Genomic DNA, 144,179 nt, shown 5'->3' with positions numbered 1-144,179 from the left:
CTTGTGAATTTGAGAGGCATGTACTGTTTCTAGTCCAAGTATCTTTATTATTTTATATTTTCTTTAATACCAATCTGTGTATGCACACGCGCACACATATAGTAGGGCTTGAACTCTGAGTTTAGGTAATGTCCTTGAGCTTTTTTGCTCAAGGCTAGTACTCTACCCCTTGAGCCACAGCTCTACTTCTGGATTTTTAGTGTTAATTGGAAATAAGTGTCTCATGTACTTTCCTGTCTAGGCTGGCTTTGAGCCACAATCCTCAGATCCCCCTGAGTTGCTAGGATTACAAGGACCTGGATTCTTGTGTTTTTTTTATTCTGGGAACAATATGCAATTTATGAGAGATGAAAGTGCTGTGAATCACAACTCTACCCTCCTCCACCCCCATCCTGGACCTGTAGGTGAAACCTGAAATATTTTATCTAGAATTCTTGATTTGGCAAATTTGTGACAAATCCAGTCTGTACTGAGGAGAGACTCTACATCTTTGGTCACAGAGTGCCTGGGTGCCTCTGAAGTCCTAAGCACAAAATCTCTGTCATAAGTGTAGTAACTGTTTTCTTTAGAGGCAGTACCAGCTACATGGCTAGCCTAAATTTCCCACCTAAAAGCAGCTTAGCAGAGTTAAAAACCCTTGAAGGGTTGTGATTGTCTTTGTGTGCAGTTTGTAGATTCAAATTAGGTTTTATGTGGCCAAATCACATGAGACAATTATGACAGCTGTTTTGTATGTTTTTGTTTTTTGCCCATCCTGGGTGCCGATGACAGTTGTTTTGAACATCTGCCATTCATGACCCCCAAATCTTTTTTTTTTTTTTGTCGGTTGTGGGGCTTGAACTCTGGTCCTGGGCACTGTCCCTCAGCTCTTCAGCTCAAGGCCATAGCACCACTTCCAGTTTTCTGGTGGTTAATTGGAGATAAATAGTCTCATGGACTTTCTTGATCGGGTTGGCTTTGAACCATGATCCTCAGATATCAACCTCCTGAGTAGCTAGGATTAAAGGCATGAACCACTGGCACTGGGCATCTACCCCCAATCTTTTGTACAGTCTTCTATTACTTATCACAGGTCCTCAAAGTAGAAATCCTGCATTCTCAGTGTAGAAGAACAGAAGAAAGAATGCAGGGCGTGCATTTGCAGGTCCAGATACCAGCCAAGATGGTAGGGTTGTAGAACAGATGAACTGAAGTAGTAATTAAAAGAAGGAGCAGATATCTACATCTGCTGTTGTTCTATATTCTGGGCCAGGCAAACTTTTCCTGACAATGAAGACTTCTCAGAGAGAGGCATACCCTGTGCTAAAATGAGAGATTGGGTTGCTGCTACTGGAGAAGAAACATATACATGGTGGCACACATTTGTATCCTAGCACTAGTGAGGCTGAGACAGGAGAATTGTGAGTTCAAAGCCAGCCTGTTCACAGTAAATTTGAAGCCAGTCTGAGCTTTATAGCAAGACCCTGTTCAAAAAACAAAAGCACACAAACTAAAAAAGAGCCATAGAGCCTGGTGCTGGTGCATCACACTTGTAATTCTAGCTACTCAGGAGGCTGAGATCTGGAGATTGTGGTTCAAAACCAGCCTGGGTAGGATTGTCCATGAGATTCCTCTCTTTAGATAACCATCAGAAAACCAGAAGTGGTGCTGTGGCTGTAACTCAACGTGGTAGACTTCTAGCCTTGAGCAAAAAGAACTCAGCCCTATGAGCAGGAAAAAAATAATGAAATAGATTAATAAGCTAGGAGCCAGTAGCTTACTCCTCTAACTCTAACTAATCAAGAGGTTGAGATCTGAAGATCACAAAGATCAAAACTAGCCTAGACAGGAAAGTTGGTGAGACTCTTACCTCCAATTAACCACTCAAAACCTGAGAGTAGAGCTATGGCTCAAGTGGTAGGCACAAGCTTTGAGAAAAAAAGCTAAGGAACAGTGGTCCAGACTCTGAGTTAAAGTCCTAATACCCCACCCCACACACACTTACACAGCTTAATTTAGTTGAGCTACTTGTTGAAGAAAAAATAAGCTAAATGTATAGTAAATTAACTGATGATGGTACATTAATTGACTTTTTTTTTCTTCCTCTGGTTCAGAGGCTTGAACTCTGGGCCTGAGCACTGTTGCTGAGCTATTTTTGCTCAAGACTAAAACTCTACCACTTGAGCCACAGCTCCACTTCTGGCTTTTTTGGTGCTCACTTGGAGATAAGTCTCACGGACTTTCCTGCCTGGGCTGGCTTTGAACAATGTTCCTCAGATCTCAGCCTCCTGAGTAACTAGGATTACAGGCATGAGTCACTGGCACCTGGCAACCGACATGCTTAATGTTTATATTAAAAGTTTCCAAGTAAGTGTGAGTGTCACTGCAATTTTTAACAAACCCAGGAAGGGAGAGGCCAAAGCTCTGGCAGAAACTTTGAGTTCTTTCAAAATTGCATCAAGGAAAAGAAATGCATTTTCACCAAAAAGCCAATTTAGAGGTAATTTACCCGATAAATATAGAGCAGAATCTTTCCAAAGCAGATGTAAAGATCAGTCATGCATGTGAAGAACTAAACTCCTATAAAATCGAAACCAAAATTCTTTCAGAACAATTCAGGAGAACTGCTGGCTATTATTAAAGCTAGTCTATTCCATGTAAACGAAAGGCTCATGGTAATCAATCAGGAATTCTTTTGGCTGAGAGAAACCTTGATAATTTAAGGAGAGAAAAATGCATTCATTTAGGTGTTTGGAAAAGGATTCTTAAGTTCCTGACAATTCCTAGGGAACCCTCTGGATGACAGATCCCTAAGGAAGAAAGAACATCCAAATGTAATACCATGGAAATCCCACAGTGTCCTATATGGATTATATGCTTACTATCACCTCTCTCACCCCACCCCCAATCTGTTTAGAGTCTCTGGAAAATGATCCATCTCTCAGTTCAATCTCACCTTGATTTGGATCCCCACAGGAACAAGAGAGACTTTGTTCCCATTTGTCACCGGAACTGGGAGTCACAATTTCAGGTTGTCCTTTTCACGTCTTCAATCAGGGGTCAGAGGAGCAGAAAAGCCCTAAGACACCATCTATTGTGTTCTAATCCTTTACTAAAAGTTCCTCAACAAAAGTTCCTCAATTTGGTGTGCTGGAGTGAGCATAGGAGCTGATGAGAGCCGATTATGCACTCTACTAATTATGCACCTCCACTTTGAGCATCCTCACATGAGTAGTTTGAAATGCACCTTGGTGGGAGAATTTATTTTTTTTGGGGGGGGGGTCCGGTCGTGGGGCCTGAACTCTGGGCCTGAGTGCTGTCCCTCAGCTCTTCAGCTCAAGGCTAGCACTCAACCACTTGAGCCACAGCACCACTTCCGGCTTTTTGCTTTTTGCTTATGTGGTGCTAAGGAATCGAACCCAGGGCCTCATGCATGCAAGGCAAGTGCTCTACCACTGAGCCACCTTCCCAGCCCTGGTGGGAGAATTTATTACACCACAAAACACTGTGCAAACCGGGCATCTGTGGCTCATAATCCTAGCTACTTAGGAGGCTGAGATCTGAGGATCATGGTTCAGAGCTAGCCTGGCCAGGAAAGTCCATGAGACTCTTATCTCCACTTGTGGCTCAAGTGGTAGAGCACTAATCTTGAGCTGAATAGCTGAGGGACAGTGCCCAGGTCCAGAGTTCAAGCTCCATGATAGACCAACACACACACACACACACACACACACACACACACACACACACAAACACACACACACACACACACACATACACACACACCACCACCACCACCACCACCACCACCACCAACAACAACAACAAAAACACTATGCAAATCAGAGCTTCTCTGTAGAGAGCTCACACAAGCCACCAAGAGTCACTTTATCAGCACACCTTGTCCCTGGGCAGAGCAGAGACCTGCCTCTGGCATGTTTTTTATTTTTGTTTTGTAGGACTTTGAAACCTTTTAGGAGAAAAGAAAAAGTTTTGATAATTATTCAGTTCTTTACATAGAGGTTCATCAATGCTAGCAATATGTAATAAATTGGTTCTGCAGGGCTGGGAAGGTGGCTTAGTGGTAGAGTGCTTGCCTTGCATGCATGAAGCCCTGGGTTCCATTCCTCAGTACCACATACACAGAAAAAGCTGGAAGTGGCACTGTGGCTCAAATGATAGAGTGCTAGCGTTGAGCAAAAAGAAGCTCAGGGACAGTGCCCAGGCCCTGAGTTCAAGCCCCAGGATTGGCAAACTACTACTACTACTACTACTAAATTGGTTTTGCAGTGAGGCATGCAGGTCAAGGATTTGAGCTTTGGTAGGTGTCCACAGAAAGCACAAGATGGAATAGTATGGGGGTTCTTCTTGGGTGTCATGGCTCCCCACAGCCTTCTCTCTGGTTATCAAGTGATACTACTTTGTAACTGATAAGCTTTGGGTTTCTGTACTTTACTTGCATGCAACTCTGTAAGGTATGAACCCAACAGGAACGGAAGATGATAGGAAGGTGAAAAAAGAACTCTGAGGGCTGAGTGGCAAAGCACATGCAAAGCATGCCCAAGGCCCTGGGTTCGATCCCCAGTGTGCTTATACAGGCATGCACCCACCCACCCACATACACACACGCACACACATGCACACACACGAAGTTTGATATTCTGCCACTTGGCCAGTCATATGTATGTTCTTCACAACATTACAAAAGCATTTGCTCCTGGAGTTCAAATTCCAGTTGACTTATAAATGCCTGGAATCAGTTATTGTCAATTCAGGGGAAATAGACCAGTAATGCCAGGACCAGTGAAGACAGAAAACTTGACTTCACTCCCTCCACTTAACAAAGAATTATGTGCTTCATACAGTATATATTACATATTCGCCTAATCATCTGTTTCAAAAATGCTTAGAAATAAGTAGAGAAAATAAGAGTGAATTTAAGGGTTTTTCTTCAATAATAATCGTTATTATTAATAACCCAGTTATTTAGGAACATTAATATTAATAACAATGTTTTTCAAGGGTATTCACATCAAAACTCTCCCTAACTTTTCCTGTTTTTTAATTTTTTTTGTTTGTAGAGCTGAACTCAAGGCCTAAGTGCTGTCCCTGAGCTCTTTTGCTCAAGGCTAGCACTCTACCACTTTGAGCCACAGCTCTACTTCCAGTTTTCTCGTGGTTAATTGGCAATAACAGTCTCATAGACTTTTCTGCCCTGGCTGGCTTTGAACTATGATCTCAGCTTCTTGAGTAGCTAGGATTACAGGCATGAGCCTTCAGCTCCTGGCTCTCCTAAACTTTTCAAGTGAAGATTTTTCATTTATTACATTCATAAAATATATTTAAAATAAAAAATCTAGGTGATTTGGCAAATAACCATGTATTTACCACTTATATTTAAAAATGTTGTTATTCAGCCTGTTTTTTTTTTTTTTTTTTTTTTTTTTTGCTAGTCCTGGAGCTTGAACTCAAGGCCTGGGCACTGTCCCTGACCTTCTTTTTGCTCAAGGCTAGTGCTCTAGTACTTGAGCCACAGCACCATTTCTGACCTTTTCTGTTTATGTGGTACTAAGGAGTCAAACCCAGGGCTTCATGCATGCTAGGCAAGCATTCTACCACTAAGCCACATTTCCAGCCTTAATCAGCTATATTTGGTTCAAATGTTTTCTCGGTGCTAGTGGCTCACACCTGTAATCCTAGCTAATCAGAAGGCTGATGTTTGAGAATTGAGGTTTGAAGCTAGCCTGGGTAGGAAAGTCCATGAGATTTGTCTCTCCAATTAACTACCAAAAAAGCTAGAAGTGAAATTGTGGCTCAAGTGGTAAAGCACCAGCTTTGAGAAACAAAACTAAAGGACAGCCAGGCTCCGGAGACTCACACCTGTAATCCCAGCTACTCAGCTGGCTGAGATCTTAGGATCCTGGTTTAAAGCCAGCCTAGGCAGGAAAGTCTGTGAGACTCTTATCTCCAGTAAACCACTCAGATAACTGGAAGTGGCACAGTGGCTCAAGTGGTAGAGCGCCTGCCTTGAGCTGAAGAGCTGAGGGACGGCGCTCAGGCCCAGAGTTCAAGTTCCATGACCAACGAAAACAACAACAAACAAACAAACAAAACTGAAGGACAGTGCCCAGCCTGAGTTCAAGCCCTGGGACAGGCACAAACAGAAATGAAAAGAAATATAATGTATTTGCTACACAGGAGGTAGAGATCAAAAAGGTTTTGAAAACCAACCTCAGCAGAAAATATGGGGTAGCATGTGTCTCTCATTCCAGTTATGTTGGAAGCATAAATAGGGGGTCAAAGTCTATGTCAGTGTGGGCAAAAAGAGAAGCTATGCTGAAAATAACTAGAGCACAAAGGGCTGAGGCATATCTCAAGCACTAGAGAGAGCATCTATTTAGCAAATGTGAAGACCTGAATTTGATCTAAACTCTAAAAAAAATTACAAACATATTTGAAGTTCTCTTTTGTGCTTCCAATTAAAGTTCTTTCCCCTTCTTTTGTCCCATGGGGTAATTTTTATTCTAAAGGTCTTTTTTAAAAAAATGATTTTATTGAGATTGTGATTACATAAATTTCACAGTACTGTAGGATAGTGATACTTAGTTAAGTCACAAACCCATTTTAAACCTTCACAAGGCAAATTGTCATTATTTTGGTCTATAAAGTTTGTGAATTCTACAAGCTTTGACAGTACAACTATTTCTTCTATGTTGGGTGAGAGGTACATTTCTTTTCTTTTGCTTAGTGTTAGCTGTTCTCTCTTTCCCTCTCCTTCCCTCCCTCCCATTCTTGCCCTTGAGTTGCTTAGTTCATTTTCATCAATGCCCAGTGCAACTGATGTGGCCCCCTGTTGTATTTTTCCCATTTCCCTCTGATTCTGTGCCCTCCTCCTAGCTTTCTGCAAATGTGTGTGTGCACACGCACACACACACACACACACACACACACACACACACACACACATACACTATATATGAGGTCAAGAACATGTAGTCATTTAGAAATTATATGACAAATTAAGTAGATATCCTTTGTTTCTTGAGTCCTGTTTGCTTTGTCATATCTCCTTGCATTTTGGATTTAATATCCATATATCAGGGAGACTGTGTACCATTTGTCTCTCTGATCTTGGCTTACCTCGCTCAAAATGATTTGCTCTCGTTCCATCCATTTCTCTGCAAATGCCATTTCGTCCTTTCTAATGGCTGCATAGTATTCCATTGTATATAGGCACTTCAATTTTTGGATCCATTCATCTGTAGTGGGGCATCTGGGTTGTTTCTCCATATCTTGGCTATTGTAAATAGTGCATGGAGTTACACGTGTCCTTGTATTCTGGTTCCTGTTGCTCAGGGTAGATGCCTGGGAGTTGTATGGCTGGGCCATAGAGGAAGTCTGTATTTAACTTTCTGAAGTTCCTCTAGACTGTTTTCCAAAGTGGTTTTATTAGTGTACATTCCCACCAGCAATGCAATAGGGTTCCTCTTTCTCTGCATCCCCTCCAGCATTTGTCATTTGTTGAATTTAAGATATGTGCCATTCTGACTGGGGTAAGGTGGCATGTCAGGGTTGTTTTTATTTGCATTTCCTTTATGGCCAGGGATGATGAAAATTTCCTTATGTGTTTCTTTGCCATTTTTTATCTCTTCTTCTGAGAAGTCTGTCTTTAGTTCCCTTGCCCAATTAATAATTGGTTTGTTAGATTTGGGAGGGATTAGTTTCTTGAGTTCCCTGTATATAATGGATATTAGGCCTTTGATATGTTGCTGGTAAATACTTTTTTCCAACTGGTTGGTTGTCTTTCTAGTTTGGCAGCTATGTCTTTAGCTGTGCAGAAACTTTTCATTTTAAGGTAGTCCCATTTGTCAAGTCTTTCTCCAATTTGTTGTGACTCTGTTCAGGAAGTTCCTGCTTGTGCCTATAAGTTTGAGTGTCTCTCCTACTTTGTCCTGCAGTAGTTTCAGAATTTCAGGTTTGATGTTAAGGTCTTTAATCCATTTTGAGTTGATGTTAGTGCATAGTGACAGGCTGGGGTCCACTTTTAGTTTTCTGCATGTGGCCACCCAGTTTTCCCAGCACCAATAGTCGAAGAGGCTATGTTTATTCCACTGTCTGTCTTCAGCTCCTCTGTCAAATATCAGCTGACTATAGGTGTGTGATTTTATTTCTGGTTCTTCTAGTCTGTTCCACGGTCTTTGGGTCTGTTCTTGTTCCAGTACCAAGCTGTCTTTGTTATTATGGCTCTAATGTAGAGCTTGAAATCTGGTATTGTGATCCCTCCTGTGTTGCTTCTTTTGCCTAGAATAGCTTTGGCTATTCGAGATCTTTTGTTGTTCCATATGAATTTTTGGATTGTTTTCTCTATTTCAGTAAAGAATGTCATTGGGATTTTGATGGGAATTGCATTGAATTTGTATATCATTTTTGGCAGAATGTCCATTTTCACTATATTTATTCTACCTATCCAAGAACATGGAAGGTCTTTCCATTTCCTGGTATCCTCTTTGATTTCTTTCTTTAGGTTTTTATAGTTTTCACTAAATAGTTCCTTTACATCTTTGGTTAATTCCTAGATATTTTCCTTTTTGGGGGGTTATTGTGAATGGGGTTGTTTCCCTGATTTCCCTTTCTGCTTGCACACTGTTGGTATACAGAAAGGCAACTAAGTTTTTGGGTTAACGTTGTATCCTTTTACTTTGCAAAAGTGGTTTATAAGTTCTAGAAGTTTGAGAGTCGAGTTTTTGGGCTAAGGTATAATATCATGTCATCTGCAAATACGGATAGTTTAATTTCTTCCTTCCCTGTGTGGATCCCTTTCATGTCCTTTTCTTGCCTTATTGCTCTGGCTAAGGGTTCCAGAACTATATTGAAAAGGAGTAGAGAGAGTGGGCATCTTTGCCTTGTTCCTATTTTTAGGAGAATTGGTTGTAGTTTTTCCCTGTTTAGTATAATATTGGCTTTTTGTTTGTCATATATGGCTTTTATTGTTTTAAGGAATATTCCTTTTATTCCTATTTTCTCCAGAGCTTTTAACCTGAATGGGTGTTGTATTTTATCACAAGCCTTTTCTACATCAATGGAGATAATCATGTGGTTCTTGACATTGGATCTGTTCATGTGATGGATTTCATTAATTGACTTTCATATGTTAAACCATCCCTGCATCTCTGGGATGAAGCTACTTGATCATAATGTATGATTTTTTGATATGTTTCTGGATTCTGTTGGCTAATATTTTATTGAGGAGCTTTTTATCTGTGTTCATCAAAGAGACTGGTCTAAAGTTCTTTTAGATCTTTTTCACCCATATCTTTATACTTCTATGTATACTTCTAGGCAATTGTGCTCTCCCTAAATGATACCTAGCATTATGTTTGTTTATGTGTTTTGTTGTGTTTTTAAGATTTTATGTAAATGATGACACATATATATCATTGTGCAATTTGTTTTTATCACCTGAACTAAATGTTTTCCAAGAATTATCCATGTTGATACAGTTAGCTCTAGATTATATAATTATATAGTTTAAGTGCTGTTTCCTGTTTCATTGTACACGTATACTTTCATGTAGTCACCTTTGTGTGTGTGCATGTACGTGTGTATGTGGTACTAGGGCTTGAATTCAGGGCCTTGTATATGCTTGCCTAGCACCTTACAAAATGAGTTATGACCCCAGGTCTTTTGCTTGAATTTTGATTTTGAGACAATCCTGCTAACTTTGCCTGGGCTGGCTTTCAACATGAAGTCCTCCTTTCTCTGCCTTCTGTATAGGTGAAATTATAGTTTCTCATGTCCCATCTATTCTGTTTGTCCAGATATTCCCTTTTCTGCTTTTTCCCCCCATAATAGGAGCACATAAAAGGCACAAAGGGAAATAATTTATATTTTCTTAAATATTGTAAAAATGGCTTGTTAAAAACTTTAGTTAGCTGGATGCCAGTGGCTCACACCTGTAATCCTAGCTACTCAGGAGGCTGAGATCTGAGGATCATGGTTCAAAGCCAACCCATGCAAGAAAGTCCATGAGACTCTAATCTCCAATTAACTACCAGGAAACCAGAAGTGGTGTTGTGCCTCAAGCGGTAGAGCACTTGCCTTGAGCTGAAGAGCTGAGGGATAGTGCCCAGGCCCAGAGTTCAAGCCCCACAACGGAAACAAACAAAACCAACACAAAACGCAAAATTAAAAAAAACACCCCAAAACTTTAGTTAGCTGGGTGCTCATGGCTCACACTGTACTCCTAGCTACTCAAGAGGCTGAGATCCGAGACTCATGGTTCAAAGTCAGCCCAGGCAGCAAAGTCTATGAGACTCTTACCTCTAATTAACCACCAGAAAAACTGGAAGTGGAGCTGTGGCTTAAAGTGGTAGAGTGCTAGTTTTGAACAAAAAGAACTCAGGAACAGAGTCTAGGCTGAGTTCAAACCCCATAGCTGAAAAAAAATTAGTTATTTGCCAATTCTGCTCTAGATTTTAATTTGACTGACAAATCTATGATGGAATAAACAAGAAGGAAGCTTAGTTTGGAATTAAATTTAAAATGATCATGTTCAATTGCTGCCTAAATGAGTATTAAATTGAAGACTCAGTAAAGTACAGCTTCATAAATTATCTTTGACAACAAACGTACAAATCATCCACAGTAATAAGGTCCACTGTGTTCCTACGTGCTATCAAATTCTCTTGAGAAAGCCAGGTGCTGATGCCTGTAATCCCAGCTACTGAGTAGGCCGAAATCTGAGGATTGTGGTTCAAAGCCAGCCTGTGCAGGAAAGCCTGAAAATAACTACCAAAAGGCAGAAGTAGAGTTATGATTTGAGTGGTAGCTTTGGGCAAAAAAGCTCAGGGACAGAACCTAAGCCCTGAGTTCAAGCTGACATTAAAAAAGCAAAAACAAAACAAAACAAAAATGTTTCTCAGAAGAGAATTTATAAGTCTGTTTACCTATGAAAAGGCATCAAGAATACACAAGCCTGTGGGAAGGCCACCGAAAGATACTCCAGCCACATTCTGGAGATGAAGTCTCATGGCTGTACAGGGAAGGATCACCAATTGTCTTTGGGAAGGGTCATACCCCTTCACTTTGTTTCATGTATGTGAAATCAACAAATGACTTAGTGAAATGGTATCTTCGCCTCTATAGTAAATGATGATGTAGTAAATGAAATTGTTCTCATGGATCATTTCCCCACTTACTATTCATCAAAGCTCATATTGGGAGAAATGTAGTGCTGCCTGGAGATAAATCATATAGACATACTCTATATAAAACAGCAAAAGTGGAAACACAAAGCACTAAGGGACCAGAGGTCTTGGGCATGTCTGATTTGTTGAGGGAGTCAGGGGACAATGACATGGCAGCAGTGGACAAGGACCTGTTCCTTCTTCTCTGGGTATGACATGAAGAGTGGCCAGAAATAGAAGAGACAATGAACACCAGTTTTACTCACTTTATTCCTTGTATAGCTTCCTGATGGAAGATTAGCTCAGCCAATAATTTTGGAGCTTTTCTTTGTGATGTTCCAACATGGATTTGTTTTTAATCAGTGCACCATTTCCTCCTGAAAACAGAAAATTAAGACCAGGGTGGGCCAACACTCATAATGGCACAGATGTGAAAGCATGTTTATAGCATTTTTGAGAAGTATTTAATGAATTTAAGAATGGAACTAGTAACCCTATGAATTAATCACACTTTAATTTCATTTGGAGGACTGAAAGCTAGAGCTTTGGAAGTACTGGAAATATAATAAACAAAAATGCATGCAAACATGCAAAATCAGCCCCTACACAGCAGAATAGGAAGAAATTAACTGAGAGAGAGAGAGAGAGAGAGAGAGAGAGAGAGAGAGAGAGAGAGAGAGAGAGAGAGAGAAAGGATTCAAACCTATGCTTGCTATCCAGACAACAGAATGGCATCATGCAGAGACCATGTACAGATCTAGATTTTGGCTAATGGTAACTATTGGCATAAATATTTAAAAAAAGATAAAAACACGGGACAGGTGGCAATTACTCATGCCTATAATCATAGCTACTCAGTCTGAGAATAGTAATTTGAACGAACGTAGGCAGACAAATCCTTGAGACTTTTATCTTCAATCAACCAATAAAAGCCAGAAGTGAAGGTATGACTCAAGTGGCAGAGCACCAGCCCTTAGAGGAAAAAGCTGAGCAAGAACAGGAGGCCTGGAATTCAAGCTCCAATACTGGTACATTAGTTACATTAGGGACAGAGGCAAGAGAAGGAAATAGAAAGCGATAGATATGCAGCAGCAGTAAAAGTAATGAATGGCAGAAGCCAGGGTAGCCACTGACACTAAGAAACATATAATCTGAGAGTGAAAATGTTGGTTCGGAGACAAGATTACTCTAGGAGCTCTGAACAACTGGAAATGTTTTCTGCTTTATGTTGCTATAATAAAATACTTGAGGCTGGTAAAATGTAACAAAAAGAGATGCATTTGGTTTATAGAGACTGGAATGTTCAAAAATCCTGCCATTAGCATCTGGCTGAATCACAGCATGGAGGATGGAGTCAGGTTGTGCGATTGTGCATGGGAGCACTTACAAGAGAAAACAGAGAGCCAAGTTCATTGTTTTATAACAACTCTCTCTCTCTCTGAGCTAGTGCACTCCTCTGAGACTTAATTCAATCTGATATGTCAGCTTGATTCCTCCTTTAGGACAATCAACACTCATGTTATTGGTCCCTGTCTTACAGGTCCTCTTATCTTTCAATAGTGTTACATCGGGGGACCAAGCATCTAGTGCATGAACCTTTTGAGAACAAACCATATCAAAAGCATAACAGGAACAATCAGATGCCTGTGTATGTAATAACTTTATAAGGTCATCATTATGCAGTTTCATTCTTTAATTTTTTGTGGGATCAGGGTTTAAACCCAGGGTTTGTGCTTGCAAGACAGGCATTTACCCATGTACATGTACCCATGCCCCCTGCCCTTTATGATTTAGAGATATTTTTGCTTTTAGCCAGGTTGGCCTTGGACTATAATCTTCTTACCTCCACTTCTTTTATAGCTGGGATTTTACAAATGTGCGGTACCTTGCCCAGCCCAGTTATGTACCTTTGAAAGCATGTTTTGGCTTTGTTGGGAGGAGGTGGCATTTAGAGATAGGCTAACACTTTTTTTTTTTTTTTTTTTTTTTTTTACAGTATTAAGGACTGAACCCAGGGCCTTGTTCTGAGCACATTCTCTATCACTTGAGCCTTTTGAATGTATTTTTTTTTAAATAAAGAAGCAAGTTTATTGAGAAGGTTCCTACACTGACCGGCTAGGGCCGCAGCACAGGCTCGGGAGCTGATACTGCCTGTATTTTGTTTTGAGGACAGGGTCTTACTAGCTTTCTTCAGAACTCATAATCTGTCTGCCTCTACCTCCTCAGGAAGGGTCACCTCTCTCTCTCTTCTTTCCTTCTTTCTTTTTCTTTCTTTTCTTCCCTCCCTCCCTCCCTCCCTCCTTCCCTCCCTTCCTTCCTTCTTTCCCTCCCTCCTTCCCTCTTTCCCTCCCTCCTTCCCTTCTTTCTTTCTTTCTCTCTCTCTCTCTCTTTCTTTCTTTCTCTCTCTCTCTCTTTCTCCCTTCCTTCCTTCCTTCCTTCCTTTCTTTCGGTTGTGGGGCTTGAACTCTGTGCCCTTCAGCTCAAGGCAAAATACTCTACCACTTGAGCCACATCACTACTTCTGGCTTTCTGGTGGTTAATTAGAGCTAAGAAGCTCATGGACTTTTCTGCCCAGAATGGATCTGAACCTCAATCTGTAGATCTCAGCCTCCTGAGTAGCTAGTATTACAAGTATGAACCACTGGCACCCAGTTCATATTTCTTTAATAATGTACATAATACTGTTAGATTGTGTCTTACTGAAGGCACACAAAAGTATATATAGCTCAGCCTTTTCTCAGAAAGGGGCAAGACGTGAGATATGAAAGATCAATGGGGATTCTCTGATGGATGCCAGATGGAGCCCATACAGAGATGTATTCAAAGCCACCATAAATATGTCCACGAAAAATACACAAGGGAAACCCTAATTCTGGCCCAATACTAATTGACAAAATAATGTTTTTTAAAAAGAAAATGCTAATATTTGAGTTCTGTACTTTTTGAAATGCCTTTGGTATTTCAAAGCAAGACTTGGCATTAAAAGCTTCCTTATGCCTGGTAAGAAAATGTCAACAAATTCCAAAATTGCATAAGTTGCTGGCTTTTTCCAAGAGCTCAATCCAGAGCAAAATCTATTCTTTGGATCATTTTAGCAGGCTGATGTAACTGGGTTATTTTAGCCAGGCAACTCTTTCTTTGCTGGAGTAGGTGCCAATGAATTAAGGTGCATTATTGAGCATAAGAAGACTAAGAGTGGGCTAGTTAGTCTTATGCTAACTCTTCAAGGTTCCCCAAATTAAGGTTCATTCATTGGAACTCAAAAGATTTCAAAATGACACATGAATTCCTGCTCATTTCTTTCTTTTTTTTTTTTTTTTTGGTCCAGTCATGGGGCCTGAACTCGGGGCCTGGGCGCTGTTCCTCAGCTCTTTAGCTCAAGGCTAGCGCTCTACCACTTGAGCCACAGCGCCACTCCGGCTTTTTTCTTTCTTTCTTTTTTTTTTTTTTTACATTCATTTGCTTTTATTCCATCAGAAAACTTCTTGTTCATATTAAGATTGAAAGTAAATGGATCGATGATACTGAAACATGGTTTCCACAGAGATATTACCAAAACAGCAACATGCATATGCGCTGTTTCTTAGTACTGTTCCCAAACTCAGTACTATTTGACAAATTTTAAATATCTTGTTACATTGAAGTATATATTTCTGGTGAAATTTTGCTCATGTAATTCAATTTAAAGTTGTGCTTATTTGTTCTCTTTCCCTGTTTTAAAATTTCATAACATAACATAGCTGGGCACCAGTGGCACATGCCTGTAATCCTAGCCACTCAAAAGACTTGGCTCAGAATTGCAGTCTGAGGCCAGCCAAAACCTAGAAAAGCACATGAAATTGTGTCTCCAAAGAGACACAAAGAGCTGAGAATCAGTGGTTCACATCTGCAATCCTAGCTACTCAAGCCACTGAGATCTGAGGATCACGGTTGGAAACCAGCCCAGGTGGGGAACTCCATGAGACTTTTATCCCAATTAATCACCACAGAAAAAGCGGGAAGTGGAGCTGTGGTTCAAGTGGCAGAGCACCAGCTTTGAGCAAAAGGAACTCAGGGACAACGACCAGGACAAGAGTTCAAGCTATAACCTTGATAGCTCTGCCATTTCCTGCCTAGACTCTAAAGCACAAGGACATATAACTCATAACAATGGAACAATGTAGATTGGGAGACCATTTGGGATCATCCTTGGGAATATAGTCCAAAGATGAGATAAGGAAAAGAAGCTGGAGACCACAGACTAGAGATGGGGGAAGGTCTGAAGAAACAGCAATTCATTTTCCATCATAGAAAGGAGACTGAAGGGAGCCTTGCATGCTGGCCACCTTCATGTAAGGGATTTCAAGTTCAAGGCCAGCCTGGGATACCTGGGGAGAAGCTTGTAAGAACCATGTTAAGCCGGGCGCTGGTGGCTCACGCCTGTAATCCTAGCTACTCAGGAGGCTGAGATCTGAGGATCGCGGTTCAAAGCCAGCCCTGGCAGGAGAGACTGTGAGACTCCTATCTCCAATAAACCACCAGAAAACCGGAAGTGGCGCTGTAGCTCAAGTGGTAGAGCGCTCGCCTTGAGCTGAAGAGCTGAGGGACAGCGCCCAGGCCCAGAGTTCAAGCCCCACGTTAAAAAAAAAAAAAAAAAAAAAAAAAAGAACCATGTTAAATTAAACAGAGTATTAATTAGACCAAGGAAGAATGAAATGTAACTGGAACAAACAAGTCCCAAGTAACCTGAGAAACAGGTACAGAACCTAGGAATGGGGCAAACTGCAGTCTAGCGTTTACTGAAATTTGCAAAGTAAAAATAGTGCCACACTTGGAAGTCAGGATCTCCCTGTAGAGAAAAACTCCAGGATAATCATTAAAAGGAAAAATTCCAAAGATAAATGCTTGAAATAAATTAGTGCGTTAAACACCAAGTTACTAGAATTTGGTAAATAAAAGTGAAACTCAGAAAGGGCCAGAAAACCTGGAAGGTGGTTTGATTTTTAGTTGTGATAAGAAATTTGGAAGGGTTGGGAGGGTGGCTCAGTGGTAGAGTGCTTGCCTCGTATGCATGAGGCCCTGGTTTCGATCCTCAGCACCCCATAACCAGAAAAAAGCCAGAAGTGGCACTGTGGCTCAAGTGGTAGGGTGCTTGCCTTGAGCTGAAGAGCTGAGGGACAGCGCCCAGGCCCAGATTTCAGTCCCCACAACCGACAAGAAAAAAAAAGAAATTTGGAATGAGGTTTTTGCTTTGAGACATTGCTTTGCTTATAGAGACTGTCATTGCCATTTTCACTACCTTGCTTCTCTGATGGGAAGATCTGGGATAAGGACTTTGCCTTGTGACTTATGGCCTTGGTTAGTGTAATGACTGGAATTACAATGGCCATTTTGGAATCACTAACTGCTAGCTCTGCTTCTGTAACTTGCTTCTTTGCTGATCAAGAAACTACCACTGCGGGGCTGGGAAGGTGGCTCAGTGGTAGAGCGCTTGCCTTGCATGCATGAGGCCCTGGGTTCGATTCCTCAGCACCACATAAGCAAAAAGAAAAATAGCTGGAAGTGGTGCTGTGGCTCAAGTGGTAGAGTGTCTTTCACCTCACATTTTAATTTTTACTTAATATATCAAAGTAAAAAGATAAAGTACATACCACTCAGGATGTTTTCAGCTACAAATTTTAAAGCCCTAGAAATTATTTAAATAAGACAATTTGTGATTTTATATGATAAAAAGTCTCAAGGATTGGTTAGATCAGAATCAATGATGTCATCGAGGATGCAGATAATTTCCATCCTTCTTCTCTACCATCATCTTGTATTCCTCTAGCTAACTCCTCACATGAACCCAAGATTACAGAAGGCATCAGCTCTAAATATCACCAACTGTAGTTGCACTGGCATCTAATAGCAAAAAAAGAAACAACTGCTTATGAGTTTTTCTCTTTCCTTCTCTTCTCTCAGTGGTTGTTGGTAAATATAACTGTAAAAAGTCTGTAATAGCCGGGCACTGGTGGCTCACGCCTGTAATCCTAGCTACTCAGGAGGCTGAGATCTGAGGATTGCGGTTCAAAGCCAGCCCGGGCAGGAAAGACCGTGAGACTCCTATCTCCAATAAACCACCAGAAAACTGGAAGTGGCGCTGTAGCTCAAGTGGTAGAGTGCTTGCCTTGAGCTGAAGAGCTGAGGGACAGCGCTCAGGCCCAGAGTTCAAGCCCCATGACCGACAAAAAAAAAAAAAAAAAAAAGTCTGTAATATATTTAAATGGAAAATTAATGTCTCCTTTTAAGGGCAATCCCCCTCCCACCAGTATCTCAACAGACTTGACATTTCATATTATTGGCTAGAATTATATTATACATCCATGTCAGAGCCAATCATGGACAAAGAGATTGGACTTCACTGTTTACCTTCGATCAGGTCTCAACTTGGCATTGTTGACATTTTGTGTGGGATAATTCTTTGTTGTGGGGGACTGAATATGTTGAAAAGCATCTCTGGCCTTTCCTACTAACAATAATGTTTTCCTTTAAGTAGGGACATTTGGATGTCTCCAGAAAGAATGTCTCCAGAAAGAGTGAGATCAGGTTTCTCCTCCTTCCACCTCCCATTTCTTCTGGGGTTTAAACTTAGGGTCTGTGTTTAGTAGACAGGCACGCTACTACTTGAGCCATGCTTCCAGCTCTTTTTGTGTTATTTTTAAGATAGGGTCATTGAAACAGACTCCGATCTCTAACTTCTAAGGCCTCCCTTGCATCTAGGATGACAGGCACATACCTCCATATTAAACTTGTTTGTTGAGATGGGGTCTTATTAACCTTGTCTAGCTTCCTAATCTCCATTTCCTAAGTAGTTGGGAATTAAGGTATGAATTACCTTAGCCTGCACAGGTTTCTAACCAGGACAAAAAGGTAAAGACTGCTCTCTACCCCTTGCATTTTATTTCTGTCTTTTAACAGACAGACTAGGGATTTTTTAGGAGATTGTACTGGGAATTGAATTCAGGGCCTCATACTTGCTAGGTACTCTTACCTCTTGAGCCATGCCTCCAGTTGCTTTTTGTATGGGTTATTTTCTAGATGAGGTGTTGCTTTATACCCAGGCTAGCCTGGACCACAGTCCTCTTATTTGCATTACTCACTTCACTGGGGATGACAGGGGCATACTACTATGTTGTTATTGAGGAAGACTTGTATGAGTTTTGAAACTCAGTTTGGTCTTAAACCATGATTCTCGTCTCTATCTCCTTAGTAGCTAAGATCCAGCTAGGAAGTTGTTAAGGCATATAAAAATGTAAAATGAGTTACCTGGCATTAAGGCAGTCAGCAAGCATAAGGTTTCTGGTTGCCAGGGCAACGGATATGGTTACCAGGATCCCTGATAAGACTGGAGCTGCCCACAAGATATGCGTTCTTAATCTTGAAAGAAAGGTCTGAGATTTATCAAATGATCCTTTAAGTAAGATCCATCAAAAGGGGGCCAATAAAGATGCTGATAAAATTCCTGGGGGAAGATCAGCTGGCATCAGGTCAATAACCAGGAGGTTCAGTCATCAAACAGAACCCCAACTTAGTGCACATGCATGGGGAGCAAAGTGACCCTGTGATGACCTCTTGGCCTATGGTGCTCATGACCTTGGTTTATTTGCTTTCCATAAGAAGCCTGCACATTAGCAGTCAAGGCAAATCTGGGCATGCACAGATAAACGTCAAGTGCTTAAACTGTATCTGTCAATCGACTTCTCCATCAAAAGTCTTACTAAACAGAACCACCTATACCTAGTCCTGAATTGAATAAAACACTAGAGCATTGATTATCTGAAATCTTGTTTGACCTCTCTGCTCCCCTATAGTGTATCTCACTTTGTACTTTAATAAACTTTCTAACATTTTCATTATACTTCTCATCTTGCTTGAATTCATCTCACTGAATGAAAAGCTGAGTCGCCAGTAACATTACTCAGTAAATGTCTCTGTATGTGAAGTAATAATATATCTTTGAGATCAGGTGGTGATCTGGAAAGTTTAATCAAGGATAATTTGTGCTGAAGCACCAAATCGTGACTGGCTGGTAGCCTGAGTTCAGATTTTCCTCCTTTGGGTCATTTCTTGAAAGCTATGTCTTAGGTTATGATGTTATTTCTTTCTAATATACAAGACTTTCTATCTTGGTTGTTTTCACTAGACATCCATTGGGAAATAACATTTGTGTCCTGGGTTAAATCTTTTAACCAGAAAAGGCACCAATGTTTTCATTAACTCAACAGTTGTTTACTGAGTGCCTGTCAAGTTCTGGAACCGGGTTCTATGAAGGAAAAATGACCAGGCTGAGATGCTATACATCGGATAATCAGGGTAGGCTCTCTGAGGAGGTGACCTTGTAGCTGTGATGGGAAAAATGGACAGAGGAAGATTTAGAAAGAGACATGTGATAGGCCACTGTAAACAGTTTCAATTCTGAGGAGGTGGTTGAAGAATTGAAGAGTCTGGGGAAGGGGAAGGTGTATGTGAGGAAGGAGGCAGGGAGTTAAGTTTGTATTTCTGTCCTTGGAATGAAGCTGTTTTATTCCTTCTGTACAATAGTGATTACAAGGATCTGCAAACCTGAATCTCCCTTTCTGAGAGGTTTTCCCTTTACTGTGTGTGTGTGTGTGTGTGTGTGTGTGTGTGTGTGTGTGTGTGTGTGTGTGTGTGTGTGTGTGTGTGTGTGTGTGTGTGTGTGTGTCTTGGGTCGTGGGGCCTGAACTCTGGGCCTAGGCGCTGTCCCTCAGCTCTTCAGCTCAAGGCTAGCGCTCTACCACTTGAGCCACAGCGACACTTCCAGCTTTTTTTGTTTATGTGGTGCTGAGGAATCGAACCCAGGGCTTCATGCATGCAAGGCAAGCACTCTACCACTGAGCTACCTTCCCAGCCCTCCTTCTACTTCTTAAAACTACATTGGTATTTTGGCTTTTAGTTTCTTTGGAATAATTCCTAGAGCTCTCCGCACTTTAAGAAGCCCCAGCCAGTGGCTTATACTTGTCATCCTAGCTACTGAAGAGACTGAGATCTGAGGATTGGGGTTCAAAGCCAGCCCAGGCAGGAAAGTCCCTGAGATTTTTATCTTTGATTCACCACCAAAAAACTGGAAGTAGCCCAAAGTGGTAGATTACTAGCTTTGAGTGAAAAAGCTTAGGGACATCGCCAAGGCCCTATGTTCAAGCCCTACAACTGATGGAAAAAATAAAAAAGAGCCCCAATCTCTGGCTTAAGATCATATGACTGGTTTCAGGCACCAGGGTCTATGGCCTTATCGGAACCATCTCTGGTTCTTACTTTACTGGCTATGGAGAACCATCAGGGAAGATCTTACTAGGAAGACTGAGAACAAGATCATTTTCAATTTTTCCTCTCCCTTTCAAAACCTCCTATCTCTTGTAACTGAAGGGCATTAAATGGTTCTAAGCATAGATTGTTGTTCTTGCAGGAAAACTTTTATAGCAGTTAAAAATGTATCATTCAGCCGCTACTCACTGTGTAGTTCTAGAATATCAAACACTGAATTTGGTATTGGGATACAGGGATGAATAAAACTCTGTCCCCTTCCTTTGGAACTGTCATTCTCAAGGTTATAATAACTAATGGCTGGGCATGGTAGCTCATGTACACAATCCCAGCTACTTGGGAGGACTGGTGTTTGAGGCTGGGAAAAATGAACATGAGACTCTGTCATAACGACAAACCAAAAGCAAAAAGACTAGAGGTATGCCTCAAGTGATACTGAGTATAGAAAAAAAAGCCTGGATAGGCCATGGGCCATTGACCCTGGAAGATTTGCATATGAACAGTGTTGGACTGAATGGTTGTGTCCAGATTGGGCACCCAGAGGGGCTAAGCTCTTGCAGGCTGTGTGGAAGATCTGATTAGCGCTGAGGGTTGATATGGCCCACAGGCTGTCCAATTATCTTGAGAATCATATAGCTTTCTCCTGAGGACACCTTATAAACACAACCCACCCTAGGTAGTACCATCCCCTTCTGTCTACCATGAGCTCTGCTTATCTCTTCAATAAATCTTTGCTGTTATACTTCTCCCATGGACTCATTGAGACCATAGACACAAAAGACCCAATCCAAGTGTTGCAGTTTTTCAATATCAAGGCTCTAGGTTTAGTCTTTAGTATCACACACACACACACACACACACACACACACACACACACACACACACACACACACACACAGAGCAACAAGCAAAAATACCCCCCACAAATCCAGTCCATTTAGTGATATGAAAGTATCAGTTTTGGAAAGAACATAATTTGGGGAGACTACATAGAATGACCAGGGAAACTTTGACTCAAGGCATTTGTTCTCTCTCCATGTGCTCCCAGATGAAGATAAAATTGAAGCAAAAACTGTACTCACCAAACAGATGTACTTAAGTTTTTCTGTTTGCCTCCCTTTATACCTCTCCTCGCTCCCATGTCCTTCCTAAATAATTATTTGTGGAAACTCCAGTGCTCTGAGAAGATCCTTAAGCTAACACGTCAGGTAGTTTGGATAGCTAATTAGGTTCAGGGAATGGAGAGGAAGCTTCCAAGCCTTGTGGTGGAGCAGAGATTGCCTTACTTGGTAGAGGTGGTAAGCAAATGCATTGACTTGTTTCTGCTGTGCTATACTTGAGCTCATTTAAAAATCATTTACATGATGGGAACATTAGGAATAAACATTGTTCCTCATTTCTACAGTTCTAGTCAAAAGTCAAACAGTAAGAAAGAACTTGGAGATCACTGTGGCCTATTAGAATGTACCCTTGTGTGTGTTTTTAGTTTTTGAGGTAGTCTTACTATTTAGCCCAGACAGGCCTCATACTTGATCCTCTTGCCTCTGTCTCCTGACTACTGGTATTATGGATGTGTACCAACATGCTGGCTCCAATGTAAATATCGATAAGAATGTAAAGTTTGTGGCCTAAACCTTGTACAGAATTCTGCAGCAGAAAGGACATCACCTTTTTCATGTGTTATCAAGAAGTAAGGTGTAGGGCTGGACATCAGTGGCTCACCAGCTACTCTGGAGCTGAGATTGAAGATTGCATTTCAAAGTCACCCTGTGAAGTCTGTGTGATTTTTGCCTCCAATAAACTACCAAAAGGCCAGAGGTCGAGGTGTAGCTTAAGTGGTAAGGCTTTAGCCTTGTGTGAAAAAGCTCAGGAACAGTGCCCAGGCAAGCTCCAATATACACACACACACACACACACACACACAGAGTGAAAAAGTGAGACACATGAAAATTGCCATGGTTTGTTGTGGTGATAGAGGAAAGACCATCTTTTGAATGTTGCTGAAAGGGCAAACGGCACTGATAATGAGACCTTCATAGGGCTAGGGTGCCTGGGAGCTTCATTAGGTTTGCCATGACATTTTACTGAAGGATGCTGTCAGTCATCCCTCCACATGTTCCTTATTGCCCTTTATAAGGCATGATTACCATACAGCAAGTGGACCTTAAAAATAAATTTTAAAATATTTTAAATATAGCAATATGTACTTTTCGAGGAGACTCTTTTTAGCTTTTAGCAGATTTTTTATAGAGGCACAAGATTAAAAAAAACCCACCTAAGAATGACTTTGTTTTTCTGGCATTTTCCTGGTTTCAGTACTTACTCATATTTATATCCCTCACAAGCTCACATCTCCATTATGAGATATGCCCATATTGGCTATCTGGTGTCTTGGTTCTATGGTTCTTTTTTAGTTCTATTTGTTGTGATATTTTTACTCCTCATGGTTGAACAGCTCCTGCCCAGACTCCTACACAGCACAGCATACCAGTGCGCTTCATGGAGGCAAAAATCAAAGCTTGAAGCATTGGCGTTGCAGAAGTATGACTTCTCTATCTTATCTTTTTGTGTTTTATTTTTTTGTTGGTTGTGGGGCCTGAACTCTGGGTTTGGGCACTGTCTCTCAGCTCAAGGCTAGCACTCTACCACTTGAGCCACAGTGCCACTTCCAGCTTTTTCTGCTTATGTGGTACTGAGAAAATGAACCCAGGGCCTCAGGCATACAAGGTAAGCACTTTACCACTGAGCCACGATCCCAGCCCTCTACTTTTTTTGACACAAAGTTTCCATATAGGACTCAGGCTGGCCTTGAGGTCTTGATCCTTCTCTCTTTCCTCCACCTCCTGAGTATCTGGCACATCTGGCTTCGAGATTGTTTTATTCTTTTGCTAGTACTGGGCCTTAAACTCAGGAGCCTGGGTTCCTGCTTAGCTTTTGCTGCCCAAGGCTGGCCCTCTATGACTTGAGCCACATCTGTGCTTTGGGCTGTTGGATGGTTAATTTGAAATAAGTGTCTCTTGATTTTGCCTACCAGGGCTGACTTCCCACTACAATCTTCCAGCTCTCAGCCTTCTGAGTAGTTAGGGTTACAAGCATGTACCATCTACATCAAACTATAACTTCTAATTTCTTTATACTGGCAAGAAAGGAAGAAATGTTATGTTCCAGAATAGAAGAATGCAGTAAAATTTCTATGTCCACGTAAGGTAATTTCTTAGAGCTGTTGCAATGATTATGAAGCTTATGCAGCTATATGAAAATACTTAAGGCATATAAAAACAGGATGCAAAATTATGTGCACATAATGATTACATTATAAAATAAGATTCTATGGAGAAAAATGGAAGAAAATACACCGAATGCTAAGCATAATTAGGGCAAAGAATTAAAAAAATTGTCATGTGACTTTTTTATTGTGTAATGTGGTTAAATTTATAATGAAAATAACGATTTTAAAGATTAAGGATAAGGCCCTCTCATTTGAATATATGGTAATAAAAGGTTATTTTATAACATCATTAACAATCCAACAGGCTGCTAGAGACCACAGTTTGATCTTGTGAACCTTAGAGATTCCTTTTTGATAGGCACTCCGGCCATAATTTGTTTGGAAAAGAATGACCCGCCTCTCCCAATGCCTACATTTTACAAATCAGAACTGTGAGACTCAGCTTTTCCAAGCCAGTGGCAGAACCACCAGACCAGAGCTCAAATAAAATAGGATATCTAAATAGTCAATTTCATCCACAGTGTGCGACTCACCTACGAGTATTGTTACACTTTTGTGTTTGTTGACAGAACGGGGGACGGGGGTGGGGGGGTACCAACTTGCTTTTTGGCTACCCTGGGGGTTACAGTCCCTGGTCCTATGGTTCCACCACTAGGGGGCGGGCTGGCGCTCTTTCCTACTCTCCTTCCACTTCCCCTGTTCGCTCTCCGAGCTTCCGGCAGGGGGCGCCGCAGCCCCCTCATCCCCGTGGCCCCACCCCCTGGGCAACCGTCGATTGGGCCGGCGCATGACGTCACGCCGTTTTAGCCAAACAAATGGGTTTCAGGGCGAGCGTTGGGCTCCGCCGCGCCGCGCCGCGCCGAGCGCTCCGTCCGCCTCAGCTGTGGGCAACGAGTCGGGCCTGCCGCCGCCGCCGCCGCCGCCGCGTCGGGCTGGTGCAGCCCGGGGCCAGGCCCTAGCCGGGCCAGGAGCTCAGGTGGGTCGGGTTCGGGTTGGGGTAGGACCAGGAGGGCTGCGAGGCCCTGCCGGCCGAGGCCACCGTGGCCGCTCCCCGCCCCCTCCGCCGCGGCGGCCGGCGCTCCTGGGGTTCGGGGCGGGTGGGGGCGGGGGCCGCCGGCGGGTCCCGGGCGCGGAGCGACCACCGCGCGCGGCTTCGGAGCCGGGACCGCGCGGCCCGCGCGTCCCCCCGGGCGCTCCCTGCCCGCGCGCCGGCTCGGCCGCCGAGCGCCCCGCGGGCCGCCGAGGTCGTGGAGGAGGGGAAGGCGTCGGAGGGCGGGAGCGGGGTGTCGGGGTCCCCGGGGCCGGGGAATCGCGGATAGGCCGTGAGCAGCCCCGGACCGGCGGGCTGAGGCAGTGCGGCCGCGGCGCCTCGCGCGCGCCCACCTGGGCTCGGCCGCCGCGTCCTTCCCTGGCCCCGGCGCAGGTGAGCGGGCGCCCGCCCGCCCTTCACCTTCCCCGGAGTGCGGGTGCCGCAAGTGGACTGCGGGCTCGGCCCTGGCGGGCGATGAAGTCATAGGACTGCGGGTCCGCGCGTGTGTGTGTGACGTCAGGGCTCTTCAGGGACGGGGCCGTGATGTCATAATAGGCCCCAAGCCGGGACCTTCGTGGTCGCTAGAGCTAGGAGAACGGGGAGCGGCGGCGGGGGGGGGGGCAGTTAAGACTTGTGTCAGCCCACGCCTGGAATCGCCGCGGATTTGAACCGAAAGTTGCTCGGTGATCGGCGTTTTACCATTTTAAATGTGGTGGTTAGGTGCTTGGACTTCCCACTTCAACCTTAGCAATCGTTAGGATCGTTGATAGGGAAAACAGAAGGCCAAATAGGTGTTTTGGGAGGGAGGGCTGCATGGAGGTGTTGGGCGTAAGTGCCTCCCAGGTCTGGAAGCTCAACGCCTAGTGGAATGGTTTGTGATGAGAATGGCTGGGGGAAAAAAAATAGGACCAGTTGGAGTGCTGACAATTCAGTTTGCCTTCCTTTCGGGGCCAGCTGTCTGCTCGCATTTTTATGAGGGAGTGGCAAGAAGTCGCAAGAGTGTATCTCATTTATTTATTTATTTTTTGGTGGCTCATTTATTTATATCTCCTTTATTTTTCCGGGGCTTGAACTCAGAACACGGGTGTGCTGTCCCTTAGCTTTTTTGCGCTCAAGGCTAGGGCTTTCCCACTTGAGCCGCATCTCCACTTCCGGCTTTTTGATGTTGAATTGGAGATAAGAGTTTGCTCTACTTTACTGCCCTGGCCTTCAGAATAGCGGGAATTACCGGCGTTGAGCCACTGGCATCCTGCTGGGAGAGCATATCTTAAATGAACCATTTTTTAAAAATAAAAATCGGCTAACTTTGAATTCATCCAAAATTCTTCTTAAGTAATTACCTGATATTCGAAGTTATCTAGGTTGTTTCCGCCTCTCCTCCCATGTTACCACGGATAATTGAAGGTTTTCAGTAGTTACAGCTCAGCAACAAGACTTTTTCTTGCTTTCTTAGTAAGACTGTACTAAAACAATATAATAACATATCCCAGGAGTGCTTGTCTCGACAGGCAACTAAAATTTTGTCAGTAATGCTTTCAAATAATTTTTTTTTCTTTTTCTTGTTTTTTGGTCGGTCATTGAACTCTGGGCTTGGTCGCTGTCCTGTGCTCTTCAGCTCAAGGCGAGAGCTCTGCTGCTTAAGCCACAACACTTCCGGTTTATTGGAGATGAATCTTTGGACTTTCCTGTCAGGGCTGTCTTAGATCCTCAGATCTCAGCCTCCTGAGTAGCTAGGATTACAGGCATGGCTTGAACTAACTCAAGGTCTTGGTGCTGTCCCTAGCTTTTTTACTCGGGGCTAGCACTCTTATCACAGCTCCCGTTTTGGCTTTTTTGAGGGTAATTGGAGCCGAGTCTCAAGGACTTTCCGGCTAAGGCTGGCTTAGAACCGTGATCCTCAGATCCAGCTTCCAGAGTAGCTAGGATTATAGGTTAGGAGCCACCACTAGGCTGGAGTTTACACAATTTTAAACAGTGAGTTATCTATGCATATTGTTTTTCCTCTAAAGCATTCCAGAGTACACCTGAACAGAAGCTAGTCACTTGCAAAAACAACTCCTCTGACATTCCAGCATAGCAAGACTTTTGTTAACTTTGCTATTTAGAATTATGTATGTAGACTAGTTCAAAAGGTGAGCCTGGGGGCTGGGATGTAGCTCAGTGGCAAAGCCCTAGCCTAGCTAGTACGTGACCTAGGTCTATCCTCATTACTCCAAAAGAAGGGAAGATGAAAAAAATGCATTAAAAAAAAAAGCTGGCTTAAAATGGAGGCATAATTTCAATTAGTGTTTTCAGCAGGAAGCTTGGATAGAAGTCTTTGATTTTTTTTTCTTTTCCTTGCTGACCTTGACTTGTAATAGATTTTTTCCTCTTAATGCTTCCTTCTCTCCATTTGCTCTTCAGAGATTTCTAAATAAAGTACTACTTGTCTAGATTTTGCTTCATGCAAGTGCAAATGGAAATAAAAGCAAATATTCAGGAAATAAAAGCAAAAATTACTTTTACTTTCATTGGATTTATTTTGGAGGGTAGTGATGCTGAGGTTTGAACATAGGGCATCAAATATGAAGCCAGAACTTTACACTTAGTAATAGCCCTAATCCTGTACTGTTGGATTTGACTGGAAGTTCAGAAGACAGAGCTTTGGAATAAATCTTTGATTTATCAGGGATTTGATCCTCACTAAAACCTTGGGAATTCACAGCTATCGCTTATACAACAAACTGTTAGATTTTTTTTTTCTTTTAAAGAAATCAGTGATGATATAGGAACAGTGATAAAATTTGATCTCTTGGATCTTCAGAGACTGGTAGCCAAATTGACATAAAGGTGCTGATATGGGAAGGTATCCATTAAGATGAAGATGGTCTCAGGTATTATGTAATGAATTGAAGGTATTAAAAAAATACCTGTGTAAGTGTTTACCAAGAGGTGGCCTTCTGAAGCAGGTTCCAAGGTACCATAGAACTTGTGTACTAATATAGATGGGAAGGGAAAGTCAATCTGAGTTGAAAAGCCTATAAATGGTCATAGTGAAATGCCTGCTCCTTGGCAAGTTCTTTTCCTCTCTAGTTTGCTTATAGTTAATAAGTTAACTAAGTAAATACTTGCTTTACAGAATGAATGTCTTATTGTATTCTGATATGATTGAAAAACAGTGACAGGTATTTTAAAAAAGACAGCTTATGTGTATATGATTGAAAAACAGTGACAGGTATTTTAAAAAAGACAGCTTATGTGTATCTTGTATAACAAACCATAACTTTTTTTTTTTTGTCTGTCGTGGGGCTTGAACTCTGGGCCTGGGTGCTCTCCCTCAGCTCTTCAGCTCAAGACGAGAGCTCTACCGCTTGAACCACAGCACCACTTCCAGTTTTCTAGTGGTTTATTGGAGATGAGTGTCTCATGGACTTTCCTGCCCGGGATGGTTTTGAACCATAATCCTCAGATCTCAGCCTCCTGTACCTAGGATTACAGGCGTGGGCCACTGGCGCCCAGCTCAAACCATAACTCTTATGGAACATTTTTATAGTCTGTTTTTACTTTTGGCAGGAGGCTTTTCACCCACACTTTGCAGTTATGGGTCTAGGAAGCAGTTTTTACTTAAAAATGGTCTTATGGAAATTTGAGATTGAGATTAAGATATTTTGTCTTTTTATTCACTTATAGCATTTGAAGGGACTAAATCAGCAAGTAGCTAGTGAGATAGCATCTTTCTGATAGATAAAGGCAAACGTTATGGAGAGTGAGAGTAAAATGTTTTAGAAATTGTTTAGGATTTGTATGTTGGGTTAGTTATTAAGATACACATGTAAAATTTAAAATCTCATTGTTTTACTACCTTGTTTTCTGAACTTATGTTCAGCCAGTTTACTTTCTATGGTTTTGACATTCTGGTAGATTTTAGTATTTGTTGGTGAGAAAACAGAGACTTCATTTCGTGTTACTGTCCAAAATTTGCAGCTGTTTAGAACTAGATACTTGGGGGAAGCCGCTGTGGTATAATGAATGCCTTCTTTGTAGCTTGTGTGTAAAGGGAAAATTCAGCACGTACATAATCTTCAGTCTTTTGTAAGCAACAACACAGAAAAAAAACATTACCTTCAAATGCCTTGAATTCCTATTCTTACCTTTGCCTAATTTTCTTCTCCCCTTTAGCTTATAATTATGATATTTTTCGAAGTCTAGGAATATAGTAGTAATTAAAATGTAGGTTTTTCTCAGTGTTAATTTCTCCTTTTATTTACAGTTTTATTTTCTAGATACTTCTTTGAGAAGGCACTAGATCTTAAATATTCAACTTCAGCTTTTTGTGTTTTCTATCTAGCACAATGTAAGTGTTAACCATGAAGCTAAGCATTGTGTGTGATCATAACATCAGACACAAGTTCTCTTCATCCAACAAAGTGGTTAAATATAATTATGCCAGAGACTGTAACACATGGATGAAATGTGTGTTGCAAGTAACATCCCTGTGTCATAGAGAGGGCTTTGGGTCTGAGAGGCTTGAATTAGGCCTAGAAAGTGCATCCTTGTGTTACACCACATTGGCCATGTGTTTATCTAAAGGTTAGTTTAAGCGGAATGTTGGAAACTCCGGTAAAAAGAATAGAGAATAGATTATAATGGTCCAGGACAGACAAAAGACCTCAGCTCCACACATTTGAATTATCTAGAATGAATAGAGCTTAGTGAGCAAGTATTTTCTTGGAGGCAAGAAAAAGCTCAAGGCCACAAGTCGTCTTGTGTAGGCTTGCTAAAATTAGAGATCCAGAGAAGTGGGACAATCAGAGATCTATTCTTTTCACTCTCAGGCAAGTATGTACCCTCAGTTAATCCTTTTTTATAGACTTGGGAAATAACATGAACCTTTCACACCATTCTCCTCTAGTCTTTACTTGCTTTTTCTAATGTTTCATAGTGAAAAATTTCAATTTGTAATTTTAAGATAGTCTGTAAAATATTTTGCTGAATTCCTCTATCTCATGTTTTTGTTATATTTCAATGTAAGCACACTTTATACCTATATACTTCAGCATGTTTATCACTGTCTCTTTTTTTAGGTGAAATTTATATGTAGTAAAATGTACAAATCTTACACAGTTCCTTGTTTGAGCAAGTTCACACATGTATGCAGCCTTTACTTCTGTAAGGTAATAGAACATTACCATCACCACAGAAAGCTTCATTCTTTCTTTTTTTTTTTTTTTCTTTGCCAGTCCGGGGGCTTGAACTTAAGGCCTAGGCACTGTCCCTGAGCTTCTTTGCTCAAAGCTAGTACTCTACCACTATGCCACAGTGCCACTTCTGGATTTTTCTGTGTATGTGGTACTGAGGAATCAAATCCAGGGCCTTTTCATATATGCTAGGCAAGCACTCTTACCACTAAGCTACATTTCTAGCCCCACAGAAAGTTTCTTTATGCACTTACTTTTGCTTTTTAATCTCCTGAAGCATTACATCCACCAGTTCTTATGAACTACCTATTTCAAGGACCTACATTTATTAGCAGCAGCATGTTTGGGTGATGTAATGCTAGGTATAAGAATAAAAAGAGTTCAGTGCCAGTGGCCCATCCCTCTACTCCTAGCTACTCAGGAGGCTGAGGTCTGAAGATTGTGATTCCAAGCCAGATTGGGTAGGAAAGTCCTTGAGATTTCTTAAAATTTTATTTTATTGTAAGGATGCTGCACAGAGGCTTGAGATTCTTATCTCCAATTAATCACCAAAAATTCAGAAGTGGAACTCTGGCTCAAGTGGTAGAACACTAGCTTTGAGTAAAATCCAGGCCCTGAGTTCAAGCCACAGGACACCCCCTCCCCACCAGACACACACTCAAAGTGAAAAAAAGAAAAGATGAACCTTAAGAGGTTGTTAGGAGGTGGGGGGAATAGTGTCCTTGTGTAAAAGGCTTGAGAAAAACGTTGTCTTCATCATGTGAGAGAGTAGCAAGAAGGTACTGTTTATGAGGAATGACTGAATACTCCATCACCTTGATCTTAAACTTCCAGCACAGAGCAGTAAATGACAGTTGTTTATAAGTGACCTGGGTCACTTATAGTAGTCTGAATGAAAAAAGACAGAAAATGATACATCAGATCCATATTTTTAGCTGTTACAGCAACATATCCTTACATCAGAGGTGGATATGTTGCTATAACAGATAGCTAAAAATATGGAAACAGTTTTGGACCTGGGTAATGGGTAGAAGCTGAAATAGTTGTGGAGAAGATGCTCTGAGAGGAACCCTAAGGATAATACTAGTGAGGGCTCTGAAAAGAGCTGTGAAGAAAGCCTCAGTCTTCTTAGAGATTATAAATTGTAATGAATAGATTGTTGGAAAAAATTTTAAGGGCCATGCTCATGACATCTCAGATGGAAATGAGGAACCTGTTGTTGGAAACTAGAGGGAAGGCAATCCTTGTAAAGTGGCAGAGAACTTTGTTGAATTGTGCTCATGTCTATACTTTGTGGAAAGTAAAAATAGTGAACAATGAAGTAGGTACATTAGACATAAATAGTTGGCAGAAATACCCAGCAAAATGTCGATAGTGCTTATAACTGCTCCAGACCAGTAAAAGGAGAGATGAGAAAAGAAGACAATTTATAATCAAAAGGGACTGAGAACTTAAGGATTTCAAAACATTCTCAGCTGTCACATACTAAGAAGAGTGAAAAGTATGTTCAGGCAAAAACATCTAAGGTGTGTCCCGGTGAACTTTGAATAAGGAGATTAGTGTGGGTAGTTGGACACCAGGTACTATTCCTCAAGACAATAACTGCAGTGGTATGTGGGAGATCTTTAGGGCCGCCCTGCCTATCACAGGCCTCAAATGCCAGAGCCATGGAGACAGAAGGATTTCATTGTGATTTCTTACTTTACAGTGTAGCACCCTTTAGCCATCCTGACTGTGGCTGTGGTGGACCCATGTTATACTGGCCTCTTCCCTGGAGGTTATAGATCTTAACTTTGGCCTTGTCTATATGGTGTGATCTCCAGGGAAGAGTGGATAAGCTGTCTTTTTTTTTTTTTTTGGGGTCCGGTCATGGGGCCTGAACTCTGGGTCTGGGCGCTGTCCCTCAGCTCTTCAGCTCAAGGCTAGTGCTCTACCACTTGAGCCACAGCGCCACTTCCGGCTTTTTTTCTTTTTGCTTATGTGGTGCTGAGGAATCGAACCCAGAGCCTCATGCATGCAAGGCAAGCGCTCTACCACTGAGCCACCTTCCCAGCCCCGATAAACTGTCATAGACATTACTACTGCCACCTAGATTTCAAAGGATGCTCTGGAGAGCTTTTGAGTCCAGACAGAGATCTGTCTCTGGGATAGGCCACCATAGAGAACCTCCCCTAGGAAAATGAACAGTGGAGCCTGAAGAACCACCAGCTAACAACTTCAGCTTATAAAGGCTGCAGGCATATGGCTAGTGAGATGTGCCACTTGGGCTGTGCCAGCAAAGCCACAGGAATGAAGCTATCTGGATCCTGGGAGCTGGAACCCCCAGCATTGTGTGTCTGAAAGGCATTAAACTAATTCAGAAAAGGTTGTATTCTGGTGAGACCTATTTCTCCTGCTTTTCGCTTTTGGAATTGTCCCTGATTAACTGTTGTATTTGGAAGTATATAACTTGCTTGATTTCACAGGCTCATGTCTGGAGGGGAATTTGTCTCAGGTTGAATGGATGAATCATATCTTTGATCCTCCTATCTGATTTAGGTGTAGAATCTGTACTTTAAACTTGAGTTGTTGCTGCAATGAGTTAGATTCTTTGGGACTTTTGAAGGATTGGATGCATCTGGAGTGTGGGAGAACATGAATCTGGGGGACCAAGAAGCTGTACTGGACTAAGGAGTCAGAGAAAAGAACTATTTCTTTGCCTTTTAAAAAGGCTAGTTAGAAGTTTTGTTATAAAGAAACAGTAGTAGATGGGTGGTTGGTATCAGAATTTGAAGGGAATCTGAATATTTTGTACTAGTTACAATTTTTGTGGATGTACAATTTTTTTGAAAAGCAAATCTTTCAGTTAAATCTTTAGCTTGTTTGTATCCTTTATTCTAATTCGTTCTACTCCAGTAGAAGCCTTCTTTATTTTTGGTGTTCTTTTGTTTATTTTTTCATCTTTATTGGAAGTTTTCTCTTCCAGATCTAGACAAAATTGTGTTATTGGCCATTTTTTTTTTTTTTTTGGGGTCCAGTCGTGGGGCCTGAACTCTGGGTCTGGGTGCTGTCCTTCAGCTCTTGAGCTCAAGGCTAGTGCTCTACCACTTGAGCCACAGCGCCACTTCCGGCTTTTTTCTTTTTGCTTATGTGGTGCTGAGGAATGGAACCCAGGGCCTCAGGCATGCAAGGCAAGCGCTCTACCACTGAGCCATCTTCCCAGTCCCTCTTTTTTCTTTATAGTGCTGGAAATCGAACTCAGGGCCTTATGCATGCTAGACAGTGCTGTTTTAGAATTTAAAAATATTTTTTTTGTTTAAAATTGTTTGATTCTGTAGAAACACTCTTGGGAATACAGAAGAGAATTATTGAATATCTGTAGTTTCTGAAGATAAAATTTGAATTTGATAAGGATATCTCAAAGGACACATTTGTCTTATTATCCTAGAGCCAGGAAAGGCAGTCTTGTTTCCAAAGTAGGGCAAGAGATTTTATTTCAAGTCCAGTCATCAGGATTATTCTCTGGAGGTTCACAACCCTTTAGCCGTAGGGAATAGGTTTCTGTAGGTCTGGCTGTCACCTTTCCTAAATGAGGAGGTTGGAAATCAGGATCTATTAGCTCTTTTGGTAAGTATTGAAATGTATCCCAAGAATAAGTCCAAAGAGAGCGCGCGCGCATGTGTGTGTTGTGTCTGTCCATGTCCCCGTGTGTGTGTGTCTGTGTGTCCGTCTGTGTGTCCCTGTGTTCCTGTTTCCCCATGTCCTGGGGGGGTTTGAACTCAGGGCCTGACCACTGGCCTTGAGTTTTTTGCTCGTTCCTCCCCCCCCCCCCCCCCCCCCAATTTGGGCACAGATCTACTTCCAGCTTTTTTGTGGTTAATGGAGATGAGAGTCTCAAAGACTGCTGCCTAGGCTGTGGCTTCTAATTGCAATATTCAGATTTTAGCCACCTGAGAGGCTGGGATTACAGGCATGAGCTACCTGGCCTTTTTTATTCTTTTTTTCCAACATACATTCTTTCCTTCAACATTGTATTTGCCTACATCTTATTTAATATAATAATGATTAGCTTGATAAAATAGGATATCAATACTCTGTGTGTGTGTGTGTGTGTGTGTGTGTGTGTGTGTGTGTGTGTGTGTGTGTGTGTGTTTGTTTATAGGCATGCAATCATACACTAGTATTGGGACTTGAAATCAGAGTCTAGGTGCTGTCCCTTGGCTTTTTCACTCAAGGCTTAAGCCATAGCTCCACTTGGGCCTTTTGATGGTTAATTGGAGATAAGAGTCTCTCACAACCTTTCCTGCCCAGGCTAGCTTCTGTCATTCTCAGATCTCAGCCTCCTGAGAAGCTAGGATTATAAGCATGGTCCACTCATGCCCAGCTATCAATTAGTGTGTGGAATTTTAAGGCTTGTTATTTATATGACAGACTATGCTAATATACTCTTCACTTCAGTTACTTTTTTTCTTAGCAGTTTACAGATCTTATTTATATTCTTGAGCATATAGCAGTCTTTAAGAGTTTATTATTTTTATCCTTTATCCTTTATTATTTTATCCTTTATTACTGTGTGTTACTCCCCTCTTTGCTAAATATGAGTTGATTGTATAAGTTGAATTTGTTAAAGGCAAAATAAATACTAACTACTGGAGACATCACATTTTTGTTTGATTAGCTAGTGGGTTATAATTTTTTCTCTAATTAAAATGTAAATTAGGGGTTGGGAATGTGGCTTAGTGGTAGAGTGTTTGCCTAGCATGCATGAAGCCCTGGGTTTGATTCCTCAGTACCACATAAACATAGAAAGCTGGAAGTGGCACTGTGGCTCAAATGATAGGAGTACTATCCTTGAGCAAAAGCAGCTCAGGGACAATGCTCAAGCCCTGAGTTCAAGCCCCAGGACTGGCAAAAAAAAAAAAAAAGTAACGTTGAAGTATATTTAAAATAGCTAATAGTTAATAAATAAACAATAAAAGAGTTAATAAAATAGTTAATAACTAAAATAGCATGTAGTAGAAAATACTTTAAAGTTTTTACTTAGTTTTTTTTTTTTTTTGGGTCCAGTCATGGGGCCTGAACTCTGGGCCTGAGTGCTGTCCCTCAGCTCTTCAGCTCAAGGCTAGCGCTCTACTACTTGAGCCACAGTGCCACTTCCGGCTTTTTTCTTTTTGTTTATGTGGTGCTAAGGAATCGAACCCAGGGCCTTAGGCATGCAAGGCAAGTGCTCTACCACTGAGCCACCTTCCCAGCCCCTACTTTAAAGTTTTTAGTGTGAAAGATTTAGAAGTTTATTTATTGGTACTGGGTTTTGGCTTTGTTCCTTCCCTCTCACTTGATTTGCTTGCTTGCTTGCTTGCTTGCTTGGTGCTCTGCCATTTGAGCCATACTTATTGCCCTGCTTTTTTTGCTGGTTATTTTAGAGATGGAGTTTTTTTTTTTTTTGGTCGGTCGTGGGGCTTGAACTCTGGGCCTGGGCGCTGTCCCTCAGCTCTTCAGCTCAAGGCGAGCGCTCTACCACTTGAGCTACAGCGCCACTTCCATAGAGATGGAGTTTTGCAGACTTTTTTTGCTTTGATTGACTTCAAACTGTGATCTTTGGATCTCAGCCTCCTGAGTAGCTAGGTATCCTCATTGGCACCTGACTTATAACTTTAAAAACAATTTGAAGATCTTGTTAAGTGAAAAATCATGTTGATATTTCATTTATTAATCTAGAAGATGAATTATAAAAATTTTCTCTTTGAGAGACAATCTCTGAATTATGATCTCAGTTACTTAAGGATACTTTATATATTGTCAAAATCATCTTAGTTTGGTTTTTATTTTGTGTATCTTTCTTTACCTTATGTATCCTGCTTGAATATTAATTGTCCTATTGTAAAATGTAAAGAATGAAGAGTTGTGAAGCTTAAGAATTCTTTTATGAGTGATTAATGGGATTCTACCCCCTCCTCCTCTTAAGGGGTTCATGCTCCTTTATAAGATATAACTAGCCAGTTCTGATAGCCTCTCTTCCAATCCTAGTGATCCCAGCATTTAGGAGGCGGAGACAAGGAGAGGATGAGAGCTTCGTAGAGTTCATGATCATCCTGGGCTACATAGACTGCTCTTGTCTCAAAAAAAGATAAAATTAATTTTGTTGGATGACATAAAATATTACTTTTGTTTTGGTAAAGGTCCTGAGTATTTTCAAGTATACTTGCTAAACTAAACATCTAAAACTTTCTGAGGTTTAATGGCTTTGCTTAAATATATGTAATCCCTTGACTATAATTTAGTTTGAATTCTAAAGTTTTGGATTTTGAATAAATATAAGATGACATTTTGGAGAAACTAGAAAAAAATCTTTTAACTTCCCACCTTTCTACTTGTGGAGCATTTTAGTCTTATAGGTTCTTGTTTTTTTTTTTTTTGTCCGGTCGTGGGGCCTGAACTCTGGGTCTGGGTGCTGTCCCTCAGCTCTTCAGCTCAAGGCTAGCGCTCTACCACTTGAGCCACAGCGCCACTTCCGGCTTTTTTCTTTTTTGTTTATGTGGTGCTGAGGAATCGAACCCAGGGCCTCGAGCATGCAAGGCAAGTGCTCTACCACTGAGCCACCTTCCCAGCCCGTCTTATAGGTTCTTGAAGAGTCAGCAGAACTTCAATTTATTGTTCTTGGCAGCCAGAACCTTAGCTTTATTCCCTTTTAGGAAAAAAACCACATGAAGTTTTCGTTAGTGAACCTCAATGTAATTACTTAGTTTTGTTGCTTAAGCAGTCAGTCATTTGTATCATTGTACTGTAGACATCTTATTCAAAGAAATAAAGCTTAGTTTTATTTCCCTGTGCATTCTATTTGTTTCCATACTGTTACTGTTCACTCATCAAATGGTAATTGTGTGCTTGCTTTGAGCCTTTATTTGCATGTAGTCTGTTGAACTGAAATGCTTTATTATAGAATAACACTGTATGGAAAGTACAGTCTTTGCCCATAAGAATATTTACTTTGAAAGGAATAATGTTACCATTTGTGTCTACAGTTCTAAAGGACATGTAGAACAAAAATTTCACATTGCTTAGAATTTTTGAAGGGCTAGTAATTTTGTGTGTTATTCTCCAACCCTGTTTGAAATGATTTGACTTTGCTTATTATTTAATTTTTTGACTTTTAGTACTAGCCCAAGGCTTCATACTTACTTGATGAGTGCTCCTATCACTGAGCTATAACTTCTGCTTAGCAATTTGATGTTTATGTTACTGTCAACTGGAAGGTATAAATGGTATCTTCTTTATGGGTTTTAATATATGACTATTGATAGTTTAAGAGGTTATTTATATTTGAGGTAGTTCAATATTGGAGGTCTCTACTTAATGATCAAGGTGGTCATGTTCTGGTATTGGTGCCACAAACAGGGATTGCTGTTCAGTGATTGTGTGCTTAGCATTTGCAGGGCCCTGGGCTTGGTTTATAGCAAAACAAAAGTAGCAACTACAAAGAAGAATCTGAAAATATATGTTTGTTTCTGAGTAAAGGATTTTAAAAATGTATATTTAGAATACTGAATAAATTCTGAATATTTATGCCTGTAATTAGAATCATTACATGGAACTAGGGGATATAAAATTGTATATTGCTATTCTATACAAAAATGAGCCGGCCATATCATAGTTCATGCAAGGAACTTAAGCAAATACAAAGGGATCGACATAATCCCCTGTATCCTATCTGACCACAGTGGAATCAAGCTAGCTCTCAATAACAAAGCATACCGCAGAAATTTCTCCAATACATGGAAATTGAACAGCACACTCCTTAACAATGCCTGGATAACAGAAGAGATCAGAGAAGAAATAAAGCATTTCCTACAACTCAATGAAAATGAAAACACCTCACAAAGAAACTTGTGGGACACAGCAAAAGCAGTCCTGAGGGGCAAATTTATTGCCCTCAGTGCCCACATCAAGAGAATGGAGACAGACCAAGTAAATAATCTCATGTTGCAATTAAAACAGCTAGAAAAACAGGAAAAAATGGGACCTAAAGCTACTAGAAGAAGCCAGATAACCAAATTAAAAGCAGAGATTAACCAATTAGAAAATCAGAAAACCATAACCAAAATAAACCAAACAAAAAGCTGGTTCTTTGAAAAAATAAACAAAATTGATGGCCCATTGGCTAGATTAATTAAAAAAAGAAGAGAGGAAACCCATATTAATAGGATTAGGGATGCCACGGGAAACATCACCACACGTACCCAAGATATCCAAACAATTCTAACAGACTACTTTCAAAAGCTATACTCTCTAAAGGAAGAAAATCGGGCAGAAATGGATGCATTTTTAGAGAAATACAAGTTGCCCAAACTGAGCAAAGAAGAAGTTAACCAATTAAATAAGCCAATATCCTATAATGAGATACAGGAAGCTATCAAAAGTCTTCCAACAAAAAAAAGCCCAGGACCAGATGGATTCACAGCAGAATTCTATAAGACCTTTAAACAAGAACTAATACCCATACTCTTCAAGCTCTTCAGAGAAACAGAGAAGGAAGGAGCTATCCCAAACTCATTCTACGAAGCCAATATCACACTCATCCCCAAACCAGGCAAAGACCCAACCAAAAAGGAGAATTACAGGCCAATCTCCTTGATGAACACAGATGCAAAGATCCTTAACAAGATTCTAGCTAACAGAATCCAGAAACACATAAAAAAAATAATTCACTATGACCAGGTAGGCTTCATCCCAGAGACACAGGGATGGTTTAACATACGTAAGTCAATAAATGTAATCCAACATATCAACAGAGCCAAGGTCAAGAATCACATGATTATCGCTACAGATGCAGAAAAGGCCTTTGACAAAATTCAACATTCATTCATGCTAAAAGCTCTGGAGAAAATAGGAATAGAAGGAACATTTCTAAAAACAATAAAAGCCATTTATGACAGACCAATAGCCAATATTATACTTAATGGGGAAAAGCTACAACCAATTCTCCTAAAATCAGGAACAAGGCAAGGATGCCCACTGTCTCCACTCCTCTTCAATATAGTCCTAGAACCCTTAGCCAGGGCAATAAGGCAAGAAAAAGACATTAAAGGGATCCGCATAGGAAAAGAAGAAGTTAAACTATCCCTTTTTGCCGACGACATGATACTATACCTCCACGATCCCAAAAACTCCATCCCCAAACTCTTAGAAATCATAAATCACTTTGGCAAAATAGCAGGATACAAAATAAACCCACAAAAATCAGTTGCCTTCCTATACACTGATAATGTACAGGAAGAGAGGGAAATAAAGGGAGCAACCCCATTCACAATAACCTCCCGAAAAATAAAATATTTAGGAATTAACCTAACCAAAGATGTAAGAGAACTATTTAATGAGAACTATAAAAAGTTAAAGAAAGAAATTGCAGAAGACACTAGGAAATGGAAAGACCTCCCATGCTCCTGGATAGGCCGACTTAATATAGTAAAGATGGTAATACTTCCAAAACTAATATACAAATTCAACGCAATTCCTATTAAAATCCCAATGACGTACATCACTGAAATACAGAAAACAGTCCAAAAATTCATATGGAACAACAAAAGACCTAGAATAGCCAAAACAATTCTAGGGGATAAAGACAATATGGGAGGGCTATCCATGCCGAACTTCAAACTCTACTACAGAGCTATAATAACAAAGACAGCATGGTACTGGCACAAAAACAGACCCGAAGACCAATGGAACAGAATAGAAGATCCAGAAATAAATCCACAGGCCTACAGCCAGCTGATATTCGACAAAGGAGCCAAAGACATACAATGGAAGAAACACAGCCTCTTCAACCGCTGGTGCTGGGAAAACTGGGCAGCCACGTGCAGAAAACTAAAAGTGGACCCCAGCCTATCACCATGCACCAACATCAACTCAAAATGGATTAAAGACCTTAACATTAAACCTGAATCTCTGAAACTACTGCAGGACAGAGTAGGAGAGACACTTGAACTAATAGGCACAGGAAGGAACTTCCTGAACAGAGTCTCAGGGTCACAACAAATTGGAGAGAGACTCGACAAATGGGACTACCTTAAAATAAAAAGCTTCTGCACAGATAAAGCTATCGCAACCAAGCTAGAAAGACAACCAACTAATTGGGAAAAAATATTTACCAGCAATATATCAGACAAGGGGTTAACATCCTGTATATACAGGGAACTCAAGAAACTAATCCCTCCCAAACCCAACAAACCAATTACTAAATGGGCAAGGGAACTAAAGAGGGACTTCTCAAATGAAGAAATAAAAATGGCAAAGAAACACATGAGGAAATGTTCATCATCCCTGGTGGTGAAGGAAATGCAAATAAAGACAACCCTGAGATACCACCTTACCCCAGTCAGAATGTCCCACACCCACAAATCAGCCAACGACAAATGCTGGAGGGGATGTGGAGAACGAGGAACGCTATTACACTGCTGGTGGGAATGTACACTCATACAACCACTTTGGAAAGCAGTCTGGAGGGTCCTTAGAAAGCTAAAGATTGACCTCCCTTACGACCCAGTCATACCACTTCTAGGCATCTACCCTGAACAACAGGAACCAATATACAAGGACACGTGCACCTCCATGTTTATTGCAGCACTGTTCGCAATAGCTAGGATATGGAAACAACCTAGATGCCCCACCACAGATGAATGGATCCAAAAATTGTGGTATCTATACACAATGGAATATTATGCAGCCATTAGAAATGACAAAATAATGGCATTTGCAGGGAAATGGATGGAGCTAGAAGGAATCATGTTGAGCGAGGTAAGCCAAGAACGAAGAGACAAACAGTACATGGTCTCCCTGATAAGTGGATGATAAATCCAAAATGTTAGGTGATATGACAAAACTAACAGGACTTAAGAAACAAAGAACTCCCACTCATCTGGTTGAACCACTACTAAATATCCCCATGCTGCTGATCACATATATGGTATATAACATATGAGCACCGTTATATATTACAGACTGTGATAGACAATTTGCTCCAGGAAAGTTAGAATGAACTTGTGACTTTAAATGAGCATCATTATTCCACAATACTGTGAATTTCCGGAAATTAAGTAATCACTTAATCACGATCAAAAAAAAAAAAAAAAAGAACCTTGGGGAAGGGAGGGAGGGAGGGGATGGTAGGCGGAAAACAATGGAGGGGGTAACAATGTTCAAGAGAAAGTGGAAGTGTACTCATTACCTCACTCATGTAACTGTAACCCTCTGTATAGTATCTCTACAATAAAAAAAATTTAAAAAAGAAAAAAAAAATGAGCCGAGACTTAAATGTTGTAGTTAAGAGTAGTTTTGTTTTGTTTTGTTTTGGAGTCAGGGGTCTTTCTCTGTGGCCCAAGCTAGCCTCAAGCTCCAGATACTTCTGCCTCAGCCTTCTTAGTGTTGGGCATATACTATCATAATTGGTTGAAGAATAAATTTCGAGTAATTCTTGTTAATTGAAAAAGATAGTAGGGTTTATAAATGTATAGTTTGAAATATTCTTGTATAGAAAACTGGCTAAGAGGGGCTGGGAAGGTGGCTCAGTGGTAGAGCGCTTGCCTTGCATGCATGAGGCCCTGGGTTCGATTCCCCAGCACCACATAAGCAGAAAAAAGAAAAAAAAGCCGGAAGTTCAGGCCCAGAGTTCAGGCCCCACGACCGGACCAAAAAAAAAAAAAAAAAGAAAACTGGCTAAGATTAGTTTTGATACATATTTCAGGTATCACTTGAGTATCTTATCTGTTTTACAAGCTTGAAGTTATTTTGAATTGTAACTCTAGAATATATACTTCTTTTACAAAAAAATGAACCTTTGTACTTGATTCTTTCAATCAGAGAAAAGACTGTTGGCCTATTTGATTTAGTTAGTTGTTCTACACTTAGAACAGATAATAAGAAACTAAAAGATACACAGTACGTACTTAGAGCAGAAAGATGTGCTTTTTTTTTTGGTCAGTCTTGGAGCCTGAACTCGGCCTGGGCGCTGTCACTCAGCTCTTCAGCTCAAGGGTAGTGCTCTACCACTTTGAGCCACAGCGCCACTTCTGGCTTTTTTTGCTTATGTGGTGTTGAGGAATCGAACCCAGGGTCTCATGCATGCAAGGCAAGCACTCTACACTGAGCCACCTTCACAGCCCAGATGTGCTCTTTTTGATTAAAATATTTTCTTGCCCTTCTAAAGAACTGAGTTATCAGCTCCTTGCTTCTCTTTTTACCTTCCCAACGTTTTATTTTTACTCTTATTTTCATAATAACTAGTTGATCTTAGGGGTAATTCAGTGTAAGATCATCTTGAATCTATGGTCTAATGTACATTTGTTTTTTGAGTAGGTAATGTGTCACATAATTCAAAATGTAGTTTGAAGTTTCCTTTTGTCTTTTGGAACATTTTAGAAACAACTAATGTTACTTGCTCCCTATTCTTTCTGTATGTATTCTGTTCTCCCATTTTATTTTTTATTTTTCCCCATCAGAATGTTTTATTTCTATTTTTAAAAAATCATCTTCCTCTGAGAGTATCAGCAGAACTCTTTGTCAGTATTCAGTCCTTCTGTTCTCTGCACAGAACAATAGCTGGCTGAGTGGGCAGCAACTCATAGAGAAAGAAATGGAGAACTTGGTATGGTTTACTGGCACCTCATGGGAAAGGGTCACTGTGTTCATTGTCCATAGAGTGCCTTATCAAGGCCTCTTCTCCAGGCTCAGTGTGACTCTGGGACTTGTCCTCATCTTCAGAAAATGCCTTGTTTTTTTTCCTCACCACTGACGATTGTTACCTTGGTTCTGGGGCTTGAACTTAGGGCATGGCATTGTCCTTGAGGTTTAAAAATTTTTTTTATTTCCCCACCTCAAGGCCAGGGCTCAACCATTTGATCCATAACTCTACTTCTGACTTTTTGGTGGTCAATTGGAGATAAGAGTTTATAAACTTTCCTACCTGGGCTGGCTTTGAACTACAATCTTCAGATCGCAGCCTCCTGAGAAGCTAGGATTATAGTCCTCAGCCATTGGTGCCACAGCTGCCTGTCATTATTTTTAAAAAGTAAATATGGACATATACTCCACATATGAATATTGTTCTTGTTTCCACTTAATAGATAGTTATATTTGGTATATTAAGAATGTACTTATAGCCGGGCGCTGGTGGTTCATGCCTGTAATCCTGGCTACTCAGGAGGCTGAGATCTGAGGATCACGGTTCAAAGCCAGCCCGGGCAAGAGAGACCGTGAGACTCCTATCTCCAATAAACCACCAGAAAACCAGAAGTGGCCCTGTAGCTCAAGTGGTAGAGCGCTGGCCTTGAGCTGAAGAGCTGAGGGACAGCGCCCAGGCCCAGAGTTTAAGTCCCACGACCGACAAAAAAAAAAAAAATGTACTTATATGGTGGGCACTGGTGGCACATGTACACATGCACACATACACATATATACACACCAAATGTGTACATGTGTCACACCTGTCAGTGGCTTGAACAGCCAAGTGTTTTTCATGTAAAGATTCAGATAGGTACACTAGAGCTCATACAGCACTTATAGCATTGCTTTTTTTTTTTTTCCCACATGCATTTTAAATTGAGGCATAATGAACATAGAAAATGCACAAGTATTAAATGGATAGTTCAGTAACTTTTGGCAATTGTATGAATATACTCACAAGTCTTAACACCAAAGTCAAGATAGCTAACCAGTCTATTCTCTTTCCCTACCTTCACTTTTCTGATTGTTTGGGCTCTTCCTCCCTCTCTCCCTCCCTTGCTCTCCTCCTCCTCCTCCTCCTCCCCCTCCCCCCTTCTTCCTCCTTCATTGTAAAGGTGATGTACCAGAGTAGTTAGTTATATAAGTCAGGTAATGAGTACATTCTTTTCCAACAGTGTCACCTCTTTCCTATTTTCTCCCAGTTTTTCCCTCCTGACCCCCCCTTCCCCACAAGTTGTACAGTTCTTTTTCAACATAGTGTCTAGTATCACTCCTGCATTTATTCATTCTTTGTCCCACCATTTCTGTGCTTCCCCTTAACCTTCCTCAAAGCAGATAAACCTACATACAAGACAAAAGGCACAGAAATCCAGTGAAAAACAGTGACAAAGGAGTAAGAAAATCCACAAAAACAAAAAGCAGAATAACAGAATTACTTGGGTTCTTTATCTTAATTTTACATGTGTTGTTGAGTCCTCATTGACCCACCTATCTGGATCTCTAGCTAACCCACTTTGAGCAGAATGCAAGAAGGAACAAAGGTCAACTTTGTGTGTGTGGGGGTGGGGGGGGAGGAAAGAGATACAGGATGACAAAAGGTAGTGCTAGTTTTTTGCCTGGTAGAACATTTAGGTTAAGGAAGTACTTCCAATGCCCTAATATGGTGAAAATGCCTTGAAAACACAAGACATAATTTGGTAATGTAATGTTAAGTCAGATGATGCATATGCATTGATTTTTCATTTTATTTAGATCAATTCTAAAAGGATAGTGATGGTCTAGGTATAAAGTAACCCTTGTAGTAAATGAAGAGGAAGACAAGAGTTTCAGGAATTTTCTGAAATAAGCTGAACTTGAGGGTGTGCCTTTAGTTCCAGGTACTCAGGGGGCTGAGATGAGAGGATTGCTCAAATTCAGGAGTTTGCCATCCCTGTGACAAAATAAAAAAATTAAAATTAGAGCATAAAGTTAAATTTAACATTAGTTTTTCTTTCATTTTCTATTTTCTCACAAATTCCTTAACATGTAGAAACATGTCTTCAGCTAATCTTTTGTTGCTGCTGCTGCTGCTGCTGCTGCTGCTGCTGCTGCCGATGATGATTACGATTACTATAATATCTGTAGCCCAGGCTGGCCTCAATGGTTTTCCTGTCTCAGTTTCTTGAGTGCTAGTTAATTAGCTACCATGCCCAGCTCTCATAAAGTGTCCTTTAACCTAATGGGGAAAAAGAAAGTAATGAAAACAGTAATTTGGTTCCTTTTGTACAGCTTTTTTTTGTGGCTCTTATAATTCTCTTTTTAGTCTCCATTTGCTAAATTGGTTCAGATAAATTACATAAATTATATTTTGCTAAAGCTAACTTTTAGTAGAATATCAGGTTCTTCAAATGTTATTTTTATACTGGGTGTGTAATATACACCTATAATCCCAGCAAGTGGGAGGCTAATGCAGGAAGATTCCAGCCCAGGGTACATAACATCTCTCTCCTCTTCCCCTACCCTTTCCTCTATCCCCCTCCTTCCCTCCTCCATTCTGCCCTTTCTACCTTCTTTCTCCCTTCTGCCTTTCTTTCTCCCTCCTCCATCCTTTCCCCCTTCCCCACCTTTGTTTTACCACTTGAGCTACACTTTCAGCCTGGAATATTTTCTGGTTAATTGCAGACAGTGTCTTGGCTTTTTCTGCTTAGGCTGTTTTTGAACTTTGATCCTCAGATCTTAGCATAGCTAGGTTTATAGGCTTGAGCTCTGTCTGCTGGCTGTATGCTTTTTTTTTTTTTTTTTTTTTGGCAGACCTGGGGCTTGAACTCAGGGCCTGGGCACTGTTCTTGAGCTGCTTTTGCTTAAGGCTAGTACTCTACCACTTTAGCCATAGTGCTACTTCCAGCCTTTTCTGTTTATGTGGTACTGGAGAATCAAACCCAGGGCTTTATGCATGCTAAGCAAGCACTCTACCACTAAGCCACATTCCCAACTCTGTATGCATGGTTTTCTTATACCACATAATAAAGTCTTAGCAAGTAGAGACTTTTTAGTTTCCATGGCACATGGTATAGCATGTACTTTGTGTGTTAATCCTGATTTATTTCTAAGCGAACTGAATTTTGGCAAAATGAGAAAAATTACTTCTGATAGCAATGTTTTGGCCCTCTGGATGGGAATGGGGCATTAGATTTAATATAATACCATGTTTAGTTCTTTTGAAATTGTCAAAAGAAAACTCCAAACAAGCTATGAGCAAAAATGAGCAATGAGCCCCTGTGTATGTACCAGTTCGTGTGACACCAACATTTGCCATTCTTGTTTGCATCTTTTGAAAAATTAAGAAGCAAATTCTAGATATTGTCATTTAGTTGTCATCTAAAACTCAAATATATTCAAGCAGTGGTATCATTTGTAAGTAACCTTTTTTATTCATATAGAAATATTTATATTTTGCAAATGTTTGACTTTTTAACTTGTCAAAAGTAGTTTTAAACACAAAAGTAGATGGGATCCATGTCGTAAACTAGCAGTTATGAGTTTTCCAATTGTGTGGGAGGAAAAATAATCAGTTCATTCTCTTATTTGTTTTATCTATTCCCCTCCCATATCCCTCCTTTATATTATTTTCAAGCAAATCCCAGCGTAGATACTATCGTATTTACATTGTTATTTGTTATTTTATTTTTCCTCTTTTCAGTACAAGGGCTTGAACTCAGGGCCTTTCATTCTTCCTTGGCTTTTTTTGCTCAAGGCCTGCATTGTATTACTCAAGTTAGCTTTTTTCAGTTTTTTTCTATGGTTAATTGGAGATAAGATTCTCAGATTTGTATGCCTGGGCTGGCTTTGAACTATGATCCTCACATCTCAGCCTCTTAAATAGCTAAGGTTATCCACATGAACCACTGATGCCCAGCAAACACTATGTATGTGTTTTTTTACTCTTTAAAATATATATCTATATATGTATAAAAAGCAACCTTATGTATAGGTCCCTATTCATTCCTTTATGTTATTGGGTGGTGTTCAAATAACCATATGTAAGATAGTAGTTTTCTTTTGGTAATACTTTTGAGTCAGGATCCATATAAGGTTTCTACCTTGTAGGTAGATGATTGGTAATAACCTTTAAGTTCCTTTAAATTTGTAAGTTTCATCTCATTTCTTTTTTCTCTTTTCCTTAGTAATTTAAACATTTTTTAAGAATATGTATTTTGTCTTTTGAATTTCTCAGAGTCTTGGCTGGGGGTTTAGCCCAGCGGAAGGGCGCCCGCCCTGCACGCACAAGGCCCTGGCTTCGGTCTTCAACCCTGGGGGAAAAAAAAAAAAGAAAGAATTTCTCAGAGTCTAGTTTTTTTTTTTTTTTTTTAAAGGTGGTTTTTATTTTTGTTTTGGCAATTCTAGATGATGAACTTAGGGCTTGGCACATGCTAGCTAGTTAAGTGCCACTCAACTACATCCTTGACCTTCAGAGTCTGGGTTTTAATGATTATATCCCCTCCTTCCTTTCTTCCCCCGCCACCCTCCCCATTATATGTTTCCTCTTTCCTATTCTTTTCCTTTCTTGAAGGGTGTCACTATATAAACTGACCTCAGACTTGCTGTCCTAGGATCCCTCCTGCTTCTGCCTCCCAAGACATGGGCTACCATAAGCTACCTCTCAGTATGTTTTTATGTGTTTTGTTTTTCCTGTAAGTTAGTGATTGAATGTAGAGGTGTTCATTTTAGAATTTTAGAGTGAATATACGTACAAGGTAAAATTTAAAAATGGTTCAAAAGACTTTGTATTGAAAAGTCATTTTTCCACACTATACCTTAGGTATTCCCTATAGGACATTATTCTGTCTAGGATAAGTGATTTAGTTCTATTAAGCTTTTAAATCACCTTTGGCCATACCAAATAATTGTAATTCTGAAACTACAGAGGTAATTCTTTGCAAATTTAAAATTTTTATTTAAATATAAAAAGCATGGCCTTTTATATATAAAGCAGAATTATAAGGTAAAAAGATAATTCAAAGTTGTAAACCAGTTTCCTTGGCACTGTAGGGATTTGTCTACCTGTAAATCAAGGGCAGTACTTTTTTTTTATTGTGAAAATACTGTACAGAGGGGTTACAATTACATGGGCAAGATAATGAGTACATTTCTTATCAAGCATTGTAGCCTTCTCCTTTGTTTCTCCTTCCCATCCCTTCCCATTCCCTCCCCCCACCCCCCACCAAAGTTGTGAAGTTCGTTTTTTGACATAACAACTTGTACATCTCATTGTTGCAATGGGTCCATCTGTATCCCTATTTAAACGATTTGTTTTTCCCCTTCCCCTCCACAAATTATACCGACATCAAATACAGTGAAAGCAGGGGTTATACCATGGGGGAGGGACATACAAAGCAAAAAAGAAATAATCTTATAAATGTGTTAGAAACAATCACATGAAAGAAAAAAAAAACATTTGAATACATATCTTAGGGTTCATTTCCCTAACATCAACTTATCTGACCTTTTCTGCTTGACTCAGACATATACTAGATATTACAAATAAGGGAAACCATGGGACCTATGTTTCTTTGGGCCTGGCTGGCTTCACTTAATATTTTTTCCAAGCCTTTTCATTTCCTAACAAATAGGGCAATGTCATTCTTTCTGATGGAGGCATAGAATTCCATTGTGTATATATACCACATTTTCTTGATCCATTTGGGTTGGTTCCATATCTTAGCTATAGTAAATAATGCTGCAATAAACATAGTCGTGCTGGTAGCTTTAGTGTGGTCTTGTTTGTGAACATTTGGGTAAATGCCCAAAAGTGAATTGCTGGGTCATAGGAGAGCTCTATGTGGAGTCTTTTGAGGAACCTCCATACTGCTTTCCAAAGTGGTTGAACAAGTTTACACTCCCACCAACAATGCAGTAAGGTTCCCTTCTGTCCACATCCCCTCCAGCATCTATTGTTATTAGAGGTCTTGATTATAGCCATTCTAACTGGGGTGAGGTGGTATCTTAATGTTGTTTTGATTTGCATTTCTTTTATGGCTAGGGAGGTTGAGTATTTCTTCATGTGTCTATTAGCCATCCTTCTTTCCTCTTCAGAGAAATTTCTCTTTAAGTCTTTAGCTCACTTATTTATTGGGCAGTTGTTTCTTTGAAGATTTGTTGTTGGGGGATTTAATTTTTTGAGTTGCAGGTATATTTTAGATATGAGACCCTTGTCCATTGTATGGCTAGTGAAGATCTTCTCCCAATCCGTGGGCTTTTTATTGATCTTGCTAGCTATGTCCTTTGCCATGCAGAAGCTCTGCAATTTCATGCAATCCCATTTGTCCAACCTTTCTTTGATTTGTTGTGTTTCTGGGTCTCTATTAAGAAAATTTCAGCCGGTGCCAAGGAGACCTAGTCTCCTATTCCATCCTGTAATGTATTCAGAGTGTCTGCTTTGACTCCGAGGTGTTTGATCCATTTGGAGTTGATTCTGGTGCAGGGTGATATATAAAGATCTAGCTTTAGTTTTCTACGTAGTTAACCAATTTTGCCAGCACCATTTACTGAAGAGGCAGTCTTTCTTCCATTCTATTTTTTTAGCTCCCTTATCGAAGATTAGATGGCTATAGGTCTGTAGGTTCATTTCTGGGTTTTCAGTTCTATTCCATTGGTCCTGAGGTCTGTTCTTGTGCCAGTACCAAGCTGTTTTGATTACTATGGCTTTATAGTAGAGTTTGAAATTTGGTATTGATATTCCTCCAGCAGTATTCTTTCTGTTGAGGATCGTTTTTGCTATTCGGGGTCTTTTATTGTTCCATATGAATTTTTGGATTGAAGGGCAATACTTTTATTATGTCCTTTGGCATGTCTTGAATGAGAAAGCACCTAACACTGTATCAAGTATGGGAGAGGAACGTGAATGTTAGTTCTCTACTAGCATGACTATAACTAAGTAAGCTTATTGGACTTAGCATGGGCTCAACCCTTCACATCTCTTCAATAAAAAAGCAGTGTGAGACACAAAGCATTATGCTTTGGAAGGTAATAGCTGTTTTAAAATTTACTTTTTAAAAAATACTCAAGGGCTGGGTATGTGGCTTAGTGGTAGAATGCTTGCCTAGCATTCATGAAGCTCTGGGTTCGATTCCTCAGCACCACATAAACAGAAAAAGCTGGCAATGGTGCTTTGGCTTAAGTGGTAGAGTGCTAGCCTTGAGCAAAAGAAGCTCAGGGACAGTGCCCAGACCCTGAGTTCAAACCCTTAGGACTGGCAAAAACAAAATAACCCCCCCCCCCCCAACCTCAGAATACAAGATATTCTGTATTTTGTGCTCTTCAAAAGAGGAGATACACAAGAATGCTTTGATATCAGTAGGGAATTGAAATGTCTCATTTCAAAATACTTTTAAGACATTTCTTTTGTTATCTTATGTATGTTGGTGTGAGTCTGCCCCAACCTTCTTCCCTTACTGGTGATTTTTTTTTTGTTGGTCGTGAGTGCTGAACTCTGGGCCTGGGTGCTGTCCCTCGAGGCAATTCAGCTCAAGACTAGTGCCCTACCACTGGAGCCACAGTACCACTTGTTTTCTTTTTTCTGCTTATGTGGTGCTGAGGAATCAAATACAGGGCCTCACACATGCGAGGCAAGCACTCTGCCACTGAGCCAACTTCCCAACCTTGGTGATTGGTTTTGAACAGTAGACTTTACACTCTAGTTTGTGATATTTCTACCCTTGGTCTATATTTCAACAAAAAGGCCATGATTGTGGTGACATATCTGTTTAATAGCTTTAAATGTCCTGTTGTATAAAGCAGCTATAAGAATGGGTACCAAACTGGGTGTCAGTGGCTCATGCTTTGTAAACCTAGCTACTTAAGAGGCTGAGATCTGAGGACTGTGGTTTGAAGCCTGCCCAGGCAGGAAAGTCAGTGAGATTTTAATCTTCAATTAAGCACTAAAAAAGCTGTTAGTGGAGCTGTGGCTTAAGTGGTAGGGTTCAGCCTTCTGCAAAAATAAGCTCAGGGACAGTGCCCAGGCACTCAGTTCAAGCCCTAGGACCAGAAAAAAAAATTTTACCAAATGACTTTAGGAAGATATTTGAACCTAAAGTCTGTATGTTTGTTTTAGAAGGACTTGTAAACAATTTAAAAATTATTATTAAAATAGTTTTAGGAAAGATTAGTTCTATAGGTTTTGTATGTGTGACTGTGCCAGTAGCTTGAACTCAGGACCTTGTACTGTCTACCCACCTATGCCTCCAGTTCTGAAAGAGCCAATTCTGATTTAAAACTTCAGAAAAGCTTCAGAATATTTCTTTATACAGATAACCCTCATTATAATGCTTATTAGATATCAGAGATTTTTCTCTTCACTTCTTTCCCTCCCTCTCTTCCTTACAGGATTTTAATGTGCAGCTAAAGTTGAGAGCAGTTGCCTAAGGGAGGAGTCATAGGTTATTGGTGTGGCCTTCTGAATGAATATTGGTGCCATTTGAGGAGAAAATATAGAAAGGGACTTGTGTGCAATTTCTGATTGGAGTTGGCAGTTAGAAATAGGTTCTGATGCTCAGTGCAAAGTTTGTGCTAAAGATGAAATGTAGAGGAACTACTACCAGCTTGATACTACTTGAAGTTACTAATTATTAGGGTCAGGTGAAATTGCCTTTGGAGAGCTAGCATAATAAAGATAGGACCTTTAATCCTGGGAACCTTGAAATGTTTGGTGGATGGGAAGAGGAGAAGAACAAGAGGAGTGTCCAGTCTAACCTGTACAAGAAAGCAAAGGAGGGGCTGGGAAGGTGGCTCAGTGGTAGAGTGCTTGCCCCTCATGCATAAGGTCCTGGGCTCGATTCCTCCTCACCACATAAACAGAAAAGGCTGGAAGTGGCACTGTGACTCAAGTGGTAGAGCACTAGCCTTGAGCTGAAGAGCTCAGGGACAGCACCCAGGCTTAGAGTTCAAGCCCCATGACTGACACCCCCCTCACCCCCCCCCCCAAAAAAAAAAAGCGATATTTCAAAGCCAGAGAAGAAGGGGCAGGTGATAGGACTCAGACATGCCTGTCATATGATTGGTGCTCAATTTATTAGTATTTAAAAACCAAAACATTCTGTGCATATTACACTGGGCTGGCTTGAGGTGTGCATACACAAAATAGCAATAATTTTAATAACAATAAGTAAATCTCCTTCTGTTAAATATGAAAGTGTCTCAGGAAATCTCATTTCTCACATCTGCTGTTTCTGAGTGTGATCTAGAGTTGTTTCTTAGTATTAAGCTGTGTGCTGGTAGTTCACATCTGTACTTCTGGCCACTCAGGAGGCCAAGATCTGAGGATTGTGGTCCAAGCCAGCCCAGGTAGGAAAGTCCATGCAGTTCTTAACCTCCAATTGTGGCAAAAAGCCAAAAGTGAAGCTGTAGCTCAAGTAGTAGAATGCTAGTCTTGAGCAAAAAAGCTCAGGGACAGCACACAAGCCCTGAATGCAAAGCCAGGACTAACACACACACACACACATACATGAAAAAAACCAGTATTGTAAAACATTTGTAAACTCAACTACTTCATCTAGTGTCCAGTCAACAAACATATTTATATGTGCATGTGGTTGATTACTGTAGAGGATTGAATAAACACAATGATTTGTGTTGTAATAAGCAATTTTTAGGCAAGGATAAGGGTATTCTGTGGGACTCTGGGACCATAGTAATCATTCACACCTCATAAGGTCGGTACAGACTTTATCCTTGTCAATCTAGTTCATCAAATTTTGAGTTCTAGTTACAGGTAGCTATTCAGACATGCCACATACTGTTTTAAAATGCATGTGCATCTGATTTGTCATATCTTCTTGAATTACAATTTATAATTTCCTTATTATCTAATACTCCTTCACAGGACTTTGTAGGTATAATTACTATTATGTTAACTACCATCTTTATTAAAATATAATTTATGTCCACATAATTTATCCACTTAAATGTACATCTGAGTGCTACTCAGAGTTGTATAATTCTCAGGCTAACCAATTTTAGAACATGTGACTAAGTCATGAGAGTACCATTTGGCTATCATGAAGATAGGAAAAATAATCCCTATACTCATGACACTGTCTTCAACCCCCAATCTCTAGTGCTAGGTGACAACTACTAAATATTTCTATCTGTATATATTATGTATATGCCTTAGATATTCATACAAATGTTTTATATATTTATATATCTTTTCTTTTTTTCTGGTCATGGGCCTTGAATTTAGGGCCTGAGCACTGTCCCTGAGTGTGTCTATGCTCAAGGCTAGAGTTCTACCACTTGAGCCAAGCGCCAATTCTGGCTTTTTCTGTTTATGTGGTACTGAGGAACCCAGGGCTCATACATGCTAGACAAGTGCTTTACCACTAAGCCACATTCCCACATTCATCTTTTTTTCATAGATATGTTTAAAAGCTATTTTTTTTTTTTTTTTTTTTTTACTAAATAGATTTTTTCCCTCATTGGTTGTGAGGCTTGAACTCAGGGCTGAGCATTGTCCCTGAGTTCTTTTGCTCAAAGCTTACCACTTTGAGCCACAGCATCACTTCCAGTTTTCTGGTAGTTAATTGGTATCTCATGGACTTTCCTGTCTGGGTTGGCTTTGAACCATGATCCTCATATCTCAGGTATGAACCACCAGCGCCTGGTAGATATGCTTATATATATATTATATAAGTGTTTATATATATATATATATATATATATATGTTGTGTGTGTGCATGTATGTGCTGGTTCTGGGGCTTGAAGGGCTGGGTACTGCCCCTATGCTTTTGTGCTCAAGACTGGTGCTCTGCCATTTGAACCACAGCTCCAGTTCCGGCTTTTTGGTAGTTAATTGGAGATAAAAGTCTCAAAGACTTCTGGGCACTGGTGGCTCACACCTATAATCCTAGCTACTCAGAAGGCTGAAATCTGAGGATCACAGTTCAAAGCCAGCCTGGGCAGGAAAATCTGTGAGATTCTTATCTCCAATAAACCACTCAGAAAACCTGAAGTGGCCCAGTGGCTCAAGTGGTAGAGTACTAGCCTTGAGCTGAAGCGCTAAGGGACAGCATCCAGACCCAGAGTTCAAGCCCCATGACCAACAAAAAAAAAAGGTCTCATAGACTTTCCTGCCCCAGGCTGGCTTTGAACCTTGATCCTTAAATCTCAGCTTCTTAACTAGAATTACCTTTTATATAATATGCCCTCAAGTCTTTCATTTAGAATAATGTTATCAAGGTTTATTCATACTGTAGCATGCATCAGTACTACAGTTTTTTATGACTGAATAATATTCCATTGTATGCCTGAACCACAGTTTGTTTATTCTCTCAGAAGATGGAAACCAGGGCATGATGTATGCATGAATCTTACCAACTCCTTTAATTTATAAATTGGGTTGTCTTTGTATAATTGAATTATAAGCATTCTTTATATATATTGCATATGAGTATGTCATGAAGTATATGTTTGGAAACTTTCATTTTCATTTGTGGGTTTTATTCCCTCTTAAAAAAAAACATTTTGTTACTGTATTGTTATTGTATATACAGAGGGGTTACAGTTACATGAGTCAGGTAATAAATAAAATTCTTTTTGAACCATGTCTCTCCTTCCCTCACTCTTTCCCAGTTTTTTCCCTACCATTCTTACCCTTCATTTTTTACATAGTGTCTAGTGAGTACCTCTGTTGTATTTGTTCACCCATTCTACCTTTTCTGTGTCTCCTCTTACCTCCCAAAGACAAATAAGACAAAAGGAAAAGGCAACAAAAACTGCAATAACCACCACTACAACAGAAAAACTACCACTTGGTTTTGTTTCTTGGAGTTCATTTCATCAGACAATATTTATTTTTTGTCAGATGTGGGGCCTGAACTCTGGGCCTGGGTTCTGTCCCTCAGCTCTTCAGCTCAAGGCTAGCACTCTACCACTTGTGCCACAGCGCCACTTCCGGCTTTTTCTGCTTGTGTGGTGCTGAGGAATAGAACCCAAGGTCTCATGCATGCAAGGCAAGGATGCACTCTACCACTAGCCACCTTCCCAGCCCCCAGACATTATTTTATATGATCATATGCACATAGCAATCGATCCTTTAAGAATCTATTTTTTATTCATTTGTGGTGTTTGTTTTCTCCCCTCTTTTTTCTTGATTAAAATTGTTATAGTGAAGTCCAGTGGCCTTTTTTCTTCTGTTCTTGTATTTTTTGTGACATATCTAAGAAGCCATTGCCTGGTCCACAGTCATAATAAATACACGTTTCTAGGAGGTTTACATTTTAGCTCTCATGTGTTGTGTGTGTGTGTGTGTATATGTATACATACATACATATATATATATATGCCTTTTCTCTTGCTTTCTGTGTGTGTGTGTGTGTGTGTGTGTGCACTCGTGCACGCACGAATATGTGCGTGTCCATCCATCCTGTGGCTTGAACTCAGGGTCTGGGCGCTATCCCAGAGCTTTTTTGCTTAAGTCTGAAATCTGGACTTGAACTTGGTTTCTGACAGTGCTCATTGGCAGGCACCCTACCACTTAAGCCAGCCATGCCTCCAGCTCCTAAAGGGTTCTTGTGTTTTCCTTTGGCAGTACTTGGATTTGAGCTCGGAGGCCCTTGCTTGCTAGGCAGGCTCTCTGCCACTTGAGCCACATTCCCAGCAATAACCATTTTTCTGGGTGAAGGTTTATCCTTTCTCTCTACATTCCACATTTGAGGATTGTGAGATAATATTTGTCTTGGAGTGTTTTTAATTGTTGGAATAGTAGAGCCTAGATAACTTGATGAAGAAAAAATGTTTGAGATTTTAGAACCATGGTTCATAGTCAATTCAGACAGCCAAATCCAAGAGACTCTTGTCTCCAAATAACCAGCACAAAGCTCAAATGGTGGAGTGCCAGCCATGATTAAAAAAAAAAAAAAAAAAGCAAGGGCTTAAAGCCTGGGTTCAAGTCTCAGTACAAGCAAAACTAAAAAGTGTTTACTTAGGTTATAGTACTGCAAGTTCTGATTAAGACTTCATGATGGATGACATTAGAGCAAGTATATCAGGGCTTTGACTTGTTATAGCAGCTTATTCCTAAAGAACTACCTTAATCTTTCTGCAAAAGAGCCCTCCAATAACCTAAAGATTCCCACTAGGGCCCGCTACCTCCTAACCTGCAATACCAGGGATCAAACTTCTAACACATGGACCCTTGATGTATATACTCAACCTATATCTAAATCCTAGTAATGTTCAGTAATTATTGTGTATGATTTTGGAAAAATCACCCTGAAACTTGAGTTGTTTGAAAAGAAAATACAATAAAAAAAACCTGCCAACTGGACTGGGTATATGTGGCTTAGTGGTAGAGTGCTTGCCTAACATGCATGAGGCTCTGGGTTCAATTGCTTAGTATCATATAAACAGAAAAAGCCAGAAATGGTGCTGTGGCTCAAGTGGTAGAGTACTAGCCTTGAGCAGGTAAAAAAAAGCTCAGGGACAGTGCCCAGGCTGAATTCAAGCCCAGGGCTGGTAAAAAAATAAAAACAAAAAAAAGTAAGTAAATTAAAAAAAAACAACCCTGCCAGCAATTATTTGAAGTGCTTGTAACCAAGATCCAGTGTTGAATCCAGTTTTTGAGTAAACACTATTGAGTACTTGCTGAATGCTTCTAGGGAAAGTCGAGTATATGCTTAAGCATGCATGAGACCTTCAATCTGATCTCGTTTTACCTCTGTTACTTTGGGTGGGAGTTACCATAATTGGTTTTATTACTAGAATAAATTGGGTGCAGGAGATCATAAACCTAGATTCTTTTTTTTTTTTTTTTTTTTGGTCCAGTTGTGGGGCCTGAACTCTGGGCCTGGGCGCTGTCCCTCAGCTCTTCAGCTCAAGGCTAGCTCTCTACCACTTGAGCCACAGCGCCACTTCCGGCTTTTTGCTTATATATATGGTGCTGAGGAATCGAACCCAGGGCCTCTTACATGCAAGGCAAGCACTCTACCACTGAGCCACCTTCCCAGCCCCTTTTGTGATTCTTCTAAAATAAAAAAATGGACTGAGAAACCTTATTTAAAAATAATATTTTTATTAAGTAATATACGAAGGGATTTTAATTCCATAATTCAAATTATGAATACAATGTCATCCCCTTCCAAAGTTTTCCCTCATTTTTCTTAATCCATCTCTACCCTCAAGTTACTTAGTTCATTTTTTACATATAATGTGGTTTGGATATGATTGTATTTGCTCACGCCTGTCCTTTCTCCATTAGTGTGTTCTTCTCATCTTCCCCTACCCCCCCAGAACATGTTTCCGCTGCCTGGTATTAATTTTGATAAACACCTCAATTCATTAGTTGTTCAAAGGACTTACATCATTGGACTCCTCCCCTACGTATAACAGCCTAAAGGCAATTTGTTGTATATATATAAATCTAACAAGCCTTATTTTTTAAAAACTTAGTTTGAGCAGCAGATTCACCTAGTAGTAGTAACCTAAACTATAACTCAGGTATCAGAACACGTGACTGTAATCTCAGCATTCTGAGGCAAGAGTATACTAAGTTTGAGATTGAGGTCTCAGCATGGGCTGCATAGTTTAAGATTAGCCTGTGTTATTTTAAAACAGTAACAACAACAACAAAAACACCCACAAAAGTCGCTGCAGCTGAAATGTGATTTAAAATAATTTTTTTGGTTGGTTGTAGGGCTTGTACTCAGGGCCTGGGTGTAGTCCCTGGGCCTCTCAGTTCTCAAGGCTAGCACTCTACTACTTGAGCCATAGTGCCACTTCCAGTTTTTGAGTATAAAATATGAATCTTTAAAGTATCAGTAATAAGCAGGGTGCTGGTGGGTTATGCCTGTAAGTCTAGCTACTTGGAATGCTAAGATTTGGTAAATGGTCCTTTGAAAGCAGCCAGGCACAGAAAAGCTGGAGTTGTGGCTTGTGTGGCAGAGTGCTAGCCAAGCAAGTAAGCCCCCAAGTTTGAGGCCCTGAGTTCAAACTCAGCAGTACCTCCAACTCCTCAAAAGGTATTTTAGGGGGAGGGAAGGAGTAACACTGTTACTTCATTAACTAATCCCTCTGTATATCACTTTTACAATAGAATACAATATTATTTAAAAAAAAACATTTTCACTTGAGTTTAGTAGTGGCATTTCTCTTAACATGAATTTTATCCTCAACTTTAATCAAATCAGTGAAGCCTTAGATTTAAAGACTTAGCTATGTAAGACTTCATTAATTTGATTTGTAAAATCATAGTTATCATTGTTAAAGCTATTTTTTCATACCTCTAACATTTTTTGAAGCTTATCAATAAAGCATTAACCAAACAGATTAATTTAGGCTGCGAACATTAAATAAAATATTGCTGAAAGGAAATGCCACATTGTTTTTTGTTTTTTTTTTTTTGTTTTTTGGGTCCGGTCGTGGGGCCTGAACTCTGGACCTGGGCGCTGTCCCTCAGCTCTTCAGCTCAAGGCTAGCGCTCTACCACTTGAGCCACAGTGCCACTTCCGGCTTTTTTCTTTTTGCTTATGTGGTGCTGAGGAATCGAACCCAGGGCCTCCACCATGCAAGGCAAGCGCTGTACCACTGAGCCACCTTTCCAGCCCAGGAAATGCCACATTTTAAACCTATGTAGTCTAGTACTGTAGCTGGGTGTTTTATCAAATGAAGTTTTACATTCTAGATAAAAGGCCTGATACTTACATATGTGTATATGTATGTAATACGTAGTCCTTTTTTCCCATTTGAAAAACAATTTGAGTCTATATTGTATGTTGAAAGTAAGCTATAAAGTTGAGTTATATGAACACTAAGCTTTCAAAATAATTGCTTAATGTTGTGGATTTTATTATAATTAGGAAAACCATATTGGAAAATGATTTTTTTCCTAAGGAATAAAAGCAGTAGAATGTATGCCACAAATAAGACATTAAGTTTTATGTTGCTGTTTGTTGCCTTCATTCACTTTCTACTTACATTAGATGATGTTTGTGTAGCCGTTTTCTCTAGAGTTTCTCTAAGAGTTGTGCTGGTCCTAGGGCTTGAACTCAGGGTATGAGTGCTGTCTCTGAGGTTTTGTTGTTGTTATTTTTAAATAAGGCTAATACTCTACTACTTGAACCTCAGCTCCACTTCTAGCTTTTTGGTGGCTAATTAGAAATAAGAGTCTCACAGACTTTCCTGTCTGGGCTGGCCTGGAATCTTGACCCTCAGATCTTAGCCCTCCTGAGTAGGATTATAGGAGTGAGTCACCAGCACCTGGCTGCCTATGTATTTTTAAAGGTTTCTACTATAGTTGTTTCTGCACAGCAGCCTTTTGGAAATTACAAGGTATCAGATGTAACATTCAGTACATATATTTTAAGTTTGCAGATTATATGAAGAAATTACATATAGTCTTTCAAATCTTGGTGGTTAGAAAAGGACCATTTTACTGGGTGCTGGTGGCTCACACTTGTAATCCTGGCTATTCAGGAGGCTGAGATCTGGTTTGAAGCCCACCCAGGCAGGAAAGTCTTATGATACTATTATTTTCAATTAACCACCAAAAAGGTAGAAGTGGAGCCATGGCTCAAATGTAGAGCACACCAGTCTTGAGCAAAAAACTTAGCTGGAACAACTCCCAGGCCCTGAGTTCAGTCCTCAGGACTGGCACAGAAAAATAGAAGGGCCATATTTAGATCTTTGTAAAACATGACTTTCTTATGAATACTGCTTTAAAATAGTGAAAAGTTTTATCATGAGGAGAAAGAGAACTTAGTATTGGCATTAGGAATATTTTTCCTATATCCTGTTAATTAGCTAAATTCCAAGATTGTTTAATATTGTATCCACCCCATTTCATTTGACTCCAACCTTTGCTCTCATGAAAGTTAGACTAATTGCTCTGAATTACTATGTACGTTTTTTTCTACAGCAGGAAGGTACTCTTAATAACCTTACCATTGTTCTTTTAAACAGCTTGCTGTATGTCTAAGAATAAAAGGGTGTGACAGAAGAGTGACCAAAAAATGGTTCTTTTTTTCCACCCTTACTGTTTAGCAGATCTGTTTTCTACTTCTATTCCTTTGTGTTCCTGGATTATTTACCATATTTTTTGCGTATTGGTCCTAGTCAACTAGAATATGTTTGCATTTGTCACTTTTTTCATGTCTGCAGTTGAGCACTTGTTTATAAATTTATTTGCTTTTTAAAATTCTTCTGAAACAGAATGTTTTCCTAAATTACAGCTTTTTGGCAGAGAGCAAATCTCACCATAAATCACAAATCCATAGGAACATTTTTTTCCTTAAAATCTGCTTCTTTTATTTATTTTTTATTTATCTTTTTTTAAAGTCACAGACACCTTTTTAAAATTTATTTATTTATTTATTTATTTATTTATTTTGTCAGTTGTGGGGCTTGAACTCTGGGCCTGGGTGCTGTCCTTCAGCTGTTCAGCTCAAGGCTAGCATTCTATCACTTGAGCCACACCACCACTTCTGGCTTTTTCTGTCTATGTAGTACAGAGGAATCGAACCCAGGGTCTCATGCATGTGAGGCAAGCATTTACCACTGAGCTATCTTCCAAGCCCCACAAACATCTTCACAATGGTAGTCATTATTATCTTAATCTACATTGCTTATGAAAAGAACTGTATTACCAAAAAGTCTGTTTCTACAGAGACATTGATTTAGGTGAAAGAGACAGCAAGTTTTTTTTTTTTCTTAAAGTGCCTAAATTCCTATGATTCAAAATTTCAGATAATCGTAACAAGCAAAAAATCCATCAACATAAATATTCAAGGTTATCTTGCTCCCAAAGAGCCCTTAGTTTCTGTGACAAGGGAAAAATTTTGCTAGGAAATAGTTGAATTAAAATCCAGGAATAATGCTCTAAATCTTCATCTGGTTCTTCAATATATTGTAACCAACTGCTCTTTATTATTATTTATTTATTTGTTTTTTGTCGGTTGTAGGGCTTGAACTCTGGGGTAGGGTGCTTTCCCTGCACTCTTCAGCTCAAAGTGAGCGCTCTACCTTTCCTTCACCAGCTGGCTTTGAACCGCAATCCTCAGATCTCAGCCTCCTGAGTAGCTAGGATTACAGGTGTGAGCCACTGACGCCTGGCTATTTTTATTGATTGATTTTGGGGGGAGGGCAAGGAATGTTGTTATTGGGACTTGAACTCAGAGCCTGGGAGCTGTCCTTGAACTTTTTTACTCAAGACCACTTGAGTACTACACAGCTCTATCACAGCTCCACTTCTAGCTTTTTGGTGGTTAATTGGAGATAGGAATCTCGAGTCTCACAGACTTTTCCACCTCAGATCTCAGCCTCTTGAGTAGGTAGGAGTACAGTATTAAGCCATTAGCACCTCCTGGATACTATGTTTTAAATTACTGAGCTTTTGTCTTGACAAGAAGGGAAACTATATTTGTGCTACACTAATATGATTCTACCAAGTGATAGAGAAGGAGAAAGGAAATATAATGCAGAAATCATAAAACCTTCCATATTGCTTTAGGAGGTTAGCTCTGGATTTCTCTTTGTTTCCTTTAAAAGAACTGATACTTATATGGCAATCTCATATGGCTGTAAGCATAAATGAAGAATCAGAGAAGCAAGTATTTTGCCTAGAATTGCAAGTATATCTTGTAAGACTCCAAAGCCAGTTTTTGGTTTTTTTTTTTTTTTTTTTTTTGCATTATACGTATCATCTTCTTTAAGTGGCTTACTTTTATTTTGTTTTTGTTTTTTTTTTAATTTAATTTAATTTTATTTGTGAACATACTGTACAGAGGGGTTACAATTACATGGGCAGGATAATGCTTACATTTCTTACCAAGCATTGCAGCCTCCTCCTTTGTTTACCCTTCACATCCCTTCCCAGCCTCCCCCCTCCCCCAAGTGGCTTACTTTTAGAGTTAGATTGTCCTTCAGGAGATCCACTGAATAAAATATTTAATGTATGGGGTAAATCAGAACTTACTGATACTTAAGGCACACCCAAGTATAAAAAGTGAGTTCTTATAGAATTCACTGATAAAAAGCTTTACACTGCTTTAATAAATTTGCATATCATACCAAGTTATTATTTTTAGCTTGATTAAAAGTACAATACTACTGTAGTATATTTGCTTGCATACCGTTGTTATTTTATAGTAAGTATAATTTATAGTATAATTTCTTCATTTATATCTAATGGAATAGAAGTGTAAGCCAGAACTGTTTTCTTAGCTTGAGGTATAATTTTCTGTACCATATCATAAGTGTTAAACATTAATAAATTTGAAGATCAGAATAAAATTGTAGTTTAAGGGGCTGGCTCAGTGGTAGAGTGCTTGCCTTGCATGCATGAGCCCTGGGTTTGATTCCTCAGCACCACATAAGCAGAAAAAAAAAGCCAGAAGTGGAGCTGTGGCTCAAGTGGTAGAGCTGCTAACCTTGAGCTGAAGAGCTGAGGGACAGGGCTCAGGCCCCAGAGTTCAGGCAGGCAGGCCCCACGACCAAGGGGGGGAAAAAAATTGGACTTTAATCCTCACCAATGGATTGAGGGTGAAGATATCTTCTGGCAAGAATATCAGTTCCTCTTTAGTTGTTACTCATTTCATTCCTCATTTTTATGTACTGGGATTCTTTGCTAGGCAGATTCTGTTACTTGAGATACATTGTCATTCATCTTTATCTGTGAAAAGATTCTGTGGGATTATACCAATACTTCTATAAATGCTCCACAGTGATTACTCTTTGGGGTCCTGGTATTTGCATGATATGGTTACAAACAGTATGTTTTTCCTAATCTTTTATGAAATTTAGCATTTCCTTCTAAGTACATCAGTATTAGAAATACCTGTGTCATTGTTGTCAATAGAAATTATGGATGATTTCTTAAATCATGTTTGTCGCAGACTTCTTGAAAATATGTTGGTAACATTTTGCAGATTATAGCATTTAATAAGCCTTGTGATTAGGACTTTTGTAACAGTACATTTTAAAGGGAAAAAGTGTGATGGCTCATACCTTTAATCATAGTACTGGTAACTGAGTTGGGAGCGTTGCCAGTTCTAGAGCAACATGGGCTATATAGTGACACTCCTGTGTGCGTGCATGTGTGTGAATGATTTTTGCTTTATACACTGCCAAAGGTTTTAGCTTTACAAAAAAATGTTAAATAGATCAGGTTGGTTCTGGTTGATGGGGGAAAAAAAAAACTTCTGGACATTTTTATGAGGGGTTGGGGGACTGTGTGTAGATGGGGGCCTGTGGTTATATCACATTCCTGAAATACTGAGTAAGCTAGATGGAAGCAAAATGTGATGGTAAAATTTTTTTCATTTCTTTAGTTATTTTTTTTTACTAATTTTCATTTGGATATATGTATGTGTGTGTGCATATGTGTGTGTATATATGTATATATGTATACATACATGTTTTGCAAGAATTATGTTTGTAAGTAGTTGCATTGAGGGGATGTAGGAAAACACCTATTATTTGAGGTTATCTGCTGTTGATTTTCCTAAGCAGAAGGACTAGCTTGCCAAGAACAAAAATTACCCACACAACACATGTTCTCCCCAAAATATTTCTGAAACAGAAGGTCTGTTGGGAGGCTGACTGCATTACCTTAAAAATACCAGAGCATTTGCTGCTGAGATTTTTTTGTGTGCCTGTGACTTGTTTTCTCCCTTCCCACTCTCTTCCCCCTCCTTCATGTCTTCTTTCCCCTCCTTTTTTTTTTTTTCCTCTCTCTTCTGTTTTGAGACTTAGTATTCCTGTGTCAAGCTGGCCTTGAATTCTTGTGTATAGCTCATGCTGGCTTCAAATTGATCCTCCTGCCTCAGCCTCTGGCATGCTAGGATTACAGATGTGTTTGGGATTATAGGTAAGTACCTTTATGCAGGCCTAAATGAGATAAACTGTGTGTGGGGGGATGGGGGGGTAGTAGTGCTGGGGATCAGTCCAGGGTTTAGTGCATGCTAGGTAAGCACTCTTACAATTAAGCTGCCTTTCTCTCCCCCCTCTCCCCCCATGCTTGACATGTAGTAATTCATAGATTAGCTGGCTGTAAAGTAGGAAATCCTAACAAAACTCAGCTTAATTGGAAAGCTAGACTGCTGGAGTTCTCAAATGGAGCTTGTTATTCCATTTGTAATGCATTTGTCTTTAGTTTGGGTAGGGTGGGATTTGCATTCTTGAGTTTCTAGATCCTTATCAGTCAGTATTAGGAGTGATTGTTTTTAATAGTCGTTATGACACAGTTATTCCCAGGGGGAGATTTAGTCACTGAAAGAAAAATTGTCTGAACCCTTGGAAATATATTGGGAAAACTCAGGATAGAAAAAGCGAACTATTTCAAAAACTACCTAACTGGGGAGGAGGATGCTTATTTGAATGGATGGAGGTAGCAAGAAAACAGATGAGGTTCTTACAGTCAGTAAACTTTATAAAAGTCATGAGAGATTGTTAGTAATCTAAGATACTGCAGTGTAAATATGAAGTTTTGAGTAAGATTAAGTTGGTAACAGCCATTAATCTGGAAAAATGTTCTCTGTATAAATTGGCAAAATTTAATTTGACTTTGAGAAACAAGTAAATTCTGCTAGCATATTGTTTTTGTTGTGAGTTTGAGAGAAAAGTAGCATTTCATGTCATGGGAGTATTTTACTGGTGTTAGTTTGTAGGTGAAGACTGTTCATATACCTACAGGGCATATTAACACCAGACTTTACTAATTGAAAATGGAAACGAAGTCATTTCCATTATTAGTCATAATGAAGATGTGAAAGGTGAACTTTACCTTCATGTTTGCCTACCCTGCATCAATTTGAAGTGTAATAGGAATCTTTTTTAGATTTAAGGTTTCTTCATGCCTGCCTGCCTGCAAAACCCTGTTTGGTTTTCCTTCAACCCAGAAATGATCCTATAACAAATTCAAATAAATCACATTTAAGGAAATAAGTGAAAACATGTGTAGCTCCTTTGGCTGGACTATATATAATATGTCTGCATCTTGGCTTATTTCTCTGTGCTAAAACAAATTCCTTGTTAAACAGCCTGTAATATACCCATCACTGTTATCTAATCCAGAGGGGAACAGATGTGACAGAGCTGTGTTTTGTAAACTTTTATCATGATAATTTTTCTAGCTATATAAAAATCAGCCTTAAACTATATGAAGATGAAAGCTAAAAACAAATGGTGTCTCAGTTAAAATTAGGTATTGCATATTGCAATTTAAATTTATGCGCTAACAACTTTAGTGTTAGAATTGATAAAGGTATGAAAAATTGATTGCTGCCACTTTAGGTTAAAGGCACATTTTAGAGTTTCTCATAATGCTAAGTAGAAACAGTTACCTTGTAGAGGAAAAATTGTGAAATTAACTTGAGTTTATACTGTAGTATAAACCTGTAGGTTTAAACTTCTGAGGTTGAGGTAATCATCTTTTCCTGAAGTCAGGTTTTGTGTCACATGACAGCTGGGTATCACATGCAGCTACAGATCCTTGTCCAGCCAGAGAAGAATGTGGGCAAGATTGGAATATAGTGAGAATAATAGGAAAGTTTAGGAAAGAAAAATAGCAGAGGAAGATTATGTGGTATAATGTCATGGGATCAGATGGCACTTCAGTTTATTTTCAGCCATCTTCCTAGTACAGTCATGAGCATTAGTTTTTTTTTTGTTGGTTTGTTTTGATCAGTTGAACTTAGGGCCTGAGCACTAGTCCCTGAGCTTTTCTGCTCAAGGCTCTACCACTTTGAGCTGTAGCTCCACTTCGATTTTCTGGTGGTTTATTGTCTCACAGATTTGTCTGCCCAGGCTGGCTTGGAACTTTGATCCTCAGATCTCAACCTCCTGAATAGCTAGAATTATAGGCGTGAGCCACCAGTACCTGGCTGAGCTTTAGGTTTAAGTAGAAGAAGAATTAGAAGTGGGTACAGAAGTATGCAGTTTGCCAGGGTGTTGGTGGCTCACACCTGTAGTCCTAGCTACTCAGGAGGCTGAGATCTGAGGATTGCAGTTCAAAGCCAGCCCAGGCAGAAAAGTCCCTGTGAGACTCTTATCTCCAATTTTAACCACTCAAAAACCAGAAGTGGCACTGTGGCCCAAAGTGCTAGAGCACTAGCCTTGAGTGAAAGAGCTCAAGAACAGCACCCACACCCTGAGTTCTGAGTTCAAGTCCCACAACTGACAAAAAAAGTAGCAGTTTAAATGTTCTAGTTACAGCTGTGGTCTAGTCATGATCACAGTTCTGATTCTCTTGTTTTCTGGGCAAGTTATTTCGTAATCTCTTAGGGTAGAGAAAAGAGATGCTTTCTTTAGCTCCAGGGTGCAGTTATTGGTAATTATCCTTACTTGGGGGTTACCTATCTTGAAAGCTCTGCTGTTCTAAGGAGTAGTTTGTTTTTTTTGTTTTTTTTTGGGGTCCGGTCATGGGGCTTGAACTCTGGGCCTGGGTGCTGTCCCTCAGCTCTTCAGCTCAAGGCTAGCGCTCTACCACTTGAGCCACAGCGCCACTTTGGCTTTTTTCTTTTTGCTTATGTGGTGCTGAGGAATCGAACCAAGGGCCTCATGCATGCAAGGCAAGTGCTCTACCACTGAGCCACCTTCCCAGCCCCTAAGGAATAATTTAAATCCTTTGTCATAAAGGTATCAGGGAACAGGCCTAACTGTTGTGGTACCCAGGGTGATCATAAAGTGATTGGAGAGAACAACTTAGAAAAAAATGACAAACAGAAAATGCGATGCTAGACAAAAACTACCTCTCACAAGTATACTTTCTCTAAGGTGAGAAACAACAGCATTAGTCTTTGGGGTTTGAGTAATCATTGAGATTGCTTGTGGGAAATTCCTATTCCTAGATCTGCACTCTATAGGACTGAGGTTACCTGTGAGTCAAGGAAGTTTTATTTATTTATTTTTTATGCAAGTAATGGGGCTTGAATCAAAGCCTCCCTCTTGCCTTGGTTTTTTTGCTCAAGACTGAAACTCTGCCACTTGAGCCATGCCTCCAGTTCCAGGAAGTTTTAATTACAGTATTTTTTTCTCAGGCACCTTTTGATCTCATTATTTTAGGTTCCTTTTACACTTTTGATAACACATGCTACTGCTCTGTCTCATCGCTCTCTGCTATAATTGTCTATGTATTTGCACAAGGAGTTTCAATTCACCATGCATACCAATATACATGATTTTAAAACATTTTTTTTTTTTTTTTTTGCCGATACCAGGTCTTAAACTCAGAATTTTGCTTTCTCAATCAGCCTTTTTGCTCAATCTGGCACTGAGCAACACCTCCAGTCTGGCATGTTTGCTAGTTAATTATCAATTGACTGTCTTCCTGGGATGGCTTTAAACTGCCAACCTCCAAGTCTGTCAGCCTCCTGAGTAGCTGGGACTACAGGCTTGAGCCATTGGTCACCAGCTTCAGGGTGATCCGAGAATCACCTTTTGGAGCCAGCTTCAGCAGATAAATCTGTGAGACTCCTATCTTTAGTTAACCTGCACAAAGCTGCAACTGGAGGCATGGCTCAAGTGATAGAATGCCTGCCATGAGTGAAAAAAGTGTTCAAGAACATTATGCCCTGAATTCAAGCCCTAGTCCCAAAATATTAAATGCATGTAGTTTATTCTGTACTTCTATAAGATATTTTTAGAAGCAACAATGAAAAGTAAGCATCTCTCATCTCCTTATCTACATTCAGTTCCTGTGCTAAGCATGAATTAGAAGTTGTACATCTTTATTATGCATTGTTAGTTTATTTCATAGATTAAAATTAGCAAATGTTCACAGTACATTTAAAAACCACCTTCAGAGGCATCCAATTTTGACTCACATGGATCCTTAAGCAGAGACTATAGGAGAGTATACATGTTTTTTTCATCTCTTTCTTGTCTTTTATGCTAGATGTCCAGCAGTTATTGACAGTTTCTGGTGAGAAACATTTTTTTTTTTTTTTACCAAGGCCATTTGAATATTTGCAACATAATTCGTGGGCTACCCAGAATTATCAGTACATGCAAATAGCTGTGGGAAACCAACAAGAAGCATACAGAAGTCTTATATATTTGTCCCCTGTCACGTAGCAAAAATGATTTCTCCAGTTCCTTTTACTCTTACAGAATAGGAATCTGAAAACCTCACTGGGAGTTCTAAATCTGTAAGTTGAGCTTAGCAACTAGTCATAAGCACGATTAGGCTTAACAACTAATAATGAATATCATTGATGGATGACCTAACTGGGCAAATTTAGTTTGGACAGTTATTAGAATCTTTGCATTTTTCCTGTGATCTTATTCCCAGGAGAAGCCTCTTACAATTTCCTGTGCTTAGAAGTGAGGGCCTGTCAGTGTTTTGGGAAGGGTTTTAGTGGGTGAGGCAAAGGTCTGGTTTTTATCCTAAGCTTGGCTCACATTATCATGATCAGAAATTGTTAAATTTGCTGGTGGCTATGCCTGTAATCCTAGCTACTCAGGAGGCTGATATCTGAAGGATTGTGGTTCAAAGCCAACTTGTACAGAAAAGTAAAATGCTGGACTGGAGGCATGGTTCAAAGTGGTAGAAAGTTAGGGCTGGGAAAGTGGCTCAGTGGTAGAGCGCTTGCCTTGCATGCATGAGGCCCTGGGTTCAATTCCCCAGCACCATATAAGCAAAAAGAAAGAAAGCCAGAAGTGATGCTGTGGCTCAAGTGGTAGAGCGCTAGCCTTGAGCTGAAGAGCTGAGTGACAGTGCCCAGGCCCAGAGTTCAGGCCCCACGACCAGACCACCCCCCCCCCCCAAAAAAAAAAAAAGTGGTGGAAGGCTACAAAAGTAGAACAAGAGTTCAAGCCCTAGGACTGACACACAAAAGTAATTGTTTAGTATTTTTAACGACAAAATATGATACTGAAATTTGTACAAACTTAACTGATGTTAAAAATCAAGGTGTTAAAAATGAAAGTAGGGGCTGGGAAGGTGGCTCAGTGGTAGAGCACTTGCCTCGCATGCATGAGGCCCTTGGTTCGATTCCTCAGCACCACATAAGCAAAAAGAAAAAAGCTGGAAGTGGGGCTGAGGCTCAAGTGGTAGAGCATTAGTCTACAGCTGAAGAGCTGAGGGACAGCACCCAGGCCCAGAGTTCAGGCCCCATGACAGACAAAAAAAAAAAAAAGAAAAATGAAAGTAATAAAAACAAAACTCATCACTTTTTAATGTTTCATCACATTTGGTTATTTTGGATGGTAAAATTACTTATATCTATTTTATTCATAGGGAAAAATACTCTAATAATGTTACTGTGCATCTCTTCTGAACTCTGGATTCCGGGACATTATTTGGTAGCTTGAAGCAGTCATGGTAAGATATTTACACCACATAAATCATCAAATACTATAACTACAGACTTAACAGATAACTGGCATATGAGTTTTTATATGCATAGGGATCACAAGAATGAAAAGCAAATGCCTAATAGCTCCATCTGATTTGGAAGCTTGATCTGCCCTTCTTCATCTGGGAGTGGGAAGTGGGGAAATACAGGAATTTTTTGAGTAAGAATAATTGTTTTTAGAGGAGATTAATGGGTACAGAGGATAAATAGTAGACTGACTGCACAAGCTTTGCTTGAATTCTGCGTGTAGTGACATTCCAATGTCCTTCCTTGTAAGTTACTCTTAACAATTTGATAAATTATAGGGAGGGGGTTCATACAATTTCTTTATTTCTGGAAGAAATTGATTTAGTCATATAAAGAAACTTGAAATACCAAGTAAGAACATATACCTTTGTTTTGAGACTGCCTTTTTTTTTTTTTTTTTTTAAGTTTACAGTATTCAGTATGTCAAAGGACCAGGTAACTGATGGACAGTTAGCTGTCTAGCTAAATGCATGAGAGGAAATGATCTAGGAATTTGGGCTATATTTCAAAGTTATAATCCTTCCTACCCTCCCCCCCACTTTTTTTTTGCCAGACATGGGGCTTGAACTCTGGGCTCTCCCTCAGCTCTTCAGCTCAAGGCTAGCACTCTACCACTTGAACCACAGCACCACTGCCGGTTTTTTCTGCTTATGTAGTGCTGAGGAATTGAACCCAGGGCCTCATGCATGCAAGGCAAGCAGTCTACCACTACTTGCCTTTAAATCTCTACTACTTCTGTTTGGGGAATGTTCCGTGATGCTTGCTTTAGTTACCATTCTGTATTCTAGGGTCTTCATGTATTTTCATGTATTTTCTTTCTTTCTTTTTTTTTGTCAGTCATGGGGACTGAACTCTGGGCCTGGGCACTGTCCCTCAGCTCTTCAGCGCAAGGCTAGCGCCCTACCACTTGAGCCACAGCGCCACTTCTGGCTTTTTCTACTTATATGGTGCTGGGGAATCGAACCCAGAGCCTCATGTATGCCAGGCAAGCATTCTACCACTGAGCCAACCTCCCAGCCTCTCATTCATGTATTTTCTAGCTTCCAACAATTTCTGTCCAGTTTTCTTTGTCTTATTTGCTGGCGCTTAAGATACTGTCTTTTAAAATAAAGTCTCTGTGAATGATAAACACAGACCTGTATGTTTACCATCTTGAAGTCTCAATACTGGGAATTGAACTCAGGGTCTGGTTGCTGTCCCTTAGCTTTTTCACTGAAGGCTGGCACTCTACCACTTAAGCCACAGCTGTACTTCTGGCTTTTTTTGAAGATTAATTGGAGATAAGAGTTTGTCTTGCCTGGTTGGCTTTAAACAGCATCAGATATCAGCCTCCTAAGTAGCTAGAATTATAGATGTGAGTCAACTGGTATTCAGAAGTCTAGAATAGAAACATAAATAATGTCAACAACTTAAGTAGGCAAATAGGCTTGGCCAATCTCCAGTTGATTTGTAAGTCAGGAAAAGATTTTACTCAGGGAAGGTAGTGTTTCATTTTCATAAAAAAAGAGTAACCATCTATAGATTTGAACCAGATGACCTGTGAGTTTGAGAATATGAGTTTTGCCCTTTTTTTTTCTGTTTTTGTTTTGTTTTAATGTGTGGAATAACTAAGTGGCTTCAGTTTATGGACTTTGATCTTGAGAAGTAGAATAATGATGCTTTATTGTCCCAGATTCTTTAACAGTTTAATTATCTATCAGTAGCTGGGTTTGATGGCATGGTCATTTGTTATATCTTGATCTCTAGTATGAGTTTTCTAGTTTGCTTGGGATTTGATGTGATTGGATTGGTGATCTATATTCTTAATTTCATAGGCTACCTCATAGTCCACTAAATTATGTTTTCCTGTTTACCAATTGTTACCTATAAGGCCAGTGATGAAAGATTACAAGATGTCAATTTAAGCAGAAAAAAACTTATCTGCAATCCTGCAGGAAAGGGGATTAGGATGGATTCATGGATCCCTCTTTTGAGAAATGCAGTTTTTCATCCCCCCTTCCCCCCACACCACTGAAGTCTGAACTCATGGCCTTATATATGCTAAGACTATACATTCCATTACTCAGATTACTAAACTACACCCCTACCTTTTATGTGTTGCCCTCCCCCCCATTCCACAGTCCTGGGGCTTGAACTTCAGGCTGGGCTCTGTCCTCAAGCCTCTCTACCTAGGCTTTGTGCTCTTTGAGCCACAGTGCCACTTCTGGCTTTTTCTGAGTAGTTTATTGGAGATAAGAGTCTCATGGACTTTTCTACCCAGGGTGGCTTAAATCGTGATCCTCAGATCTCAGTCTCCTGAGTAGCTGGGATTACAGGCACAAGCCACTGGTGCCAGACTATGTATATATATATATATATTTTTGGATCCGATCATGGGGGCCTGAACTCTGGGCCTGGGCGCTGTCCCTCAGCTCTTCAGCTCAAGGCTAGCGCTCTACCACTTGAGCCACAGCGCCTCTTCCGGCTTTTTTTCTTTTTGCTTATATGGTGCTAAGGAATGGAACCCAGGGCCTCAGGCATGCAAGGCAAGCGCTCTACCACTGAGCCACCTTCCCAGCCCCGCAGACTATGTATATTTTTATAAAAGGATGTGTGTATTTAAGACAATGACAGTTGTGACTAAAGGAAATGAATAGCTGACATTGGATGTATGATAGGTGTTTTGGTTAAGCTTATGGTTCAAAGTTGACACGATTGTAATATTTCTAAAGACAGTATACAGGAATATCCAACCGCTAAATTTTATTAAATCATTTATACAAAATAGGCTTCTTTTTCCCTCTCTTTGTCTTCATGTTTTATTTTCAAGAGATTTGTTTGTTTTTCCCAGTTCATGTGGTGAGACCTAGTCTTGACTCTACAGAGGCAAATTGTTTTGTTTTTAGGCCTGTATAATTTCTAGTACTTAATTTAGGAAGAAGTAATCCAAGAAGAGATGTCATGAGGGTTGGGCCAAGTCTTCAATATAATTATTTGTTTAGGACGAATATCCCATGGTGTCTGCAACAGGATTTTTTTTTTCTGAAATTTATTCATTTGGAAAATATGCCAAGAGTACATTGTTAAATCATTTTGGTTATTTAACAAATCATCTTAAGACATGACTGTGTCAGACTCATCTAAATCCTGAGATCACTGCACTTTTCATAATCCCTCCCTCTTAAACCTGTACTTGGTTTAGTGGGCATTTGAAATGGGAAGTCTATAAAGGAGGGTCTTTGTGGTTTGGGGAGAATTATAGTAGGTTTTTTGGTGGTTTGTTTTTTCCCCGTCCTGGGACTTGAAGTCAGGGCCTGGGTGCTGTCCCTGAGCTTTAGTGTTCAAGGCTAGCATTCTATTATTTCCAGCTCCTCTTCCAGCTTTTTTGGTGCTTAATTGGAGATAACAGCCTCAAAGACTTTCTGCCCATGCTGACTTCAAACCATGATTCTCAGATCTCAGCCCCTTGGGTAGCTAGGATTACAGATGTGAGCCATTAGTGCTGGCATATGTTTTAAAAATGCCCACTTAGGCACTGACTTTGTGAAAGTGATAGTGATTACCTGCTTTACCTAGACGGTAATTCAGTCAGCTGTAGAATGGTTGGGATAACTGATAGCTACTCTTGTCCTCTTGCTGTCTTGAAATGCAAAATGGTTAGGATGAATTTTTGATCAAATTTAATCAGCATGTGCTTTTTATCTGTCTACATTTCTTTTTTTTTTTTTTAAACAAACTTTAAGCCAGGCATGGTGGCATACACTTAAAATTCTAGTACTTGTGAGTCAGAAGTGGGATGATCATGAATTTGGGGAGAGGCCAGCCTAGACTACATAGGGAAGAACCTGTCGTAAGTGGGGAAATAAAGGTTTAAGTTGGGAAAGCTTATCATTTTTAATGTATAGTCATAGTCTTTGTTAAAACTTTTGTAAAAACTGGGATGCTGTTGAGATGGCAGATGGCTGTGATAAAATAGGAACATGTTACCTCTAAAAAGAAACCAGTGTAGATTAAGTCATAATTAAAAATACCTATGCTTCACTAAAATATTTTTCTTGGATTAACTGTTAATGTTATGATAGTTCTCTTTTTATTCATCTTTTGACAAAACTAAAGAATAAAAAATAGACAAAGGTAATGACCAAGAGTTTCTTTGAAATTTCTTCAGAGATCTTCAGAATGTGAACTGCAAATAATCTTAAAAATATAAGACAGCCGGGCGCTGGTGGCTCACGCCTGTAATCCTAGCTACTCAGGAGGCTGAGATCTGAGGATCGCGGTTCAAAGCCAGCCCGGGCAGGAGAGACTGTGAGACTCCTATCTCCAATAAACCACAAGAAAACCGGAAGTGGCGCTGTAGCTCAAGTGGTAGAGCGCTCGCCTTGAGCTGAAGAGCTGAGGGACAGCGCCCAGGCCCAGAGTTCAAGTCCCACTACCGACCAAAAAAAAAAAAAATATATAAGACAGCTACTTACATAAGCAAAACTGATTAAGGACTTTTTGCTTTCTCTTCAATAGAGGCTGGATGTGTGGCTAAAGAGGAAGAGGGCTTAGAAAGTTTCAAAGCCTTGGAGCAACTGTTCAACGAGGGGTTATAAGACCTTAGACAAAGAAAGGCTTGCACACTACTAGTCAAGTTTCTCATTATTAATATAGTACTTTGCTTAGTTTTCACTTTTTTTTTTTTAAGGGAAAGGGTGGTTTAATGTGCATGAATCAGTAAATGTAATATATAACATAAACATAATGAAGGACAAAAAACATATGATCATCTCAACTGATGCAGAAAAGGCTGTTGACAATATTTAACATTCTTTTATGATAAAAAGCTTTGAAAAATTAGGAATAGAAGCAGTCTCAGCAAAATAAATATTATACATGACAAATCTATAGTCAATATCATACTAAATGGAGAAAACTGAATCATTTTCGCTAAAGTAAGGATATGACAAGAGTGCCTTACTCTTATTCAACATAGTACTGGAATTTCTAGCCAGAACAAGAAGGCAAGAGAAAGAATAAATAGACCTAAATAGGAAATGAAGCAGTCAATTATTTTTCTTTGCAGAGCATTTGATTATACATATAAAAGACTTTAAAGATTCTACCAAAAACTCCTAGACCTGGTAAACATGTTTGGCATCATACAACAAGCTATAAAATCAACATTCAAGTATCAGTAGCTTTTCTACATACCAATAATAAATAGGTGAGAAGGAAATATGGAAAAGACTTAGTTTTCACTTTTGATTCCCATACTTCACTTCTCACTTTACCTCATCCATCCTGTCTCATGTTCCCCATTTTTGAATCCTTCATTTTAGGGGTTGCTGGAGAGTGAAAGTCCGACTACCTGCCTATATTATCATTATTTTGGATTTTGGGAATCAGTTCCTCAGAAATGGTATATTCTGTTATCTTTCTCCCCTACTTCCACCCATTGAGGATGCCCTAAGAGGATATTATAGACTTGGTGGTTATAGGCAACAAAAATTGATTTGTTACAATCCTGAGGCTGAGAATTTCCAGATCAGGTCATTAGATTTGGAGTCTAGTGAAAGCTTCCTTCCAAGTGCTTAGATGGTAATCTTCTTAAAAAGAAAAAGGGGGTAACCAATATTTGCCTTCTTTGGTTCCCAGCCAGTTTTTCTTTGCAACCAAACTTGCACAGGGATCTTCTGGATTCCACTTCCCTACCCCAACCCCTGATTCCTAGGGCTGGAACTTAGGGTCTGGATGCTGGGCTTGATTTTTTTTTGACCAAGGCTAGCATTCTTGAGCCACAGCTCCACTTCTGGTTTATTTGGTAATTTAGTAGAGATAAGAGTCTCAGACTTTCCTGCTTTGGCTAGCTTTGAACTGAAATCCTTAGCTCTTATCCTTCTGAGTAGGTTTGGCTTATAAGCGTGATCCACCATTGCCCAGTTTTCTAATACACGTTTTGCTTTGTTTTGTTTTTTGGTGGTGGTGGTACTAGGGTTTGAACTCAGGGTTTCAGAGTTTTGTGCTTGCCAGGCAGGTACTTCACCACTTGAGCCATACCTCCAACCCCTAATATGTTTCTAACCAGTCTGAAAAAACCTGTTTCCTCTGGAAAATCTGTAAATACTCAGTTCTGTGATGAAGTAGAGCTGTATATGTTAGAATACAGTCCAACATGTTTTCTTTGTTCTTCTTTCTCTCTTTGTATTTTCTTGGAAGATAAGTAATTTTCAATCATATTATTCATAGTCAAAAACATAGTCTTTTATGTTTATACACTCCATAATTGTTCTGCTGCTTCTCCCACCTCACTTTTTTGTTTCTTCTCCCCTTTATCCCTCCCCTACTTTTGTTTTTCTTTCTTGTTTTTCCCATCTCATGTCAATGTTTTAAAAAAAAAAAACTGTAGAATGTTTTGAATTTCCAGTGAAGTGGCAAATTATCTCTGTTCATAGGGTGTTTGTTGCCATGGTAACAATGCACCAGCTTATGGAAGCCGGGCAGGATGCAGGTCCATTGCTTTTAGAAGGATCTAAACCCTAAAGCCTTTTTGCAGACTTCAGTGTCGCTTGTTCAAGATGTATCTAAACATCCTTAGCTTATAACAAGGCACAGCTAACATATATTGCACTGAATAATTTCTGATCCAATATAGTATTTTGTAACTTTGAGAAATATGTGAACATTATCCAAAAAAGAGAAGCTTACTGAGCTCTTATAGCTATGATTTTCTAGTTTTTTTTTGTTACGTATATCGTGTAGTTAAATATGTGGGGAACTATAAAGAGCAAATAAACATAGTGAGTGGTCTGGCTATGACATCTGTCTTTCCATTGATTTCCAGAGTTGATTAAACTGATCGGGCTGTCTAGATGTATGTTTCCTTCTTACTTCACCACTGCAAGTGTATCCCTCTCTAAGTTATGTGTTCCTTCTCCAATAGAGGAAGGCTGTTCTTTAGTCCAAGGTATGTGAGCAGCTGGGTTCCCCTAACTGGAAGCTCCAAATAAGTGTTCAAGAAATATATAGTACAACTGGACATGTTGCTACATGCCTACAATTCAGGCACTTGGGTAGACCAAGGCAGGAGAATTTTGAGATTGTGGCCAGGCTAAGCTAGATTGTGAGACCCTGTAAGTTTCTATCTATCTATCTATCTATCTATCTATCTATCTATCTATCTATCTATCTATCTATCTGTCATCTATCTATCTATCTATCTACCTACCTACCTACCTACCTACCTACCTACCTACCTACCTACCTACCTACCTATTTGTCTGTCTGTCTGTCTTTTATCTCCCATCTATATGGAGATACAAAAACCATTTTGATGCTAACACCCATTCTGCATATTCTTTTGTGGATTTCCTTCTCTTGGTGTACTGGGGATTGAACTTAAGACCTGGAGCTTGGCAAGCCTTTTCTACTTCAGCAATATCTTCAGCCCTTCCTCCCCTTAAAGACAGGGTCTCTATTCCTGGCTGACATATCCTCCAATGGTTCAGTCTCCCAATTGCTGGTATTATAAACCAGTACACTTGGCTGTGTATGTCATTTTTAAAAGATACTCTGGTACTTTTCTTTATTTGAACTGCTGCTGAAACCTTTGTTTGTACATTGGCTTTCATTTTATCTTCATTAAACTAGGAGTACTAATGCCTCGAAGTTAATCTGTAAGGTGGTATTTTCCTAATGAATGAACTAAGAGTATCCTATTTGGCTTTCTTGGAGTGTTTAATACATTTAATACATTTTAAAACATTTCTCTCACTGTACATTCCATTAACAGTAGAAATAATGAAAGTAATTGCTACTTTCCTTAAGTGTTACCTAAAACATTGAAAGTTTTGTTTTGTTTTTGGTGCTGGTACTAGGGCTTGAATTCACTGCTTACTGTCCCTTAGCATTTATGCCAAGGTTGATTGATGTTCCAGCTACTTGAGCCACCATTCCACTTTGCAGCTTTTTGGTAGTTAATTGGAGGCCACAGTCTTAAGGACTTTTCTCAGCCTTTTGAGTAGCTCAGCTAAGTATGGATTTTTAAAGGGTCTCCTTGAGTGTGAAGCTAAGGTTGTTACCTCTTCATAAGATCCCAGGCAGTACAGGTTAGCTTCTATTTTGCTTCTCAGTAATGTTATTTGATAACCACTGAAAACAACTTTTAGGATAAAAAGCTTTCTTGGATTCTCTTTTACCTTGGAGGAAAGCATTGTTTCATACATGATACATATTGGTAAACTATTTTGCCAATGCTTTTATAGTGAGAACTTGGTATATTCAAATTGTATAACCTAACAGTGTTATGTTTTGAATTTTAGTATATCAGAAAATAATGATCTTTGATGCAATGGCTACATTTGTGACTTGAAGTAAATTTTATTTAGTGAGTTTTTCTTTTTCTGCATAATAGTTGAAGAACATTGTAAGCGGTACTAATTATGGTGACATGAGAACCACTACAGGGTAGATATTCTTGAGAAAGAGGGATTACCTCACACTGAACTTGCAGATGCAAATGCTTTTTGGAACAAAAAAGCAGGTCTTATGAGATGTTTGTGAAAAACAGTATTGTATATTTAAAACATTGCTTACAGCTCAAGTGCTATTATATTTATAGATGTGGGGTGTGTGTGTGTGTGTGTGTGTGTGTGTGTGTGTGTGTGTGTGTGTGTGTGTGTGTGTGTGTGTGTGTGTGTGTGTGTGTGTGTGTGTGTGTGTGTGTGTGTGTGTGTGTGTGTGTGTGTGTGTGTGTGTGTGTGCGCGCGCGCGCGCGCGCGCGCGCCCTCATCAGTCTACTTGTATCCAATTGGCTGTTGGAAAAACAAGTTCCTTTCCCTGACTAGGGAGTAAGATCCTGTTTTGGGAGTGTGGAAAGGAAAATATTGTGTCATGAGACATAAATTCCAGCAGTTAGTTAACCATGATACCATTAACTCATTTGGTCTAATAGTCCTTTCCTTTAGTAAGATTGGTAATAGGAAAGAAAGGGATAGTCTCACTAAAAATAGTGTGTGAGGGAATTTTGTATCATATCTCATTACTTGCCTTTTACTTCCACCTTCTTGGCTTTGTTTCTTGGTGTGCTATAATTTTGCTATTCTAGCACTGAATTAATATCAGCAGATTTTCCTTTATGATTTTGTCAGTTATTGAGGTACTAAGGGTATTGGGTGTGAACTGCACATACTTCAAGTAATTTAAAGCCAGAAAGTTAGGTGGGTTTTCTACTGAGTAATTATTAATGAAGTGTGTTTGGGCTCTGTCTTTGTCTATGTGTCTCTGTCTCTTTACCTACACAGAAAAAAAAAAAAAAAACCCAAAACATGGTAAATAGGGCATAGTATAATTATGGTTTTTTAAAGCTAAATATTTTAAACTTTTTCTTGGTGTTCTCTTATAATTTGGGTGTGTAGAATCTGTTTATCATAAATTTTACTAGTGCTGATGCTGCTTTGGCTTTTTGTTGTTGTTGTTGTTTTGCTTTGTAACTATGTAAACATGACCTTAGACAGCTATGTGGGGAAATTTTATAGCCTTTCTCACTGGGACTTAGTGTCTGTGTACTTTAGTATTTAAAGGATATGTTTTGGGGCTTTGAAAGTGAGAGGGTAGTTGCTTACTCCCAGCTGAATGAATACCTTTATGTCTAGATTGTTCTGTCCTAGAAGTTATTAATAAAATGAAATTTGTTATTGTTTTTTTTTTGGGTCGGTCCTGGGGCTTGAACTCTGGGCTTGGGTACTATCCCTCAGCTCTTCAGCTCAAGGCAAGCGCTCTACCGCTTGAGCCACAGTGCTACTTCCGGTTTTCTGGTGGTTTATTGGAGATAGGAGTCTCATGGTCTTTCCTGCCTGGGCTAGCTTTGAACCGCGATCCTCAGATTTCAGCCTCCTGAGTAGCTAGGATTACAGGTGTGAGCCACTGATGCCGGGCAAGAAAATTGTGTTTAGTTAGTATTAAATAACTATTGTGGAAGTTTGGTGAGTAGAATTTTCTTTAAAATTTCTAAAAAATAATATTGCATAGGTATGTTTTTAGGTAAGTAGAATGCTGGGGAAAAAAGCAGTTAGTTATTCAAGTCAAGTGGCTTTTCAATTGGCAGAAAATTAGTGATTGATCATGTCCTAGACAACATCTATCCTCTGTTTCTCTACCTCTAAAAACAGGGCCCAAGTAACCAGGAAATGAAAGGTATTCAAGTATTGATTAGTCAAATTGTCCATAGTCCTGTTTAAGTCCTTACCTTTGATGTTGATTCACCCTAAGGAATACTTGCCTTGTACAAGGTATTGGACTGAGTGCTTTGTATAGAATACAGAAAAGAGTATCGTCACTGCAGAGGTGAAGACAGGGTATCTAACAAGGGAAGAGGCACATTTCTGGGAATTGAAAGGAGACACGTCGAAACCACTGGGTACTATTGGCAGAATGTGCATTTTAATTATCTCAGTAGTTGAGAAATTGAGGCAGTCTACCTAGAACATTTCAAAACAAAGCAAAACAATTTGAGTCTTTGAAAGAAATGGTGGCTGTGTTAACCACTGTTGTCTTACAAGTTTTTTTTTCTTTTTGATTTCTTATGTGTTTATTTCCATTTCTTTTCATCATATTTTGAATTTGCCTTCTAATTTACTTCCTGTTCAATTTTTTTTTTTTTGATCGGTCATGGGGCTTGAACTCTGGGCCTGGACACTGTCCCTCAGCTCTTCAGCCCAAGGCTACGCTCTACCATTGAGGCATAGCACCACTTTCGGTTTTCTGGTGGTTTATTGGAGATAAGAATCTCACAGACTTTCCTACCCAAGCTGGCTTTGAACCATGATCCTCAGATCTCAGCTTCCTTAGTATCAGCTAGGATTTATATCTCTGCTTCTGAGTATCAGCTAGGATTTATAAGCGTGAGCTACCCAGTGCCCAGCTCTCCTGTTCAATTTTTACTGAGGACTGTAGAGTGAAGAACTTAACGTTAAATGACCTTTGTCTGAACCAGGAAGGAGTGTGACTGTGTGAGATTGCCTAGAGCTTAGAGGGGAGGGACTTAGGATGAGTTTTTGCAGAGCTGCCCCACCCAGAGACTCTTGGAATTCCTTACCTCACTCCAGTCCACAAGCTGCCCATTACTTTGTGTACATAATGAGTGAACATTTTCAAGGCTTATTCATCCAGTGTTTTACAAATGCTTCTCTGTACTTCTTTTTCTGAAAACCAATAATTATGCAAGAATTTAGCTATATGCAGAAATAGTAGAATGGTAACTCCAACTTGGCAATCAAACAGCTTCACCTCACAGTCACATCTTTTTGATCTATATTTCTAGTCATTTCTTCCACATTTTGAAGGAAGTCCTTTCTTCATACTATTTACTGTAAAAATATTTCAGAATGTATCTAAGAAATGATGGCTTCAAAATGTATACACAACCACATAAATGGTGTTTGTTGAATGACTTCTGTTCCCTTAAGTCTTTGTGTGTGTGTGTGTGTGTGTGTGTGCTGGTCCTAGTGCTTGAGCTCTGGGCCTGAGTGCTGTCCCTGGGCTCCTTTTGCTCAAGGCCAGCACTCTACCACTTGAGCCACACCACCACTGATAACTTTTTCTGTTATTAATTGGAGATAAGAATCTCATGGAAGGGCTGGGAAGGTGGCTCAGTGGTAGAACGCTTGCCTTGCATGCCTGAGGCCCTGGGTTACATTCCTCAGCACCACATAAGCAAAAAAGCCGAAGTGGCGCTGTGGCTCAAGTGGTAGAGCGCTAGCCTTGATCTGAAGAGCTGAGGGACAGCGCCCAGGCTCAGAGTTCAGGCCCTATGACCGCCCCCCCCCCCAAAAAAAAAGTCTCATGGACTTTCCTGTCCCGGCTGGCTTCAAACCTGGATCTTCAGAGCTCAGCCTCCTGAGTAACTAGGATTATAGGCATGAGCCACTGGTGCCTAGCTGACCTTAAGTCCTTTTTAACATAGACTCTCCATGTTTTTCTTGTTTTAAAGAATCTAGAGGTTTTTTTTTAAAATCAGAACCTATTAGGAAGTAAAATTTAGAGTATTCGGTGGCTTTTACTGTATTTTGTTTGAATGAATATTCCCTATGACATTGATAGCAGTGATTAATAGTAAATGATTCAGTGTTGAGATTTTTGCAGTATGAATCTATAAAGACTAGCTGGTTATTGTCAAATGACTTCAGACTCCATAGTTCATCTAGTGAGGAAGTTGTTTAGAATTACTTATTCTTAGTTATTTCCCAGCTAGAAATAATTCCAGTTTAGTTTTCATTTAAGTATATACTATGTACTTCTCTACTTGGTTAATACTATAAATAGCTGCATTAAAGTCTTACTTAAGATTGTCTCCTGTTGCCTCTCCCCTCCTTAGTGCTGAGGATTAAACCCAGTAGGCAGGTGCTCTACCACTTGAGCCATTCCTTTAGCTTTTATCGCTTTTTACCTTTTCTGCCTTTTTATTTCACTCAGTGTAATGATCTTCAATTCCATCCAAGTCCTTTTTTGATTGTTTTTTCCTCCCAAGGTAGGGCCTTGTATTTTTGCCTAGGGCTTACCAACAGACAATGATCCTCATATACCTGGGATGACAAGTGCCTATCACCACGCTTGGCTAATTGATTGAGATGTGTTCTCAAAGATGTTTTTGCTCAGGCTGTCTTGAACTGTGTGATCTTCCTGATCTCTGCCCTCTTAAGTAGAATATAGGCATTGAAGCTATCATGTCCAATGTAATCATAGATTTTCTTATGTGTTTTATTGAGGCCTTGACAACTCTCTGGTTCACCATCTTAAGCTGGTTGCTTTAAATAAAATACTTAGGGAGGTGACTAGAGTTTAAAATGAAAGTATCCTCATAAACATTACTAGAAAACTATGGAGAAGGTCCTAGAAGCTACCAAGTCGCAAAAATGCAGCAAGTATGAAGTAAAACTAAATGGACTAGAAAACTAAATAATACTATATTCCCAGTTTCCCTTCTACAACAAACTTTGGGTAGAGTTGGTTCAGTTTAGAAACTGAGGGCTTCAGTAAGTAATACCAAAACTAATGTGTGTCTTAATATTTTAGTACATACATATTTTAGATTCTGTCACTCCAATTCTAAATCAAGTCTGTAAATGTAGCAGAACACTAGGCTGAAAGAAGTTCTTTCTTGGAAACTTAAAGCTATAGGAAATGATCCGTGAAATTTCCTAAGTAAAATAGTGACATTCTGTCCACTTTTCTCTTTTGTACCGTTGTCTGAACATCATTGCGTACTTTATATTTTTTTCCCAGGCAATCTCAATTTCAGATATTCTCTCCCGTCTTTCAACAGACTTCATTTTTAATTTTGATGATAAAAAGTCTTGAAGTCAATACTTTGTAACATGAATAAGCTTTGGAGGCTGGTTAGTGTTAGGAATTTTTTGAAATGATGTGCAGATACGTGTCATTTTCTCAGGGGCTGCTCATTTTCTTTCATCAGTATTTCAAAGAACTTGATAACTACAGAAAGGTTATGTAACCACTGTATTCTGAATAAATGAGTAAGTTAGGAGACTGTCCAGCAGTATATTATCAGAGCAGTGAGTTATTGAATTCTTTGAATCATTCCTTGGACTATCTTGGATTACGTAAAGTTCATATAAAAATAACTTTAATTTTTTCTCTTATTTGATCTTAAAACATCAAACTTTAACCTGTAGAGTTTTCATTTTTTTAATTATTTAGGGCTGGGTTATTGCCCCCCCCCTTTACACCCCCCACTTCATCTGTTGAAGGAGACTGAATTTGGAGAAAAGGCTTTAAAGAGGAAATGAACAAGTTAAAATCAGGCTGGTCTTAATCTAATCTTGCTCCTAAAAATTTAGACACATAAGAATAAAATGTGCTCAAGGGAAAGAATAGATAGGGACACTGAAAAGGCAGTCATCTGCAAGTCAGGCAGACAGACCTGAGGAGCAACCATTCCCTCAGATATCTTCAGTCTTAACCACAAGAAATACATTTTCTGTTGTTTTAAGCTACCCAGTTTGTGGTGTTTTGTTATGAAGTCCTAGCAAACTATACGCTTATAACAAAGTAGCAGTTTGAGGACTAATACAAAGTATAACAGGTTAAATGCCTCTCATTGCCTCACTGTAGTTTTTGGGAATGATGTAGTATTGTATAGCTTCAAGTGATCCATTATCTGAAAGATTTAGTGGGAGACAAAATCTAGATAGATAATAATAATATTTATCTTATTTGTACTGGTATTACTCTTTATTAGTTTAATAATTTAGTTTACTATTTTTCTCTGGAGTTGTAACGTCATTTCTGTTCTCTAGCATTTCTTTTTTTTTTTTTATGGGAGGGGTGTGTCCAGTCTTGGGGCCTGAACTCTGGGCCTGGGTGCTGTCCCTCAGCTCTTCAGCTCAAGGCTAGCGCTCTACCACTTGAGCCACAGCCCCACTTCCGGCTTTTTTCTTTTTGCTTATGTGGTGCTGAGGAATGGAACCCAGGGCCTCATGCATGCAAGGCAAGTGCTCTACCACTGAGCCACCTTCCCAGCCGCATCTAGCATTTCTTATTCTGTGGAACTAGTTTTCTTTCTTTCTTTCTTTTTTTTAATATATTTTGTATTGTAAAGAGTCTGTACAGAGGGGTTACAGTTACATGAGTAAGGTAATGAGTATATTTCCTATTGAGCATTGTAACCCCTCCTTTGTTTTTCCCCTAACATCCCTTCCCTCCTCACCTTCCCAACACCTCCCTCCCTAATTTTCTTAAATAAATCCAAACTGAGCTAACATTAAACCAGTATCACTATGTTCTTTTCTCTGTGTGTATGTGTTCTGTGTAGTCATTCAAGTCTTAGACCTGAAATGTCATCTCTTTTCAGATGTGTGTTCCAGACTACTATATTTAATTTTTTTTGTTGTTTTTGGTCGGTCGTGGGGCTTGAACTCTGGACCTGGGCGCTGTCCCTCAGCTCTTCAGCTCAAGGCGAGCTCTCTACCACTTGAGCTACAGCGCCACATCCGGTTTTCTGGTGGTTTATTAGAGATAGGAGTCTCACGGTCTCTCCTGCCCGGGCTGGCTTTGAACCGCGATCCTCAGATCTCAGCCTCCTGAGTAGCTAGGATTACAGGCGTGAGCCACCAGCGCCTGGCTATATTCAATTTTTGAAATTTCCCTTTTTCTTTTTGGTTTTAGACTGGGACTCCAACTTAGTATTGGACGTTTTTGCTCATTGGCTGGAGGTCTAACACTGGAGTGGCTCTGTTTTTTTTTTCAAAAAGTCAAATTTAAATTTGAGTGCTTCTAATGATGTCTGCTTCTATTCCTTAGTTGTTATCAATATACTGGAGAATTTTAGATTAGGAAAGAAATGAAATAAATGTGTATTTCTCAAGTTTGCCTTGAGTCAGTGTGGTCTGAGTTAAGGTCCTCCCTTCTTCAGAGACTCACACAAATGCTTGCTGGCAGTTACTTTTTTTTTTTTTTTTTTTGCCAGTTCTAGGGCTTGAACTCAGCCTGGGCACTGTTCCTGAGTTTCTTTTGCTCAAGGCAAGCTCTAGCTCTACCACTTGAGCTACAGCACCACTTCTGGCCTTTTCTGTTTATGTGTTACTGAGGAATCAAGCCCAGGGCTTCATGCATGCTCGGCAATCATTCTGTCACTAAGCCACATTCCCAGCCCAAGTTAAATATTTGATAATGAAAGAGATTAATTTCAAGTAAGGTATCAAAGTGGGCCATCCAAAATTGAACCTTTAGTCTCAGTTCTGCGTTTTTTTTTTCACTGTTAAAATCTCTTGATCTCCTCTTTTAATTTGGGGATAAGCACTTCAACCGCTGCTTTCCTTATTGCTTATAGTATGGTAGGTTGAGGATGTAAACATTGACTTCTGACTGTATTCATCTCTATGCTCATGATATGCTTTCTTGTGATCTTTAAAAAAAATTGTAATGGTTGTGTCCAGAAGGGTTATAGTTATATAAATCAGATAATGAGTACATTTCTTTTTGAACACTGTCACCCCATTTCTCATTTTCTCCCAGTTTTCCCCCTCCTTTCTTGTGATATTGAAGGCTCCCTCTGCTTTGGTTTCCTCATCTAAGATTGGAGATAAGAGTAGTGTGCTCATGTAACTGTAACCTCTCTGTACAGTATCTTTACAATAAAAATATATATTTAAAATAAAAAAGAGTAGTGTGCAGTTCTTTGTAGATAATGTGAACTTAAAACATTGCCTGGCACATAGTAAGCATTTTAGAAATGTTGAGTTACTCTACTCGCACTTGCAATGCTTAACTCTAGCTCTATATTCATTTTTTAGCTATAAAAACAACTTGAGTAACAAAACTTTTACCATAAAATTTGGTATGCTTACCTTTCTGCTTGTAGCAGGAAAAATTAGCACACTCCTTGCAGACTGATTGGGCAAGATACATTTAGGCATAAAACTCTTCACACTATGTCTCAGCAACTTTACTTCTGGAAGTCTTTTCTAAAAACAAAACCTTTAGATATAATATTCATGAAGAGAGTAACATTATAATGTCCAGGATTGGAGGGAATAGTTAACTTCTGGCACTTAAACAGATGATGTGTTTAAAATATGATATAGTCACGTGAAAAATATGACTGGTGCTCAAAAAATTCAACTTGGTTAATGTACAATAAGATTACAACCATGTAAAGTAATATATGGTTAACATCCAGGATTTTTCCTTGGATAGGATTTAATTAAATGTTCTTTTGATCCTGTTTTTTTTTTTTTTTTTGGTCTTTTTTTTTTTTTTTGGTTATATGTAAAACTGGTTCTAAAGGCACAACTTTTACCCTAAAATTAGGAGTTTTATATACCTTGTTATAAGATAAAGCCTTTGATACACGTCTCTAGGAATTTTAGTAGAGTCAAATTCTATAGACTGAGATGGGCCTTGGTTTTACACAGATGAAGACAGTCTATCTATTCTAAAACTATTTCCTCTAGTTTTATTTGAGAGCTAAGACAAAGCACATATATAGAATATAGTTTCTAGATAAGATTACAGTTTGGACTCCTTGCTGCCTATTTGTTTTAAAGACAAAGTCCTGAACTGTGTGGTCCATTAAAAATTTTTTTAAATTATGAAAATACCATACAGAGGGGTTACAATTACATGAGCAAGGTAATGAGTACATTTCTTATCAAGCATTTTTGCCTCCTCCTTTGTTTCCCCTTCCCATCCCTTCCCATCTTCCCCTCTCCCCATATGGTCCATTTTTAACCTCACTAGTTAAATTTGCTTCCTAAGCTCTAAAAGCAGGTTTCAAAAGCAGGAGCCTTTTCAACTTTTGGCCACAAGCCTGATAGCTTTAGTAGTAGCAATTCTGAATGGGATTCTTTGACCAGCGTATGATAGCAATTATTGAACAGCTGTGCTTGTAGTCAAGCTTTTGAGACTTTCTTTGGTAAACACATTGGGTCTATCTCTGAATAGCCCCTAGCAAGGCATACAAAAGCAGTATTTCTAATCTGGCTCAATAGATTTTGAATATTTCGTTTTCCCATCAGGTTTACCATCAACCTTCCTTTGTTTTCGGGAATGAACTTTGTTTTTATGATACTGGGTTTATACTAGAGACAACTTTGAAGCAAGCAAAGCAGGTACTGCTTTTAAATTTCATTGTGAATTCTGAGGTGGAAGTTGTTCTTAAATCTATACATGTTTCCAAAGACCATTCTTCGCTACTACTGAGTAGTAGGAACATAAAGGATTTTTATATTATGTGCTATTAATCACCCAACCCTCCTGATACAAATTCCAGGAGACGGCTTTAGAGAATTTTTTTGAGAATATTCTTTTTTTTTGGGGGGGGTGTCTGGTCTTGGGGCCTGAACTCTGGGCCTGGGCGCTGTCCCTCAGCTCTTCAGCTCAAAGCTAGCGCTCTACCACTTGAGCCACAGCACCACTTCCGGCTTTTTTCTTTGTGCTTATGTGGTGCTGAGGAATCGAACCCAGGGCCCCAGGCATGCAAGGCAAGCACTCTACCACTGAGCCTCCTTCCCAGCCCTTTTTTTTTTTTTTTAAGGGAGGTGGGGTCGGTTGTGGGGCTTGAACTCAGGGCCTGAGTCTGTCCCTGAACTTTTTGCTCAAGGCTAGCATAGCACTGTACCACTTGGGGCCACAGCTTTGTTTCAGGTTTTTGAGTTGTTAATAGAAAAAAAGAGTCTCACAGCCACTTCTCTGCCTGGGCTGGCTTTGAACCTTGATCCTTAGATCCCAGCCCTCCTGAGTAGCTAGGATTATAGGCATGAGTTACCGACACCTCATGAGAATATTCTTTTATAGCTCTGTGTGGTGACAAACTAGAGAGTGGGTGAGAATTTCTTGAGCCTAGGAGCTCAAGGTCAGTCTTTGTCTTCCAAAAAACAAAGAAAAAAAGGAGATGTAAACTCTGTCTGAAAATTTCATCCTCTAATACTAATTTTGGAACTCAATTTGAGTAAAAATACGACAGGGTTGTTTACTGTTGTTTGTTTTTTTATAACAGCAGTTGGATGTGTTCTCTCAGTACTTAAATTCTAAGCCTTAGAGGAATATTGGAGGTGTGTGTGGGGGAGGTGTTAGAATCTTTCTAACAGAATGTCTTTATCCTTTTATTTTTGGAGGTACTAGCATTTGAATTTAGGATATTGTCATTGTAAGGCAGGCATTGTACTGTTATGTTTTGTGCTGGTTATTTTTTTTTGGGGGGGGGGTCCGGTCGCGGGGCCTGAACTCGGCCTGGGCATTATCCCTCAGCTCTTCAGCTCAAGGCTAGCGCTCTACCACTTGAGCCACAGCGCCACTTCCGGCTTTTTTCTTTTTGCTTATGTGGTGCTGAGGAATCGAACACGGGGCCTCGAGCATGCAAGGCAAGCACTCTACCACTGAGCCACCTTCCCAGCCCGTGTACTGGTTATTTTTGAGGTAGGATCTTTCCCAATCTCAGCCTGCCCCATAGCTGGGGCCACAGGCTGCCTTCTGCCCCTTTTTTATTAAGGACTGAAGACCACACAGTGGCAAATTAGAAACTTGACATTGATCTTTTTAAAATAGTTTTTTTATTAAGTAATTACATAAATTTCACACTATTGTGGGGTAGTGATATTTAAAGTCACAAACACATTTTACCATCACAAAGCAAATTGTCAGACATTGATCTTTTGTATGTTATGATTTGCTACTAGCACCAAGAAAATTTCATTCCTTTTCCCCTGTTCAAATCAAGCACTATCATTTGGGTTCTTGACCATCAATCTTAGCCCTCTATATGCAGGAGTTATTATGTAATAGCTCAGGTCTGTAATCCCAGCACTCAGGATACTGAGGCAGGAGGATCAAGGCCTAGCTGGACCATATAGTTCTGAGCCCACTTGAGCTATCTCAAAAAACCAAACAACAAACCCCTATCAAACAAAAATGGGCTGGGACTGTAGCTCAGTGGTAGAGGACAAGGACCTGAGTTTGATCCCCAAACACCCACATACACACAAAATTACTCTTGACTCTTAACCTTTTTTAAAGCATAATTTCACTTCTATGACTTTATTTGTGGATTCTATAATCTCTTTTAAGGTAGATTTTTTTAACCTTTTGAGCTATCATTAGTCATACCTAGAAAGGATGCTATAATTAGTGAAAGCAAGATTTGGTCATTAGTGGAGTGATGTTGTTCAGGCTTTAATTGATTCATTGTTAATCACACCATATTCCTGGAAAGGATACAAGGTGATAAGTATATATGGAGACTTTCCCTCACTGTGTAGGTCACCAGGGATCTCTACTGCCAGCTATCACTATTCCTCATTGTACCTTGCTGAAGACTCTTCCATTGACTGAGCCTACCTTTTATGTACATTTTCTGGTTATCAGAGTAATATGTGTTCAAATTAGAAAAGTTTCTCTAGATACACTTTCATTCATTGAAGTATTGGTAATGTCTATCTTCTTTTCCTATTTCTCTGGTTATATCTGTTTTGCAGGAAGCCCTGAAGTCCCCACATTTTTTTGTGAAATTGAACTTAATCTGCTTCTGCTGTTCCAAATCTACCCAGCTACCTTATTGCCATCCACTAAGAAGAATCATTCCTCCTACAGTTGCTGAAGCCATAAAATGAGGGTCCACATCCTTACTTGAAACTTGTCCTTTATCCTCTGATTTTTTGTTTTGTTTTTGTGCTGCTTCTGGGGCCTGACCTCAGGGTGCTGTGCTAAGCTTTTTTGCTCAAGGCCAGTGCTCTACCACTTGAGCCACAGCTCCACTTCCAGCCTTTTTAGTACTTAATTGAAGAGTCTCAGACTTTCCTGCCCAGTCGGCTTGAACTGTGATCCTCAGATCTGTTTCCTGACTAGCTAGGATTGCAAGAATGAGCATTGGCTCTTGGCTCATCCTTCAGTTTTAATGACTAGTAAGAAGTCTTGCTTGTCTATCATCTCTTTACACAACACTATAAACTCATACTGTCTCTCTTATACCTACATTTCTTCTTAGAATTTTGTATGTCTTATTTTAGGACTTAGCTTAGTTTTAGGACTTAGCTTAGGAGATCAGAGCTTCTCAGACCTGTTCCTATACCCTCAAAACTGAGCTATGCAGGGTGCTTGTAATCCTAGCTACTCAGGAGACTGAGATCTGAGGATCATGATTCGAAGCCAGCCCAGGCAGGAAAGTCCATGAGACTCTTATTTCCAATTAATCACCAGAAAACCAGAGTGGTGCTGTGACTCAAAGTAGTAGAGTAGTGCCAGCCTTGAGCAAAAAAGCTCAAGGACAGTGCCCAGGCCCTGAGTTCAAGCCTCATGACTGACAAAACAAAAACAAAATAACCTGAGCTAGGTGCTAGGACTTATTCCCTACATGTACATTTTTTCTTGATCTTTTTTTCCTCATGTACCCTCATAGCACCTGTTCTGCTCTTACAAGATATTTTATTGTTGTATTTAGTTTTTTGTCATAAAGCAGTGATTATAACTGCAGCATAAGTATCTAGCCCAGATTGGTTAGTAAATTTCTTTATTTTCTGTGTGTGTGTGTGTGTGTTTGTGTGTGTGTGTGTGTGTGTGTGTGTGTGTGTGTGTACACGCGCGTGCGCACATGCGCGCATGTTCATTAGTCACTGGGATTTGAGCTCAGGGCCTAGTGCTGCCCTTTATGTTTTTATTCAAGGCTGGTGCCTGCCACTTGAGTCATATGTCCACTTCTAGCTTTTTGCTGGTTAACTGGCTATTAGAGTCTTACCTACACTTCTGCCCAGCCTAGCTTTAAACTTCAATCCTCAGATCTCAATCTCCTGAGTTGGGTGCCTGGCTTGGTTAGTAAACAAAAAATGGCTGAAGGAAATGGACATTTGTAGGTGGAGTTTTGAAAAAATATTATGGTCTTTGTCTCTTCAAAACTATTATATGGCCTTTTCCTACCTGGTCCCATTGTAGTCGTTCTGTGAACAACCTTCCAAAGGCAAGAAGTGTGGTAGGCAAACTAGGTAAAGCTGAAGGATTGGCTGGGTGGACTCTAGAACTTTGTCTTTGAAATGACAGAAGGTAGGCTTTCCTGCATCTTAACAACTGTGTAGTGGAAATGATGATAAGTCATACTATGAATGAATAGGAGGGAACGTTTGAGTGATTTTGGTGACTGGATGTAGAGGTCAGGGAGGAAGAACATAAATGACTCAAGTTTCTGGTTTGATGGATTAGGTACTTGAAGCTGTCATCAATTTATTGGGTTTATTTTGAGATTCCTATTATGTCTATTAGGCATAAGGCTATGAAGTTTGGAAGAGAATGCCACTAGAAATGTGGGATGGGGAGTTATTAGCCTTAGTGAGTTAGAATTAGAGAAGTGATTACTTAGGGTAGAGCCTAAAAATGCCAGCTGTGATGGCACATATCTGGATCACCCAGGAAGATGAGGAAGGAAGATCACAGGTTTGAAACCAGGTTAGACTACATAGCAAGACTTTACATCAAAAATATAAAATTGAAAAGCAGGCATGGTGGCTTGAAGCCAGCTAGGCAAGAAACTTATGAGACTCCCTCATTTCAATAAACAAGAGGCTAGACATGGTGGTACATTCCCATCATTACAGGAAGATCACAGTCTTAACATTGGGAGTTTGAGGTAAAGTGGCAGTCTGTCAACAAAAAGGCCACAGACTATGTATGCTGGGAGTGGGACTTGATTAGAGTGAACTTTTAAAATATTATTATAAATGCTGAGGTACAGCTCAGTGGTAGATTACTTGCCTAGCATGAGTAAGGCCCAAGTTTTACAAAAACAAAAGACAGAAAACCCAAATGAACAAACAAAAGAGCGTGATGAAGAGTGTGTCAACTTATGCTCAGTGGGTTGTGCTTGTAATCCTATAGCTACTCAGGAGGCTGCGGTCAGAGGATCAGTTTGAAGTAAGTCCCTGGAGAAAAATCTGACCCAGTCTCTGAAATAACAGAGCTGGAAGTGTGGTTAAAGTGGTAGAGCACCAGCAGAACAAGTCAAGTAAGCCCTGAGTTCAAACCCTGGTACCTTAAAGTTGGCAACCATGGAAACCGATCTGGATTTTTCTGCTTTAGCTGTCTAGTGGGTAGTTGTGCAAGTATCACCACGTGGTTTACACTGTTGGAGACTTTAAGTTTTTATTTTATAGAATTTTGCAGCAAACACCTTTATTACCCTACATCATATCCTCTCAGCTCAGCGTTTTACAGTTTCTCTATACTCCATCAACACCTATTTTCTGCCTTTAAGGCCTTCATGATGCCAACCAAGGGGCAGAAAAGTTAACCTCCCTATCCTTAGCAGCTTCAAGCAACCCTTGAACATTGCACCTCCTTCAGAGCACTCCATCTCACTGTGCCCTAACCCTCTAATTATGTGTCCTTACTGGCTTTCCCTCTCTGTTGTACCTTTGCTTTCCTCACTTTTTTTCCTGGGATCTTTTCCTGATTCATCTAGCTAGAACGTTTTGCACAGTAACTAACTGTTAGTCTAGCTGACTTTACAGGTTAAATGCATACAAAAGCCTTCCTGGTGACATTAACTGCTTCTCTTGATGTCTTTGTCAATAACAAAACCTAAAATAATGTGTGGGGGATGAAGGCAAAGGGAACATATTGTGCAATGCAAAATAGCACACATATTGCAGTTTAAATTTAATTTATTCACAGACACTCTGATGAGATAATTATGTGAGAATTTTGTTTTCAACATCCATTTCTTCCATTTCACTTATAGAGGTGTTGAAAGAATATAAAAAATCAGAAAATAGTTGGCACAAAGAGACAGTGAGTCAGAGTTCCTCTTTTGTTCATTTATATGTCATATTGAAGACTTCTGGGTGGTTCTTTTTGGAGGACTAAATTATAGAATATGATAGAAAGCTATTAAAAATGCTACAACACAGAAAGGGGAAGATCTCTATAAATGGTTAGGATATAAATTGCCAAAGGTCAGAAAGATCCTAATATCTACTTCAGGGGTTATCTTTTAAAGGACATTTCATATTCTTAAATGTAGGATTCAGTTCTCCTTACCATATAACCATATCAGTATTTCTTCTCTTAGCTGAAGGGGAAGCTTGAACTAAACAATCGCTTGCATACTTGACAATCAATGCTGATACCTGAAGACAGTTACATAGAGGGAGCTACACTGCAGGCGTTCAGTAAATGTTGTTCACCACTCAGCAAAGAACATGCTGTGCCACTGTCTCAGTGAGCCAGTGTAGGGAAATATACCATGCTCATTAACATCTTCAGCTGCTGGTTCCTATTCTTCTGACCTGTGACTTCATCCCATTTTTTTAAAGTTATTTATTTGGTGCCAGTCCTAAGACTTCAACTCATGGTCTGGGCGCTGTCCCTGAGCTTTATTGCTCAAGGATGGCACTCTTAACACTTTAGCCACAGCCCCACTTCTTGATCATTTGTTGCTTAACTGTAGAGTCTCACAGTCTTGACCATCCTGAGCTGAGTCAGATCTCAGCCTACTGAGTAGGGTTACAGGCGTGAGCCATGAGCTCCCCGATTCTTTTTAAAATTTTTTATTTTTTTAAAGCATACACTATCATAGTGGTATTTCCATGCATGCATACCATGTTCCTTGATCAACTTCACCCCTCGTATCACACTTTTGTCTTCCTCTCTCCTTTCCCCTTTTAAAAACAATTCCAGGGGCTGGCCTTGCATGCATGAGGTCCTGGTTTCGATTCCTTAGCACCACTTGCACAGAAAAAGCTGGATGTGGCGCTGTGGCTCAAGTAGTAGAGTGCTTGTCTTGAGCTGAAGAGCTGAGGGATAGCACCCAGGCCCAGAGTTCAGGCTCTACGACTGACCCCAAAAAAAGTTATTTTAGAGGTGATACAGAGGTGATATACATTTACATGAGTCAGGTAATAAGTACATTTCCTTTCATACAGTGTCATCTGTTCCCTCATTCTCTCCCATTCCCTTCTTCCCATCTCCACTCACAAGTTGTATAGTTCACTTTCATCAGTCTTTTCTTCCTCTCCCTCTCCTTTTAAAAGCAAGGTTTCCAGGTTTCATTGTTCTATTTGCATACATGTATACTTTTGTATATAAAGTTATGGGTTTGGTTTTTTTTTTTGGTCTGGTCGTGGGGCCTGAACTCTGGGCCTGGGCACTGTCCCTCAGCTCTTCAGCTTAAGGCTAGCGCTCTACCACTTGAGCCACAGAGCCACTTCGGGCTTTTTGCTTATGTGGTGCTGAGGAATTGAACCCAGGGCCTCAGGGTTGCAAGGCAAGCGCTCTACCACTGAGCCACCTTCCCAGCCTGGAGTATTTGAAACATATTTAATTTCTTCTCTCTCCTCCATCCTACTGGTACCCATCTGACTTCAGATCTTTATTTAGGGTGGTAGGTTTATTTTGCAGGAAGCCAGGCATCTTTCGAAAATACTCTTTCTTAATCCAGGATGTTTTGATGGTAGTGGGTTTGATGTGATCATTGCATCATGTATCTTTCAACTCCCAAGTTATAACATTTCAGCTCAGATCCAGGGAAGAAGGGACTGGCCCTAGGTAAGCTAATCATTGATAGGATGGGGACTAGAACCCATGTCTATGATGTAATCATCTTATGTCTCACTTCCAGAGTGGCTTTCATCCCCAGTCCTGGCCAGGGAAAAAAACAAGGCACTGTTTTTCTGAAGTCATGTAAAATGTTTTTAGAATTAGGATTATAGATTCTATTTTACATTTAAGATAGTTGGAGTAGGCCAGGTATGGTGGCTCATGCCTGTAAGTCTCAGACATTTTGTAAGTATAGGAGGATTCCAGTTCAAGGCCAACCTGAAAAAGGGGTATGGGGTATGGGTAGTAGTGATTAAGACCCTATATTAAAGAATAAACTGGGTACGGTGGTTCCCATTTGACCAGGAGGCAAAGTCTGAGGCAGGAGACCCTATCTGAAAAATAAAGCAAAAAAGGGCTAGAGGCATAGCTCAAGTGAGGGAGTGTTTGTTAAGCTCTAGGTTCTGAGTTAAATTCCCAGTCCTATTCCAACAAAAAATAAAGGCGGGAAATTTGATAGGTGCTTATACGCATAGTTGAACAACACATATAATCAAGTAAGTGAAAAGGTAGACATCAGAATAGTCAATAGTATTGGAATAATTTAGGAAGAAATATAATAATAGGTAATCAAATAGGTAATCAAAATGCTAGTATGATCATGACCTGGAAAGGTTAAGTGCTTAACCATGTAAGGCTGGGTGTGTGGGTACATATAATACCAGCAGCCAGGAGGCTGAGGCAGGAGGATCATGGATTCTGTGCTCGGCTGAGCTTACACAAGGAGACCCTGTTTCAAAACACAAAATAAAACATAAAATCTGCTATGGTTTTTGGAAGAGTTTCTTTTATACTATTGTCTGTACCGTGCTGAGTACTTACTGATGAAGTGTTCTAAGTAAGATGAACTTTATTTAAATGAGTAAGTTTATGTATAGGATACTTGTCAGTTTATAAAACTCAGCCAAAGTCAATTTATTTTCAAGTTGATAACGATGTAAAGTGTTTATTTTGCTTTTGTTATATATACTTCATCTGTACATTAAAAACTAGCCAAGTGAGAGTGTTGCTGATTTAGTAGGAGTCTAGAAAGCTGGTGGCTTAACTTAAACTTGTCTTAAAAAAAATCAAAAACCTTTCAATCAAATAATGTATTTCTCTCCCTTAGGGCCTCTGTTATGCACCTAAAGCCATATTGGAAGCTCCAGAAGAAAGAACGTCCTCTGGAAGTCAGCAGGGACACTCTAAGAACTCCTTTGAGTCACCAAAAGGCTGCCAATGATGAAAAAGACAAAGGTGGCTACATGAAGCCTGGTGTCTTTCCTTCAGCCTCTCTTGGCAAAGCATCATTTCGAACACCATTTGGGGTCCTTTCTCCAAATGTTCTGTGCAGCATGAGTGGGAAGAATCCTGTAGAGAACAGCTTGAACATTAAACCGAGAAAGAATGCACCGTCTGCAACAATCCACCAGGGAGAAGGAGGGGAAGGGCCACTTGACATCTGGGCTGTTGTGAAACCTGGAAACACAAAGGAGAAAATTGCCTTCTTTGCAGCCCACCAGTATAGCAATAGGACAGGATCTATGAAAATAAAAAGCTCCTGGGATATTGATGGGAGAGCTACTAAAAGAAGGAAAAAATCAGGGGATCTTAAAAAAGCCAAGATACAGTTAGAAAGGATGAGGGATGTCAACAGCAAGTGCTACCAACCAGAGCCATTTGCCTGTGGCATTGAGCACTGTTCTGTGCATTATGTGAGTGACAGTGGGGATGGCATCTATACTGGGCGGCCTCTGTCTGTCATACAGATGGTTGCCTTCCTTGAGCAAAGAGCCAGTGCCCTACTAGCCAGCTGTACAAAGAACTGCAGCAATTCTCCTGCCATTGTGAGGTTTTCTGGCCAATCCAGAGGTGTGGCCCCTGTCCCTGAGCCCTTCTCTTCCCCAGGAGCTTGTGAAGAACCCACAGAAAGAGGAAATCCTGAGATTATTGAGCCACAGAGTGAACCAGTGCGTGTCCTTGACATGGTAGCTAGGCTGGAGTCTGAGTGCCTGAAGCGGCAGAGCCAGCGTGAGCCTGGAAGCCTGTCTCGGAATAATAGTTTCCGTCGAAATGTAGGCAGGGTGTTGCTTGCAAACGGCACTCAGGCTGATGAAGGGAAAGTCAAGCAAGGCACCTTGGAGGTACCTGACACTCAGGTGAATCCTGTGCAGTCTGTGGACTGTGGACCCTCAAGAGCTGCCCATTCTCTTATTGGAGACCCAGACTGGGATGGTGTTCCTCAGGGCTGTCCCACATCATTGCCAGCAGGTGTGACTTTCCACCCGGACAATGCAGAATTAGAGCCAGCTCAACAAACCCCAATGAAAACCAGCAGTAGGTATGATGTGGAAATGACAGATGAACTTGATGGACTGCCTTTTTCTTCTCACACCTGTCTCCAAGTCACTGAATTGCCCACAGATGCTATCGATTGTACAAGTAGAGAGCTTGTGCCACTTACTAGCCAAAATCCTGATCAGAGAACAAAAGAATCTTTGTGCATTAGCATCACTGTGTCCAAAGTGGAGAAAGACCAGCCTTCTCTTTTCAACACCTGTGAAGAGCCACCTCCAGGGATGTTGTTTTTTTTGCCACCTGGTCAGCACCAGTTAGACTGTTCCCAGGTGAATGAAAGCACAGCCGGAGAATCTTCAGAGACCCTGCAGCTTGAAGATGCTACTGGTAGTTCCAGGAAATCTGATCCAAAAGGTGAATCCGTGGAGCCCTTCGTACCTCCAGGTTCTGCAGGAGAAAGTACAGAACTGGTGCTTGAGGCATCTAGTTGGAAGAAGCAGGTGTCTCATGACTTTCTGGAGACTAGGTTTAAAATCCAGCAGCTTCTGGAGCCTCAGCAGTACATGGCATGTCTGCCCCACCACATTATGGTAAAAATCTTCAGGTTACTTCCCACCAGGAGTTTAGTGGCTCTTAAGTGTACTTGCTGCTATTTCAAGTTTATCATTGAATACTACAATATTAGACCAGCTGATTCTCGCTGGGTTCGAGATCCACGCTATAGAGAGGATCCTTGCAAGCAGTGCAAGAAAAAATATGTGAAAGGGGATGTGTCTCTGTGCCGGTGGCATCCCAAACCCTATTGCCAGGCATTGCCCTATGGGCCTGGGTACTGGATGTGCTGCCATCGGTCTCAGAAGGGCTTTCCCGGCTGCAAGCTAGGGCTTCACGACAATCACTGGGTCCCTGCCTGCCACAGCTTTAATCGAGCAATCCATAAGAAAGCAAGAGGGAGTGAAACAGAAGAGGAATACTGAAGTCTATGTAAGAGGCAATGGAAAGCCCAATTTTACAAATGCTAAATACATAAACCATTCAAGTGAGTGTTGCCTCTCAGTCCCCAGTTTAGGGGAATCTGAACTTGCTCCATCAGGACTGCCAAACTTACCAGCTGTGTAAGAAAACTGGTCTCATAGTTTTACAGTAAGAGCCTCACACTTGATCCAGGGTGGGATCCCAGTAGCTTGGCTCGCTCAGCTGTGAATAAGTTATGCCTGCTTTTCCCATCAAATCTATCCTCAAAGGATGAAGACTTGCCATGTCAAGTATGTTCCGAGGAGCTCACTGCAGGCAATCTCTAAGCAGGGACTCCGGAAGTGTTTTTAGCACTGGTACCTTATTTGAAGTAAGTGAAAAGGAAATCAAGACCCTTGGATGCAAAGTATGCCTAAGAAGTAAAAGCCAGGCACCTTATCTTAGACCTTGTATGCGTGATCCTGTGAGATTGATGTTTGTGGTTGGAGATGGATTTCATGCCCTGTGGTGTTTACAGTGTATATAATGGTTGTGTTTTCCTAGGGCTATGAAAATGCACATTAAACCTGAGCGCCTTTACCTTTAGATGAGTGCTTTGGCCCCTCTGTAAATAACGCGATTAAAATCCAGTTGTATATGATGGACAACTGACTAAACATAATCACCACAATGCAGCTAGGGTAGTGTTGCGGCTATAATTGTGTTTTTATTGTCTCGCCTCAAAATTTGTATATCCTATATAAAATATGAATGTTTTCCAAATAAACTATGAATGTTTCCTGTATAATATATGAATGTTTCATAGTTAAGAGGTTAACCTGTTCAAAGGATACCAAATAATGGTTTAATTGAACAATCTTAAAATCAACATAGAGAACAATCCTTTGTTATATTTTAGTGATCCAGCAAGAATGAGAGAATATATAGTCAGATTATAACACCCTTGTCTACTTTTATCCTTTTTGTCTGGTTTCAAAAAGTTTTTTTTTAACTTCAATAAAAATATGCATCTTAAATGGGACCTGAGTTTTGCAAAGTTTTTTTTAAAAATGTAATGTTGAGGAAAATTTCTGTGGATTATGAGAATTTTTTGAGTTGAGAGGAATAGGAATAAAAAGCTTTCTACTGCCACAGAAAAGCTTAAAATTTTGCTGGCTTTTAACACTTGAGTTTGAAGTCTGACAATACCTATCATGTTTTCTGTTTGGTGAGGTAATATCTTAGATACACTCATTTAATTGTTTAAGAAGTCATTAAATATTTCTTTGGATTTATGGTTATGTAATATTTGGTGGTGTTGGAAGGTAAGGTACTTGGGGCTCAGAATCCTTCTGTGAATGGGAGATCTAACAGTCTGGGTTGGCTCAAAATCAATGTCTGCCAGAAAGCCTTGTAAGCTTGTTAGCTTTGTAAGCTGCAGGCTGTGAAGGACATATGGTGAGTGCAGAGTAAGAGACTAATGAAGGCCTTGATGGTCCTAAAGGATAAGCAGGACAGGGCCAAATTCAGGTGGATCCACTGACCTGTGGTTGAGGCAGATGGGAGGCAGTGCCATTTCCAAACTGGAATTTATCTTGCTTTCTTTGTGCTTAGCAGTATTTGTTCCCTCCTCAAAAAGGAGTTTTAGAACTGATGCTGAGTGAGTCTTCTAGTAACAAGCTCATGCCATGCTTTGCCACTCTGATCTTGTAGGATCATGGGATTTGTTTGTGACACAGATAAAAAGAGGCTAACAACTATATAATTTGTGCAACAAATTTGTCATGATTTATAATTTGGGATTGGAAAGGAATGACACACATAAAGGACTGAGTTCAGCAGGGCATGTAAAGCATCCCAGAAATGTTACCTGTCATTGTTGCTGTGGCTGTCATTCTCCATGTGCCCAGGGTGGAAGCTCAAAGTAAACAACTTGGCTAGTTTTCATGAGTCAGCCACTCTGATCCTGTTTTCTTGGGTGACCAAAGCTGTCACTTGGTGGGGTGGTAGGGCCCACTGAAAAGAGCACAGGGGCACGTAAGCATGGCCAGTCCTATATGGCATGCTGTACTTGGAGCCCTCAGAAACCACTAAAAACCCATTTGGAACTTTGTGTCAGGACCTGGTTTCCAGCAGTGGCTGTGTGAATTAAGAGGTTTGCAGCTGAGGGCACCAGAGGGCAACTCTTGGCTGGGCTTCATTTCTAGATAAGTGTTGCTGCTTGCCTTGAAGGAAGACTTCAGTACTCCCTTGTGCTAAGTTGGTGGAGAATAGCCCATTCTTCTTGCCACAATGCTGTTACTCCCTTGCATTGCTGTAGATCAGACAAGCAACAACATTGAGTGCAAGTGTTCTAACCTTTCCACCCTACCCAAAGAAAACAAAACTTCCCTCTTCAATTTTTGCTTATAGATAAATCTGGCTGCTTGCTTTTTTTTCCTACTATCTCTCACTTAAGTTCTCAATTGTTTGAAAGAACTAAAGAACACTAAGAATCAGCATCCCTTTTTGTTTCTAGGGCAATTTAACTCTTCCCCGCCCTCTAGATAAGACAGACCAGAGACCCAAGGAGGGTGTGGATTGGAAAGGAATGATAGGCCAAGATGAAAATGAAGCCCGCAACGCGCATGCCTCTAATCTCAGCACTCAGGCTGAGTAAGGATGGTGAATTCAAGATCAGCCTGGGCTGATGGACTGTCAACATGAAGGGTGCTGGCTGGCTTGGACTGCTGTGGAATATTCCAGTTGTCTAGCTTTGATGTGAAACCTTAAGTGGGGGGCAGGGGCTCGGAGGAGCTTTTCCTCTGGCCACAGGTGGTTCACTTCCTAGGCTTTTTCTGATCACCTAGTGGATTGGTTAGCACCTCCTTATCAACTTTTTTGGATTGACTGGCTTTAATCTTTATTTGGATATTTTCTTTTTAGGGGGGTGGGGGGGATCCGATCGTGGGCCTGAACTCTGGGCCTGGGTGCTGTCCCGAAGCTCTTCAGCTCAAGGATAGCGTTCTACCACTTGAGCCACAGCGCCACTTCTGGCTTTTTTTTTTCTGCTTATGTGGTGCTGAGGAATGGAACCCAGGGCCTCAGGCATGCAAGGCAAGCGCTCTACCACTGAGCCACCTTCCCAGCCCTATTTGGATATTTTCTATGGTTGTAATTGCTGTCATTTTTTCTTAAAGGTGATTTTTTTTTCTTCCTCCACAGCCTGCTTCACAATCAAAGTCATTGGCACCAAACCTTTTTATACACTGCAACCAGTAAGAGTTGGTGTTAGCTGACTATCAGGTGCCATATTTTGTACAAATTAACTTCACTGTGCAGTGGCAGGCACAGATGGAATCAGATTGTTTATAGCCTCCCATTTCCTTAGGTTCAAATAAGTGAGTGTTGCAATCTCTTGTAAGCTGAAGTGCCTCTGGGAAATGTCAGTCCCTCCTACTGGCATGCACACCACTCCCAGCTCTTTGGCTATAGCTGTTTGCCCAGCCTCATGGGAAGAGCAAACATTGTGGTTATGTACCCTTGGGTGATGTGCTTAAGTGTATTTGTGCCAAACTGGTTGAAGCAGAACCGGAAGCAGCCCTCACATCCTAGGTGGCTGGTTTGCTCGTGTTAGTTGAAAGAGCAGAGCCATTGGAGTTGGGAAGGGAAAAAGAGCTGAGACGGGATAGACCATTAAGTGATACTCCCTTCTTAAAAGTAAAACCTTCCTTTCTCAATTTAGCAGAGCATGGGCCTTGCAGGAAATTCATTTCATGACACTCTAGTCAGATTACCTTTTTATTGGGGGGAGGAGAGTTGCTGCTTGCCATTGAACCAAGGTGACGCTGTGTGGCCCAGGATGACTTTGAACTCTGTCCTGCCACAACTTCCCACGTGCTGGGATTATAAATATGAGTCTGTATTTACTCTGCTAAGCAGTCATGGTTGGCTCAGTGTCTAAGTGGGACTCGGGAATGTTACCTTTTCCTTGGCTACTAGTCAGCTTCGGGTTCAACTTAATTCTGTACTCAGCAGGCTCTGAGTAGCCAAGTGCTCACCATAGAACCAAGTGAATTCAAGGAAGGTTCGTTCTAAGAGTGTAGGTACAGGGTGAGCTTGCAGGACCCAAAGCAAGAGCCACCTGCTGCCTGTCCTACCAGCTCCCTACCCTGGCAGTCACATCATGGCACTGCATGTCTAAGGGCTCTTCTAATAGGAAGATAAAGGTTCAGGACTCACCCTAGAGCTGTTACTTCAGTGGAAGTAAAATGAGTCCCCAGCTGACTCAGGTACAAGCGAGGTTGGGAGCCATACTTTTGTAAAAGAATTGAACTCAGGCTGAGTATGGTGCCTGGGCTGAGGCAGCCCCTGGTGCTGGGGAGGACCATGAGGGAGAAGGAATACTCTGTTGCTGAGCCCACCAGCAGTGGCCCTGGCAATGAGGCTGTATGAGAGGGGAGCAGTAGACTTGAGAGACCCCATAAAAGAGCATGTCTGGCAATGTCAAGCAGGACTGTAGAGGAGCTGGGATTTTGTATTCGATTTAGGCTTTTCTTCCTTTGCAGGTCCCTAAGGGCTGCTGCAAAGGTCTCTTCTCTGCTTGAGAAGAAGGAACTGTTGCTTAGATCTTGGTAACTGGGAGGCCCCTGCTGGGAGCTGCGATACTCAGCACAGGCTGCTAGCTTCAAAATTATCAAGCACTTTGAAGTTGGATATGCTGTGAAATACTTACATACTAGATAGCCATTTTCTTTCAATGTGGAAAAAACGCTGAAATAATACTGTGGGATATATTGAATTAAACATACACAATTCATTTTTTAACCTTGCACATGTGGGCTGGTTGAATGCAATTCTAGATCAGTGTTCCATGCACAGGTGAATTGTTGAAAGGACACTGTTGGATCTAGAATGGCACCAAGATCCTGTATTTTTAACAAGATCCCAGGTGACGCTGGTGCTGCAGTTTAAGGATCACACCAGGTACAGGAAGGTTCTGGAGAAATGTAGGAACAGAGTCTTGGACCTAGGGGGGTCTGTAGAAGCTGAAGGTCTTAGCAGGGTGGTTCTTAAAGGCCATTGAGGGAGTTAATAGAACTCACAGTGGTTCTGTACCAGGAAATATGCAACTGCTGCTCCTGCTAGGGACACAACCCGGTCTTCCTTTTGTGGAAGTAACTGCTGAAGACACACTAATGTATGTCCTCCATCTACTACTTTCAAAAACTTACATTAAGAGCCACATAAATTTCAGCAATGTCTTCCTCATACTTGGGAAAATAAGCAAAGAGGGTAGCAAAGTATCATGTCTTACATTAAATACCACACGCAAAGATGAAGAGCATAAGGAACAGTGACAGGAATCTGACCTAGATGTGTTGATTTCCTAGCTGTAAGGACCTGTGTCCCCGAGGATTTGTCACTCAAATGGCTCTAGCCTCTCCTCCTTCCATCAACTTAGTGTCCTTAATTGTCCTGCCAATTTCTCACATTTCTTATGAGTATGGGTGAAAATCAGTGTTGGAACTCAGGGCTTCATGCTTGCTTGGCTTGATTACTCAATGATCTACTTATATGTATCTCCTGCCTGACATTTTGATTGTTTTTCCTACTGTAGATAAGAGTCCCTGGGATTTTGCTCCCCAGGCTGGCTTCAATGGTGTGAGCCACCATTTTTCACTTTCTAAAGGGAGCCAAAGTCTCCATCACCCCTATCCCTAGCACTGTATCTCACACTTCTTCCTGCAACAAAAGGCACAGCAGTCAATGTGGCTTTTGTTATTTTACGTTTTCTTTTTTCTTTTATTGAGAATTGTCCCTGCTGTTTCAGGTAAGTCAATTAAGTATGCCACTTCTGACTCTAAGCAAAATGATAACCTTTTTCTAGGGTAGTTCTGGGACTTGAACTAAGGGCCTAGGTGCTGTCCCTTACTTAGTTCAAGGCTAGTATTTTACCACTTGAGTCACAGCTCCACTTCTGGCCTTTTGGTAGTTAGTTGGAGATAGAGTTTCATGGACTTTCTCGCCCACCAGGCTGGTTTTGAGCCTTGATCCTCTGATCTTGGCCTCCTGAATAGCTAGGATTACAGATGTAAGCCCCTAGCGCTCTGTTCTGTTCTCTTAACAACTAAAAGGCTAGAAGTGGAGCTGTGTTTCAAGTGGTAGAGTTCAAGCCCCAGTACTGGCACCAAAAAAGACATACATATTAGCAAAGTACTGTTAAAAAGATTTATTGCAATAATACAATTAAAAGTTTAGAAAATGTATGACTCAAACTGGTTTGGAAGTGACAGAACAAGGGGAATTCCCTCAACATCACACCACAGATACTCTGTAGGTTTAAAAGTAGGATACCAAATGCCCTTTCTTCCTGAAGTATTCTAATCCTGCCCACCATACCCAGTGGGGTGACATACTGTTTTCTCCTTTGTTACAACTGTGCAAAACTTTCCTTAGTTTTATTCCATTACATAAAAATGTAAGACATTTAATGCAGCCTGTATGGTGCCTGTGGGATGTTACTAGTATTCTCTTGTTTGGATCATTTTAAACTGAAAACACCAAGTTCTATGGCTTTTTCTTTTTTTTTTTTTTTTTAAGAAAAACTCAGTCTTTTTTTTTTTTTTTTTTAAGAAAGCTGTTTATATATGATTCTGGCACCTAAAGGAGATTTTAATGAGCAGCAATAAGTAGAAAAACACAGTGGTTGAAATATACACTCAAGAGTATTTACAGGGTGGATCCAGTGCAAAATGATGAAACCCAAATATTGGCTTATATTCAAAACCATTAAAGGCTTTGATTGCTTAACCAGACATAAAGTGCCTTTATCTGATATCAACACCAGCATGTACCTTCTCCAGCAATCCCTAAACGTCCTGCATCCTTGTGTTGTTACTCTAGCCATCAGTTTGTGGTCTCGTTGAGTCCTCTTCTTTAGCTTCACCTCATATTTGTTCATTCTATGTTATCCATTCTATGAATTTCAGCCAACAACCATGAGGCTAAGCACTTAGGAGAACGCTGTTTGCCCCACAAGGGGAAGCATGTCTCCTCCCTAAGTGGGACACTCACAAAGCCTAGACTGTGGGCCTCCTGCAACTCCACCCCAAACTAGCAACACCAAAAATCTCCAAGGCAAAGGCCACAGAGCACCTCAGACCTCTGGAGGCAAGGTACCAACTATAATAATTACAATAAGAGAAGCAGCTAGGGCATGGCAAACCTCTGAATGATGGATCTGAGGTATAATCATGCTAATCACACTAAGAAGATAGGTAATAATGTTGGGAGTTTTTCTAGAATTTTTTTTTGAATTACATAGGATTTTTTTGCAGTTATTAAAAATAAAAAAATATTTACATATTTTATACATAATGCCTCTCATAGTTTTCTGTAAGATTGTCACTAAGAGAATGACAAGACATGGTGGTTGAAAATAACCTCTCGGTGAAGGGAAGTTATATATAAAGTTCCCCAGGACAGGGTGGAATAGGCCCAGCTGTAAAGATGCTCTGCATTCTGCCCAAGGAGTGTAGAGCAGGAGCGGCCTGTAGCAAACAGAGGAAGGGCTTTCCTGTAAACACCTGCCACCTACTGAATCCCCCAGGAAGAATGGAGCAGGCCACTTCGTTACATGGCTTTAACTCGAGTCCAGGCGGCATTTAGTTCACACAAGGGAATACCTACTCACAGAAATAAGTTCCTGTTCAAAATACACATAGGGTGGATGGCAGAAAATGATGCAGGGAAGAAAGACCTTGATTTTGATTCTCCTCAGAATACAGGAAATATGACATTATTGCAGCTAGTGTTTCTTCCGTTTGTGGGTGTGGATTCTACAGAAAAAGACATTGGTTTCTTTGGTGTGTGGGGGGAGGAAAACAGGAATGTGATGAGCTATGACAGAGTGGAACAAATGAAATGCTTTAAACTACTACTCCCCTCAAAAAAGACCACCCTCTGCAATGAGACCCAGCTCTTGGCTCTAAAACCCTAAGATGACCAAATTATAAAGAAATCAAGTATTTCAAATTGCTGCTGGCTCTCTACAAAAAACAATGGCAGAAAAATAAACTTAGTTTTTGCCTTTCAAGTCATCATCATCATCACAAATCACTTCCTGTGGCTCAACCAACCTAAAGAGCTAACTTAGTGTGAGGAAGAGACAGCATCATAGGACAACATAGGGTGGGGTCTGTGGAGCCTGGTGCAGGGCCCCACAGGTCCTCCTCCCGCCAGTGCTGTGTAGGCTGAGGGACCACTGCACCTCTGCCCTATCATCCATCACGGGCCACTGCCTGACAAGCAGAAATGCTCATCTCCCTGCTTTAAACAACTGACAGTGGTTAACCTCTGTGTTGCAGGCACTACCGTTAACTACGCGGATGAGGTTCCTAACAGCAGCAGAGCTGTCATGATGCGAATCTGGCCGTTTTGATCCATGCTCACTAACGGTGTCCCGTGTAAGCTTTGAACCAGGAGGTCACTGAGGCTGCAGCGGAGGATATCATCCCACCTGCACTGCTGCTCGAGATGGGTGGGGACACCTGGGAGCTCTGGCTCTGGGAGACTTCCACTGGTTGGGATGGGATGTCACAAAAGCGGGGGCTTGGCAGGTTCTCCCAGTCTGTGCCCAGGTCCGTTTCCTCATCACTTATATGCTCGTCTCCACTCTCATCTGACTCTCCAGCCACTCCAGGATCCACAAACTCCATGGACTCCTCAAGGTCTGCTTGCACCTCAAAGGGTCCTGACCTGTGTGCAGACAGAAGGGCCCATGTTAAGATGACCACAAGCTGTTTCCCTTAACCAGAGGCCAGATGCTGTCTTCCCAAGACCCACCCTCTACTCAAAGGGACCAAGCTACCCAGAGCCAGCAATGCACAATCTCCTGAGGTGCTGCGCACACTGGCGATCTATAACTGAGCTACTTTATCCCAATAACATCTGCCATCCAAATTGGGACTAAAATTACAATACAGTATTTTTGCTCAAGTCTACCTATTTGTGAAGACTGACACAAAACCCATCCAGTCTATGCTGGTGGTCCAAGAAGGACTTCCTGTTTTAAATAAGCGTGGTACCCATGCAGTATCATGCAGCATTCCAATGTGACAAAACTAGCTACATGATATATATACTATGGTATACTATTTAGTGTAGCACATGATAAGTGGTATACAAAAACATGCTCCTTGCTTTTCCCAGGGAAGCTCTAAATCATAAACTCTTAAGACCGAAGAGGATGACCAAGCACATTATCAAAACTTCCTTGAACTGTTGTCAATGGCAGGCTCCTGCACGTCCTAAAATATCAAGTTGTAATTGTGTGTTTGTGTGTGTGCACGCACACATGCCAATCCTGAGACTTGAATCAGGGCCTGGGCCCTGTCCTCGATGTTTTTTGCTCAAAGCTAGTGCTTTTCCGTTTAAGGCACACTTCCACTTATGCCATTTGGGTAGTTAACTGGAGATGAGTCTCACAGACTTTCTTGCCTGGGCTGGCTTCAAATTGCAATCCTCAGATCCCAGACTCCTGAGTAACAAGATTAGAGGCATGCTTCACCAGCACTTGACTTCAGTATGCAATTTTTAGGGGCATGTTTGATACATAGAATAAGCTAGGACTAGTCAGTATATTCATCTGCAGCAACTGCATGGTTTTGTACTGTATTTTAGGAGAACTCATTTCTCAAAGATCCCAAGAACCCATTCTCAGGCCTCACCTTATGCCAGCCCCTCAACACCAGTGTGTGACCACACAACAAATCTCACACAGGCTGTGCTGACAGTCCTGGCTGGCCTCCAACTCTCCTCCAGCCTTCTGCCTTAGCCCTTGTGCAGGAATTACTGGTGTGTTCCACTACACCTAGCTCAGTCTTTTCCTTGTCCCCTTTCAAAGACCTATCAGCTCTGGCTTTGGGAGAGCAGGCAGCTGCCCCTCCATGTACATCCCCCACAGGGGCAGTCCTAGATCTGGCTAACAGGTAGGACCAAGTCCTTGCAGCAATCCCTCCTATCTCCTTACTGCGATCCCCAAGATAAGCACGTCTAGCCCTGGTTCATTTCAAGTTTCACTGATAAAAGTTTGGGAAAAATAACAGACAGAAATGAGAAATGACCTGTTATATAGTTATCTGTGCTCAAAGTTCTTTTGGCCTTTAGAATAACAGGGCCTGTACTGGCCCCAAGTGGACTTCACGGATGTGCAACCTCTGGCTGGCTCAAGGACCGCCTAGTTCTTCAGACATTATTAAGTAAATGGGAAGATGTACCCACAAGGTTTTCTTCTGGATATCCAATGAGCAGTTTACATTTTCAAGGAGCCCCTGGAGCATGACTCCCAAGTTCTTTAGGCCTTAGCCTTCCCACAGGCCATTATTTTGACAGGTCAGAGGGAGTAGGGCTCTTCCCTTCAAGCTCTGCCAAACTAATGAACACTGCAGCCCACATCATAGCTCTGTGGACCCCTTCTGTTCCTGTTATGTTGCTTTTCTCCTTTTCCTTTTCCTTGGTTTACTGCAAAGCCATCTTGTCAGATCCTCACCACCTAGCTCCACTCCCCAGTAGGATCCTGCCCACCCCATCTCAGGCTGAGGGCCACTAACTCACTTCTGCTCCTTATGCCCCTAGGCAGGGGTCACTAGGGCTGCATGACAGCAGCAAATAACCTCTTCCCATTCCCACTGCTGCTCCCTAGTTCTCATCCTACCCATTGGCAGTTTTCATTTGAGTGGGTCTTCCTCTCTCCTTTTATCACAGGCCCACTGCAGCTGCTGCTCCCTTTGCAGTTCAAGGAGCCACAACATAGCCTGCACTCCAGGCTGCGCTCCTGACTCTCCCAGGCTTCCACTCAGGCCTACTTGGCTTTTTCCCTCCTTCCTTACAGCTCTGGACCAGACGTGGAGCAAGCACTCAATTATGTTACTTAAAATGAAAACCAACAAAGGAAGATTCCTAAAGCAGCAGTTTTTTAAAAAAAATTATTATTACAATGTTGGTTTCTGTATTTCTGAGACCCCCCTTGCAGAGAGAGGCCCCTGGGTCTTTCTCCACCCAGTACCTCTCTCCCTCTCATTACTTCTAGCGCGCACTGAGCTAGAGACTGCACACCCAACCAACCAGTGAGAGAATTCTTTCTCCCTTAATGGCCTGGGATATAATATTGTTTCTCAGGATCTGCATGGTGGAAAAGTGACTACAGGAACTACAAAATGGGAAACCCCAAAGCCTTCACCTGTGTGTGGAGATCCTAATGAGGGGCAAAATAGACACTGTGTAGCCAGGTGTAATATCAGGAGATGCCTGCCAGGGCAATATTCCCCAGTGCAGAGCCCAAGTAGAATTGACAGATGACATCACATAAACCCCAAGTCGAAGTACTAAAGGGAAGAGACCAAATCAGGCAATGTGATATACATCAGAAATCCCAGCTAATACAAAAGTGGAGGAAGAAGGATTGCCAGTTCAAGGTCAGCCTGAGAAAAGTTAGAGAGAACTTACCTCAAAAACAAAAAAAGGCTGGGAGGGTAGTTGAAGTGGTAGAGTACCCTCCCTAGCCCGAAGTCCTGGATTCAATCCCAAGTACCTCAAAGGTGAGGGGGTGGGAGTACATTTCGCGTTTAAAGAGAATATTCTGACAGAGAGACTGACTCGAATATACTGCACATGTGCATGGAAATGTCACAGTGAAATCCCCACTCATATACCTAATATAAGCAAAATGTAACTAAAGTTTAATAGGCCATCTGCTGACAATCACAAATGTGGATATCAGGTTTCAGTATCAATGTTTATTAAATTTGCTAAGCTTGATAACTACTACGATTAAGAAAATACTTTTAGGAAATATATAACAGGGTACTTAGGAGTGGAGTCATAAATTATGTAATTTATCCTCATAAGGTTCAACAAAACAAATCTATGTGGATGTATGTCTGTGTGTGCACTTACAGAAGGAACTTAGATACTGAGCAAGTGATAAGCAAAAAGGGTGAAGTATTAACAACAGGTGACTCAGGGTAAAGGGTATGTCAGTCTTTATAGTGTTAACTAGAATGAGATTCTCACCAGATGTGATGGCACAATTGAACTTGGGACACAGAAGCAGGAGGATCATGGTTGGAAGCTAGCCTAGGCAAAGTTTGTGTTAAGTCCTATCTTAAAAAATAAAGCTGAAAGAACTAGAGGTGTGGCTCAAGTGGCAAAGCACTGGCTCCACTGGCAATTCTGCTTGTATGAATAGAAACATAGATTCCCTTCTGTGCCCTCTGCCTTAACTCTAAGGTGGCTGTGACAAAGGTTTTGAAGTTCTACTTCCTGATCTGTAGGCTCCACGACCGTACAAAAAAACAAAAAAGCCTATCTGTTGTGTGTGTATGTGTTTTGTTTTTTGTTTTTATTGGCCACAGGGCTTGAAATCTGGGCCTGGGCGCTGTCCCTAAGCTCTTCAGCTCAAGGTAAGGGCGCTACTACTTGAACTCAGGTGTGGTTAATTGGAGATAAGAATCTCATGGACTTTCCTGGGATGGCTTTGAATCGTGATCCTCAGATCTCTTCTGTTGTTTTTCAACTTTGTGTTAAAGTTTGTGGCAATTTTTGCTAGAGACATTCAGTTTTTATACAGTAAAATGAGTAATTCCTTGATTTATGGTTTCTGGGTTTTGTGGCTTGCTTGGAAATTCTCACCCCACCCTATGGTTCTAGAACATTGTCTTTTCTCTTACTTTATATTTTTAAAATAAAGTACTTTGTATTGCCTGTAACTAATTTTTCTGTATGGAATATATAGATCCAACTCTTTCCCCCACATGAATACCAACTGGCCCAACACTACTCAACTGTGATTAGCCAAGTCAAATGACACCTCTAGCATAGATTTCTGCAAATACATGATTTTTTTCAGGGATTCTTTATACTTTGTCAATTTTCTAATACTTTTCTAGTTGCCCTCTCGAATCTGCATGCTAACAGCTAACAATTTTATTGCAGCTGTTGAGACAGGGAGGGTCTCTAATCCAAGCTGGCCTCAAATTCCCAATCTTCTTGTCTCTGCCCTGTTAAAATGAACTATCCATACTATACTTTGAGTAGGGCCAACGGCCATCCTTCATTATCATTTTTGAAGTGGAAATGCCCTTTGAAGTGGAAATTCCTTTAGTATGTGTCATTTAATACATGTGAATAAAGATACTTAGATACTTAGTTGGAAAAAAAATATATGTAATATACCCAACCAACTGAACATCATAGTTAAGGGTGGCCTACCTTAAACAGACTTAGAAAACCTACTTTAGCTGACAGTTGTGCTAACACAAGCCCGTTTTTCTCTGTAGTCCTTCTGAAACATGTAAATACATTACCATGTTCTATCTGTGCAGAGACGTATGCACGTATTGCTAAGCACAAGGACCAAAAGGGAAGAAACTAGAGCAGCTGTACATGAATGGTACCAAAGATGAGTCATGCTGTGATGTGCTAAAAAGAATCTATAATGGGTACTGGTGCAGTGGCATAGAGGCATGGCTCAAGTGGTCGAGTATAAGGCCCTGATTTGGACCAAACAAAACTAAAGAAGAATCCACTGAGGAGATCACAGATGAAATTATTAGTCTTTGTTGCTTCTGATTTGTTTTAAAGGGAGTGGATTTCAAATCAGTTCACTACATAAACTAATCCCTTGCTCTCTAACACATGGTGAGCAGATTTACCTAGTGATAGAAAGAAATTTGTGAAGAACTGATATGGTAAGCAAGGAACATGCAGGCACAAAAGAAAATGTACATGAGACCCAGAAGACACTAAGCAGGCAAGAGGAAAACAGATATGGATGATAAGAAATGGTCTTTGGTGTTCAGGGAGAGCAAGAGGCAGCTAGACTCCAGGAACATTTGGGTGTACTTTAGTGTTAGACATGATTGAGACTAATTTTCTTGCAGGTATAAAAGTTCATATATTATTAGTCACTGTTTCCTTCAACACAGAATGCACAACTGTGGAAAATTTGGGATAGGGTAATGGAGCCTCTGTGGGAAAACACAACACTCCATAGGAGCAATAATAAAAAAACAACATTTAGGAGAAAGCAGGTGACCCTCAGCTTACCTGCCAAGGTGTTCAGAGCTCGAACTGACCAGATACATTAGATTCCTGAGAGTATGCAGTGGTTGTAATTGATCTAAGTTGACATGCTAGAAAAAGCAAGATTTGATGAATACTTTCAAATATGTAAAAAGTTAAAAGCTAGTTTACATCACATTTTTCCATACCTGAGAAAAACAAAGGTAAAGGATATTTGTATTCAATTTCTTCACTGCTCGAGTAAATTTCTGTTTGCTGAGATTTTCTCCACAAAATTCACTGTAAAACACATGGTTTGTAAAGTTTTACTTATTTTCTTTTCAGAAATTCTATGTTAAAATGTTCATCTTTTTGAATAGGGCAGTATCTGAGACAGCCTTGCTATGTTGTAGCACATAGCTAGTCTTGAACTCAAAATAATCTTGCCTTAGCCTCCCAATTGCTAGGATTAGAGACATGCTTGCTACCAGCTTTAGGCTCTGAGGCAGAATTCTACCAGCACACTGCTGTAATGTTAAATTAAAATTACAACTATTTGTAACTCCTGACTAATCCTACCTGTAGAGTTTATTCTAGGGGAGGGGAAGGGAAATAACAAAATGCTGAAATAAGGATACAGGTTGACCAATGCATTGTAACAATGAGATGTACAAGACACTATGTTTGAAACAAACTTTACAACCTGGGGGGGGGGGGGAAGTAGGAGGGAGAAGTTGGGGTGTGGGGCAGGAAGGGATGGTAGGGGAAAAACAAAGGAGGAGGTAACAATGCTTGATAGGAAATGTACTCATTATGTTACTCATATAACTTAACTCCTCTATACAGTATTTTTACAATAAAAAACAAAAATTTATTCTACAGACATCTTTGCACAATAAAGAACTGATGAAGGTATAAAATCAGTCCTTGAAGAATTAACAAGGGGTGGGTAAGATTATTTCAACCCAGTGATATATAAAGAGGGAAAAGTTTACATTTGTTTGAAATGCAAAGATAGCTGGATTGGCGGAGGAACTATGTGTATATATCTCTTTTTTTTCAACTTTAAATATCAAGGTTTTTATTTTTTAAAAAACACAATTCATTCAGTTCTTATACACTAGAATCTGAAGTATACTCTATATGAATATCCATATTTTTCCCCTCTCCTCCAGCATGAATTCTCTTGGTCTCAGGTTTCACATGCAACTGTAAGATAATGAAATGAATCAAAATTCATAAATTGAAATTAATCTTTTTGTTACACCTCTTTGGGCTTGATAATATTAAAATTCTTGATTCTCATGAATTGAAATCAAGGAGAATGCAACACTGTGCTTGGTGAAGATGTCATTTTACACTCCATGACTTGCCTGTTGCACAGCTTTCTGGGAAGGTTGACATCAAGTATGTGGGACAGAATGTTGGCGAGCTGAGTGGCATAGCACAGGGCAGCACTGATTGTGTAGGCTGGGTTACTGTTCTCCATGTCTGAAAAGGAAGACAACCGTCATGCTCAAAGTGCCTCTGCCTTCAACAAGAATAAGGGGAGTCAAGATTTTTTTCATTTCTATTTTTATCATTTCATTACTGAGAGTAAAATTTACTCCTTTCTCTTTGGCCAGACATAATTGGTCCACTGTTTTTGCTGAGCAGAATGTATCATAAATGAATCTAAACAGGTGAAGCAGGCTTAAACAGACCAAATATGAACCAACTGGACATGATAATGCCCAACTTAAGTCAGCCGTGGTGACAAACACCAGTTATAGAAGCACTTGGGAGGTGAAGGCAGGATGATCTCAAATTCAAGGACAGCCTAGGCATCATAGCAACATCCTCCCCAAAAACCCAAAGCTGGGGAGTTATAGGCTCTACAGTAGGGTGCTTATTACATGGCAAAGCCTGGAGTCTACCACCAGTACCACAAAGAAAAATACACAGATGTAAGTAAATGCTCTCAGAGAGACCCTTGCTGACAGATATTTGTCCAGAAGAGAGGATTTATAGCTGGCTGCCTGTTGACAGGCATGCTCCCCTAGTTTCAGCTCGGATTGATGGAGTGGTTTTTCAGAACTGTGCAGAAGTGAGGGTGTGCTAAATGCCACTGAACTGTTCAGTTATACGCATGCACACACACACACCAAGTTCTCTAAGAATATTTTGCTCTCACCAGGCCCCTGGGTCGTTTTCTTCTCTTCCACCCAATTGTAGTAGGCAGAGTAGTCTCCATTGTTAGGGAGGCTAATCCAAGGCCCTGTAATGCTAATGCTGGTGTCGCCATTGTGATCATCACAGACCCATCGACCAGAAAGGTAAGTGGTCCTCCGGGCTTCAGCAAGCTTGCTCACAGTGCTGGAGGTCATGGCGCTGTCATTCTCTGAAGATACATCCGCAGGATCTCTAACCATCAAGAGATACACAGATTTCAAGAGAGGATTTGCAAGGGGCAACAACACTTTTGCCAGACAGGTGAGAACACTGAAAAGTTGCCCATGGACAAAAGAACTGATTGGAATATGTGGACATGTGGGTACTATCACAATGATTATCAAACCTGTTGTAGCACAGAAGCTCATACAGCATGGAGAAAGGGACACCCAGAGCCAGATTCTCAGGATACATGGCTTTGGACACCTGGTTTACATGGTTAAAAATTCATATCCTCAGTCATACCTGTAATTAATTCTAGGTTCTCAGGCGGCTGAGATCTAAGGCAATTCAAAGCTAGACTAGGCAGGAAAGTCTGTGCAACTTTTTTTTTTTCATACCAGTCCTAGGACTTGAACTTAGGACCTGGACACTGTCCCTAAGCTTCTCTGGCTCAAGACTAGTGCTCTCCCACTTAAGCCACAGCAGCAATACTTCCAGCCTTTTCTGAGTAGTTTATTGCAGATAAGTTTCAGGCCTTTTATGCCCAGGCTGGCTTTTAGCCATGATCCTCAGATCTCAGCCACCTGAGTAGCTAGGATTACAGGTGTGAGCCACTAGTGTCCAGCTTGAGACCCTTATCTTCAATTACACTCTCTCTCTCCCTCTCCCTCCCTCTCTCCTCTCCCCCCCCCCTCTGCTGGAAGTGGGAGCTGTAGCTCAAGTGGTAGAACTTCAGCCTTAAGCAAAAAAGAAAAAGGACAACCCCAAGCCCTGAGTTTAAGCCCCTGGTACCAGCACCTAAAACAAAATGAATGCTGTTGATAATTTTAAATGATTAGAAATTTAAACTGCCAATCAGACAGACCTATGCCAGTTAATATGGTCTACATACCTTAGAGGAGGGCTGCTCTCAAACTTTCCAGGGATAAGCTAAGCAATAAATACCAATTTCTATTCTTTAAAAATATTTTGTGAGAAATAAGCCATTACATGTTACTATAACATTTTTAAATTTTTTACAGTACTTGTGAACTTTCCCCCCAGGCTCGCCTTAAACTCTAACCCCCTCAGGTGTGAGCCACTGTACTTAAGCAGAGCAAATTCTTTTTTTCTTTTTTTTGGTCAGGTGTGGGGCTTGAACTGAGAGCGTGGGCTCTGTCCCTGAGCTCTTTTGCTCAAGGCTACAGCTCTACCACTATGAGCCTTAGCTCCACTTCTGGTTTTTCAGTGGTTAACTGGAGATAAGAGTCTCACAGGGACTTTTCTGCCTGGGATGGCTTCGAACCGCAATCCTCAGATCTCAGTCTCCTGAGCAGTTAGGATTATAGGGGTGAGCCACTAGCACCTGGCTTAGCATGGCACATTTCTATGAAAAAAAAATCTTTTAAATTTCAAAACTGTAAAAATTAACACTGTTTTACATTTTCAAGAATCTATTCAATATCTAAGTCTTTTGGTTGTTCTTCCAATTGAAAACTGCCCCCCAAATCAAGCAGCTGGTTTTTAGCTTGCAGCTCATTTTCATGAGTGCTTCTTTGAGCCAACTCCCAGTGTGCAGCAAGAGGGCTTTATGCACACTTCCTGGCAGCAAGACATGTATTCAAGATTTGATCAGCCGCTTTTACTTTGTACTGAGGACACTGAATGAAAGTCACTTAAAGGAAAAACCTGCCAGTCACAGTGGACTATAATAATAACTACTCTGCTTTGGTGTCCCTGCCTGCTTTGTGTCAAAGTACCAGAGGGTTTACTACCCTAGCTTCTGAATCTCTAGTACTAGTGTCCACGAAGTGAAATAGAAACTTCTGAACAACTTCAGTGTGGTAGAGCATGCCCACAATCCCAGCACTCAAGAGACTGAGGCAGAAGGGATGTAGGTTTGAGGCCAGCTACACAGTGAGACTTTAATGAACAAACAACACAAACAACTACATTACAGGATAGGACAAAAATCCCTCATGAGCAGCCAGGGAAGGTACCAATGCTGAGGGGACAGAACAGTGGACAGATACATTGTTTGTGTTTGTGTGTAAGACAGAAAGTGCTGGAAAAGCAGTGGGAAGCAGGCGGCCAGAGAGGGATTTCTGAGTTTGCACTCTGCCCTGCCACTGGTTCACATCACAACCTACTGGGTGACACATATAGGTCTGGGAGTTGAGGTACCATGCTAATTCCAAGCTCAATCTCTCCCCCCCCCCCAGGGGGAGAGAACTGGGGCTTGAACTGAGGGCCTGAGTGCTGTCCTTGAGCCTCTTTGTACCCAAGGCTAGTACTCACTCTACCACTTTTGAGCTACAGCACCACTTCCGGCATTTTCTGAGTAGTTTACTAGAGATAAAAGAGTCTCAAAGACTTTCCTGCTCAAGCTGGCTTTGAACTGCAATCCTCAGATCTCAGCCTCCTGAGTAGGATTACAGGTATAAGTCACTGGCAACTAGAAGGTCAACTTTTATCTCTCTCACATGCAAAGGAACAAGAAATCTTATTATAGGGATAATGTGACTATAACGAACAGCAAGGTGAGGACACCCAGTCTTGTCTATCCAGATTCCCAAGGATTCTTAAGACTAAAATCACAGTACTCTGTCTCAAAAGCAGCTAATATGATAAATGTCATTATTGGGAAGAGGCTAAGACAACACCTGCTGCCCTCCATCTAAGAGACTCTAAATACTAGATGTTTTCTTACATATTAGCTCATGATCATTCTGTGTGGTAGGCATCCATCTCCACTTAACAGACAAGTAATAAGATTTGTAAGTTCAAGACTGTGTCTCACAGAAGACAACTAATTAGTAACCTAGCTGGATACTGTGACATGACCCAGCAAATAGTGTGAATCAGTGAGTCACCCAGAAGCTCTGTGACAGACTTGTCCACAGGACAGGGGGCCCCACCCCTAATCCTGGCTGCCAACCCAACTTTACGCAGAGTGTACTGTTTGCTGAAGCAGATAAGACTTAAGTTTCATTACCAGGAAAACCAATGACCCTAGAATGAGGCCAATAAATGAAGTGCTGACGCACTTGAGAAACAGCACTTGGAACTTGACCCATTCTTAAAGTGGGAAGCCTTGCTTACTGTACCTCACACCAGTCTTTACTTCATCGATTGGAAAAATGACAGAAGTGAGCTCCAATATATGGTATCGCCGAAGTTCTGCCAGATGCTCATAATTACTTCTTAAGTCAATGGACTTTTTTTCTACCAGGTCACTAAGTCTGCGATTGTGCCTTTGAATCTTCTCCTTTTTCTCTTGGTGCCTTTGTGCTCGACTGTAAAGCTTCTGATTCTTTTCCTTATTTTTGAGAAGGCCTTCAGAATCTAAGATAAACAAATCATAACCAACAATTAACTGCACACAGCTTGTGTGTACTGTAGATGCCCACAAGAACTGAGTGCTCCCCCCAGCACTGACACTGAAAGCAAACAACTCAGTAAGGGTCCGTCTTCCAGTTCTAACACCAGCTTACTTTCCAAAAAGCTCATTAATTTTCACAATCCTTGAGTTCTTTGTAGTAGCTCACATGGATTTGTCCAAGCCATGAGCAAGTCAGATTTTTCTTCTAAGGACAGTTTCTAAATTGATACCATAATCACTCTTAAGGTCACTGGACATCATCTCAGTCACCCCATCAGCAACCAGAGCTGACTAGGAACTCAGAAACGTCTTTTCCTCTCTCCCATCTCCTCATAAATGAAAAAATATTCAATGGTCTTGCTGTAGTCTACTTTTGCTTCTTGGAATAAGCAAAGAGGCTGCAACACAGATCACGCTACAACTACATATAACTTTTCACTGTCTATGCCTTCTATCTTTTTTCAATCTTTAGTTTTTATTATTATAAAGGTGATGTACAGTTACATAACTAATGAGCACAATTCTTTTTGCACGATGTTACTCCTTCCCTCTCTCCAGTTTTTCCCTTCTATCCTCACTCACTATTTGTATAGTTCATTTTCAACATAGTGTCTAGTGAGTACATTGAAGTATCTGTTCATCCTTTGACCCTCCATTTTGCTGCTATAAAACCTTAAATGAGCCGGGCGCTGGTGGCTCACGCCTGTAATCCTAGCTACTCAGGAGGCTGAGATCTGAGGATCGCGGTTCAAAGCCAGCCCGGGCAGGAGAGACCGTGAAACTCCTATCTCCAATAAACCACCAGAAAACCGGAAGTGGCGCTGTAGCTCAAGTGGTAGAGCGCTCGCCTTGAGCTGAAGAGCTGAGGGACAGCGCCCAGGCCAGAGTTCAAGCCCCACGACCGACAAAAAAAAAAAAAAAAAAAAAAAAAAAAAAAAAAAAAAAACCTTAAATGAGAAGATTCTGGAGAAACAACTCATCAGGCTCTACCATTTATAATTTGTGCCCTTTTTCTGAACATGTATTTCAATAACATAGTTAAAAAAATACTACTGGGTAGCAAACTTATTATGCATGAGCTTTAAACTTTAGAACTGTTTCCAATACTATGAGGTGGGAATGAGATTGTATTTGCCTTCTAAAAAACAGAGATGGCAGGTGGGCCATCCAGAGCAGTGCTGCTATAGTGGGGCTTGTCAATCTGCAAACTGTTACCTGTCAAGACCAGAGTAGTACAAACCCAGAGTAAGCCAAAACTTTTTCTTCAACATGGCAAAAGCACATTACCATGATACTCAAAGATTACAGGATTTTCTGTCTAGATTTTTAAATGGTCTGGTGACCAGTATTGGTAACTCCCATCATTTGCCAGGGGTAGAAACTACTGTTACAGGGTCAACCTCTTTTTTTTTTGGTCAGACACGAGGCTTGAACTCATTGTCCCTATGCTCTTTTGTTCAAGTCTACCACTTTGGGCAACAGCTCCACTTCCCTTTTTCTGGTGGTTAACTGGAGATAAAGAGTCTTACAGATGTATCTGCCTGAGCTGGATTTGAACTGTGATCCTCAGATCTCAGCTGCCTGAGTAGCTAGAATTATAGACGTGAGCCACCAGTGCCCAATTAGGGTCTACCTCTTTAACATCTCTCTCTCCCCCCCCCCCCCCTTCCCTCCCTCATCTTTTGGATCTTTTATTATTATTTTTTTTTACTTTCTGTGGATGCTTTTGTTTTGGGGTTTAGGACCTGTTCAAAATTGCAGATCAAAGCTTTAAATGTGCTTGACAGAGAATGTGCATGCTCAGCACATTCTGCAAGTTCAGAGGGTTCACAAATGCCAGCGGCACACCCTCACTGAACACCATGGGAATGTGTGGAAGGAGGTGAACCAATGTTAAGTAAAACCCTTTGCTGCTGCTGAAGCCAAGTCTTCAGGAGAACACAGGCAAAACTCCATGGCTCCCGGAGGCCTGCAGTTCTGAGCACCTGCAGGCCTACTTCTCCAACTTGCTCATCCTGTGCAACTCCATACAAACACCTCATTAGGACGATTTCAAAGGAAGCTCTTACACCATTACATACCACTATTAAATACTTGCTTCTAAAGGCAACCAGGGGACAAGAAAGGAATCGCAAGGCATGACGATGACTCACTATAAACCTTAACTATGGTCTTTAGAAATACATGTTTCTAAGATGTCTAATTTCAATTTTTTACAACTGCCTATGATAAGTATAAAGTATTTAAAGGTAATAGAAAATGTATATAGATTAAAACAGGTAGGTGATTCACTAAAAAGAAGGTCAGTATTCTGTGCTTTTGGCAAAAATTAATAATTATTACAAGTGACTCCCAATTGAGAATGTGCTTCCTGTTAGCTAAGACAAATTGGAGCAAATATTCCTCACTTTCTTTTCCATGGTGTCAAGATCAAACCAAGGGCTTCATACATGCAAAACACATGTTCTAAGCTAAGCTATATCCTCAGCCCTTTCTAATGTTAAAACTGAGGGCTCATGAGCTGGGCACTGGTGGCTCAGGCCTATAATCCTAACTACTCAGGAGTCTGAGATCTGAGGATTACGGTTCAAAGCCAGCCTGGGCAGGGAAGTCCCTGAGACTCTTATCTCCAATAAACCACTAGAAAACTGGAAATAGTGCTGTGGCTCAAGTGGTAGAGTGCTCACCTGGAGCTGAAGAGTGCAGGGACAGCGCCCAAGCCCAGAGTTCAAGCTCCACAATCGACCAAAAAAAACAAAAACAAAACTGAGGGCTCAGAATGTGGCTTAGTGGTAAAGTGCTTGCCTTAGCATGCATGAAACCCTGGGTTTGATTCCTCAGTACCACATAGACAAAAAGCTGGAAGTGGTAGTGTGGCTCAAGTGGTAGAGCGCCACCCTTGAGCACCAAGGAGCTCAGGGACAATGCCCAGTCCCTGAATTCAAGCCCCAGGACTAACAAAAAAAGAGAGAGAGAGAGAGAAAGGAAACAAGTTATTGAAGGCTGCTATAAATGTATTTATTTAAATCCATTACATAACTATTTTACAAGGACAAAGAAAGCAAATACAGGTTGAACATCCCTGATAAGAAAATCTGAATCCTGAAATGCTCCCAAATCCAGAATTTCTGGAGTGTCAACATGCTATCAAAAGTAGAAAATTCTACACCTAACCTCAAATGCAACATGCTAAAAATACATTATATAATTGCTTCCAGGCTATATGTATAAAGTTGTTTTTGAAAAACAAGTGAGTTGGGCTGGGAAGGTGGCTCAGTGGTAGAGTGCTTGTCTTGCATGCATGAAGCCCTGGGTTCCATTCCTCAGCACCACATAAACAGAAAAAGACGGAAGTGGCTCAGTGGTAAAGCACTAGCCTTGAGCTGAAGAGTTGAGGGACAGTGCCCAGGCCCAGAGTTCAGGCCCCACAACCAACAACAAAAAAAAAACCAAAAAAAATGAAAAAAGTGAGTCGGCATTTCATCTACATGCAAATATTCTAAAATGTTTTTAAAAATCCAAAATCTAAAAGACTACTAGTTACAAGTATTTAATATTTTCAACCTGAAGTAAACTCCAAATCACTGTAGCTCCAACTTCATCTGGTTTTCACTGCTTTATTTTATTAATCCCATGAGCTGGGCACTGGTTGCTCATGCCTGTAATCCTAGCCACTTAGAAGGCTGAAATCTGAGCATCCTAGTTCGAAGTCAGCCCAGGCAGGAAAGGCTGTGAGACTCTTATCTCCAATTAGCCACCAAAAAGCCAGAACTAGACCTGTAGCTCAAGGGGTAGAGAGCCAGATTTAAGTAAAAAAGCTCAGGGACTAGGCCCAGTCCCTGAGTTCAAACTTCAGTGTACACACACACACATATACTCTCTCTCTCTCTCTCTCTCTCTCTCTCTCTCCTCTCTCTCTCTCTCTCTCTCTCTCTCTCTCTCTCTCTCTCTCTCTCTCTCTCTCGGAATTCCCAGGAGTTTTATGTCAGGGCTGGCAGGAAGGGGGCAAGTTACTTACTCTTCTTCATTTCTTCATTTCCTTTACATATTGTTTGCTTCAGCTGTTCAATCCTCATCTTGCAAGACATTATTTTCCATCTCTGAAAAATGTAAGCCATAAATGTCATAAATGTTGGTGTCATGATCAAGTAATAATATCTATTCCAGATCACTGTTCATTTTCAGAAAAAAAGGAAGAAAAGATTTGATAATTATGTTTGTTATAGGTTTTCTAAATGTGGTAGACTCCAAAAAGAAAACTTTTTTTTCTAGCTCAATGGAGTAGGTTGCTAGGAAATTAAGGGAGGAAAAAAAAACTTTCGTAGCTCTTTTCCATGAGTTAATAACTAAGCACAGAGAAAAATGTTGAAGGACAGTCTCTAAATTTGCTCTGTCCAATACTAGACATACAAGGTTATTTAAAACTTGACTAAACGGACATAAAATTAGTTCCTTACACTACACCTGAATGTCAAATGGTCAACACCATCCATGCTAGTTTGGCAATGTAGATACAGAACATTGGGATCATCACCAAGTCTTATAGTTATGCTATTCTACATTCTTAATGCTCAACATCACTACAGTATCTCACTTCATAGAATAAACACTAACTGCACAGTAACAAAATTTCCTACTCAAGCTGGTGGGTTTGTTTTGTTTTGAACCAGTAGTGGGGCTTCAGCTCAGGGCCTTGTGTTCTTGCTTGATTTTTTTCTGCTCAAGGCTAGTGGCTCTATCACTTGAGCCACATCTTCACTTTCAGCTTTTTGATGGTTAACTAGAGAAAGAGTCTCACAGATTTGTCTGCCCCAAATTGACTTAGATTTCATTTTCCAGAGTACCTCGGATTACAGATATGAGCTATCAGTATCCAGCCAAAAGTATTTTTTGCTTTTGTTTTTTGGTACATAATCAAATAATTATTTTCTGAAACACCTTGAGAAATTATATGAATCATAAAATTGTTTTTGCCTATTACCAGGGAATGGTAAAACCAGGTACCAGCTGGAATGGTAAAAGCAGCTACCCCTAAAATGACTAAAGGATGGACAGGAATGAATTAAAACATGGTTATTCCTTAATGCCTCTGTAACTGTAGATAAGGATTGGTAGGGAAGCGACTTCTCCTAGAACCAGATCAATTTAAGGACAGACCTAGAGGGTGTGATGGGTTTAGAAAAAAAAAAAAAAGAAAATTAAATACCCTTAAAGGTGTTTAAGCATCAACATTCAAATTTTTTGATAAATAGACAACATTACAAGGATTTCAAAAAAATTAATAGAACACATTTTTCTCATAATATCTACAGCATAAGCAAAATTTATTTTCATTACAAATATGGGTAACAAAAAAGTATACATTCTTGTGGTTGAGAAAAAAAAGTAGAAAATATGAGTTTGCCTGACTCCTGTATATTCACAAGGAGTAATGGCTCTGTGTACATGCCATGTACATACACTAGGGTGCGAGATAGAACACAGGTCCTAGTTAGTGAATGCTAACAAGCACTTTTCTACCATGCTACAATCCCTGCAGCCCCCAGATCAGCCTCAAAGAGTAATCTCTTAAAACTGAAGTTTGATGTGTATGGTTTTAGATTTTTAGAGTATAAATGCCTAAGTAGAATCTAAATTTACCTTAGCCCACTTGTTTTATTTTTCTGTTAAAAATTATTATAGACATTCTTTCCTTTTAGACCATGTATTTTAAAACTCATCAAAAGAAATTTTAATTGACATAGTAATTGTGCATATTTGTGGGCTTTCATGTAAGATTTCAACACCTTTTTTTTGGTTGGTTGTGGGGCTTGAACTCTGGACCTGGGCGCTATCCCTCAGCTCTTCAGCTCAAGGTGAGCACTCTATCCCTTGAGCCAAAGTGCCACTTCCGGTTTTCTGATGGTTTACTGGAGATAAGAGTCTCATGGACTTTCCTTGCCGAGGCTTTGAATTGTGATCCCCGGATCTCAGCCTCCTGAGCAGCTAGGATTACAGGTGTGAGCCACCAGCAACTGGCTTCAACACATTCTTTTTAACAGCTAGGCAGCACTATGGCTTTTTATCTCCTCCTGATTGATGGCCATATCACATACTATGTGAATTATAATACATGCATAGGATATATATAATATATACATATTATGTAAATGGCTATGTATGTTTACACATTTCACCACCAGGACTGCAGATAAGTCAGCTTCTTTCACCATAAAGTTCTGTATTCATAGGCATTTCTTCAGGAGGAAAATTGTTGGACAAACTGTATGTGCCTTTACCATGTTTTTCTTTGTTGTTGTTGCTTATTTTGGGTTTTTTTGGCACTGGTGTGTGTGTGTGTGTGTCTGTGTGTGTGTGTCTGTGTGTGTGTGTCTGTGTGTGTGTCTGTGTGTGTGTGTCTGTGTGTGTGTGTCTGTGTGTGTACTGGTCCTTGGGTTTGTTGTTGTTGCTTATTTTGGGTTTTTTTGGCACTGGTGTGTGTGTGTGTGTGTGTGTGTGTGTCTCTGTGTGTGTGTGTGTGTGTGTCTCTGTGTGTGTGTCTGTGTGTGTGTGTCTGTGTGTGTGTGTGTCTGTGTGTGTGTGTGTGTCTGTGTGTGTGTACTGGTCCTTGGGCTTGAATTCAAGGCCTGAGAGTGGATATAAAGAGTCTCATTAACTTTCCTTCCTGGGATGGCTTTGAACTGGGATTCTCAGATCTCAGCCTGCTAGTAGGGGTGAGCCATCAAGTGCCTGCTGATTATGGGTTTTTTAACTCAGGCCTTGTGTAGCTAGGTAAGTGCTCAACCACTTACACCTGGAACAAGCCTTATATGAGCTCTATAAAAACAGCCGCCACCAAACTGTCCCTAAATAGAATGAATTGATGGATAATCCCATCAACAAGAAATGTAAGTGTTAAGTGCTGCCAAACTCTTTGGTTTTCATCTTTATATTTTTTTTTCAGTTTAACTGTAAATTTTTAGCATCTTTAATATAAAAACAAACTTTTATGTCATCTGTCGAAATGTTCTTCAATATTCTTTCTTTCAATATTTTATGCATTTAGATTCAACTATTAAGCCATATGGAGTATGTTTTTTTAAATAAATAATTATTTACAAAAAAGTCATTCCTTTGTATTCCTATGCCAATACCAGACTTCCTAATTATCTTTTATGATGGCTCCATAGTTTAATTGCCTATACCCTGGTTTTGGTACTTCAGTGAAATATTTGAGAAGGCCACAACTCAAAATGATTTTTCATGTTCTCCCAACATAAAATCCTGTAGCTTCAAGCATTAAAGAACATTAACATAAATAATCCTTTGAACTCACCAATTGATCTGTTATCCATTTTCCTTCCACAGCCTTTAATACTCTGTATGGGAAAGAGATATAGAAAATAACCAAGAGTAGGAAATCAGTTTCTAAATTTTATTTTTTGTTTTATTTTTGAGAGTAAGTCTGGCTATATCGTGGATTCCTGGGCTCAACTGATCCTTCCAGCCCTACCTCTTAAGGCTAGTACTACAGCTATCAAAATGAACCCCTCTTGCACAATTAATTGATATTTTTTTCAATGTCAAAAAAAAAGAAGACCAAGACCAAACCGGGTGCTGGTGGCTCACGCCTGTAATCCTAGCTACTCAGGAGGCCGAGGTCTGAGGATCATGGTTCAGAGCCAGACTGGGCAAGAAAGTCCATGAAACTCTTATCTCCAATAAACCACCAGCAAACCGGAAGAGGCGCTATAGCTCAAGTGGTAGAGTGCTAGCCTTGAGCTGAAGAGCTGAGGGACAGTGTTCAGGCCCCGGAGTTCAAGCCCCACAACCGACAAAAAAAAAAAAAAAGACCACGTTAAACTTAATAACTTACCAATCCACATATCTATATAACCTAACAGCAGATTAACCCACATGGTGACAGACAAGTTCCCCAAATTAAAAAGCAAACTAAAAAAACTCACTCTTTCTGAAATTCTTCTTGCTTGCTTTTAAGTTGGCTTAAGCGTTCTTTCTTGTCAACAAACCTAGAAGAAAAAAAATACTGGTTATTTAAATATTCCTTTTCTCAAACTCAGTGAGACCATTTAAATTCCCAAGAGCTCATCATTTCTGCACTCTGAAAATGTCTCTCAAAGTAAACATACACCTCCTCCAAAGGGAATTCACCCGGGGAATTCAGTTATTTTAAGACTACAAATCTTCAACTTTCCTTTCTTTCTATAGATTTTTCCCTGGCACCCATCATCCAGATTACTTTGTAAAACATGCACCTCAGAATACGAACATGAATTTGAATACAAGAACATCAAGGATTCCAATATAAATAACTTCAATTGCTGAGCTTAATTGAATCCTGCCCTCTCGTGTAAATCAAGTCATAATTTTTAAAGTGTCATTTTTTTTCACTAATTTGTCATGGATTACTGAAAGGTGATAAATTACTTTAAAGTTATCAGAAGAAAGAGGTACCACAGTGCTGATAATTTTTATTGGTTGTGGGGCTTGAACTCAGGGCCTAGATGCTGTCCCTCAGCTCTTCAGCTCAAGGCTAGCACTCTACCACTTGAGCCACAGCACTACTTCCCATTTTCTGGTGGTTTATTGGAGATAAGAGTCTCATGGACTTTCCTGACCGGGCTGGCTTTGAACTGTGATCCTCGACCTCAGCCTCCTGAGTAGCTAGGATTACAGGCGTGAGCCACTGGTGCCCGGCTAGTGCTGATAATTTTCTTGTTGTTTGTTAAACTTCTACATCCCCCCTTATTGTCTTCCTGATATTTTATTTTTAGTTTAGTTTGCTTGCTTTCTTCTTCCCTCTTCCCCTCCCCACTGGAATAACATGATTCTCACTATATGGCCCAGGCAAGTCCTAAACATAGGACCCTTGTGCCTCAGCCTCTCGGGTCCTGGGATTACAGGTGTGAATCACCATGCCTGGCTCAATCCTATTTTCTTTCTTTGTTTGTTTATATATTTATTTTTGCCAGTCCTAGGGCTTGAACTCAGGGCCTGGGCACTGTCCCTAAGCTTCTTTTGCTCTAGTACTTTACCACTTGAGCCACACAGTGCCGCTTCTGGCTTTTTCTGTTTACATAGTACTGAGGAATCGAACCCAGAGCTTCATGGCATGCTACGCAGGCACTCTACCACTAAGCCACATTCCAAGCCCCTCACTCCTCTTTTTAAAGTTGATTTTAACTGGCACATAAAAAATATAGAAATTATACTCTCTCACACACATGGTTAACACATGTATAGCATGTATAGCATAAAAATAAGTTAAGCATATCTTTACATTTACCATTTTTATGGTGAAATCATCCAAACTCCTAGCTTTGTGGACCACACTTTTCATAATTGCCACCTATAATTATTCTCTATGCAGTACCATAACAAAAGTTCTTGTCTAAATTGTACCTTAGTATCTTCCCTCTTTATTCTCCCAACCTCTTGTATCCACTATTCTAAATTACTTCTACTAGACCACTGTTTTTGTGTGTGCCAGTACTAAGGCTTTCAAGGCCTGGACACTATCCCTTAACTTTTTTGTTCAAGTCTAGCTCTCTACCACTTGAGCCTCAGCTCTACTTCTGGCTTCTTAGTTAATTAGAGCTAAATTCCACAGACTTCCTTCCCAGACTGGCTTAAAACCACAGTCCTCAGATCTCAGCTTCCTGAGAAGCTAGCATTACAGGTGTGAACCACCATTGTTTTTTTAAGACCCTGCATGTAAATGGTATATCTTTCTCTGTCTGGCCCATTTCCCTTGACATAATGATCTGCAGTTCTACCTACACTGCAAATGTTCTCTTTTGTAATATAATCCAATAAATCCATTTATCTTCCTCTAAGCATTGTTTCACTTGCAGATTAAAAATTTTGATACAGGTATTTTCATTATCATTCAGTTTGAAGCTAGTAAGTTTCCATGAGATTTCTTCTTTGCTGCATAAAATTTGAAGTATAATTGTTTAGTTTCCACACTATATGGAAATTTATAGATAATGTGTTACTCTCTTTGACTTTAATTCTGATGTAGTCATATAATACTCTGAGATTTCAGTGTTTTGATTTGAGACTGTTTCAAGACCTTGGTTTTGGTCTGCCTCTGAAAATTCCATTAGCACTTGAAAGAATGTGCATTATACATCTACTGAGTGCAGTGGTATCACATCTTCTAGATCTGTGCTGTTCCACCAGCCACGCATGACTACTGAGCATCTGAAATACGGCCTGTTGCATTACCAGGGTTTGGGGAATGAGGGAGTATGACTAATATCATGAACTGATTATGAACTGAGCAAACAGTGGCTCACTATTTTCAAGGGGAGGATAATGCCACAGGGCACAATAACATGGTATGGTGTCCAAGATTACACTTTTGATGTCCTCTAAATTCCTAGCATAGAATAATATGTTAAGAAAACAAATAGAGACACACAGCTGCAAAAATAATATGGCCAAAGAAGTCTCTCTTAAGACACTGTTTCTACATTCTTAGTGTTTGAAACACATCAAGAGATCTATTTGTAAATGGAGGGATAACGTGACCTGATAATGATCTTCACTGAGAATGTACAGTAATATTAAACAAAAAGGCAAATCATTTCATGTATCACAAGGTGGTATTAAAAATCAGTAGAGAAATAAAAAGCAAGCCAAACAGTATTATGTGACATAATTACGAAGCTATAAAATGACACCACTCACATTTAAACTTGCAACTCACCTCCTTACATGCACTAACCACATTTCAAGAGCATGCTTACCTAATTGGAGTAGCATGGCCACAGAACATGTCTACCACTGTAGAAAGTCCTACTGAATAACACTACAGTGTCCAGTAAGGTGGCAACTACATGAAACAGGACTGGAAAACCCAGAAACCAATCCAGAATGAGACAGGCACAGGGATTCATTAATTATCAGGCACTTGCCATGTGCCTAAAATGCAAGCATGATCCAGGATACCGAACTAGACATTCTTCTGCAGTGGTGCATTCTTGGACATATCACTTGTTATATGCTTCAATTTCCTTGTATTAGAAATAACATAAGTGTGGTATTTACTTCAGCCCCACAAAGACAACATGGTGATTCATCTAGGGCAACATGGTGATTCTGATAAGCTAAAGGAAATGACAAACCCACAAGACTCTCAGACCAGGCAGAAGTCTGGGATGGGAGCAAAAATCTTTAATGCTCTCCTTTCAGATCTGAAATAAAAATGTGACTTTGCACTAAAACAAACTGAAATGAGCGATAACTCTGTCCAGCTGATTCTACTGTGCCAGCTGATTCTCATGGGCTTTGTTAGCAAAAACAATAGAAACACACAAACAAAAAGCCCTTAAGAACAAATATATGGATGACAGCGGGAATAATAAGCCAAAGATAACAGTTCTTAGTGGATCTTGTTAGCCTTCATGAAAGAAATTAAAAACAGGTAGTACTAACAAAGTTCAACAGCAGAGAATACTCAGGAATCTGGGTAGGTCAGAATGTCACTTGCTCACTCCGGACACTCATCCATTCTCCACATTCCCCATCCCAATATTCATCCTACCATCCTGTGCTTTCTCAATATGTCTCCCAGCAAGAAGTAGGAAGATAAATAGACAGTTACCACCTTCAGACTTCCATCCATGTTTTATCTTAAAATAGGTTGGGGGAAGTGGGTGGATCGGTGTCATAAAGCATTTCCATCCCAGAATAGACTGGCTCATCTCATTCTTTATAATAGGTATATAGAATTTCACTGAATGGCCACCATTGCAAAATTCTGGCAATTATCTTTAAATTTCCTCTAAAATATTTTCTATGATTCATAAGGCCACCAACAGTGGATGACAGAACCCACCTTCTGAATCCCCCACAAACCAAACATTTTATGTTTCTTCTAGGTCTCTGTTCTTCTTACTATCCTCTCATCATTTTTTTAAAGAGGGGTAGAGGTTGGTGATGGGCTTAAACTCAGGGCCCTCTAGGGTATCTCTCAGCTGTTTTGCTCACAGTTGGCACTCTACGACTTGAGCTATACCTCCAGTTCTTTTTGTGCTTTCTTTGTTGTTTTGTTTTTACTGGTTAATTTGTAAGAATCCCTTATATTTGTTTGCCCCAGCTGAACCTTGATCCTCTGAGCTCAGCCTCCTAAGTACCTAGGATCCCAGGTGTGAGCCACTGGCGCCATATCATCTCTCTATTTGTCCATTTGGACATCTTTTCATATTTTATTGATACATTTCATTTGCTGTTTCTTTATGTTCTTCATCTTTTTTTAGTTTTTTTTTTTGGGGGGGTGGGATTTTTTTTGTGTGTTGGTCGTGGTACCTGAACTCTGGGCCTGGGCGCTGTCCCTCAGCTTTTTAGCTCAAGGCTAGTGCTCTACCACTTGAGCCACAGCACCACTTCTGGCTTTTTCTGCTTATGTGGTGCTGAGGAATGGAACCCAGGGCTTGATGAATGCGAGACAAGCACTCTACCACAAGCACTCTACCACTTTCCCAGCCCCTTTTTTTTAGTTTTTTTTTTTTTTTAAGACTGTTTATTAGAGGATTTGACCATTTTTTTCCTTTAATACATCTTGAAATTATTTTTTCTCAATTTGTGTTCTTACTGTTTAGCTTTAGAGAATTTCTAAGCTTTTATGCAGGTACATTTACTGTATTACTCTTTTTTGTTGTTGTTGTTTTTAAATGATTCTAGGCCAGGTGCTGGTGGCTCATGCCTGTAATCATAGTTATTCAAGAGACTGAGATCTGAGGATCATGGTTTGAAGCCAGCTCTGGCAGAAAAGGCCATGACACTCTTATCTCCAATTAACCATCAGAAAACAAGTGGCGCCGTGGCTCAAGTGATATCCATAAGTGAAAAAGCTTAGGCCCTGGGCTGGGAAGGTGGCTCAGTGGTAGAGTGCTTGTCTGGTAGAGTGCATGCATGAGACCCTGGGTTTGATTCCTCAGCACCACATAAGCAAAAAAACCCGGAAGTAGGGCTGAGGCTCAAGTGGTAGAGTGCTAGCTTTGAGCTGAGGGGCAGCACCCAGGTTCAGAATTTGGGCCCCATGACTGACAAAAAAGAAAGAAAGAAGAAAGAAAGAAAGGAAGGAAGGAAGGAAGGGACAGAGAGAGACAAAGAAAGAAAGAAAAAAGGAAAGAAGGAAGGAAGGAAGGAAAGAAAGAGAAAAAGCTTAGGTCCTGAGTTCAAACCCTATTGGAGGGGGGAAGATGGAGAGAGGGAGGGAGGGAAAGGGGGGGGGGGGAGAGGGAGAGGGAAAGAAGAGAGAGGAGAAAGAAGAAGAAAAGAAGAAGAGAAAGAAGACAATGATGACGAAGAAGAGAGAGAGAGAGAGAGAGAGAGAGAGAGAGAGAGAGAGAGAGAGAGAGTGTATCTAGTTGTGCTTTCTGAAAGAAATCTGACAGTCATATTTTCTCTTCCAAAATATGTTTTCTAAAGCCAGGCATGGCAACACACCTGGATTTGGGGCTGTACAGCAAGACATTGCCCCACGCTAAAAAGTCTTCCAGACTTACCAAGGTTTCTGTTTGAGAGTCATGTTATACAACTCACGCTTGCCATGAACTTATAATCATCCTGCCTCAGCTGCCAACTACTGGGATTTCAAGTGTACCCTGCCTTTCCTCACTTCTGTGACTTAGCATTTGTTTTCTTTCCTCTAAATACTTACTCCCTTAAATTGACTTTGTTGTTTCCTAAATTCTTCCATACTTTTGTTACTTTTTTTTCCCAATGAAAAAATAGGATGGGGGAGGGGACAGGAATGTCTCAGGTTTTTGCCTAGCAAGTGTTAGGTCCTGAGTTTATCCCCAGGGACACCTCTCCTTCCTCCTCTCATCACCCCCCCCCCCAACATACAAGTAGAGGCAGAGGATGTAGCTCAGTGGCAGGGCACTAGCTTAGCATGCTAAAATTCCTTGGACTCAAATCCAAAAAATAAAATAGTATTGGGCTGTCTAAGGGAGTAGAAGCAATAAGGAGGAGGGAGAAAAGAGAGAAGGAAGGGGAAAGAGAGAAGGGCCAGAGACAAATAGGCAGACACTCTGGACAAAAATGACTCCTAATAGCTGATTGTACACCAGGTACTATATTAGACATTTAGCAGTTAGTTATTTACCTTAATCTCACTAACTGCTGGATGGGTATAGTACTATTCTTACCATTTTTCAAGTGAGTAAACAGAGACTGAGAGTCTCAAGTTGGCTTGTTCAATGTCACAGAGCCAGAATGTAATCATTACTTGAAAAATGTATTTTACACTAAAAAGAATGGAGTAGGGGCTGGGAAGGTGGCTCAGTGGTAGAGCGCTTGCCTTGCATGCCTGAGGCCCTGGGTTCGATTCCTCAGCACCACATAAAGAAAAAAGCCAGAAGTGGCACTGTGGCTCAAGTGGAAGAGCGTTAGCCTTGAGCTGAAGAGCTGAGGGACAGCGCCCAGGCCCAGAGTTCAGGCCCCACGACCGGACCCCAAAAAAAAAAAAGGAATGGAGCAACATAGACCAGGAAGGGGAGAAGAGGGAAAGAAGGTATATTTGTAGATGCCCACAGGAGAGATCCACAGCAGACAGTGAGAGAGAAACCTGGAAAGACAGGAAGGATAAAGATCCAAAGAGAGGTTGGGACAGAAGCGTGTGGGCGGTGAGTCCGTAGTGAGAGCAGGCAGAGGGAGGTGGAGACATGGCTCATGTTGTGAGGCCACTGCTTTAATAGTGGCCTCCTTCCCTACTCTACTAGTTCCACTTTGTGCCTGACTGTGGCCCCACCATTGAGGATTTGCACATGAGGACCAGCACCATGGCTGGTATCCGGGTCTGGATGACCTTCCTGGATACTCTGGGCCAAGTAGAGTTCAAGGCCATGAAGGAGCAGGCATGTGAGGGTTCAAAGTTAACAACCAATAGTGTTTCCATCAAGCAGCAAAACTCTTCATGCAAAGTCAAGGACCACTATGACTTCCTGTCCTGCTGGACTGGGAACAAGGCAGACCTGGAGAGCCAGCTCCAGACTCCCCCATCTGAAGCATGCATCTTCCGTTCCTCCCACCAAGTGGCTTACTTCCAGACCTGAGCCAACCTGTCTCAACATCGATGAGCCTTGGAGCAGCTGGTATGAGCCAATGGAAATATCAAAAGTAACAGCTCCTACACAGCCCACCATGTGCCCAGGAGGGAGGACTGGAGTTGCCTTTGTGTCTAGCTACAGGTAAGACAGCTACCAGCCAAGCTCTTGCTTCACAGCTTTCTGTGTGGCCTTTGGCCCAGGTTGAGCCTCAGTTTCCAACTCTGCCTTTCCCAGGACACACTCCACTACCTTACTCCTGGCCTCCTCTGTGCCATTGTCATGTGTGCTCTCTGCCAACTCCTTCTTTCCCCTACCACAGTCACAGGAGATGTTTACAGGCAAATAAGACAGGCAAAGAAAAAACAAGTTTCTAGCAAAAAGAAAACATAGAAAGTTAATAGAAAATGAAACCAAACATTATATAGGCTGCTCCCTTGTCAGATAAGAATGATGCTGCTTGTCTATAAGGAGTAGGGAGAATTTGAAAGCATCAAGTTCACATGCTTATAAGCATATAACACAAGCAAGTGTCCCTTTTCTTTATTCAATGAGTGGTTTTGCATCATACTATGTATAGTATACTGGCCCATGTAAAGAGATGGGGGCAGGGACCCCCTGGGAAGGTGGCTCAGTGGTACAGTGCTTGTCTTGCATGCATAAGGTCCTGGGTTTGATTCCTCAGCACCACATAAGCAGAAAAAGCCAGAAGTGGCACTGTGGCTCAAGTGGTAGAGCGCTAGCCTTGAGCTGAAGAGCTGAGGGACAGCACCCAGGCCCTGAGTTCAGGCCCCACGACTGACACAACTCCCCCCCCCCAAAAAAAAAAAAGATACTCTTTACAAATGAAAACAGAAAATTTCAGTTTTGTTTTCAAGATAGTAAGCACAAAAATAAAAATATTATGATATGATTTCATCTTGGCATAGAAAACAAAGTATTGAAGACTAGACCCCATCTATATTAGAGATGTCTCTACTGATTTTTCTTTATATTTCTGTAATATTTAAGCTAAACATCTTTAAATTGCAAGAGTCATATTTAGATTTACTTTCTAAAAAGAACACATCCTACTTTAGGGGTTCATTAGTATAAAAATTCAAAATATTGCCAGGCACTGGTGGCTCACACCTATTAATACTAGCAACTCAGTAGACTGAGATTTAAGGATCACAGTTCAAAGCCAGCCCAAGCAGGAAAATCTGTGAAACTCTTATCTCTAATAAACCAGCAAAAAAGCCAGAAGTGGTGCTGCTGTGACTCAAGTAGCAGACTTTATATAAAAAAAAAAGTTCAGGGGCAGCACTCAGGTCCTGAGTTCAAGTCCCAGGATCATCAGCACACATATATACCGCCCTCTCCCACCAACTTTAAAACATTTGAATTTAAAGTACCTGGATACCCTAAATAGAAATGCCTTCAAAATTTTAGTAAGACATAAATTGAACTGGAGATTCTGTGCCCTAAGTGGAGAACCCACTGAAGTAAACATGATTACTGTGCTGATTTGAGATAGGTCAGCCTCAAAGGAACTCATGAGCATTAGGAGAACCAGATTTTTAGCTTTGAGACCCAAATACAAGTTCAACTGAAAATTTTTTTTAAAGGACTTGAGCTAGAAACTTACCTGGCTCAGAATAGACAACCAACCTCCCTTAAAACACATTCATTAAAATTTCCCACAATCCTGATCTCTAAAGCATCCTGCTTTTTTTCTGGCAATTCAAAAAGAAATCCCTATGCTCTGAGCTACGTCAGCCCTGCTCTGTCTCACTCACTTGGGTAACATTTAAGATTGCAGCAAGTATCCATTTCATCATCCTATCAATTTAGTAACTTCCCTGTCAGGAGTAAGCCCAGGGTTACATTTCATATTTTACTTTCCATGGAGTGTTATATGGCTTTGGTGTTTTGGTTTTTTATTGTTCTTTTTAAATTTAAATTTCATTTTTAGGTAACCCAAGTGGTTGATGCTTGAATTTGAACTCAGGGCCTTATTACTTAAGGGGCAGGTTAGGTGTTTTGGGTTTCATTTTTTTCCAGATGGATCTTGTGATTTTTCCAGAGGGATCTTGGTGGATCAAGATCCTTCTATATTCAGACTCCTGAGTGGCTGGGATTACAGACAAGAACTACTGCATCTAGCTGGGTTAAGTGTTTATGTGGTACTGAGGAATTGAACCTAGGGTTTCATGCATGCTAGGCAAGCACTCTACCACTAAGCCACATTCCCAGCCTGGATTAGGTGTTTAAGTAGAGACTTTAGCTTATGAAAAATCTTTTGGATTATGATGGAGCTTGAAAATATGCAGTACAGATATCCTGAGCATTAAAAGAATTGGATCTAGAGATTTTTAGAATCTGGCAAAGTGGTACATGGAGCTCCGTGCAGGTGTACTAGCTATATGGGCTCAATCCCAATCGATAGAACACATAGTTCACTAGAGTATATAACACCCCACTATATATCCTAATCTGTGTAAAAAAAAAAAATGGGATGGTATTTTTTACTGCTATCATTACACATTCGCGATATAAATATAATTCATATCTGGAAGTGAAGAGAACTAGCACAGCCCAAGAGTAAGTCAGCCATAACAACTTGAAGCCAAAGTAATTAAGTTCATAAATCATGGTGTTGAAGAACAAAGGAGATAGCAAATATGTAGGATTTTTCTTCATAAACTGAAAAGTTATGTTAAACATGCCCAGTGATGATGACTAAAAACAAAAGCTCTATTTTCTTAGCAAATCATCGTTTGTGGGTGGGACAATTGTTAACAAGTTGCAGGGTCTGAGAGTTAAGATCCTGCCTGAAGGCCATAATCAAGCAGTAGAAAGTGGATATTTTCTAAAGATAAGGTATCCAGCTACCTGTAGGACTTTTGTCCTGCTGAGTGAACTCAAGAGCAGTTTTCTTTTTCATTTCAATCAAGTAAATCTGTTTAGTTTTCTTGTATCTGAATATCTAGAATACCCAACGCATTTATTCACATGCAACAAAAAGGATTAATAACACCAGACATCAGGGCTCATACCTGTAATCATAGCTACTCAGGAAGCTAAGATCTGAGGATATCAGTTTGAAGCTAGCCCAAGCAGGAAAGTCCACCAGACATGGAGATGTGGCTCAAATAGCAAAGCACCAGCTTTGTGGGAAAAAGCTAAGAGAGAGTATCCAGGCCTGAGTTTAAGCCCTAGAACTGGCAACTCTCTCTCTCTCTCTCTCTCTCTCTCTCTCTCTCTCTCTCTCTCTCTCTCTCTCTCTCTCTCAATAAAATGCAGGCTCCTTCCTGTTGAGCCAGTAACCTAGCATCCCAGAGACAACAGACTTTTGTAGGCTAGCGAATGATGACCAAAGAGATATTAGATTGTGAAAATAAATAGCTGAGAAGTACTTTTCAAAGTGGTTTGTGCCTTCCCCTTGAAATCTACAGTAACATCTGAATTTCTTCCTCATCTTTGATTCCAGTTATCAAATTGTGCTGTGCCTGCATTTATTTCCTGATAAAAGTGTAATCATGTACTTTTGGTGTACTGTTGTTTTGTGACAGTGCTAGACTTGAACTCAGGGCCTGGGCACTGTCCTTGAGTTTTTTTGTTCACAGCCAGAGCTCTGCCACTTGAGCCACAGGTTCCACTTCCAGCTTTTTGGTAATTAATTGAAGGTAAAAGTCTCATGGATATTCTTGCCCTGGCTAGCTTCAAAACCATGATTCTTAGATCTCAGCCTCCTGAACAGCTAGGATTATGGGTGTGAGCCACTAGCACCAGGATAATAATGTACTTTTAAAAGTCATTCCATGAAAGTAATTCTGCTTCATTCCTAATATGTATTTTCAAAGATCCATATTCAGATGGCCAAAGAATGTCTTTTTCCCCCCAGCTTACTCTAGAAAATCACTAGTTTCTAAACTAGATTTCCCTTGTCGTCTTCAAATCATGTTTCCAAACTCTTTCATGCACCTGTCACATAAACTGGTAACCAGTTTTTTCCCAATTATGAGTGGAAAGATTACTCAACCTACTAGCTACCTATTGCATAATGGGACTATTTTTGGAGTTAGGTAAATATATAATCCAGAAGATTTGCTTCTTTATAAATGATCTATAACTTTAAAATATCCAGCAGTCCAAGCTCCAAAGAAAATTGTGTTGGTGGTATTGGTTTCTATCATTCCTCCCCTCCATTCCTTAAGGAAGTTGTAGAGGTTAAAAAGTGGGTGAAAAGCAGAGAAAGGTGGGTATTGCTTGTGATAACAGGCATGGTGATAGCTGAGAAAAACAGGATGTGGGTGAGGATAACAAAGTTACCCCGCTGAACCACGTAAGGTATTTTTCAAGTACTCTACCAGTTAAATGCATACTGTCCATAAAGTACATAAAGATTCAGTCTTTCTTAGGAGTCCAAGTAAGTCCTTCTAAGGACCTAAATATTATGAAACTTATTGTTTTAATATATAGTTTTCCTTAAATTGCTAAGCTAGTAAAGCCCATATTTTCAGTTAGCCTATGACATTCAGTTAGTCTATCACATTCCACATCCACAAAAGCACTGCTAAGTTATTCGCTAATTTACTGAAAATCGGCAGTTAAACATGGACTTTCAAACTGTACTGTAAGACTTCACAGTTTATTTCCAAATGAATTTCCAGTCGGTAAGGGGCTTTTCTTGATGTTAAGAGGGAAAGAGTTTGAAAGAAGAACCATAATGCCGAAGTTGTCATGAATAATGAGGACAGTACAAAGCTCATGACCAACCTCTGGCCCATGCAGTCTGTGTAAATCTTTGAGAGCCAAAAACTGTCTTTCTCCTCTGTAACTTGTAAGAATATTTTATGCATACAACGATCTTTAGGGAGAACTCATTATAAATTGTTTGGCTACTCAGCCAGGCATGGTGACTCAATCTTGGAACACTAACTAGTTGGGAGGCAAAGATCAGGTGATTGGAGGCAAGTTCAGACAAAAAAGTTCATGAGACTTCATCTCAACCATGGTGGTGAGTTCCTGTTATCCTAGCTACTGAAGCAGCACAATGGCTGGGCATAACAGAGCATGCCTATTATCCTTAGTACATGGAGAAGCACAAGGAGGAGGATAGCAACTCAGGCTAGGCAGACACAAATCAAGACTCCACCCTAAAAATGACCAAAGCAAAAGGGGGCTGGAGGCAGAGGCAATGTGGTAGTGTGTTTACTTGGCAAGCTGGAGGCCCTGAGTTGAATTCCCAGTACTATTAAAAGAAAAGAAAAAAAATCATTTGGCCATTAAGACAGTAGTCCTGAGTTTGAAGAGATTCTTTTATCCTATCAGACCCTGAACAATGTTCTGAAAACTAGCAAGCCTTCTTTTTAAGGCCCAGACAGTTAAGCAGAGGAAAAGATAGAGAGTGAAGTAAAGTTAGCTGAGCAGAACACAGTGGAAGCCCTGATTTCCCAGGCCTATTTTTAGTTCTACATTGTGAATGGTTGAGGCATTTATTTGCTCTCCGGTTTTTTCCCACCATAAAATACACATCTTCTGAAAATTCACCTTACTGCTCACATTTAACAGAGATTTTTTTAATGTAAGATTTGGTTGGCTAGTCAGTTGCAGTGCTGGGGATGAAACTCAGGGCATCACACATATTAAGTAAATGCTCTACTACTGAGCCCCATCTCCAACCCTAAGTTTTGAAAGTAGTATTGACTTTGCATTCCTTCAATAGCATGCCTAAGCCTAGCACTGGTAGCTCACACCTATAATCCTAGCCACTCTGAGACTCAGATATGAGGATCAGTTTGAAGCCAGCCCAGGCAGAAAAGTCTTATCTTCAATCAATCAGCAAAAAGATGGAAGTTGAGGTGTGGCTCAAGTGGCAGAGAACTTGAGGGTCTGAGTTCAAGCTCCAGTCAAATAAAACAACACACACACACACACACACACACACACACACACACACACACACACACACACACACACACACACACACACACACACACACACACACACACACACACACACACACACACACACACACACTGCGTGGGTGCTACTCTGTTGCTGAGCTAGTGATGTGATAGAACAAAAGGCAAGCCATGCCTTCATGGAACTACATCTTGAAAGCAAGTTATTTTCCTCAAGTAAACAACATTGCATATCAAGTGTTGGGGGCAAGAGGTAAGAGACTACACTGGTGAGAAAAGTCAGGGAGAGGCTCACTCACTGAGAAAGTGACATTTATGTTCAGAGGAGAGATAATTGTGTCAATAAAGGGGAAAGATGTTAAAAGCAAAAAGAATGGTCCAGTGGTAGAAAAGTATCATATTGAGAATTTGAAAGACAGTGTGTCACTGGGGAGTGAGCATAGCCCCAGTCTATTTTTTTGTATGTCTGTGTGCTGGTACCAGAGCTTGAACTCAAGGCCTGGTGTTCTTGCTCAGCTTTCTTTTTGCTAGTTAACTGGAGATCATAGTCTCATTGACTTTTCTGCCTGAGCTGGTTTTGAATTGCTGTATTAGCCTCCAGAATAGTTAGCACTACAGGTGTGAACTACCAGCACCTGGCTTTTCAGTATATTTTGGAGTGTTTAATATAGGCTACACAACATGTGACACAAGCTCTTACATAATCACTACTAGAAGCCGGCTGCCTGTGGCTCACACCTGTAATCCTAGCTACTCAGGAGGCTGAGATGTGAGGATCACAGTTCAAAGCCATCCCGGGCAGGAAAGTCTGTGAGACTCTTAGCTCTAATTAACCACCAGAAAACTGGAAGTGATGCTGTGGTTCAAGTGGCAGAGTGCTGGCCTTGAGTTAAAAAGTTGAGGGACAGTGCCCAGGCCCAGAGTCCAAGCCCCACAACCAAAAAAAACAAAAAACAAAAAACATAATCACTACTAGAAACTTCTCAAGTTAGATAGTCATCATTTTCAAAGAGAAATAATAAGGAGAAGAGAGCTTAAGAAATTTGTTGAAAGGGACTGGGAAGGTGGCTCAATGGTAGAGCGCTTGCCTTGCATGCATGAGGCCGTGGGTTTGATTCTTCAGCAACACATAAGCAAAAAGAAAAAAGCCAGAAGTGGCGCTGTGGCTCAAGTGGTAGAGTGCTAGCCTTGAGCTGAAGAGCTCAAGCGCCCAGGCCCAGAGATCAGGCCCCATGACCGGACCCAAAAAAAAAAGAAAAAGAAATTTGTTGAAAACCACATCAGCAAGTTGTTGAACTTGGGGTTCAAGTCAATGGAGCATGAATCCAGAGCACATGCTTCTTTGTTTAACTATTTTGGGGGTGCACTACTGGATTTTGAACTTAGAACCTCACTCTGCTTGTTTGGCTGGTGCTATCACTTCAGTCACACCCCCAGCCCTGCTTTTGGCTCGTTACTTTGGTGACAAAATCTCCCAGACTGTTCTGTTCTACCTGTTCTGGCTTTAAACATCACTCCTTCACAAGCTCAGTCTTCTGAGTAGCTAGGATTGCAAGTGTGACCCACTAGTACCGGGCTCCACACTCACATTTTAAATTCAGCCTTACAGGTAAAGTCAAAGGAAAGCCTCAAGAGACTTCACTTGGCCTGGCCAAAAGATTAGATGTAATTTTTTTAATGAAATGGAAAGTTATTGAAAGGTTTAAGACTGAAGACTATGTGATTGCCTTTTTTTTTCCCTTCAAACTGGTCTGCTGTGTGAAGGACAAAGATGGGGCAGGGAGGTGGGGGAGGTAGGGGGACATCTTATAGGGTCCCAGATTACAAGAAGCCAGAGTCAAGATATAACTTGGTGTCAGAATGAATTAGACTGGCTGATGATTTGGATAAAATAAATAAGGGGGGCGGGGAGAAAGGAATATCTAAGATAATCCCTAGGTTACTAGCTTTGGTAACCAGTGATAGATACTATCATGATAGATATTTAAATGGTCTAAAAATAGACTAGACTAAGTGTGCAAAGGAGGAACAGATTCATTCAATTATTCCTTCTATTATATGAGGATGTAACAGTGTAGAAGACAGTTAAGAAGGTCTTGCCCTCATAAAACTTCTACTTCTGGAGTGGGAGGAGTAGTTGATAAATAAATCTATAAAGCATCAGATGGTAATAAATGCTATTTAAGTAGGAAAGAGGTTACAAGTTTAACTGGGGAGTTTGAAAAACTCTCTTTGGGGCTGGGAAGGTGGCTCAGTGGTAGAGGGCTTCCCTCACATGCATGAGGCCCTGGGTTCAATTCCTTAGCACCACATAAGCAGAAAAAAGCCAGAAGTGGCACTGTGGCTCAAGTGATAGGGTGCTAGCCTAGAGCTGAAGAGCTGAGGGGCAGTGCCCAGACCCAGAGTTCAGGCCCCACAACCCACAAAAGAAAAGGAAAAGGAAAAGACTCGAAGCTTAAGCAGAAGCCTAAGGAAACAGAGGAGATCGTTTCTAAGGGGGGAGGGGGTTGGGAGAAAAGGGTTTTTTACAATTAGTAAGACTGCAAAGACACTGAGGTGGAAGTGTTCTGGGACTGATAAGACAGCCAAGGTGAATAGCTGAATGAGAGTATAGGAAAATCTAACAAGTCATCAGCTCAGAGGAATAACAGATAATGCATAAGTTTGGCTTTTATACTTTGGGTAGGAGAAAAGTGCTGGAAGATCTCCACAGAAGAACGGAAGTATGGCAGTACTCTAACTGCAATTTGGAAATTTAACAGAGGAGCAAAGGTGGAAGTAGCAACCCCAAACCATGAACTTCTGGTGGGTGGGGCCAGATGATGGTGAAAGGATCCAATTTAGACTAGGTTTTGAAGAGTACATGGGATTTATTGATGAGATTGGACACGGCACAGTGACTTAAAAGGAGTCAAGGAGAACTGAGGGTTTTTTTTGAGTGAACAAGGGAAGGATGGTATTTGTCATTTACTGAGTTGGGATGAACTGTGAAGAACCAATCTAGGAAAAAAATATGTGTTGTTAGTCTTGTTGAAATGGAGATACCAATTACAAATTCAAGGATAGATATTGAACAGTCAGTCCTCTTTGGAGTTCAGAGAGATAAGGGTTGGATATACAAATCTGAAATTCTTTTATATGATACTTAAATTATTGGAATAAATCTAGGAGAAAATGTAAAGGATCCAGAATTGAATCCTTGATAAACTCCCTCAAACATTTCCATCTCTTATCCAATGTTGTTTAAAACTGGCTTAATTTTTTTGTTGCTGTTGTTGGTTGTGGGGCTTGAACCTGGGACTTAGGGCCAGTCCCTGAACTATTTTGCTCAAGGCTAGTGCTCTACTGTATTGAGCCACAGCAGCACTTCTGGGTTTTGGGTGGTTACTTAGAAAAAAAGAGTCAAGGACTTTTCTGCCTCTGGGTGATCCTTAGATCTCGGGCTTCTAAGTAGCCAGGATTACAGGTGTGAGCCACTGGCACCCAGTTATACAGATCCTCAAAAGAACTCCATCTATGATCACAAGAATAACAGGAACTCAAAACATTTCCAAATCTGTAAGTTTATAGTCTGAGAGTTAAATGCATGTGTATATGTATCTTGGCTGCATGAATTTTAATTCTGAGTTCTATGTTCATCTGTGTTAGGTACTTACTGTGCAATTTCCTAAAAGAAAACGGAATAATAGCACACTGGATTGTTGTAAAATAATACCTGAACTTTCCTGATAAAGAAAAAATTAGCTACTTTACTATCAGTGAAACAAAAATTCCAAGTGGAATACTCCGAATGCCTAACTGCAATTCTCTTAACAGGTTGCAGACTCAACCTGAATTTCAAAACAAAGCCAAAACACATCCTCGAATTCCTAAGGACTCCAAAATAATCTTTGGAGGTAGGGAAGGGACAGAAATGAGCAATCAAGACAGCCTCGTTCACGAGGCCCATCTGTGACAGACTGCCAGGGCCCCAATTCCTCGTAACTAGTTATTTGAGGGTCTCCTGGCCCCTTTCTGGAGAGTATGAATGTACTTTCGAAGGCAGGGAAAGGTTAAACTGAGCTTCTGAGCCGGAGTACAGCAGAGAACTAGCATTCCAACTCTTACAGCAGCAACAGGGGAGTCTCCCTAGAAAGTCTCTATCCCTCGTACCCAGGGGCACAGCAGAGGGGTCAAACTCCCACCCGGCGGGCCCTGGGAGCAACAGCGACCTTCCCTCAGCTGGCGCCCCCCTTCCCCGCCCGCCGGACCCTGCCCTCGCAGGCAGCAGGGCGCCGGCGCCGAGCGGCTCGCCTGCCCGGCCCCTGGGGCTCGGACCCCGGCGCCCGCCTGCAGCCGCCTGGCCCGAGGATACAGGAAAGAAACAATGGGCCCCGGCGGCCGCCGTACCTCTCCTGGTCGCGGCCGTCGAAGTAAACGAAATCGCCGTTCTGGACACACTTGGCGCAGGTCAGCCGCCGGCGGGTGGTGTTGCAGAGCGGACACCGCTCGACGGCCACGTAGAGCCCCTCCGCGTCGTCCACCGAGTCCACCAGGTCGCGGGAGAGGGACCGGGGCCCGAAGCCAGGGGCCTCCGGCGCCTGGGCTCCCTTCCCACTGGGAGACGCCATGATGGCTGGAGAGCGGAGCCAGTCACGTGGGATTTTGTTTTCAACCAGGTGCATCCTGGGTGCGGGGGGGGGGGCGGAGGGGGCGGGGAGAAACCTGAGGGCGAGGCCCGGGGAGGAGAGGGGCGGGTTTGAAGCGGTTCGGGGGCGGAGCCTGAGGTGGTGATGGGCGGGGCCTATCGCGTGGGCGTGGCCTCTGGAGGCGCGAGGGCGGGGTCCGGGAGGAGCCTGGTGTGGCTCTTGGCATCACAGCGGGGGAAATCCTATGTCCCAGGAGCTTGCCAAACCGAATATCCCCTGCCAGATCAGGCCGCGGCTTCCTGGTCCACGCCTGCAGGCCAAAAATAGAAATACGATGCCCTAAGGCTTCTAAAGGAAAAATAAATGGGTACAGACTAAGAAGTTATTTTCTCACGCTAAGATGCTTTTAGGTTTGGCTCTAGCTAGGAGACACCGTTGGATGGGAAGCTGGGTCCTGGAAGTCAGCTGCAGTTTGGCTTCCAGCTGTGTGGTTTGGATCAAATTAACCTTCTCTGTGCCGTTTTTCTTGATTAGGAATATAATGTGCTCTACCAACCTAATCATCAGGAAATTTAAATAGGTTTAATAGTAATCTAAGCCAGGCGCTGGAGGCTCAGGCTTGTAATCCTACTCAGGAGGTTGCGATCTAAGGATCGCTGTTCAAAGCCAGCCCGAGTAGGAAAACGTCCAGGAGACTCTTATCTCCAATTAACCACTAGAAAACAGGAAGTGGCACTGTGGCTCAGAGTGCTAACCTTGAGCAAAAAGAGCTCAGGGACAGTTCCTACCGACAAAAATTAACAAATGTAATCTAATAGCAAGCCTAATTCTAATAGGTTTAATAGGAATCTATTTCTTACCAGTAATTCACTGAGAGCCCAAACTAACCAGCAAATCAAAGTTATGATTTCCAAAAACTGATGTTCATTTTGGGGGTTTTTGGACAGGGTCTCCCTAAATATAGTCCTTGAGTTTGGCATCCTCCTACCTCTGCCTCCCAAGTGCTGAGATTACAGGTAGGTAACCACCGTGGCCAGCTCTCAACACTCAATAATCTGTCACTTCCTTGCCCTGGGCTACACTTTAAGGATATTTGAACTAAGTACATGATTAGGATTTCCCTTAAAGTGTCTAGACAGACAAAGGGGTGGGTGAGAAAATTTCTATCACAGTAATTAGTTTTGCATATACCTGTAAAGGAGGGGAAAAGAGAAATGGGTTTGTAGGTCAGTGATTCTCAAGCATTACTTCAGTAGGCCAGATACTAGATGAATGTGCTCTTTTTTTTCTAGCTGGGATTTCTCACACAGCTGTCTCAGGTGCTAAGCGGTGTTCACTGCCACACACTATACAAATCTATGTACTTTGGTGAAGGACATAATCAGGGATTTTGAGAGTTTGAGTTTGGTGAGGGTGGTACTAGGGTTTGAACTCGGGGCCTTGCGCTTGCTAGTCAGGAGCTCTGCACTTGAACCACACCTCCAAGCCTCTTTGCTTTAGTCCTTTTTCTAGATAGGTCTGGAGATTCTACCAACATCTCCTTCATAGATTGATTTGTAGGTGTGTACCAGCATGT

General features: G+C 40.7%; 2 protein-coding genes across 6 annotated transcripts; one reads left to right on the top strand and one right to left on the bottom strand.

Moving 5' to 3' along the window:
- The first annotated feature begins 24,553 nt into the window (after nt 1-24,553).
- Nucleotides 24,554-98,272, top strand: LOC138805120 (F-box only protein 34-like). Of its 5 annotated transcripts, none has more exons than XM_069989709.1 (3): nt 24,554-24,670; nt 68,802-68,885; nt 95,108-98,272. In XM_069989709.1, exon 3 carries the CDS (start codon nt 95,118-95,120, stop codon nt 97,251-97,253), a length of 2,136 nt encoding a protein of 711 aa, XP_069845810.1. In that variant the 5' UTR covers nt 24,554-24,670; nt 68,802-68,885; nt 95,108-95,117; the 3' UTR covers nt 97,254-98,272. The 5 variants fall into 5 exon arrangements, with proteins under 5 accessions (XP_069845810.1, XP_069845813.1, XP_069845812.1 ...); XM_069989711.1 differs by lacking the exon at nt 24,554-24,670 and adding an exon at nt 25,391-25,407; XM_069989710.1 differs by lacking the exon at nt 24,554-24,670 and adding an exon at nt 63,325-63,431.
- A 5,154-nt stretch (nt 98,273-103,426) lies between these two features.
- Nucleotides 103,427-142,616, bottom strand: LOC138805119 (beclin 1-associated autophagy-related key regulator). Its single transcript, XM_069989708.1, has 10 exons — nt 142,365-142,616; nt 124,954-125,016; nt 124,323-124,365; nt 121,026-121,107; nt 116,733-116,970; nt 113,447-113,676; nt 112,647-112,764; nt 111,483-111,573; nt 111,319-111,404; nt 103,427-105,969 (listed from the first exon to the last, which is right to left on the bottom strand). Exons 1-10 carry the CDS (start codon nt 142,583-142,585, stop codon nt 105,663-105,665), a joined length of 1,479 nt encoding a protein of 492 aa, XP_069845809.1. The 5' UTR covers nt 142,586-142,616; the 3' UTR covers nt 103,427-105,662.
- Between the last annotated feature and the right edge of the window lie 1,563 nt (nt 142,617-144,179).

The sequence above is a fragment of the Dipodomys merriami genome, unplaced genomic scaffold (assembly GCF_024711535.1).
Source record: "Dipodomys merriami isolate MVZ:Mamm:240054 unplaced genomic scaffold, mDipMer1.0.p SCAF_388, whole genome shotgun sequence".
Taxonomy (NCBI): domain Eukaryota; kingdom Metazoa; phylum Chordata; class Mammalia; order Rodentia; family Heteromyidae; genus Dipodomys; species Dipodomys merriami.
This window is presented reverse-complemented; position numbering and strand designations above follow the sequence as displayed.

What these genes read in the sequence shown, in the direction of transcription:
- LOC138805120 (XM_069989712.1), top strand. Translation starts at nt 95,118, where the DNA reads ATGCACCTAAAGCCATATTGGAAGCTCCAGAAGAAAGAACGTCCTCTG.
- LOC138805119 (XM_069989708.1), bottom strand. Translation starts at nt 142,585, where the DNA reads ATGGCGTCTCCCAGTGGGAAGGGAGCCCAGGCGCCGGAGGCCCCTGGC. An exon ending in GACGGCCGCGACCAGGAGAG is followed by an intron (nt 125,017 to 142,364) that starts GTACGGCGGCCG and finishes TTTTTCTTCTAG; the next exon opens with GTTTGTTGACAAGAAAGAAC. An exon ending in AGCTCTGAACACCTTGGCAG is followed by an intron (nt 105,970 to 111,318) that starts GTAAGCTGAGGG and finishes GTCTGCACACAG; the next exon opens with GTCAGGACCCTTTGAGGTGC.